Below are 144,179 nucleotides of genomic sequence, written 5' to 3' on the forward strand. Positions count from 1 at the left end.
CAATAGTAACAATCATATTTCGCCGATAAGCGTATATATATCGACTCGCAGGTGGATGTAGACTTTTTGAACTTTTTTCTTGAATCGACAAGTAAGATTGAATCTCCAACAAATATTCTTGGGATATGCTTCGCTTGAGTGGTTGATCAATGAATGAGATGTTAGGCAGACCAAAGTGTTGAATTTAAAAATATTTTGAAAAATTAAAATGAAAATTTTACTTAAAAATTGCATGGTGAGTATTGGCGGCTATGACGTGCAGTTAACATAATTGACTTTAACATAATACAATGGAATACAAGGTTATAATAAACCAAATAATAAAAATTACTAATTTAAATAATAATAATTAATTTAATTTGTTAAAATAAAAGGTTATAATTTAATTAATTGGAATAAAAGATTATGATAAAATAAATATTAATAATTACTAATTTAAATAATAATAATTAATTATTAATTTAGTTAAGAATATATTAATTTAATTAATTATTAATTGTAAATTTAAGAAAATTGTTGAATAAAAAATATAAATTAATTTAAATTAATTAAAAAAATATTAATTTAATTAATTATAAATGATTAATTGAAGAAAATTATTTAATAAAAAATTATAAATTGATTTAATTATTAATAGTTAATCTTAAAAAAAAATTTAAAAATAAGAGATATTATAAAATAATGAAAAAAACAATGGACGAAGAAAACAATAATACATGAAACACAGCAATTAATGAAAAAACAACTATAAATGAAAAAAATAATTAATGGAAAAAAGTTATTAAATGAAAAATTAATAATTAAAAAGAAAAGAAATTGAAATGAGGGTGCCTCGATGGTTGTTCGGTGGCAATGTGGTGAAAGCAGGTGAGTAGTAGTGGGAAGAAAATGTTTACTCTTACTTGTTGGTTGTACGAATGAAGCATTGGACACGTAACATTGCATTCCCGAGATGGCTTCAAAGGATTTGTGGGCTGGGAAGAGGAAGGGAAGTGTAAAAAACAATGGTGGAAATTTCAGGAAGTTATATTGGGGTGGTATGGTAATTGAATTGCATGTTTTTGGATGTTTCCAAGCTATGATGTTTTTAGAGGTTGGGCAACTAGAATCGATGCTATGCTCTGGGTGTTGCTATGCTCTGGGTGTTGTTTTGTTGGTCTCCTTGCCAATAACTTGGATCAGATTGGATCGATGGGCTCAAGTTGCGAGGCTTTTCTTAGCCTAGGTTGCGTCATCCTGTGTCGTAAAAAAGGGTAAGAAAATGCGTTGAGGAATTTAAATTTAAAGTTTTAACTATGATGTTTAAGTTTTTATTTCGACTTCGTAAATAACAATATGCTTTGACTTTTTTTTAAGTTTCTTTACACTTTGACCTAAAATAAATATGGTAGGGATATGGAGCTCAGAAATGAATATAGAATTTCAATAGAGATTGTTACTAAAGAATGTCAAAAAACAGTGTGAATACATAAATAACAAAAATAATGGTGTGAATGTTATACATAAATAAGTAATAGTAGTGTGAATACACAAATAATAAATAACATTGTGAATTTTATACAAAAATATAACCTCAACAAAGGAAACCATTGAAATTTCACATTATATATAAGTATTAAGTTATAGTTGTGTATGAAATTTTGGATTTAGATTATAAAGAAAAAAAAAGTGTCAAAGAATACTCAACCATAGGTCTGAGAACTTGTAATGAAAATGAATTAATAGGCGGAGAAAACCTTACATATTGTTTAATATACGAAGCCACAAGAGTGGAAACTATTGTGAATTCTTAAACAACACAAAAAAAAAACCAATGGGCTCACCCTAGAATACTCAACTAAAAAAAAATAACATGAAACCCTAGACCGTATAGGGCTCCAACTACCAACCTTTAAATTGGTAGGCCATTGTGTGCATGATTGTTTGTATTTTGTTACTGCGAGAGAAAAATTATATATACTCAATCGATCAAAAAAATCGAATGTGAAGAAATATAGGCCTATGGTTAGTTCCTCAATTGCCAATCCAGGAAAGACCAATGGCTCAATAGAGTCCCAAAGTGATATGTATCACATCTTAATGTAAATGTGCTTGAGGTTGTACAAATTACAAGTGTTAAAATTGATTTTTTATGATCTTTTATGTTAAATTTTTATCACGGGGGCTTCACTCAATGAACCTCTAACCAATAGCGTTTGTGGCATATTACGCAATACCCTTAATTTGACTACATATTGGAAAATACCCCTAAAAATCACAATTTTTAACCCCCTACAATAGGAACCCAATACACCTTCCAAATATTAAAAACCCCTACTTCCACTCAATATTGTAGGTATCCATTTTTTCATTAACATTTTTTATACACCTTTACATTTTTTCATTAACTTTGAACTCCATTTTTTTATACGTGCCAATATAAAAACCCTTTACCCCCTATATATCCTGCAATATATTATGCCATTTTTCCTCAATATATATCCCCCAATATGAACCCACGTGGTATGGTATTTCCCCCCTAGTGAAGCCCCCGTGATTCTTATACACACAAAGCATGAATTTAAATTCTAAAATAGAAAAAAAAAAATAAGTAGACAAATACACCATAAAAATAACCACAACGCAGCAAGTGATGAAAGATTTCACCCCTCCTGGGTTACGTCTCCTGGTCCAGCTTCTAGTGGCGTGGCTCTATATCATTATGCTAAATAAAGGTGGTTACATCAGTTAAAATTTCTCTAATGGCTTCATAATCAGTTCCATTAGCTTCACAACTATAAAAAATGATCGTCTAACCTCTCTCTACTCACAAATTGGTCAAAAATTGAAAAAGTTATGGGTTCCCCTAGGTTTGCTGGTAGTCGGTCTATAATTTCCCCCAAATCCAGCATTGGTCTTACAATTTCGCCATGAAACCCGTTAATGGAGTGCCAACTTGGCCAAAATCCAGCGAAATTCGTGGGGCGGTTAAACATACACCATGGTTTAAGGCCTAAAAAAAGTGGTAGTGTGGGGGGCCATGTGCCTAGGGCTAGGGCTAATTGTACACCCTTGGATCAGAAAATGTAGAAAAAATGAATTTTTGTCCATCATGTTCTGATGATGATTTCTCAGAAGAAAAGCATTACAGTGATGAAGAGAGTGAAAGTGATTTTGAAGTCACAAGTGAAACATCCGAAGACTCAGATGATGAATCTGCAAGTGCAGTATCATTATCGGTCAGCCAAGGTAAGCAACCCGTGCTACCTTTGCCAGAAATTAATGCTTTTTGTCCATTTGAAAAAAAGATAACAACTTCATCTAGTTTTCCACCACCAGAGATTAAAAGGACAGAAGAGAATACATTGTTGAAAAAGATAGTCAAAACAAATAGCCTCATATATATCCCGGTACAAGTACAGGTAGGAAAAGAATGGATATCTGTAGATGCATTTGTTGATACCGGTGGTTCAAACAATTTGGCTAGACCATCTTTATTCAAATCTCTGTGGAAACCACTGAAAAACATTCTGGTTTCAGAAACAATTGGAGGATCTGTTAGTTTAACACATTATGTAGACAACATTTCTTTAAAAGTTGGGGGGAGTATTGTAAAGATTTCTGCAATTCAGCATTTTGATCCCTCAGCCAGTCTAATGTTGGGAATGCCATTTATAAATTATGTGCTTCCAGTTACAATCAGCCAAGATAAGCTGATTATAAATTTGAAAAAGAAAGCTATTTCTGTTCCTAGATTATTTATTGCAAATTCAGAAGCTAGGCATGAGAATAGCCAGAAAAGGGTAGGAGCCAGAAAGCCACAAAAGGATTCTGATGATTGGGAAGAAGTCCTGCAATTTTATGAAAAAAGAGCAGAATCCAAGACAAAGCAATTGGCTTGCATTGATCCCAACTGGTCTACAGAACAAGGTGATATCTATCAAAGACTTCTAAAGAGTTGCTCGGACAACCCACAGCAGTTTTGGGAAACAGAGAGTCCGATGCAAGAAATCATAACCTTGCATGACAATGGAGTTAAAGGTAAGATGATTCCCTGCACCCCATCAGATGAGCAGGAAATAAAGAATCAGATAAAAGAACTATTACAAATGCAGCTCATCGAGCCGAGCGAGTCTCATTATTCTTGCTCAGCTTTCCTTGTAAGGAATCACTCTGAGATAGTTAGGGGTAAACCAAGAATGGTAATAAATTATAAACCCCTTAATGCCATTACTCAGAGCTTCAATTATCCATTGCCAAGACCTGAAACAATCATGCAGAAAATCCAGCATAGCAAGGTGTTTAGTAAGTTTGATATGAAGTCAGGATATTATCAGATTCAGATCCAGCCAGAAGACAGGCATAAACTTGCCTTTATTTGTCCAGTAGGATTTTATCAGTGGAAGGTTGTTCCTTTCGGATTGAAAAACGCCCCTGCATTTTTCCACCGAAGAATGGCTTTATTTTTGCAAAATATGATTCCATTGTAAGATACATAGATGATATTATTATTCACAGTCTAGATGTACATACTCATCTAGAGCATTTAGAAATATTTTTAAAAGAAGTTCAACAGCATGGGATAGTCCTATCAGAAAGAAAAATGTCTCTATTTCAGGATAGTGTTGATTTTTTGGGAATTAATGTTGTCAATGGTGCAATCCAAATGCAACCTCATGTCTTGACAAAATTAACACAGTTTCTTGATGAATTGAAGGATACCAAGATAATTCAGAAATTTTTGGGAGTTTTGAATTATCTTCACAAGTATATTCCAAATTTGACAGAGAAGACAACGCCGATTAGAAGACATATCAAACAAGGATGGTCACAGGAAGCAACAGAAGCTGTTAGACGATTGAAAGAAAAATGTTAACACCTGCCAATGATTTAGCCACCAGGTGATGGTTTACTCATTCTTCAGACTGATGCTTCTTAAGATTTTTGGGCAGCTGTTTTATTAGAACAAAGAAAAGACACTGAAGGTAAAACTGAAGAAAAACTTTGTGCATATTCTTCTGGAGAATTCACACCTAGCTAGAAGAATTACTTCATAGCCGAGAAAGAAACCTTGGCTATATTCAATGGGATACAACGATTTGAGGTATATCTTACTCCCGTAAAGTTTTTAATCAGAACAGACTCCAGGAATTTCAAGTATTTTTTATCTGCCAAAATATCAAGACAAATTGCTAAAGGAAGAATCCTAGCCTGGCAGATCTGGTTCCAGAAATTCGATTTTGAAGTTAAGTGGATTCCAAGAAATTCCAATTTTTTGACAGACTCACTAACCAGAGACATGAATAAGGTATTCATAACTTTCATTTTTTGATATTCTAGGCAAAAGTCCCCAGGAAGACAATTTTGCTACTTTTGTAGATAGATTTAGAATTTTTGAAAATCATGAAACCCATCTGGCAGATCCAAATAAAAAAGTGGTAGGAATGAGGTTAAGAAGAAATACTTGGATAAGAAAATGCCAGGCATGGCAGTCCAAGAATTTAGGTGTTTCTCTGGGCCTAGATGACACATTGGTAAAAATATTTCCTTTGCCAAATATGAAAGTGAAACTCTTTTTCAGGAGTTTATCTGATTTATGGTCTAGTGTATACACTGATGAAATGATCTGGACCCTGAAAGTTTTAAATTATTATCAGATCATTGGAGGAATTGATTTTTCCCTAAGCATCTTTACAGGAGCAAAATTAATGGATCTTGAAGAGATTCCAATTAAACAGGAGTTAGAAAAATTTATTGTGTCTCTAAAGATCCCTGATATATTTGAAGAATTAGAAGCCTCTTTCTTGCAGAGATATGATGAAAATTATGCAGTAAGTGACACTTTCCCTCAGTATGAGATATTTGAAGGATTTGCTGATTGGGAAATCAAAGGAGGATTCTGCAGAAAAAAGCCGACTACCAGAGTATCCCAGTGCATTCAAAGAACATTGCAGTATCTTAGAACTTTCTCTTATCCTTGGGATTTTCATAGTTTAAGGTTGAGAGAAAGCATTGATCCTAATCCATTCGCACAAGTGTTCAGCCATGAAAGAATCAGAGAAATAGAAACCAACAATAATCAGGAGATGATCAAGCAACATGCTGACTGGTTTCATGAGTTTGGTAACTTAAAGTTGATTAAAAAACTCCAGATCTTAAATAAAATGAATGAATTACAAGGAGGACCTAAACCTTTAAAATTTGGGATGAATCAAAAATCTTTAGTCACTATAATTTCCCGATCACCTAATTGGAATAATAATGTCATTCATATTATCAGTTTGATGATTTCAAAAAGAATCTGCACTTCAATAATTTTTGAACAAGGATGGCAACATAAAGATTTCATGAGCAATAATTGCAGATCATGGGTTCAGCATGCTATAGAGGGCTCCACAAATATGTTCCAGATCTTTAAGTGGGAACTATTGGATGGCATTGAGCTGGCAGTTCAGAGATCGCCTGCAGTCCGAAATGTATATAAAGATTCCTTTCTTGATATAGAAGTAAGTGCTTTACCTTTTCTTAACAAGTGGGAGAAACAAGAAATGATTTACACACCTCAGCATCCAGGCCTCCACAAGATAAAAACGAATACGGAAAAGGGAGAATCTTCAAAAGCAGCATCTCGAAGGACAATAATGTTAGATAAATATGCCAAAGGAAAAGATGAACTGACAGATGCCCAGGACCCAAAAGCAGATATCGATGAAGAATATAATCGACTGATAGACCTCCACTATCAAAGAATACTCGATGAGTACGAACCAGATTCTTCAGATTATGGCGATTCGGATAGGAGTCCGATGGGACCTTGGTAGAATCTTTGCTAGCAATGTGATAATGTGGTCACATGTTGTAGCAGGAATCTTTGTACTGGAAAAGATTGAGTAGACACCATCGGTGAAAGAAATACTAATAGGACCCTCAATAATTTCCACTTTTACGTCATTGCTTAGATAGGTTTAGATTCGTCAGAAGGCTATAAAAGAAAGGGTCTAAAGAAGTTCAAGGAATCGCTTGACAGAGCATTGCTTGAGATAACTCTGAGACTTCTTGTTGTAATCAGCTTTGTGTATTCTACTTGTTTTATTTATATTGAAGCCTACTGGGTCGCTTGTCTGAGGACAATTTCGCTATCCAAAAGTACCTTGAGCTGTAAGGCGCTAGAGTTTTAAAGACCCGTGGAGAAGGGCTAGTCATGTTACTCACACATGATCGGTTGAGGAAGGTTTCTTGTCTGAGATCTGTTGTTTAGAAAGCTTCGACGTTAACTAAAAGTAAGTTCGAATGCTCTAAAGCTTCATCTTACTATCTGAATGTCTTGTATAAATCGTAACAATTAGTCTCTGTTGATCGGCCACCCCACTATTTGTTTAAATCATAATTTTGAAATGTCGAAATGCAACATTAAATAAATTGTAATGTAATGTAACATTATGACAAAGATTGTCACATTATGACAAAGATTGTCACATTATGACAATGCTTGTCACAATGCAATTTTGGATAGATTTCCATACCATTCAAACATCACAATATTAAACCAAACATTATAAACTATAACATTATAAAACCAATATTAAAAATAATACTATTAAACCAAATATTAAACCCAACATTATAAATGTGAATATTAAACACTAATATTATGTACCGGGCCCCCACTTCCTCTGCCCACAATTTTCTTGACACACCATATGGCTGGGGCTAGCCGCTCTCCACCTCCTCTACGCCTGATGTTCCATGCTAAGGGTCATATGGTAATGTTTGTTTCGGGGTAGGGCTAAGCCCTTACCCCTTACTCCAATACTTCCGCCACATAAAATTTAAGTATATGTTGGTTGCGTTGGTTAACAAAGACAATAGTTAGCCCGAATGGTTACGACACGACATTGTTTTTCGAGAGGTCATGGTATCTATTGGTGGTTGAATTTTCATATTTTTACCCACCTTTTTACCATGTTTCCTATATCCATTTTACACCATTTTTGGTCAATTTATATTCTAAATTGCACAGGTATATCTCTTGTCATGTCTTTATGAATCATTAATACATGAAGCATAGTCATAGGGGATTATTGCCTAAGCGTCTTTCTAATTCGATTATTCTTGTAGATTTGTAGGAAGAATGACCAAGACCATGGTTTAATGAATGGTGACCATTGAGCTGGCAGTGCTATCCTAGAACATCAGCTGCAACGGTGGATCAACCTCTCAATTAAAACACTAATATCTTTGTATTATATTTTACTTTGGAAACCGCTATATAATTTCTGGCATCTATCGTAATTCTAGGAGCTATTATTGTTAAAAAATTGTACAAGTATAGTTACGGGGCTGTGAAAGGGAGTAGCTAAGATCACAAGAGAATTAGGTTAACTTTGGGTCTATAACAATGTACATTGTAATGTCCTTTTCATTGATGAAATTATGATCTTCCTAACATTTCGTGACTTCTTGATCTTGCCACAACCCTATTCATGGCATTGGGCACACTCTCTTGACCAGGTGCTGCTGGAATAGATTTGTGCATAGGTTTATTTTGATTGAGTTATTTATTGTTGTGAGTGATTATTAGTGTGTTGGTATGAGTCTTAACTTGCTGTTACTCTTATTGTTGTTACAATTATTTCTTCTTGTTACACATTGTTAAGTTTATAATTGAATATTCAATGTTGGTTAGGGAAACTGTGAACTGGATATAATTTGCGTGATAGCCTTAAAATAACCCATAGAACCCTGGGTTGACAATTAATGTGGAATTGGGTGAATTGAATGATTCATATTTGAAAAAAAAAAAATTGGTGCCATTATCGGGGAGGCTACCAAAGGCACAAAAGTATGACTAGTATTAACCATAGGATTGATCTCTCATCTTGGGGAGGAAGTCTTGACCCTACTCTAGGTTCTGACCATTAGATTTTTTTCATTTCTTTGATTTCCTGTTTTTTTTAGGACCGCTCTCTCATCCTGGGGAGGGAATTTTTCACCCCGCTCTAGGCCCTAAGCATTATATTGTCTTATTTTATTTTTCATAGGAACCACTCTCTCATCCTGCGAAGGGAAGCTTTTATTTAACCCTATTTCAGGTCTTGAGCTTAGATTTTTTGATTGGTCTATTTTCTTCTTTTTTCTTTCTTTTTAGGGGAATCTCTCTCGTCTTGAGGAGGGAATTTCTCACCCTGCTCTAGGTCCTGAGCTTTCAATTTGCTTGAATGTTTCCCTTTTATTTTCTGATTGCATGAACAAAGACACAAATAAAAGGGGTAGAGGAAAACCCCTAAAAAGAAGAGGGAGATATCTAGGCATAAAAACGTACATCCAAGAGATCATTTCAAGAGATGAGTCAGGAACATCGTCATGAGCTACTATTAGGGTGAGATCTCACACGTGATCTGGAGTGAAATCAATTTCACAACCAGAACCTGCCCCAATAATAGAATTGAAATTTAGGGAAGAAGAAGTAGCAAGTAGATGATCTCATCAACTGCATATTGTAATTCAAGAGGAGGAAGATTTGAGGGAATTCTCTGCACCATTTGATTGGGGAAGTGTTGCTAAATGACCTCAGCTGCTTGTTATAGAACAATCATAGCCATAACCTATTGAGATTCCAAGTGAATATTGGAAGATATTCATGGCTCCTCCAAATTATTTAATTTAATTCCCAATTGGAGATATCAGAGGTGATGCACCTATGAGAACTATTCCTTTGACAACATTACCTAATTTCCATGGTCTTTCTTATGAGGATCAAGACAAATTCCTTTTTGAATTCGACGTTGTTTGTCAGGAGTATGATTATATTTTTGATGCTCAGAAATTAAATATATTCTCCGCTACTTTGAATGGAACAACTTTGTGATGGTTTATGGGTTTAGGGGAAAATATATTACCACATGGGATGATATGAGGACGATTTTCCTCAAAAAATATCAAGACTACTGCAATTCCTGAGATGTGAAGGAATAAATATTTAAGATTATGCAGAAAGAGGATGAGAACATGGAAGCCTTTGTGGAACTTTTTCAATATATTTTGCAGAGATCAGGCCATAGTGATCTAGATAAGAATATCTTGAAGATAATTTTTCTTTGGGCAACGAGGGAGGAATCTTTGGAACTATTGAATGTAGTAGGAAAAGGAGATATATCAAAAGAAGAATTTGATACCATTTGTGAATTGTGAATTCAGTGTTCACTAGGAGTTTCAAGGCATATGTAGGGGATTCAAACTCTCAAGACATCTAGTGGTGGAGTTACAAAACCAAAAATTGAGAACTTGCTAGACAACTTGAGAAGCAATATCCTAAGTGCACTATCATCACAGTTGGATGTTTTGCTGGTGAAATAGAAGAAGATGCAAGCAGAGAAGGCTATGTACATTTTCTTCCCTCAATATAGGAAGAATCACCCACTAAAGGAATGCTCATTGAATTCCATCGAGATTTGTGCGATATGTGAACAGAGTCATTCCACTAGCACATGTCCATCTATTCCTGGGCTAAAGGTAGTTCTTCAGGGAACAAACGAACAAGTAGATCAACATTATTTCATGTGGTCAAGGAATCCATGGAAACCATGACCACAGAACATGAATCAAGGTATACCTTAAGACCCTTCTTAGTATTTTAATAATTTGAAATTTGGGCCTCAATTTGTTCCTTTTTCACCTTCATGGCCATAGTATTATCAATATTCGATGCCCTGGCAACCATGGTACCCTCAATCTGGTCCATACGCTTCATGGTCCTAGAATTCACATGAATCTCCAACTCCTTCAGGGCAATTCTCCCAACCTATGCCACATCAACAACTACAACTACCTTATAATGCGTCCACTATAATCCTCCTCTTCGTCCACAATTGCTTGTTCAATCCAATCCAAATCCCAAAAATAGAGGGGCTCAGGGGATTGAGATACTCGACCTCCCTACATATAGTATTACCACCACAAAACATAACGAATTAAATTTATGATCCGGTCGGGTGGTGAACACTCAAAATTCACCAATAATTGTTGAACATACTGATGGTGAAGTCTCAAAACCAAAACCTAGATATTATACTAGAACAACTGGGGATGAGTCAATACAAATTCCTATGAAACAACAAACAACTTCGCAAACAATTGCTACTAGAGGATGTCACACTAGTTCAGCTTATCCTGAGAGATTATCTTGAGAAAAAAAATTCCTCATCTTGAATTTGACTTTTATGGGAACTGCATAATTTATTTGTCAAAATCTCATTACCATAGGCTATGAAGGATGTACTGATTTATTCCAAAAAAATTAAAGAATATTTCTCCAAGAAACTTGACAAAAAAGCAAAGGGTCGTCTCGCTATTCACATTATGGGAAAACCTTCACACAATATGTTGGAGAAGCCTATACCCATTAAATACGGGGTATGAGGGAACCTGATTCTGATAGTAAAAATTAATGGGGTTGATATCCCAAATGTATTGGTAGATTTGGAGGCAACAATTAATGTCATAAACTTTGCAACTGTGATTACCTTGGGTTTGCAAAATCTTAAACCAACTTCCATCGTCTTAGAATTGGCAGATTGGTCTACTATAAGACTAGTAGGGAAGCTGGAAGATACAACTATTTCAGTAGACTCATGGAAATCCCTTGTCGACCTTTTTGTTTTACATACGCAATCCCCAGTCATTGGACATCCTGTGATTTTAGGAAGACCTTCGCTTATGACTGCAAATGCTTAGATTGGGTGTCAGTCTAGAAATATGGTAATATCCAATGGGGAAGTTACAAATATTCTTATCCTCTACCCCACTATAGAACCAAGTTCTTTAGATAAACCTGGATTTACCTTGATACAAAAATCTCTACCTATGAAAGGGCATGAACCTGAGAATGAAGAAGTTAGACCTATCCTTACCATTAGTAAGGCTCTCTATTTTAAGGATGAAACAGAGGATGATGCCATTAGCACCTTTCTCAACAGTCCCACCTTTGTTTCAGATTCAACCTGCCAACTACTATAATCTTCAATTAGTTGCAATGTTTAGGAATATATTGAACTAGAATCAGAAGTTGGAAATATTCCTGTAATTGTACCTTGTGAGAGAGTTCTTGCAGAAATTGAACCAGGGAAAACGATAAATATTAATCCTGACCTTTCACCCTCCTAAACTGAATAATTACTAAAGGTCCTTCAGGAACATAAAGAAGCCTTTACTTGGGTGTATATAGATATGAAAGACATCCCTGCTGATTTATGTGCTCATCATATATACATTGAAGAAGAATGTCTCATTGTTAGGTAGCCACAAAGAAGACGGAATTCTGCCATAAAAAACATTGTCAAAGATGAATTACAAAAGCTATTAGACGTGGGTTTAATTTAGCAATATCAGACAGTCAATGGGTTTCCCCACTGGTCATTATTCCTAAGAAGAATGGAAAGTGGAGGATTTGTGTTGATTATAGGGAATTAAATAAAGAAACTCTAAAAGATCATTTTCCCTTACTCTTTATTGACCAGGTCCTTGATACATTAGCCAGAAAGAAGTTTTCCTCCTTTCTGGATGGATTCAGTGGATACAATCCTATACAAAAAGCTCCTAGGGATCAAGATAAAACTACCTTCACATGCCCTTCAGGAACATTTTCCTATGAGTCCTTCCATTTGGTCTCTCTAACGCACCTGCTACCTTTCAAAGGGAAATATTAGGAACTTTTTTTGATCTACTCAATGATAGTGTTGAAATCTACATGGATGACTTCACCCCATATGGGGATTCTTTTGCAAAAGGCTGAAAAACTTAAATAAATTACTTAAAATATGTAAGAAAACACATCTTTCTTTTAGTACAGTGGAATGCCATATGATGATGAAAGAAGGATAGTGTTGGACACCTTCTTTCAGCTGCAGGAATTCAGGTTGTTCCTACTAAGGTAGAGGTAATATTGAATTTTCCTACACCTAAGACACTGAAACAACCATGTAGCTTTATCCATTATGCTAGCTATTATAGGTGTTTCAAAGAATTTTTTTCTAAGATAGCATTCCCATGTTTTCAATTGTTACCTAGAGATGCAGAGTTTGTGTGGACAGATGAATATGAAGCAACCTTTGTGGAAATCAAAGAAATAGTTTGTAAAGCTTTGATATTATGTGCTTCAAACTAGAAGCTCTCGTTTCACATCTCTATAGATGCTTCTCAAACAGCAATGGGGAAGTGTTGGGACAACAGGAAGAAAACAAGCCATATGCGATCTACTATGTTAGCAAGAACTTGACTCCTCGTAAGAGAAACTATATGAAAACTGAAAGGAGTTCTTGGCTGTTGTTTATGTGATTAATGAGTTTCAATATTACATTAGAGGGTATCCTAATTTCATGCACACTAATCATACATATATCAAGTACCTTATGAATAAACTGATAACCCTTGGTCGTATTACAATATGGTTATTTTTAATTCAATAAATTTATATTACCATTGTAGATGAGCCATGGAAAGATAATGTAGTTTCATATTTCCTATCTAGGATGGATACTAGTGATGAAGGTACACCTATAGAGGATACTTTTCTAGATGAACATCTCTTTGCAATTTCTACTCACACTTCATGGTATGCAGATATTACTAACTCTCTTGCTATGATAAAAGTGCCTCAACACATACCATATAGATAACTACAAAAGATTATCCATCATAGTGCACGCTATTCATGGATAGAAGGATATCTATTTTTTAAAGGGTATGACCAAAAAATCTCGCACTGCATAAGTGATGATGACATCTATGATGTCGTAAAAGATGCTCATGATGGTGCCTACGGGGGAAATTTTGCAGATAAGTGAATACATCATAAGGTGTTACAAATGGGATACTATGTGCCTTCTATTTTTTATGATGCAAGGAAATATGTTCGAGGGTGCAATAGTTGTCAGTGGATGGGTCAACCTGGTTAGGTAAATGAGATGCATACAGCCCCAAATAGCTCTTGAGCCCCTTGAAAAATGGGTTGTCAATTTCGTTGGTCCGTTCAATCCGCCTTCACACTAGAAAGTTTACATTTTGGTTTGCGTAGATTATGTGACAAAGTGGGTAGAGGCCAAGGCTATTTTGAAAGCAACAGAAAAGGTTGTCTCACAAGTTTTTATTTGAAGAAATTTTTTCTCGGTATAGAGCTCCTAGATAGATAGTTTCAGATGGAGGGACACATTTTACATCACATATGATAGCAGGACTTATGAAGAAGTATGGAATCAAGCATAGAGTAATATCTCCATATCATCCTCACGTGAATGGTCAAGTTGAGAACACAGACAAGGTACTGGAGAATATTATTACAAAGAATGTGGCGAACCATCACCAAAATTGGGCTGAAAACCTTCCTGAGGCGTTGTGGGAATATAGCACAACATGGTGGAACGAAACATTATTTTCACCATACGAGCTTGTCTATGCGAAATCCCCTTGTTTCTAGTAAAATTCCAAATTAAGATGCTCAAGACAGCCCTTGAAGTAGGTTTGGATCTTTCAAAAGCCCAAAAACACTAACTGGAATAATTAAATGAGTTGGATGAAATTTGTTTGGTATTTGTCCAGAATACTACTGCAATTCAGTAGCAGCGAACTAAATGACATGAGAAATTTATTAAGGAAAAGGTGTTTCAAAGAGGAGATTGGGCATTGCTCTATGTTTCTCAATTCAAATATTTTAAAGGAAAATTCTGCTACAAACTGATGTGACCATATGAAGTTGACACGATGTTTGGTAACATGATTGTTAGACTTATAACAACTGATGAGGCACACACTCACCTAACTGTAAATGGATATTGCCTCAGACTATGTCACAGTCTAGCTTCTAAAGACTCCTTTATTAAACATTTCTCTGATAATTATGGTTTTGAAGTTGTTAGTGCAGATAACTCTTCCTCTCCACTTGTGATCTAAAATATATATATATGTGTGTGTGTGTGTGTGTCATATAATAAATTTTTTTTACTACTTTATCATTCTTTTCCTTCAAGGTACTTCACTGGTGTTGTTACTCCTCCACTGTTGTTACTCCCCCGATGTTGTTACTCCTCCGGTGTTGTTACTCCCCTGATGTTGTTACTCTCTCGTTATTAATTTTGTCTAAGTACCTCACTGGTGTTGTTACTCTATTCATGGCGATTCTGACGAAGCGTTCAATCGGTGTTGTTACTCCTCGAGTGATGTTACTCCCCTTGATGTTGTTACTCCTTAGCTATTGTTACTCCATCAAGGAAAGTAGCCAGGTACATCCTCGATCAACTTTGTGGACTTGATCGATAATTCATTTGACATGATTTGACATGACCGTGGACAATCATCCCTTAGTTGGGGGTAGGTATGATAATAAATGAAAAGATTCCATAATTGAATAGCAATAATGACTTCATATTATCACCATTGAACCCTATGCAAGTGCGTACACTCCACAACCCCCACCATACTTTGCATGGTTACCCATACACATCGGGATTTGAAATAAGTAAGATTGTATTAATGGATGGTCCTTTCCAACACTGTGAAACAATTACCATAATTTCCACTCATTATTACCATAATCCGCCACTGATTTTTTTTCGATATTTCACTATTACGTTCCCGTGTTTCACTATCACTGCACCCTATCACCACCATAACCCTGTCACCACAAATTTACCTGTTGACACTCTCCCTCAATGGTCTTGTTGTTACTCCAAATTGATGCTACTGAGAAATTGTAGAATGGGTGGGCAAGTTGTTAGGCATGAACTAGAAAATATAGTGCAGGTTTGACGTAATCCAAATGTATGGCAGCACTTTTTAGATGCAGGATGGCATGTGTATTTTGAGAGGTTGTAAGGATTTGACAAAGCTATCATAGTTAAATTTGCATTAAACTTGGATGGAAATCATTCTAGAGTTCTTGGGATGGATAATTTTGTCACAAAGGAAGTTATTTCGACTGTCAGAGGGTTGCTGCAAGGAGGAAATAAATGGTTTTCTCATAAATCTCCTTTGCCATAGTTCCCGAAACCCTTTTTGTAGGCTGTAGACACGATAGTCCAGAAGGGTAGGGGGTATGATCAAAATTAGTTTCCACACCCATGGGCTAAGGTTGCATATTCTCTCACGAGGTATATTACTTGCAAAGTTCAGTTTGCTACCCTATTTAAATATCATTTCAAGCTTCTTGCATGCCTTCGGTTCCGGCATGCACAGGTTCATTCTTTAGACATGCCATATTTCCTATGGAATAGTCTTCATCTAATAGTACAATCTACTCATCGGTCTCAACAAGAATTAGAAGTCCTTACAAATCATGGGCTTGTCATACTATTGGTGGTGCATGCTCTGTCTCAAACTTTTGTGGCTTGGCCACAATTCACCAAGCTAGTAGAAGAAGAACTTGTGGCTATGATGCCTGCAAAGGAGGATATGGAAGAACTAGTGGTGAACAAGAGGTCGCAGTGACACTACTCCACAAGAATCAATATCGACTACCAATTTGAGGGGAGAATCACCACCCTTGGATGACATTATAGGTGGTGATAACACACAAGAACCAACATGACTTGCCCAAGAAAATGAGAAACCCTTAGATGAAGTTGCAGGTGGTGCCGATACATAAGACAAAAATCACCTGTGTAAGTGAATAAGGAATCCTTAGAAGGAACAAGGGTCATAGTTGACATTGCTCCACAAGAACCAATGTTGACTATTGAGTAGGAGGAAAAATTGGAAGAAGCACAGGGAGAAAAAGAAAATGGAGCATAGACTGGCCAATGAACACAAGGGAAGGAGAAGGAGGGCCTGAGGCAGAAGGCACTGAGAGACGTGAAATTGAAGAAAATATTCCTCATTCTCTGCTTCTTATAGCATTTCCTAGATGCCTGGTGAAAGAAAAAGCCTCTCCCCCAATCCTAAAATTTGTTGGGATGGTTACAAACACAATTGTCGACACTGTTATATAAGTACTAGTGTCGACTGGTGAACAAATTGGAAAAAATGAGGGATTGATGACGAGAACTGCCACACAAGAACCAGTGTTGACCAAAGGAAAAAGTGAAGAAATTGTGGCTACTACTGTCTCCACAAGGTCATTAGAGGTGAATGTTCCTATTGAAACCAACCCGCAAGGGCTAGAGACAATTTTTTAGCAGATGGAAGAGGATTGTTAGGCAGCAGAGCAGTCTCGAGAAGAGGGTGTCGAAGACACTACCCCACAAAGGACTGCAGGGACTCCAGAGCCACCAAGGGAAGATGTTGAGGTCTCGAACTTGAAGGAGAAGATGTTGGGTTTGCTCCTCGAGTTGAGGAGCTAACATAGGAAATCAAGATAAAGCGAGAGCTGGTTGACGAGGTTGTTATCAAACAAGATTTTATTGAAAAATGTCCAAAAATAAGACATCCTCTTAAGGAAACGTACCAATCACAGTTCAGAGGAAACATGCAGCAAAAAATGGAAATCATTAAGCTAAGGAAACAGGTATTGTGCTTACGAAGAAAATTGAGGAGGCACAAGAAGAATGTTGCAAAAACTGGGGCCAAAACCATTTCAATAATAGTGCAAAATGATGACAGATTCACAACTCTAGTGGTTGCACAAACAAAGTCATTTTTTCATTTGTTTGAGTCACGAGAATTTTTGTTGACTATAGAGATTCAGAAATGGTAGGTTGCTGCATCTCGCCTTCAATGGGGGACCATTCCCTTGGATGTCCACTAGGAAGGAGTCAAGGAAATTCATGAGAAAGCCACAAAAATAATTACAGATTACATGGACCAGATAGAGAAAGAGAAACAAAATCACGAGAAACAGTAGAAGAAAATTGACGAACAAGGAAGAAATGTTCGCTGGTGTAACAGTAATGGATTGCCGACCTCTTGCTCACAGCGATGCATTGTTTCTCCATGAAAAATATTTATTGTTTTGTTTAGAAAGCATTTATCAAGAAGTCAACCATGTAATAGAAGACCCAATACAATTTTTGTGTATCTTGAGGAGTCACAATACCTTGAACCAACAGTTGATGTCCGAATTCTATATACATGATTATTTTCTAGGGGATGATCAATCATTCAACCTGGTGCCATACGTGGGGAATATTGAGTTAAGAGCCATTACCTCCTACATAATTAATTAGGTTAAGTGGAAGAAGGCCTTCGACACGCTTGAAGAGAACCAAGAAAAATACCACTTCTCCTTCAGATGGAGCATTATCAATATGTGAACGTCTATAATAGACTCTATACCTTTTTGGAGATCGAAGGATGAAAAGGACAGATGATGGCAATGCAGAAATGGTGTGCTAACATGTGCAAAAAGAAAATTTTTACTTTTTAGGAGGACGCCCAGGACAGCTGTGAGAAACGGTGGATACTATCATTGTCAATCATCAGGACACATGAACCTTTTGAGGCTCCCAATGTTTCTTAGGCTTTAGATAAAGTACCTCGGTATATTTAATGCATACAACATTGTGGGACTCAATGGATGGGATTGAGGTTCTGGTTCCCCATTATTTGGTTTCCAACCGATCAGTGTACCCCAGCTTACATGGTAGATGAGGATTGGTGGAAGGAAGTCCTCAGGAGATATGGATATAAGCTTCCGGGAACAGAAATGGCTGAAAAATATGATCTCACACAAATTCATGTTGATCACATCAACTCCAACTCAAATCTATGCAGGAGACGAGCTACATGAGAGCATGCATAAATACTCGTTGTGGGGAGATGTTGGTGGCTGAATTTGCATATTTTTACCCACATTTTTACCCTTCTTCCTGTATCCATTTTACACCATTGTTGGGTAATTTATATTCTAAACAACACAGGTTTATCTTTTGTCATGTATTTATGAATAATTAATCAGTGAATCATATTCATAGGGGATTATTGCCTAAGAAACTTTTTAATTCGATTATTATTGCAGATTTGGAGGAAGAATGACTAGGACCGTGGTTTAACAAATGGTGACCATTGAGCTAGCAGTGTTATCCTGGGAAATCAACTGCAACGGTGGATCAACCTCTCAAACAATTCACTGCTATATGTGTATTTTGTTTTGTTTTGGAAACCGGTATGTAATTGTAGGAAGGCAATTGTCGTAATTCTAGGAGTTGTTAGTGTTAACCAATCGTATAAGTATAGCTACATGGCAGTGAAATGGAGCCATTAATATTGTAAGAGAATTATGATAACCCTGATTCTGTAACAACATACTTTGTAATGTCCTTTTGATTAATGGAATTATGATCTTCTAAGCATTTCGTGACTTCTTAATCTTGCCATAATCCCGATCAGAGAGTTGGGTCCACTCTCCTAACCAGATGTTGTTGGAATATGATGAGCCTCATAATTTGGTAACTATGTGGACCTTAATACACCTCCAAGCATACTAAAATTAACTCTTATGATAATTCCTTACATGTCTTAATTATATTTTTCATAATGATATGAGTAAAAGTAAGATGTTATGTCTTATGCTCTAATGTGCATTGATTGCAGGAATTTTGGAGCAAATCATGGAAATTTTGGCTAATTAAGGGCAGGATCTCGAATGAGACAAGGAGGAGAGATTATAGGATATAGATCCTCCTCATTAAATCCTCACTCATTCAAATATTCCTCAATGAAATCACACTAGCTCGGAGTTGCAAGCAGCTGAATCATGGAGATAATGGGCAGCCGAGCCAATGGCAGTTAAGAACCAGTTTATCTTGAGTTTGGGATCCAAGCCTCCCTAGATTTAAGGAAGTTGTTGGATACTTTAGTTGTATAAATCAGGAGGCCTAGAGCCTAATTAGGATTCATATTTTTTATGTAAGAGCACTATGCATTTTCGAGTTAAAGGATTATGGCAAAACATTGTTATGTAATTTTTGATATGATAATGAGAATGAGAATTTCCGTGATCCAATGCAAAGTTGACTCAGAGGGTTGAAACTCTAGGGTTAGGGCCAAACCCTAGGAACAAAGGTTCCTCTTCTTGTACTTGTATTCTTAGGTTATTTCATAGATTAATTATTGAATTGATTTTCGCATTGTTTCATTGCAAGTAGATTAGTTTGCTTCCATTTATGTATAGCTTTAGTAGCAGATTTAGAGAGATAAAGGAATACCAAAATGGATGGTATCATATTGATTTAGCCTCACTCCTCCCTTTAGGGACCACGCTTTGAGGAAAAACTCCTATTCAGCCCTAAAAAGATAGAATTATGATTTCTTATGGAATTTAAGGTTTTCTACTACTTATGACAACATCTTTTCAGTTTTGAAGAATAGGTTTCAGTTGTTATTTTTTTTATCTCCATCTCTATGTTAGATCTCATAGTGTTTCACAACATTCTGCAAGTATTCCCATGCATGAACTAGGTAACTAAATAATGGAATTTTGTTTCTTATGTTGATTAGAAATATTCTTTGTTTGACATGATCCATGGGTAAATGGAAATGATGTATGTATTGCAAGAGAATTCAATAGTGCAGAAAGATCTCATGTAAGCAGCCCTAGACTGACCTCATCCATCCATGATCACTAAATGCCACTAAGTCCATCAACCAATTCATCATTCCATAAGAACAACTTTCCAGGTTTGTTGAGAAAATCCAACCATCTTACAAACCTTGGTTTGTGTTTTGAGGAGGTCCTAGACACTCCCTTGCCTTGTTTCTTCCATCATTCACCTTCCCTAATCCCTATATCACCTTCCAAATAATTCCTATTTCTCTCGACTGAATCCTGTAGGAATACAGGGGATCATGTAGGAGCATTAGGACATCATGTAGGATTCATTAGGACATCTTGGAGGACGACTTGTAGTGGCCTGGTTTGAGGCCGATTTGTTGAAAAAGCATACATGACAATAGGTGAACACCCCCACTTTCCTCCCAAGCCATTTGACATTTCACAACCACCTCTAACCCACCTGCGACATCACCAAGAAGATTTAGCATTCACATTTTCAAAAAAAACATAGTTACCGATCAAGCGAGAAAGTGAACTGGTACCCTTTTTTTGAGGTAGCAAAAAATCACCCAATTTTGAAAAGTGGTGATGCCAGAATACACTTTTCTTTTTTGCATATTTTTGGCACTTTAAATTTTCTTATGTATCAAGTATGAATGTTTTTTTTTTTATATTAGTAATTTTCAAGCTGATTTTGAAAAATGTTGATGTAGCATCAACTCATTTTTTTAAATGTTAGTGATTTTCATGCTAATTTTGAAAAGTGTTGAGGCAGCATCGACACATTATTTTTCAGGGCTTATTTTTGACACTTTAATTTTTTATTTTTTTTTTGTATCGAGTGCAACCATTTTTCTTTTGTTAGTGATCTTAATCTTGATTTTGAAAAGTTCTGATGAACATCAACCCTTTTGTTTAAAGGGCTTAATCTTTACACATTAAATTTTGTAACGAATTAAATGTGGATAATTTTTTTTAAATGTTGGTGATTTTCATATTAGTAATAAAACATAAAAATAAAAATAAAAAAAACATGACAAAAATAAAAATAATAAAAAATTAATGAAAAACAAAAAATAAATAAAGAAATATCAAAAGGTAAATAAAAAAATGAAACACACACACACACACATATTTCCTTTAAATTATATATATATATATATATATATATATATATATATATATATAATTTAAATAAAAACAAATTGAACCACAAAAAAAATCTAAAAACATAATTTTTTTTAAGTTAAAAAAAAAAAAAAAAGAAGAAAAAAAATTAACATTAAAAATAAAAGACAAAATAAAATAAAAATTTAAGAATAGTTTTTTTAAATTAAAATTGTAAAAATAAACAAATAACAATTTTTTTTTTAAATTAAAAAACAAAAATTGAAAAGACAATTCAAAATAATTAAAAATAAATCAATTATAAAAATAAAAAGACAAAATTAAAAAGAAAATGTATAAAAAAAAAATAAATAAATTAATCTATATATATATATATATATATATATATATATATATATATATATAACAATTAAAAATTAAAATTAAAAAAAAAAACAATACCCCCTCCCCACTCTCGGCCTTCCCCCCCGACCCCTCGCCTTTGCCCTCCACCCTCGACCCTCCCTCACCCCCAATGCCTCCCACTCCCTCCCCTCTCGCATCACTCCTCCCCTCTCCACTCCCCCCTCGGCCGTGCCACCTCCGCCCAACCCCTCCCCACCACTGGCCCTCGGCCCTCCCATCCCCCATCGACCATCCCTCACCCACCTCTCCTCCCCATCCTCGACCCTTCTGCTCCCTCCCGCCACCCGACCCCTCCCCTCCCCTCCCCTCCCCTCTCCCCCACAACGTCCCTCAACCCCCTCTCCCCTGCCACGACACCCACTCACCACCCTCCCCTCCCCGCCCAGGCTCCAAGCTAGCGGCCAAGACTTCCATTTGTTTTATTTTCTTTTCTGTTTAATTTTTAATTTTTTGTAATTTTAATTTTATTTAATTTTTTTGATTTGTTTTGATTATTTATTTATTTTAATTTGTTTTGAAATTTTCTTGTAATATGTTTTGAATTTTTATTTTTATTTTTTTTAATTGTTTTGATTTTCTTTTAATTTTTTTTTCAAATTTTAAATTTTTTTGTTATTTTTATTTTATTTTATTTTATTTTTTTTTAATTTTAATTTTAAAAAAATTCTTAAATTTTTATTTTATTTTTAATTTTATATATTTAAATTACTTAATTTAAATATTTTTTAATTTTTAATTTTGATAGATTCTTTTTCTAATTTTATTTTATTTTATTTTTAATTTTAATTTTTTTTGGTAATTATTATTATTATTATTATTATTATCATTATTATTTCTAATGAGGTTTTTCTTTTTTATTTGTTTTTTTTATCTTAAAAGTAAATGTTTTTAGATTTTTTTTGTGGCTCAATTTGTTTTTCTTTAAATTATATGTTTTTTTTGAAAAAAATAATTTATTTATTTATTTTTTGATATATATATATATATATATATATATATATTGTTTTTTCCCGTTAATTTTTCATTCGATTTTTTTATTTTTCGAGCCAATTTTTATTTTTTTCTACATTTTTATAGGTTTTTCATTTTTTCCCCCTTTTTTATATATTTTTTTGTATTTGTTTTTTTTGTCAAGTTTTTTTCCTTTCTATTTTTATGTTTTATTTACTGACACATTTTATGTTTTTTTCTATCATGTTTTTTATTTTTATTGTTATCTTTTATGGTTTTTTTTTTTAATTTACTTTTGTTATATTATATATATATATATATATATTTTATTAGTAACATGTTTTTATTATTTTAATTTTTGTCTTCTTTTATGTTTTATTTTTATGTTTTATGTTTTTTTTTTTTTTTTTTTTTTTTCACATTTTAAAGGTTTTTTTTGTCATTACTATATATTTTTTATATATGATTTTTTTTGTCATGTTTTATTATTTGTTATTATTTTTTATTTTATTTTCTATCTAGCAGCCCGATCCCATTATGTGGAATTTGATAGTTGATTTTAAATTTTTTGTTATAATGAATCGAGTCTGCCCACAGTTTGTTAATTTCATGGTTGGTCTTTAACTTTTCATTACAATGGGTTGAGTTCACCTACACTACGTATCAATTTGATAGTTGATTTTTTTTTTTTTTTTTGCAATGTCTCAAGTTGTCTTAGGTTAAGATTTTGAAATCATCATACATTTAGCTTTAAAAAAAATACCCTTGGTATAATAACTCTTTCATTCACGTGTTCATTTTTAATGTTTTTTAAGTCATAAAATTTTTCAATAATGTCATGCTTGAATTATTTTGATAACTTGAGATTTTTTGTAGTCATAATCTTTAGTTTTAATCGATGGTTGAGAAATTGTCAAGATTTTAATGTTTTTCTAAGTAATGATATTTTATCTTTAATGCTATGGTCGAAAACAATTACAATTTCAAGGTGTTTTAGAGTCAAGATATTTTGTCTTTAACAAAATGGATGGAAATAGTTGGAATTATCAGACATGATATTTTATCTTTAACATCATGTCCGAGAATTGTTGGAATTTTACAATTTTTCAAAGTCTGGATATTTTCTCTTTAACTCCATTGCTAAAAAATGTCAAAATTGTAACCCGATTTTTTTTTGTTATTCCAAAATAATTTTTTTTTTAAGGGTGCTTTTTCACCTATTTCTAAAAAAAAATGGTTTTTACTTCCATTTAAAAAACATGTTGAAGATTTAACTTAAGAAAAAAAGCATCGTTCTAGAATAAACAATTTTCTTTTTTTGGTTGTTTTTTAATGTTTTTCTGGGGTTTTTGGGCTTGAGTACCCATTTTGAGATAATAGTTCCAATTTCATTTGTAACTATGTGAAAAAAGGACAAAATGGAAAAAAGAGCTATTGTGTTCATTCATATGCACATCAGTAAAATGTTTGGTTATTTCAGATTACATGCCTAGGATAGTTAGGATTACACATATGTTAGCTTAGAATTCTTTTGAAGCAAGATCTCTTAACAAATATTTAGATGAGTGGTTAGTTTAAAGCATTTATTTCAGTCTTTCATTACTGTAGTAGACAATATTCCATTCTTCCAATTAGGGTAAAATTCCCCTTTCTTCATTGGTAATCAAACTTCTTCTGAATCAATAGAAGGTTGGTTTGAGAAACCATAGTGCTCTATCGCCAGCTCAGTAGTGAGAAAGAGTGGACCCATTGCATCTGCTTTTTTATACAACAATGTCACCTCCAAGTTTGTACGAACCCCAGTTGATAAAGTAAAGATGGTAGCCCTAGTAGTTGCAACATTCTTGCTGTAATACTGACCTGCTCATCACTTTTTTGCTTCATTGCCAGGGAGGTTTCAGAGTAGATGTGATTTATGGTTTCTTTCTTCCATTTCTTATCTCTTTCATTCCTCTGTTAACTTAATTTCTCTAAAAGTAGTTGTAAGTTGTAGCCCCATGAGTTCGAGCATTCTTGTTGCAATATTGGTGCTCATCAGTTTTTTACATCCTTGTCAGGGAGGTGTCTGAGTAGATGTGATTTATGATTTCTTTCCTCCATTTATTATCTCTTTCATTCCACTATTAGCTTCATTTCTATAAAAGTAATTTTAAGTTGGTTTTCTTTCCTTTCCATTCTGGAAGTAAGATTTCATTCAACAATTACTTTCCATTCAGTTTGTTATCTCATTTATGCAATTATTCTGTAAGCTTGAAAAACAGAACAAAACAAAAACAATTCTTTCATGCCTCATAGGAATAAAACTAACTTAGGTAAATTTCTACCAAATACCCCCACCAATTCCAACAACCAACCTTCCCTCTTCTTTGGTGGCTATGAATTGGAGGACCCCTTAGGCGAGAAACCAAAGATTTTTGAAGAGCCTACAGGGGGAGAAGAAGAACGAGAAACCATTCCAACTGACGTAATGGCTGAAAATAGAAATGACAGAGGAGATAGAGAATTAATTGAGGATTCTTTCCCATTAGAGAAACCAATGAGGATGCCAAGATGAAAAACATAAGTCTCACTGCTCTTCCTCATTTCCATGGCCTGAACTCAGAAGATCCAGATACTTTCTTGCTTGAATTCGCTGTCATATGCAGAACTTATGATTACTCCAATGATAATTAGAAGTTGAAATTATTCCCATCCACTCTCAAGGATACAACTCTATGCTGGTTCATGGGTTTACCTAGGGATAGCATCATAATATCGGCTCGAATGCAGTAAGCCTTCAACAAAAAGTATCGGCACTACTGTAGGTCCAAATACACTAAAGAGGACATTTTTAGAAGGACCTTAGGGCATGATGAGTCCTTAGAAGATTATGAGGGAAGATTCGATCTTAGCTACAAAGGGGTCGGGTGCACACTTGATTGTGAGTCACTGCAGCTACTCCTACTTATGAGGTTCAGGGAAGATCTTCTAGATACACTAAACCTACTAATAGGATGGGATATCTACCAGCTACCCTATGAAGATATCAAGATTGTCTTTAAGAACCAATCTAGGGTAGCTAGGAAAAAGAGTGGGGTAGTCAACTAATGGCCAACTCATGCTCTTCCAACACATCCATAAAAGTTAAAAATCGAAATATGCTGGAAGGTTTCAATCGTGAAATGATGCAAATTCTTTCCCTATAGATGGACACTATGCACATCAAGATAAAGAACGAGGAAACAAAAAGAGCATTAGCCATTTTCAACCCTAGATGCATAAGGAGGCAGCCTAGGAATGAATGTCCATTAAACCTTATAGGAATTTGCTCAGTCTATGTAGAAAACCACTCCACAGACAAGTTCCCTTCTCTACCTAGACGAAAATTTGTGTATTAGGGAACTGAAGGGGTGACGAAACAACTCTGCTACATAAATCAAAGGAGGCTTCATCAACCTCGACCGTACCAGCAGGGCATGCAAGAGTTATCCTATGCATATTATAACCCTAACCAAAACACATACATTTCCTCTTGGGGCCCCCCTGCTCATCCATCCTAGTCTACACCTTCTCCTTGGATTTTAGCACCTCAGTACCATTCCCTGCTGACCAACCAACCATTTCAGCCATATACTCCTCCACAGTCTCAGTGGAATGCACCACCCCAGGGATGGAGACCCCCATAAATCAATGTTCCACCTTTACTGCCTTCACCTCCTACTCAACCACGACTTTTATGCCATGCTCCACCTAAACAACCTCAGTTTCCTGCCCAACCAAATCTGAACACGAACAATAGAAAGGCACAACAATTATACAGTGGAGAGACATCATATCCTACTTACGCTATGGGCTGACACATTATGTAAATGCTAAAAAAAATTATCAAGACCCCCACAAACACCTTCACATCATCACACACATTAAAATATTTGATTCAAACTCCAAATACCATTATAAGCTCATTATTTGGTTTTGAATATACCGCATAACATTCTCACACATTTTTTGAGGGAAGTCACTATCAACTAGTATTGACTCTCATCTCCTTGGAGCAATTGATAGGTCACACATACCAACGAGTGAATTGGTGGTTCATTGAGCCACATCAAGACAAGTCTTAGAGTGTCCCCACTCTACATGATTATTCACATTACTACATGATGGATCTTTTATTACACATTTCTTGATTTTAAATCCTTCTTAACTCACCCTCGATCACATTCTTAGACTTCTATTGATCGTTGGATGGAAAAGCCGACACGAATCCCCATTTTTCCCTGACACTGAGTTTATTGTGGATGTAATGGAGGCTCATTTAAAATAATTATCAAGCCAACTTTAGGCCTCGACATGATTATTGGACAAGTGGACAATGGATTGGTCCTTTTTAACATACATTTGAGTGTCAGGTTCATACAAATCCCCCATTAGATTTATAGTTCATTTTGTTTTCTCATTTTTCTTTGGCTTTGGGTATTTCACTCTTAAACTAACCTTCTACATTATTTTCCTCTAATCTTGTTTTTTTCTTCCCCTCCTCTTCTTTCACTCCATATATATTGGTGTCATTATTAAGGGTTACTGATATTTCCTTGACATATCTACATGGAATTTGGGTCATTTTGACAGTAATTGTTTACTATTTCCATATGGTTGTGGTAGATTGTTTCCAATATATATACGATCCAATGTCATTTTCATCTATTGAAATGTTTTCAATTTTCATTACTTCTTTTCTGGGATAATGAATTCTACTAGGTGTTGTTGGAAAAGAAGCTTACCATTTCGAGGAGGATGTCTGTGGATGATTGGATGGAAGCCAAGACACAGAGGTAACATATCCTATGGACCAACCACTCTTCCCACATTAATTTCACTTGGCACAATAATGAGAGGATGAATCCTCATTTACCTGCTCGTCTCCTTACATGGTTCCAGTTCATCTTGGATGCTTATGGCTTATTCCTCATTGTCTCTAGTTTTAATGATTATTTGAAGTCCGTTGGATTTTTGTTGTTGTTATATATAAGAGATATTTAACAACCTATGACTCTTGTTCATAGTGTTTGTAAAATTAATTGATAGTTTCCCCCAGGTGTTCAATGGAGAGATATTTCTTATTTAACATTTACCTCTCATTATTTAGATTATGGGTTATTTTGTTTTGTGATTTCTTTAGCTAGCTAGCATAAGGGTATTATCCCATAACCCCGTGATTCATCTATTTTATACTATTAACATATATTTATGGTGCTCTAAATGTATGAAATTATGATATGAAAGGTTTGTACGATTCCGCCATTTTGTATTATTGACTTTTATTTATGTTTCTATAAATTTATGCAACTTTTGATATAAAATGAAGAAAAACTCTATTGGTATTCATACTATTGAATTTAGGGTTTTCCTATTTTTTAGTTTTTCCTCTATAGATAAGTTGATCTCGAGACAAATCCTTGTCCTATTTTTTTTTCACATTACATAGTTTGTCCTTCTCTATCACAATTGGAATTTTGGGTTAGCATTTTAGGCCAAGTGTTTTTCTTTATTTGGGGAGCTTAATTACACTCTCATATTTCCCTTAACAAATTTCCTTCTTGTCATTCGGTGTGGCATATTCTAGCGCAACCCGCTCTTCTAAGGGATTTTTTGGCTTTATGTTTTATGGAATTCAAAATATAGGGCTCGCTTAGAGGTTGTTCAAGGTCTTGAAATCTTGTATATGATTTCACATTATTCCTTGTTTATGATTAGTCGCCTTGTTTTGCTATTCAGATTACAATTGTCAGTCTATTTTGTGGGATGGATTTTTACAATTACGCCTTTCCATACTTGTTGATTAATCTTCTACCTCACCTTGCATTAGGTTTACTTGTCTCTTATCTAGTCATAATGTTTGCTTAATTCATGGTAGGTAAAAGTACCTCCCTTATTTTTTCTAGCTTTTTCAGAGGGAACTCTAGACAACAGAGGAGGATAATTAGTACAGGACTAGCACAAGGGGATTTCGATATTATAAAGCACATGTTATTCCCTCATGGCTGAAGGCTTCCACTAATATTACAATCAATCTATGAATCCATTTTTGAAGTGTTAAAGAGGAAATTATAAAAATGATCTCTTATCCTCTACCTTGATGTAGTGTTGTGAGTATGATATTTTTTTGTTGGCAAGTGGGGAATGGAATGTTTGGAGGGTTATAGAATTTATATCACCTGGCTTCCCCCATTTTTACCCATCTCAATATTTCCTACCCTCCGTATCTATTGAATCAATAACACTGCTTTAATGATTAGTGGTTTAGCAATATGAACTTTTATTAAAGGAATTTTAAAGCCTTCCATACTTTCAACCCTGTAAACAGTAAGCACTAGTCTCAATATGAAATTTCAAAGGAACTATTAACATCCACTTGTAATAATAAAATTTTTAATAAACTTGCAAGTTATCTCATTTTTATTCAAACAAAAAATAACATTTTTGATAGTATATTTCAACGATCTTATATGAAATATTGGTTATAAAAAGAGAACATTAATTAATGATTCAGTACACAATCCTATATCTTTTACATGAACATCTATAAAAAAAAATAATACCTAATGTTAAAAAAAATGCATTATGGATTATATCAACTCGTGCATAGATTGGTGATACAGATTGGTGAGGGACATTCTAGACATCCTTAGTCGATCGATACGCCAAACATATTTATCAAGACAATCCCAAGCCTCAGTTGTTATTTTATAGAAATGATTCGCTCCTACTTTCCTGTTCTTAGTTCTGGAGATTACCTTTTCAAGTAATAGATGGTTGAAATCCCAGTTGTAGTGTCAACCTACCACCTGTACTGGTGTTCCCACAACTTGAGACTCCTTAACTTATTCATCAAGTAATTTTTTACTCAACTTCGCCCCATTAGGACATAGCATACAAAAGACCTCCCACTAACAATTAGTTATTTCCTAATACTTGTTCCACAATCAAGTAATAACCCCTATATGCTAGGTTTCCCTTAAAATTTGTTGTTTTTCCCCATCCAGATTTCCCTTTTAGGGAATTAGTGTTCTTGAGCTTGTCATTTGACTTTCAAAACTTATTTTGAACCCAATGGAATCCCTTCTATAAATTCAAAATTAGTACTCATTAAAATCTCTCATAGATCTGCATCTATTTATTTGTTATTATTGAAATAAAATTGGTTGTAGTACATATTACAATGTCTAGCAACATTTAGGTGCCTTAATTCAGATCATACTTCACAGTGATATATTTATTTTTAAATTAAATTTTGGGGGCATTATACTTTTAATCTCATAATATTTACCACTATCCTCAATATCTATTTCAAACCCTTGATCCTGAAACATAGACATATATGCTTCCCTAAGTGCATCCTCCCTTCCCCAGTAGCCCCTTGAGGGATATAATGCTTCCACAAAACCTTAACTTGTGTGATGAATCAATTTTCGAGATTTGTTTCACATCAATCAAGAATTACCATTGGCCCTATTAGATAATCTCCCGTGGGCTCCACCTGGCCCAAATTCCAATCACAACATGAGACATATCATGCACATATTTTCATAAAAGAGAAACATGAAAAACATTGTGTACTTTGATGTTTGTCAGCAGTTCTTGTTCGTAGGTTACTGAGCCTACATGGGCCAATACATCGAATGGACCATAATATCTTATTACCAAATCGGCATAACTTCCTATTCTATGTTTTCTTATTTTTGGGTTAACTCTTAGGTAGACATGGTCTCCTTCTTTGAATCCCAAAGGTGTCCTTTTTAGTTATGGGTAACTCTTTTTATTTTCATGCGCAACATTCAAAATATTTCTTGCATTTTCTACAACCTCTTCTAATTCCTTAAGAATGTTAGGAACTAGGATCATTTGATCCACCATCTCATCCTACGTCATCAGTGTTATGTGTTTCCCTCCATATAATTCCTCAAAATGGATAATTTTTAAACATGATTGATACCCATTATTGTATGCAAATTTAGCTAAATGTAGATATTTATCCCATTTCTTAGGCATTTTCGTAACATACATTCTAAACACATATTCTATAATGTGGTTTTCCATCTTATCTTTTCCATCTATTTGCAGGTGATAAGTGGTATGGACATTATGTTGAGTCTTTAAGCACTCGAAAAAAACCGTCTAGAAATTTCCTGCAAGTTTTATTTGTTTACCTGACACAACAATGCTTGGAATTCCATGTAATCTAAATATATCCTTCATAAAAATGTTTGATGTATTAACATATTTATTGGTGTACTTTTGAGGGATAAAATGGGTCTCTTTAGTTAGTTTATCAACCACTACCAAAATTTAGTCATTATACCTATTTATTTTAGGGAGCCTATAACAAATTGATAATGATGGTATCCCGGTTTCCATTCGGGTATGGGTAGGGATTGCAACAGTCTTGTGGCATGTTGGTGTTCAACGTTAACTAGCTGGCATTGCATGCATCTTTCTATATATTATTTTATTTCATTTTTCAATTTTGGCCTTTAATAGTCACTTTTTAGTGTTTTAAGATATTTCTGGTAGCTTCGATGTTTGAAATATGGACTTTGTTGAAGGTCATCTAACGAATATTTATTTAAATCTACTAAATATGATACAAAAGTTATGTTTTTGTATTTTATCAACACTTCGTAATTGCATTCCCAACCCTTACATAACATTTAGGTTTTTTTTACACACTTAAATTAATTTTTTGGTTTTTTCGTCACTTTTCGTATGTTATTTTAATTTTTGATAGGATATATGTTTCATACTAGGTTTTGAATGTGGCATATAGTAAGTTGATTTCTCTATTAATAAAATTTACAACCTTGTTTTATTCACCATTTATGTGTTTTATTTCAAAATTATACATGCTAAACAAAGTACAACCATCTATCATGACTAGCATTTAGGATAGATTGGTCAAACATGTACTTTAGGTTGTAATTTTCAATCATCAACACAAATTGCCTCTGCTATATTGTGGATGCCCTATAATTCTTCACCTCTTCCTTCAAATTCTAGAACTCGTAACAAATCACTTTTCCATGCTATGAAAAAACACCACCTAATATATCCTTGCAGGCACCAGTGCACATCGTAGAATATGGGTATGGATTTATGATTCTTAAGATGGCATAGTGGTAACCATGAATTTAAGTGTCTCAAAAATTCCCTGGAATTTAGGGTTCCATTTAAACTTGCATCCCTTTTTTGTAATGAAATTATAAGAGATGTGAATTTTGGGAATCCTTTTATAAATCTTTTATAGTATCTGTTTATTCAAGTGAAGGACATAATGTCCTATATCCTTAGGTACTAGACAATATAATATGGAATTCACCTTTTCCGGGTCCACTAAGATCCCCTTTTCATAAATGACATACCCAAAATATTGTATTTTTGGGTGATAGAATTCACATTTACTGAATTTTGCATAAAATTAGAGATCCCGTAATGTATGAAATGCTATCTTTATTTTTTCCCAATGTTCCTTTTTGTTGCTTAAGTATATTAGGATATCGTCTATAAATATCTGGATAAACTTGTCTAAATATTTGTTGAAGATGTTTTTCATCAAGCACATGAAAGTAACTGATGCGTCATCAACACGATTGTGATGAATACGAACTCCTAATCTTATAACAAGTTCGCAATGAAGTTTCATGAACGCCTTCTTCTTTAATTCTAATATGATGGTAGCAAATCTTATGTCTATTTTAAAAAACAGTTTTCCATCCCATAATTGGTGAGATAGATTTTCAATCCATGGTAGTGGGTACCTATTTTTTATAGTCATCTTGTTTAGTTTCATGTAATATATGCATAGTATTAATGTCACATCCTTCTTCCTCACAAATGAAGCGGATTCTTCGCACGAGGATACATAGGGTCTTATATAATATTTTTTGAAGAATTCTTGTAGTTGTAATTTATGTTCAGTAGATTTCGGTATGCTCATTATGTAGGGAGCTTTAGAGATAGTTGTTTAACCTAGAATTAGATATATATTATAGTTGATATCGTTTAGGCATTATCCTTATGTGTATTCTAGAAACACGTGCCTAAATTCCCTGAGGGTGATAATCTCTTCAAGATTGGGCTTATCATTTTCGAATATTGTATCAATCAACTAAATACCATAAATTTTCCAGCCTTTCATAGGACATTTCTTTAGTTGTATAGCAAAAATCTATCTTAGAATTATGCGCTTGGGTATTCATTTTAATTATTTTACATTCTCCTCATCATCCACGGAGTCAAGGGTATTATCTAAGAAATTTATAAATACCCTTTCCTTATTGATCTAGTCCATGCTAATGAACACATCATATGATGCCAATGGTGGGACATTCAAATTCACAACAGTCTGTCATATGATGCCAATGGTGGGACATTCAAATTCACAACAGTCTGTAATCCATCCATTTGTAATGGATAATATGGGACTATTTTTTTGACCTTTATTTTTGTCCCAGTGCCGAGTTCCACAAGCCATGTTTGTTTATCTTATTTTTTCCTTAATTCAAAATTTTACACTACCTTAGGTGACACATAACCCTATCTCAAACCCGGGTCTATAGGGACTGTAACAAGTTTAATGTTTATCTTAGTGCCTATTTTTACCATTGAGAGTTCATGTTATGTTTGATGGTCATGTAAGGGTGCACTAGTCCTATGAATGTCTCAGTATATATGATAATTGATGGACACCTCATTGATACGATGTATGGTCGATCCATCATCCCCTTTTTTGTGTGGGATTTTTTTGGGCCAGATGGGTTTCTTAACAAACCCAACATTTAAGGGTTTCTCTAACAAATTTTCCCTTCCCATTTCTGAAGCCTTATGACTGTGTGGACTTTGGAACATATTTGAATGGGTTATTAGAATTTATAGTGTAATTAATCCCTTGAAAATATTCGTCCTAATGTGAAACAACATCGATTTGAAACCATTTCCTTTGAAATTCAATCTCTCCTTATTCGGAATAGATTATGCTTTGTATTGTTTCATTTTCTAATAAAATTGGTTATAGAACAATTTTGTTTTCCTTATAAATTCATCAATTTTTCTTCGACTCTTTAATTCAATTTGATTCCAGTATGATGAAGGTGAATATCTCATGTATCTATTTAATTTTTCCATTTATCCCAGAAGATAGGGTACGTATCTTAGCAGTCTTAAGAATTTTGTCGTGAAGTCGTTTATATTCTTACTTCTGAGTTTCAAATCACAAAACTCCTTAGTTGTATCTTTAAAGTATATTTTAGGTAAATACTATTTTTAAAAACCTCCTTGAATTGTTCCCATGTCATCTCCTTTTTCTTGATTCTATGAGATTTTTTCATATCATGCCACCAAATGAGGGCGTCATCGTTCAAATAGTAAGTAGCCACCTTAGTTTGAATTTGTTAGAATACTCATAAACTTGGAAATATTTTCTCATATTCATAGAGCACGTTTCTAGGTTTTCTTTTGAATCTCCTTAAAAAACTGGTGGCCTTATCTTCCTAAATTCCCCTTGTAGCTCTTCTATCGTGCTTCTTCTTGTTAAAAGCTGTTGTTGATTCTATTCACTGTTGTTAGATGATTTAGTGCCAATATTAATTATTTCATTTTTTTTTAATGGCTCATTTCCTAGATTAGGTGGTTCCTTTGATTTTATCTTTTATTTTGGAATTATTTTCTCAGTGTTATATTTATCCTTTAGAATTTTGAACAATGGCACATTTATCCCTTTTTATTCTTCCTTCAATTTTTGTTGCTCTAGTTGTATCCTAAATAGGAATTCATTATTTCCTCTATACTTATGTATTTCAATTCGCACGCTTTTCATTGTTGCTAACAAGACTAACAAAATATCTTATATACCTTGATGCCACAAATTTAGTAATTTAACATATATTAATGGCCGTGTTTTTTACCCTTATGATTTTTACTCCCTTCAAGACTTCCTTGTGGAGTCTCTCCTTCTCCCTCCTAAACCATTTAACCTATAAGAGTGGTTGTAAGACTTTATTACTTATTTTGGTTTTCTTTTTTTTCACCAACTACATAATTCACTTTATGCCCACGTATGTATGAGTGTTATAAACCTTGGCTCAAATATTATTTTTGATATAACTCTAATAACATTATAATACTCCACTATAAATACCCCTTTCTTTCATTATAAATATACCATTTCTCTAGTCCTCTATATATACTTTTTTCCATTAATATTTAAATATGACATGTATCCCCAGTCATGGGCTCGTACAATGTGAAAATTCTCAAAACAAAGTCTTAAGACCACCATAAAAATATTTTCATTGTCAGACACATGTAAATTCTCATGTTACAGTCCCAAGATCACTATAAGCACTTCCATTAGTTTTCAATATAACTCATAACTTTCCTCGGCATGTCCTGATCCTAGTCATTATCAGCTGGGATTGGATCTCATCCCCTTGTGGTGGTGGATAAACAATCTGGACTGCCAAGTTAGTAGGTGGATTTTCGAGCCACATCGATAAAAAATTTAGAGTGACCCCACTTCGCATGGATTATTCATGTCCCAACTCAATGGAGATTCTCTAACACGACTCTTGGTTTTAAATCCTTATCACCTCACATCCGGTCATGTGATTATATTTTTGTGGATTATTTGATGGAAAAAATGGGGGTGATCCCCCTTTATTTTTTATTCAAAGTTTATCGTCCATGTAATCGCAACTCATTTCCAAGCCTACCCAAATTTATCCAAGTCTTGAACAAGCTTACTACATAGGTAGACGATGGATTGATTTATTACATGACACAACCAACTCCAGGGTTCAGACATCTTCCACGTTAAAGTTGTTGTTCATTGTTCTTGTCTCATTTAACTTTGGCTTTATGTATTTGATTATGAGACTATCCTTCTCCATTCAATTCCTTCATTCTTGTTTTTGGTTCTTCCCCTCTGCTTCCTGCAATTGGTAGTTCTGAGAGTGTTCTCGTCGAGCATTACCTATATTGTCTCGATATATTTACATGGAATGCAACTCATTGTGACAGTAATTATCTGCATTATACAGAGGGTTTAAGGGAGATGGAAGATGATACATGTAAGCTTCATCAATGTTGTCATATGTTGAATTATTTTTCATTCTCATTACTTCTTTTTTCGGACATTGATTCTACTTGGTACAGTTGGACATGAATATTTTCATTTAGAGGAAGGAGTCTAGGGATTCCTCATTGATAGCTGAGATGAGCAGGTAAGTTTCCCCGTGCAGCAACCCCTCCCCTCACATTCTTTTCCCTTGGAACGATGATGAGAGGATGGGTACTTCCTTTTCTTTCATATCTCCTTCCATGTTTCCAGTTCATGTTGGCTACTTATGAGCTGTTTTTATTGTCTCTAGTCTTAATTGTTATTGGAATTTTATCATACATTCATTAATGTTCTATTTGAGATATGGTTAACATCCTAGTACCATATTCATGGTATTTGTAAAATTAATTGATAGTTTCCCCTCTGATATTAATAGAGAGAGATTTATTATTTAATGTTTATCTTTGGTTATTCTCTTTTCTTAGTTATTTGGTTAAAAGTGAAGGGTATTATCCCATAACCCCGTGATTATGCCATTTTATATTATTGACTTAGATTTATGGTGCTCTAAATGTATGAACATATGATAGGAAAGGTTTGTGTGATTCTCTCATTTTTTATTATTGACTTTTAATTATGGTGCTCTAAATGTATGAAACTTATTATATAAAATCTATACAAAATATATTGTTATGTTCTCTTGAATTTTGTGCTTTCCCATCTCGGATTTTGGTCTTTTTCCACTAGGGATTATTGGGAGTAGAAAGTGGTAGGTTGTTATTTAGACAATTTATGGTCCTAATTTTCCTTTTCGTGTTATGTTGTTTCTCCTTTTATGTCACAAGTGGAATTTTGGGTGATCATTATAGGTAATTTTTTTTTCTAGAGATTAATTATACATTTATTTTTCTATCACAACTTTTTCTTCTTCTCAATCAACATGTCATCCACTAGGGTAGTCAGGTCTTCCAAGGAATTTTTTAGATTTGCGGTCTGTGGTTTGCCCATCATAGGGCATGCTCAAAGTTTATTTGGGGTATTGAATTCTTGTAAGCGATGTTAGATTTTTCCTTATTTACGATTGGCTCCCTTTTTTTCCTACTCTCTTTATAGTTGTCATTCTATTTTTTTCTATGGGTTTTACAAAATAATCTCTTTAATTGATCTATTACCTCACATTGCGTTACGTTTAGTTATCTCTTCTCTAGTCATATTTCTTCATTAAGTCAAGGAAGGTAAAAGTACCTCCCTTATTTTTTCTTGTTATTTGAGAGGGAAGACTAGACAGGAGACGAAGAGAACCAGTACAATATTTCCATGAAGATATTTTGATATTCTCAAACCCATGATGTTCCCTTAGTTCTTAAGGCCTCCAATAGTATTATAGTCAATCTCTGAATCATTTTATGAAGTGTTAAAAATGAAATTATCAAAATTCTCTGTTATTGTCTCCCTTGATGTAGTCCTTTGAGCATGAGATATTTTTCCTGGCCAGTCAGAAGGGAATATTTGGAAGGTTATAGAATTTGTATCAACCCACACATTGTTTAAGCTATCTGGGCATTCGCTATGTTTTAACAGGTAAATCCACCTCTCAATGATGCATATTATGTCTTTACTTACCCATCTAGCAAATTGGTAACATTATTTTAATGATTAATGGTTCAACAATTTGACATTTTATTAAAATAATTTCGATACTTTCCATATTTTAAATGATGGAAACAATAAGCTCTAGTATCAATATGTAATTTTAAAGGAGATATTAATCCCTACCTATAATAAATATTCTCATAATCAACCTGCAAGTTATTCAATCTTTATCCCCACAAACAATAACATTTTACCAGTATATTCCAGATACCTTAAATATTAAACATTGTTGATAAGGAGATAACATTACATAATGATTTTGTACACAATCCTAAATATTATACATGAACATCGATAATAATGAATTTAAACCTACTACTGAAACAAATACATTAAGGTTTACATCAACCTCTTCTCAAATGGAAGAAACAAATTTATGAGAGATGTTCGACCCATTCGTAGTCGATCGATAATCCAAACATATTTACGTAGACACCCCCCAGCTTGGGTTATGATTTTATAGAGGCAACTCCCTCCTGCTTTCCTATTCACATTTCTCAATATTACATTTTGAAGTAACATATGGTGGAAATCACAATTCCAGCCTCATTGTTGCACCTCTACTAATGTTACCAGAACTTGAGACTGCTTGTCTTATTCCTTAGGTAGTTTTGTCATTAGGTTGACCTGTACAACCTCATAGCATGAGAAAAATATCGCACTAACAATTATTTATTTTTTAGGACTCGTTCCCCCATCATGCCATATCTCCTATGTATTAAGCTGCCCTTAAAATATAATTTTGGTCCCCTATTTGAATTTTATTTTTACAGGATTAAAGCTCTTGGGCTTGCCATTTTTATTTAATAACTTGTCATGAGTAATGTAGAATCTCTTCTATAAAATAAAAATCCATACTCATTAATGTCTCTCATTAATCTGTATATATTTATTTATCACTATTGAAATGAAACATTCTGCAATATTTATTACAAAGTATGCCACCCAATCAAGTGCCTTAAGTCATATTATTATTCACAGTAATTTAAACTTCTTTTTTAAATAAAAAACTTGGATCATTACATATATAGCTAGAATTATTTCAGATAACAACCACAAGGCCTAAATAAAATAGTCTAAAGCGCAATTGGTTAAAAACACATACATGAATTCTACACAAACTTAAAAGTAAAAAAAATTGATACATTTCATTGCTTCCCCACGGGAGGTACCAAAAAAATAAAATTCTTCTAGAGAATTATTCAAGAAAGGTATAGACCAAATATTTCAATAATTAACTTAGCTTACTTCTGTGAGAGATTTCTACACATAAGGATCTGCATCTAACTAAAATTTATCCTCCAAAAACATCTAGAACTTTCGATGACTAAAGAGAGTAATTAACATATTCTAACACTCCTACATAACAATGATTAGTAACAATTAGAAGAGTAAAATTTAGACAAATCCTATAACTTTTACATAGTTTATAACATGATTTTGTATGATAGTATCTCATACATAGGCTTACAACACTTGAAATAAATGTGAAAATATTTTTCTACAAGTTTCTACATCTAGCCCTCAACTCTATACTCCAAATATTTTTGTTCTTCATCTCCAAACATTATATTATGCATATATTTTCTTTTTCTTCAACTTTAACATTACTCCAACGTTATGGTTTAATATTTCCACATCTTATCTATCATCTTAGCCTCCATCTATTTTTAATTTAACAACTATCATTGGAACACTAATCTGAATATGCATCATATAAAAACATGTTTCCATTTTCCTTCATCTTGTCTTCCATTGCCACGATAGCTTAAGAACTCCAATGTTTACCTTTATTTTTGGATTCCTTTTTAGGATGAAATTACGACATTTTTTCCATGCTAACCTTCATTCCCTTCCATCCCTTCCATCTTTAGGTTTATAGGACACTACTTAAGGAATTTTAGTTCAATCTCATTCACATATTCAACAAATTCCATTGCTATATTCTCTTCTGGTTTTGCCATTTTTGAAAATATAGCTTCATTTTAAACCTTAACTATAATCTTATCATCTCTACGTGCATCATACGCAATGGGATTCACTCTTTTCAATATGGAAATTCACTCTTTTCAATATGGAAATTCCTTTCATCTTATATAGTCATATTTCACTTTTTTTAATTTATTCAACAAGCATCTCTATATAATTTAGTACAATTTTTGTCTCCATGTGTTGTATATGTTCTTCTATATAATTTAGTACAATTTTTGTCTCCATGTGTTGTATAAGTCCTTCCTCATTAATAGGATATTCCACAACTCCAACTATTTTTCCAATGTCAAAATCCTTTTCCGCTTTTAGTACAACAATCACTTCATTAATAACTAAAAGACTATGAATTTTAACTTGATGTTGATTGAGTTGCTGCCCCTTTAACTATATGTCATCTTAGAATGTCCAAAGCTTTTTTAGGCATGGTTGTTGTTTCACTTTTGGGAAGAATTCTCTCGTACATTTTTTTTAAATGAGAGAATGTTGCTACATCATCTTTGTTGTTTTATATCATATGATGAATCTAATATTAAGTAATGGCCTCGTAGGTTTCTTGATTTGGGGTTACTCAAATCGTTTTGACACAACATGTCATATATATTGTACATGTAGCCTCGTTCTCATATTAGTGGCCCAAAAATCATATTTTTTACTCACGAAAATATGAGATAGATAATAAATTTTCTAAATATGAATATGGTAAAGTGGTAATCAATAATTTTTGTCCCTATATTCTTCCTATGAATGAATACAAGAATCCTTAAATTTCTTGCCATTTATTATTTTTTTAAATGGAGGATAAAAATAATTTAAAACCATATTTTTTATTTACACTTATAACTTTGATTCACAACCCAATGTTATTCCTTTATTATATTGGAATGGTTATGCCAAAAACACCCCTCAATGATGTACTCCTTAGAGTTTCAAAATTACTCTTGAACATCTTCAATATAATATATTATGTTTTTGATAAACTACATTAAGAATAAAACATAATTTTCACGATAAAAAGGTGAATAATATTCAAAGTTATTAATGTCCAAACTCTCGCATGTTTTCCAAATACCATGAAATTTACTTAACCCATATTTTAGAACAATGATTTTCGTAAAATTGTAGATAATGTTGAACTCTTGCAATTAAATAGTAGTGAACGTGGCACGGATTGGATTATTATATGGTTTGGGCATCTATATCAATGTTTTTAGAGGTGTAGGAGTAATTTATAGTTGGGATTCAATTTGGATAATTGGGGTATGAAACATTTTACGGAAATTTTGAAGTCTTAGATTATTTTTCTTGGGTGTAAAACAATATTCTTGGGTGTAAAACAATATTTCTTAACGGTCGAACCTCATGAAACTATTATGTTCCTCAAGAACTTTTTAATATTTCACTAATTATGCCAACTAGAGTTGATATGAGAAATTAATGTCTCCCAAAAGATTACTTACAATTTTTTAATACCATTGTGCATGTAAATTCCATGCCCACGTATGTTACCCATACAAATGGGGGTAGCCACATTGGGATTTTGAAGAAGGCTATAAAAGGGTCAAGTGTGTAACTCTTGTTAAGAGTTGGTGGAGTCAAAGTAAACTCCTAGTTGGCTACTGCTTTATGTTATAAATAGGTTACTAGGAGGGAAAGGGGTTGCATTCATTTCAATTGTATCTTACTCTATATTGGAGCCGAACAATTGGGATTGGGACTGAGAGAGAATAATAGAGGAACATATGTTAGCTAATGCTTCAATTTTAATACACTGACATGCATCCAAATGTTAATTTTTTTTATCTTGTTATCCCAATTTACTCCTCAATTTTTCACTTGTAGCACTATGATTGTATATGAAAGGTGATAGTTTCCCTGGAGGGATTAAATTCATATTATTTGTTTAGAAATTACATTAAAAAAATAGATATTCTTGTAATAAATATCATAGAAGGGATACATTGAAAATATTTCTTAACTTATTCAATATGATTGCCATGAATTTCCCTGATTGCATCTCCTCATAACATCTTATATTTAGTGCATAGATATGTACCACCAAGTAACATCCTATCATATTTCATAAATGTTCCTAGAAACATGAAACAATTGTATCTAGATGCATAGATCACTTCCATTGTACATTCATGGTTATTGTTGAGCACTTCCTTGGGAGTTAATAAATTTCCTCTTCTTGTTTCTAGGGATTGGTTCCAACCTAATAAGGCAAAGATGGAAAATTGTGTTGAGCATGATCGATTATTCCTGCTACCATTATGGCTCCTAGAGATTGGTTTCACCATCACCTAAACGAGCCTGGACATTGACTTTAGCATGATACAATATGTTTTACTTGATGGATAGTCCAATGTGTGTGTGTGTTCAATTAAGTTAGTTATGTTATATTGATTTAAATTAGATTAAAGACAATGTTCAAAAAATATTATAGCAGATACATGCATCATGTTATATTAACTCAATGAAATGAACTAACGACCGAGCAAGGGGTATATCACGAGAGTGGGTATTTATGGGATATGGATATAGGTAGGAATTTGGAAATATAAATACATGAAATACCTAGTTAATCATCCGATAATAAACATTAGTTATTGTTTTGCATGGTATCAATGGAGGTAATCCATTAACAACTAGGATTGCAATTGTATATCCAGTTAAAAATATAAACCTAGTAGTACAACCACACCATAGTTTAAGTAAGAGCATCAAAAGCTATAGTAATGATAGAGGTACTTTATTGATTTCAAGTTTACTTCATTCTAGATGAATATCCATATCTAATGGTCACATTATGAATAGAAGAATTCTTTTATACAAAAACATGACAATAAAAAAGTTGTTGGCTTTAGAGCATTACTATGGAGAAGCTACAAATAATTATTCCCTATCACAAAAAAATAAGTGGTTGGAAAATTCTCTAATTAATATGCAACATTGAAATTCAAAAAAATGATAAAATTCATCATGCATAATATGCAACATTGAAATTCAAAAAAATGATAAAGTCCATCATTCATATATATATATAGCTAAATTCATACTATCATGCATAAAAGTATTATATGCCTTGTATGGTTAATCTTCTCACATCTAAAACTTTAATAAAATGGTATGTTATCAAATTTTGTTTATGATAATAGTAATTAAATAAAATAATACTTCCCAAAGTTCATGTAATTAATTTGGACAACCTTCCATAGTGGCCTCAATGTTATAGTGTTGCATTAGAAATTCAAGGTTATTCCATCAACTTGATTGATTCTTGGAGTACCAAAAGCATATGAGCATGGCTTTATGCCTTGGAAATGTAAAAATGATTTGTAATTGTATTGTAAATTTATTGCTATGATGCATGGAAAAAATATATTATTAATGTTTTGATATTGAGTTTAATGGCCTAAAAATCACAACACAATGTAAGGTTAGGATGTAATCCCAAGGTCTAGAGAAAGTAGCTAGTGTTAGGATAAAGTGAAGGAAGAGTTAAAAACAGCAAAAATAGAGAAAGGTATGGATTCTTGAGCTCTGAAATAAGGAAATAGAGAATGTGTAGAATCAATTCATGGGAAGAATAACACACATACCTGTTTCCCAAATGTTTGAAGAATGCATGATAAGCATCTAGAATCCATTCTCTTGAAAAGTTGTTCATGATAACAAGATATATAAAGGTTTCAATACTATATTCACTTATATCACATTAACACACTCATAATGACACATTGAAATATAATTTTTTTTTTCAAATTCCATTTACTAATAATATAATTTGCAGTAACAAAATTATTATTTTGTTCGACCAAACTCAAGGCTTGTTTTCTTGGCTTGCAATTTTTTGTTGTTTTGTGTATCTAAGTTACACCTAGAATTTGTTAGAATTATCATACGTAAAATAAAATAGGATACCTTCTAAAAAAAATTAATATAAAAAATAAGTATTTTAAAATTGTTAAATAAATACATAATAATTAAACTTAAAGATATAACGCTAGTTATAATTATTGTTATTTTTTTAAATTAATTTTTTAAAATTTGTTTGAAAATATAATATTATGAAAATTTGTAATAAATCGATCAATATTGTTAGCCAATTAGCAACCTCATAAACAATTTTACTAAAAAATGTCTTTATATGAAATGACATAACAAACTATTGAAAATGCAATAATATGGTATAGGAGTGGGGGACAAATAAGAGTGGAATGTGACGCAATAATATGGTATAGGAGTGGGGGACAAATAAGAGTGGAATGTCACAAACCAATTGACTTGGTGCATGATGAAGAGAAAGAGGGTTCATGTGGGGCATGTTAGTGGATACTTCTGTCAATTCACTACAATAATCTATAAAAAAAACATGAACATCCTCAGTTTCCAACATTTGTGGTTGTCAATTTAGCAAATATATCAACACTTCATGGAATCCAAGTTACCCTAATTTCGTTGCAATTTCAAAAGTTATTTATACTGAAATTTCACTTTCAATGGATTACGAATTAACAATACATAAATATAAAACTTTAGATTACCAAAAGTTGCAATGGAAAGACAGTCTATCTTTGACTACAATATCTAGAATTCCATTTTTAATAATATTTACATCTCTCCATCATTTTGCCTACAAGAAATAGAATAATGGAAAATAACTCTAATATAATATACTACAAACAATCCCAAAAATTTCTCTACTCGAAATAGTTTCCATCCTCTCTTATCTAACATATTCAATCTTAACCTCATACCTATGTAATTTTTCTAAGATAAGAATTTTTCTTTCTTCCATTTTTATGATTCCATATATTCTTTATATATATATTGTTAATCACCAACTTAATCACTTTTCCATATGAAATGATTACACATATTCCAAGTGACACATATATGTATGTAAGTTAGTAATTTCACTTCCAATATATATGTGTTATTACACGTGTGCGTTAATACCATATGAAATAACCCATATTCCTTATTTTTATATTATATAGAAACCATATGGTTATGCTGACAATTCTTTTAGATATGAAATGCATCGACGTTTTGAATATAACAGAGCAATGTTATAAGTGATCTGTTCTAGTCTCTTAATGCATTTAACCAACATTATTTGAAGTATGTTGGATTTCACAAGAAATAACAATATTTCCCTTCTATGTAATATTACTACAAGTTTTCGAGAGAAGTTTATAATTTTTATTATTTATCTATTATATTAGTGATGGGTTCCCTATATGGCAATATTTTTTTATACCAAATATCCATTTTTTTCTTATAAACATTACCATGTTTTGCCCTTCATCATATCTAATCTTATCATTTGTCGGTACAGGTATATACATGTTCATTTGTTTTATTGTTTTGTCACTCTTTTTTGAATTAAATAGTTAAAGGGTTGTTGGAAGAAGTATATAGGTGTTTTTTCTTAAATGGAAGATTCCAGCCTTATAGCTTGCATTAAAATTTGCATAAATATATAGATATAGTGGCTTGTAGAAAAATAAAACTTCATACTGCTGATCGATATTCGAAGTGGTTGTCTACATGGCAATTTTTGGCGTCGTACGCCACGACTATGTGTGAATAGGATAAACTTCATATTCTTTTTTGGCATTGCCATTTTGTCTGAGAATACGAATCATTTCATGGACATATGCATGACAGCATATGCCACGTGAACATGATCTACAATGCCAATAACCATGGCTACAATTTTGATATGGACAGAGGCAGGTTGTTCTCAGACCTACAAACACTTTTGTTTCTTAGATTGACCAACCAAGCACATAAAAGCACTCCATTCAGGGTTTGTTATGGACTAAAAGTCCTATTGTTCGAGGATAAACGAAGTATCTCTGAGATCCTGAACTGCAACGAGCATTTTGGGAAGTTGCGACCAAGGTTTGAATGCAGTTACAACGAAGATACGAGACCTTGGAAGCCTACAGGATAGTGAAAGCAAATTGTTCAAGTTGATGCGTTTAGTTCTGGAGACTTACAAGATTGTCGAGCAAATTATATGTAGTGGAAGAATCGTAGAACTGGTTTAAGTCATGTCTGGAGTTGGTAGATAATCGTAACTGGTTTCTATTTTTCATCATCGATCAGTTTGCTTAGTGAACCCGACTCCTGTGTGTTCAGATTAATACTTCACAAACTCCGTATATATGTGTGCGCGCGCTCATAGCATGAGGGAAGAACGACGTCATTTTGATTTTTTCCCTACATAATATATTAGCTTGCTTTGTGTGTCTAATTGGTGGGAGCTTTTGATTCTTCCCTTACGCTTTGGTATGCATTTCATGATTTAATGATATGCATGTGTTGGGTATTTAATTAGTATCTTGTCACAAACTGATCCTTGAGTGGGATGCCCACTCCAGGCGTAACCTTGTGCCCATTGTCTTTTACTATTTGGTTATATGCAGATTTACAGTGGTAGTTTATATCACCGTTGTCACTTATTTTTCATTGCAAGTGTGTGCAATTTGCTTTCAAGTAGTAGGACTTTTGTTTTCAAAGTTTGGTGATGTTTTCATTTTGATTATTTGATTCCTTTTAATAGTTTAAAGGGATTTGTGGTATCTCATATGTAACGGTTATAAAAAATAGTTTCTGCAGAATGTAGTGATTAAAAGAAAACTATTTTTACAACATAAGGCGTTCCCTTTGAAATGAATTTTGCTCTCTGTCTAAGTGTCATTACTTTGCACCATTAGATGATATGTTAGATGATTGAGCCATGTTGATGATATGTTAGATGATTGAGCCATGTTGAGTGATTTGATTATGCTGAGGTAGTTAAAACTCTCTGACAGCCTGGACAGCACAGAAATAGCCCAGGGTTGTTACCAGACCACATCAACCAGCTGGGCCACGGAGCTCGAGGGAAGATATTCGGATGACTGCCTGAGCAACGTAGAAATACCCCAAGGTTGTTACCAGAGCACAACTAGCATGGCCGCGGAGCTTGAGGGGAGATATTCGGATGAGATTATGGTCGGTGGTTCTTCTAGAAGAGCTCTGCGCTTGGAGAAGGGCTTGCCCATATCAAAGGGGAATTTACATAATTTTTGTTAGCCATCCACTCTCTCGTATAGAAAGAGAAGCCTTTAGGCGAACCAGAATTCAAACTTGCAAACTTGCAACTTGGGTAGTTGTTTTGTTGGAAATTTTTTGTAGCAGTTGGTTGTTATAATGTGGTAAGTGTTTTTTTTAAGACCTTGTTCAGTTGCTTCCCCACTATGTTTTATACAATTTATTTGGCGAATGCTAATCTTACCCCTTCTTTTTTGCCACTTGCAAGGTACAACGACCACCAGGAGCAAAAAGGTCAGGTAGACATGGAAGCAGGTCTAAAATACTTTCTATTTCCTCGCAGAGCCTAGAAAGTTTGAAAGCTTCCATGCTGGGTTTGCTTTTCGGGTGGATTTCATCCCCTTTCCACGTTCTGTCTAGGGTTTGGCTGAGATTTTGAGCCCAACAATTCCAGGTAAACTCCCATGCCTTGCCCAAATCAAAACTTGTCTAATTGTTGTGCTCTATGCAGTTTTATCCTGTAAATATTCAGTTTGGGTGTCAATGTAGGTCAACATTTCAGGAGGATTTCCGTCCTCAATACAGCTACAAAAAAATCCCTTTTCAGGCTTTACACGCTTTTCGGGGCTAATTTCACTTTCGTTGTAGCTTGAAAGCTCAGCTATGTTTTCTTTTGGTTAATATTCCTCTGTGGTACTACTCATTCAGGTTTTCACTGGAATACATTTATATATGTATTTGTTTTGCACTGGAATGTGAAAAGGAAATCAAGGAAATTCTCGATTCTGTTTACAGGTATCAAAAAAATTTTAATTTCACTATTCTTCCCTTACCCATTTTCTTTGAAAATTCCTTCAACATAACATTATGACATATCCTGCATACAGGCATTGGAATGAAAGTCTAAAGCCCATTGCAGATCTTTAGATCACTGCTTTGGGATTTCGACTTCTTTGGCTGCATCAGTATAGTGTAACTCCAGGTGGGTACTATGGATTGTGTTTCTTTGCAAAAGGGTAGAAGTTTAAATCCCCAGGGATATAGTATGTATATTTCTCTGAAAGATTCTGGAATGGCAGGGACAGGAATGAGGTCAAAAATTCACCTCATTCTTGGCAAGCCATGTGAAAATAATCAGAAATAGATTTAGTTATGAAGCAGTTGAACAAAATTAGTTATGAGCAGTTGATCAGAATTAGTTTGTGTGGTTAGGAATTGGTTGCAGATATTTCCTATATAAGTGATGTAACTGAGCAAATAAGTTAATGAAGTTTTGTGTTCTCTTTGTCTCACGTCTGGCTTTCTGTTTAATTTGGTATCGGAGCCAAACTGGAGCATTTGTTTGTGCGTCTTCAGTTTGCGACTTTGGGTTTGCAACTTTGCAGTTGCAGTTGCAGTCAGTATACTGTTTGACAGTGTTTGAGGGCCGAGGCAGTGGGCAGTGTGCCGAGGATTGCCGCGTGAGGACTGAGTCGATTGCCGCGTGAGGACTGAGTCCTTGAGGGGGTTTGAAATCTGATTGACAATTTTCTATTTAATTAGGGGAGAGATTCCTATTCTTGTGCAGGGACCAGTAGTTGATATAATACTGGTCCCACCAAACCACCAGTGATTAAGACTTTTGAAACCAATATTTAAACAGAAATAAATAACATTATGTTTAAATAAGTTTTAAATTATGTCCAAAAATCACCCATATATTGACTGGGCCCACAACTGTCCATAAATAGTATTTAACTATTTAATATTGCAAAACATATTGACCCAAGTAGAAAACAGCTAGAGCCATAAAGGCTTCCAAACTGGTCTATTCCAGAAGTACAAAACAGCAGTCACTTCAACCCCCACTCATCAGAACTGCAACTTTGCATCCCAAATAAATATGCCTACCTGCACATAACAAAAGGAATGTATGTCAGCCATAACTGCTGTGTTGTTCAACAACTAAACACCCTATGTTCAATAAATGACACCCAACCCAACAACAATTAAATCCAATTTGTTCAATAAATGACACCCAACCCAATAACAATTAAATCCACTTTGTTCAATAAATGACACCTAGACCCAATAACTGCAATAAATGACACCCAACTCACTCTATTTCTCATTAAAACAGATCAAAGCACATGGATCAACAAATAAACAATTCCCAACCATTAGATCACAGCAAATTAAATCCATACCACACATTCAAAATGAAGCCATTGCAATCCATGTGCATCCATGTCCACCAATTAAAATCAAGTCCCCAAAACTATAAAAGAAGTCCACCCACTGTTGAAGTTGCATCTTATGCTTTCAAACTATTCAGCAAACTTCAAGACAACATCACAGAATAGTAGCCAATATATTCAAGTCAGTTATATGAATTACAACTCATTCTTCTTACAGTTCTGTTTTTATTGTTTTCATTTATCAAATTTCTTACATTACAGTTCTTTCCATTCATTTATCAGATTTCTTACATTACAGTTCTGTCCATAGGGTGGTGACAGTTAACCTATACAGTTACAGTTAACTTTTTTTATACAGAGTTTATGTATGTGTTCTAGCTTATAGAGTTAAGCTATCGAATACAGTCGTATCCATCTAATCAATGTCACAGGTTGCTTACCTTACAGGAATTGAAGGTTAGCTTACACGAATTATTCGATCATCAACTTCATAGGGATTACAACTTACATATCACAAATGTTACGTATGTCCAAATGTTACGTATGTCGTGCTAGTACTGTAGTCATAGCTTGTTTACCTAACAGGAATTGAACCTTCAACCTTAGCTTACAGGAATTGAACCTTGAACCTTAGCTTACAGGAATTTAGCGATAGCTTGTTTACCTAACAGGAATTGAACCTTGAACCTTAGCTTACAGGAATTGAACCTTTATTATGGCTTGGGTTCTATGGTTCCTCCATAAGAACACTGAACGCCTAGCTTCGCAGAGCAGCTCTCCCCCAGCCCACAACATAGTGTGGAATCTGGATCGTTTCATCGAGCACCATTTCTTTTAGATATAAAGGTGTTCTGACTCTATTGGATCAAGTCATAATCTACGCCTTTTACTAGTATACTACTATGGGGAGAGACTAAGCTCTATTTCAGAGATTGGACTCTCTTATTTTGATTAGCCCCTACTAGTAAGAAGTTGTTCCCGAGCCAGGTTCCCTGGATCCACTCCTAGTCGGGCCTAAATGAATGAATGAAGAAGGGGGCGGGCAGCACTCTAAAGAAAGAAGCCTTTGCTCGTTGGACAGCTACCGAACTGGCTTGCTTGACTTACTTTACTGGTCGACAACTATATTATTATAAGACCTCCTGTCAGAAAGAAGGAAAGGTTATTGTAAAAGAAAGAATGCCAGCCGATGTCAAACTGTACTCCTAGTGTGAACCATCCGATTTTGGGCAATTCAGAAGTGACAAGATCCGAGTGAACATGGATGAGTTAAAACATAGAACATAAACGAATTGTAACTTTAATGACTCTGATAAACTTAGTAATTTTTCACATATTTTTCACATATTTTCAGAAGCATGAAGCTATTGAGAAAGCAAACATTTTGATATTGAGTCGAAAGACTGCAAATAAGTGAATTTATACTACTGATGAATGGACCATAGAACTGGGGAATGGTATCTTAGAATGGAAACCCGAGCAGATGACCATTTCTCTTTATTGGATTAGATGACTGTAAGATTTTAGATAATGAGAAAACACAATTATAAGTAACATATCAGATGACAGTCTTATTGGCCTTCATATCTTTTCACCTCGTTGAGCTCGAGACCTTAGGGTATGGAGAGCCCGAGCCATACGGAGTTGTAAAAGTTGGACCAAAGGAATGGGGATTTACATAATTCAGCACTGTAAATTAAGTCACAGATAATGGAGAGAAATCTTGGAGCAGAGATTGTTCTTCACAATATTCAAAATAAGTAAATAAATTATATGAAAAAATATAAAAAAATAAATGACTGCAATGAAACTCAATTAAACTGAAGTAAAACCATTTGCCTATGACACCTGGGAGACCATAGAATCATAATGTAACAAGCTCTGTATCCAAAATGTTTTGTCCTTACTGAAAAAATGAAAAATGTGGGTAACATAATTTTCAATTGGTAATAGAATTTGATCATGGGTAAACAAGTAGAAGGAATCAAAGACCAAGATTTTTTAATTCCAAAAATGTAGAGAAAATTAGGAATAGCATTAAATATCCTCAAATTGTTAGCAACTATAGAATAATATTTGTTCTGAAATATTTCATCTCTTATCAAATTGAAATTCAACACACAATCTCAGTGAAATATTCATGGCCAAAAAAGTTACAAATTCGATCCTTGTTAAATATCAAAAAACTGAGTCTTTCTTTGACAGCTGAAAACAAATGCTCTATCAGGACAAAATCAACAAATTGAGTCTTTCTTTGACAACGTTGAAAAAAAATGCTTTGTTAGGACAAATTGTTGCATGAATCTGTGACCTAAAGGCCTAAGCTCATTGTGTCCATGGGAAAATTTGCACTTCAACCCATTTGAATAGGTTCCCTTTTTCTCATAATGCATGGACAACTTGATTTTATAATTATTTACCTCGTCATAAATGTTGGAACTTATTGCATTGCCATAAATTGTTTCTAGTTTCTGACCAAAAATAGAAAGTTCGGGCTGACCCTTTTGAAGTTCTTCTTCTGAGTGAGCAAACTGACAATCAGTTCCCCACCCACACTTCTTTTTAGCCTAATAAAAATGGAAAATAACATATTTGTATGGAGGAAGTGTAACTATTTTAGTAGCACGTATCTCCTTCACATTTGATAATTTCCTGTAACAAGCTCTGTATCCAAAATGTTTTGATAATTTCCTGTAATAGAGGAAAAGTAATTTTTGCAGAAGTAATAAAGCATAATTTAACATATATTCTAATGTCTAAATGCATGCAATAATTTTACAGGTTGTTGCATCTATGGCAAAAGGAAGTTACTCTGCTCGTACAAGGAGAAGTGGCAGGAGAGTGACAAGGGGTGCGCAGCTGCGATGCACATCGTCTGATGATGACAGGCCAGCTGATGTCGATGCCAGCAATGCACCAGGGAACATTGTTGAAGATGACCATGTGACAGCCGCTGATGTTAACACACCATCAGCCACAGAACCACCATCAACAACAGTCCAAGGGGCAAGCTCAACTAAAAAGATCAGTGCTATAAGAGGATGGACAAAAGAACAAATGTTAGTTGCAATTGACGACATAGAGTTTAATGGATACTCAGTTCGGGCATCTGCAAAAAAACATGGTATTCCTCCCTCGTCAATACATTATTGGATAAATGGACTGACTCATACAAAACGTAGAGGGCCTCTTACAGTTATGACTGAGGATGAGGAGGCCGAGGTGGTTGAGTGGTGTAAAGAGATGGCCCAACTGGGACATGGGCTAGAGTTGATACAACTCAAATCAACAGTTGCTCAAATCTGTCAAGGGAGGCCAAACCCATTCAAAGATGGGTTTCCTGGTAAATCATGGTGGTTTGGGTTTAAAACAAGGCATCCAGAACTTGTATTGCGTACTGCTGAGGGCCTTGACAGAGACAGAGCATTAAATTTGCGCCCTGCAGTTGTGCAAAAATTCTATGACACACTTTCTAGTGCTTATGATAAACATTCTTATGGAGCAGACCATATATGGAACTGTGATGAAACAGGTTTACAGGCAGGGAGGAATTGTGGCATGCGGGTAATTGCCAAGAGAGGGAGCCGAAATGTGCCAAAGATTTTGCCCAAGAGCAGGGAGTGGATAACTATTTTATGTTGTGTTAATGCAATTGGTACTTCAATCCCAGGATTTTATCTATTCAAAGGTAAAAATCAACTGAAAAACTATATACAGAACTGTGAACCAGGTGCATGCATGGCTGCACATCCCCATGCATGGATGACTAAAGAACTGTTTCTAAGTTGGCTTTTTCACTTTGCTGCATCGGTACCAGGTGGCGTCTCGCCTAATAACAGACACCTTATGATATTAGATGGCCATGGGAGCCACATGGCTGTACAAACAATTGAGGAAGCAAACAATTTAGGCATCGACCTGTTGACATTGCCCGCTCATACCACTCATAGGCTGCAACCCCTTGATGTTAGTGTGTTTGGCCCTTTCAAGAACTATTTCAGGTCGGAGCGTGCTGCATGGATGGCAAAGAATCCAGGGGTTGAGGTGAAAAGGTTTGAGCTAGCAGAGCTTGCAAGTAAAGCTTTTAAAAGGGCTTCGACACCATCAAATATCAAGGCTGGCTTTAGGAGGACAGGAATCTGGCCACTGAACTATGATGCTCTTATGCATGACACTGGTTGTAGCCAAGCGTTTCATGTGGATGGTCAGGAAGAAGGGAATGTCCAAACATGTGTTGAAGTGCAAGAAGTAGATGACCAAGATGATGTTGTTGCAGCTGGTAATATGATTTCCCTGTCTCAAGGACAGTTATATGCTGAAGATGATGAAACTGTGTGTGAAACACAATATAACAATGAACAAATTCCTAGTAACATGGAGATTGTTCCACCAACTCAAGAACATCAAATTCCTGTCGCTGATATTGCTAATGATATTGTTGAACATGCAGTTGACAATGACCAATTGACATTGCCAAGCCAAGTAACCCCACCTTCATGGCTAGCAGAAGCAATGATCAATTTGAATGCACATAGTGTCTCAGCAACCAATGAAGAAAGCATGAACATGCCCTCACAACCAGCAGAATTGAACAGTGAAATTGTTCATTTTTTTGTGGACAATAGATCAATGGAAGAAGATGAAGGACATAATGAGGCATCAAATGAAGATAATGATATGGTTCAATCAGTTCCAACAGATACTGAAAGGGAAGTACCAAGCAATGACATGCAGGTGGAAGGGGTGGAGAAGACACTTGGACGGTTCCTAAAGCTACCAGTAGAGAGAGTATCAATGAGAAAAACGCAAGGTGCACCGGTAGTCTTCATCTAGGCCGAAGCTCACAGCTACTCACCTCAGAGGACTATATAAACCTGTTAGTTGAGTCAGAAAAAAAGAAACTTGAAATGCAAGAATTAAAACAGAAAAAGAAGGATATGGTCAAGGAGAAGAAGGCAGCAAGGATTGTTGCAGCACAACAGCGAGCAGAAGAAAGGATTGAAAGAGATAAAGCAAGGCAAGTTAAGGACCAACAAAAGCAAATGGCAAGACAGGAAAAGGAAAAACGAAAGGCACAACAAATGCTTGAAAAGGAACAAGGGATGATCAACGATACAAGAATAGCTGATGAAACTAGGATTATTTCAAACTCATTGGACTCCATTGCAGATAATACACCATTATTCCAAGATCTCATAAACATTCAAGTGCCCCACTATCAAACCGAGGGTTTACCCACTTGCCTTGTTCCTACCAGAGCTGGTGTCAATTCTCTGTATGCTCATTACACACCTCCACTTAATGCAGGGGTCAGTAGTGCAAATGTGAGGTATGGGTACTCAATACCTCCATGGTTGGAAGCTGCAAATTGGAATCAATCATATGGCAACAATCGACCATTTCCTAATCAGCCCTTGACTGGTAGGCCAACCTACCTGGCTCAAGAAGGTAACTCAGGGAGTTTTGGCACTCAAGATTCTCAGGGCCATAAAGAATAGGGGTGTCATATGTTTTCGGTTCTAACCACATTATGATGTGGATTTTGGATGGATTGTATCTTTTTCTTGGCACAGCAACATTTTGGCTTACAACCTAGTAGTGATTTCTTGTGGCAACCTAACTGTGTGTTGATAAGAAATTTTCAATGGAATATGTCTTTCTGTAAAATATTAATTATGATAAAACTATTTCTATAAGTTATTCTGTGCGCACTGTACAAAGCTCTAAACTCACTTATGGCTCCAATAAGTGGACCGTTATAATGTGATGACAGTGCTGGGCAAGTTTACAATCACTTAACACTGAATAGAAGTCTACACTGACAATTAGAAACACCTCCTGCTCGCTTCTAATGTACGAGGCACTAGTAGTAAGGAACTCTATACTTAGCATGTTATTGATTGAATTAGAATGAATAAGAACTTTACATTGCTGGAAACTAGAAATACAATAAAGAACATAGTTATGATTTTTATCAATCACCTAGGGGAGGGTCGCCAATACATGTGCGCCCTCCCCGCCACGTCATAATACCACGCATCAACCCACATGGCTCCGGTACGACACCTGTCCACCGTGGAGTATGCCCAACTTATAAAGAGCATGTGTTTTTATATGTGTCAGTAAAAATGATGGAAGTATCTAAATTAATCAAATCAGTTGATGAACAACTATGAGAATCATATTGTTCCATCTTGTTATATCAACTTTCCAAAAGCAATTGAGAAATTTGGGTGCACAGTAACCTAATCAGCTATATGACGAATTGTGGCTTAGTCATTAATTCTTTTCTAAGCACCTATTCACCTTTTTCATTTTCCTTCATGAGTAGATCAATTGTTTGACAATTACAATAATTTATAAATCTACAAAATATAAACCAGCGTAGACCCATCTTAAGATGGGATCTTTTAAGCATCAAGAGAATCATGTCTCTATTTCTTTAGATCCCTTTTTACACTTATGAGTTCTGGGGTTAATATTGATCTATAACAGTGTATTACGGTACAGAAAAATTATGAATTGCCTCTAATACATGTAAGAAGGAAATTCCAAAGCAGTAGGTATACAAAAATCCCACAAAATTGCTTCAGAGCTCAAAATCTACAGCATGTTAAGCTTTCCTGTAATTTAAACTTCCCTGCACAAAACTAGGCATTGCAAAAATAAGAGAGATTCAAAGGAAATCAGTGTACCGAAAGGAAATCCAGGGTAACTGCAATTGTGGGTCTTGTCATCAACGCTGGAGATAAATAATGTTTAAAATTTGAATGAACCTTAGGAAAGATCAACAATCAGGCAGAAGCACATGCCATTCTTAAAGGGATTGAATTGGCTCTTGATAAGAGTGTTCACAGTATCTAATGCATGGCAACTAAGCAACAATAATTATGTTTTTTGGAATAGAGATTATACCGACTCCATAAATTTAAAATTTCAGTAGGTCATGTGCTATATACGGGTCAAGGAGGGTTTTGATTCAATATTCTTTTCACATATTACAAGAAATTTACATTCAGAGGTACACAATCTAGACAATTCAACAGCTACAATGGACACCAGCACCCTACAAATATATCACTATTATCAACACATTCTCCTCTCCCGATAGCTCTGCACTCCTTATATCCCTGTTCCCCAAGCAACTAGGAAGAAAAGTTTCAAAAGTGCATAGAAATCTGTTTGCAGAATCAAATATTCCAACTTAGCACAATTCCTACACATCCCTTGGAAGTACAAAGGTTGTCTCCAACACAAATGGCAGACCACCAAAGAAATGGACTCTCCTATAATTGTGATGAAAAATATGCTCCAGGTCATAGGTGTAAAAAACAGAAATTGTTCCAAATTGATATGCCCACTCAAGACCTGACCGAAGACATAACTACTGAGAGACACTGGAGTTACAGGTTGAAAACACCAACACTCTGACTCAAGCAGATATCGAACCTATTTCTTCATGAAGAACGGTCAATCTCTCTGCATGCATTATCGGGCATTTCAACTATAACAAAACCCTGACAAGGAAACTCTAACAAAACCCTGACAAAACTCTAACAAAACCCTGACAAGGATTTAATCCTATAAAGTTTGCTAGTAAAAGCTGAGCGATATTAAAAGGAAATAAAAGAGTAGAAGCTTTGTTCATAAAACAGTAAACCCTACCCATTTCTGGACTATATAAACTCATCAGCTGTAAAAACAAAATAACCTCCAAATAGAGATGCACCGTCACAAGTGAAAACGATCTCAAAAACTTAGCACTATGCAAGGTTTTACAGCATAAGGAAATCATAATATTCTACAATGAGTAAATCAAGAATAGTAGCGTTCAAACAATATCCAGAGAAGTCAATTTAAATAATAGAGAATGCAACTTGTGTGTAAAATTCGGAATAAGACTTTCATAGAAGGAAACAAGCTAACAGCTATGACTTCAAGAAACCATAAATAAATTAACAGTATAACTGTGATTAAGGTCGTAAAATGTCCACGGCTTCCATACAAATGTCCATACAAATGTCCACGGCTTCCATACAACACTGTAGCCCAAGTCAATTTAAATAATAGAGAATGCAACTTGTGTGTAAAATTCGGAATAAGACTTTCATAGAAGGAAACAAGATAACAGTTATGACTTCAAGAAACCATAAATAAATTAACAGTATAACTGTGATTAAGGTCGTAAAATGTCCACGGCTTCCATACAAAGTCCATACAAATGGCCACGGCTTCCATACAACACTGTAGCCCAAGTCAATTTAAATAATAGAGAATGCAACTTGTGTGTAAAATTCGGAATAAGACTTTCATAGAAGGAAACAAGATAACAGTTATGACTTCAAGAAACCATAAATAAATTAACAGTATAACTATGATTAAGGTCGTAAAATGTCCACGACTTCCATACAAAGTCCATACAAATGTCCACGGCTTCCATACAACACTGTAGCCCAGAGAGCAACATGAGTAGCAAGTCTGCGAAGAAGCTTCATAAGGGTTTAGTGAGGCTTTAGAAGAGCCTTCCCCTCCGAGCAGTCGAATATAAAACAAACAATAGCACGAAGCAGAGCACTCAGAACTCAAGCAGAGCACTCAGAACTCTATGAAAGAAAAGAGAAACCCTCATATCCCAAATGAAAAAGATAAAATAGCAGGGAAAATAAAAATGCAGCGTTTTTATCTATGTTCCATTTTCCCTTTGTCTTTCTGCTCGAGGCCGGCTATGCAAGTCAGGGGAGAGCAGCTACAGAGCTAAAACAGCCAAAACAGACAGAATGCCATAGAATGCCTAAAACCCTAAACCCTAAAACAGCAAAAATGCCATAGAATGCCTAAAACCCTAAACCCTCAAAAAATTGCTCAAAATACTGCCATAAAATGCCATAGAAAGTTCACAAAATATCCTGTTAGATATGCTTGTGTTGAAAAACACAGAGTAAAGCTGGTAGGATTAAAAATCCTACCGGTTACAGGCCATGGATGGTCGCCGACCTCCCCCACCTTCCCCACAGCTCGCCAGACCTTCTCCACACCTGCAACGTCCTTTTCCACACCTGCAACACCTGCAACAGGAAGAAAAAAGCCATTAGAAGCCATTAGAGATCACAAAAACAACAAAAACAGCAGAGCTAAACCCTAAAAATGTTATGTTACCTCAAGCTCAGTAGAATGGCGACCGACTCCTCCCCAAACAACAATGCCGCCGAATAAGACCACCACCAGAGAAATGCTAAACAACCGGCATTCCATGTTAAACAACTTGCATTCCAGAACGACCAAGAAATCCAGGCGGAAAAGCACAAGAAAAGCAGAACCGCTGTCCCAGCCAGAAACACAGAAACTCCATCAAACCTTCGAACCAGCACTCGAATAAACGACTCTGCGCGCAACAATACAAACCCTGTCAACCGAACACAGCATTCCCCCAACACAGGTTCTAACCACCATGCGCGCAGGTTACAGGGCCGTCCCGCGCCATCTTCGGCGGGGGGCTTCGCCCAACTACCGGCCCCGAGCCGAAAGACACAGGGAAAATGGAACATGGTCGAAATGAGCCCAGACGAACCATGTAAATGGCGCCAAGTTCGTGTTTTAATGTGGGAGGTGATAGCCCACACGGCCAGCTCCACGGTGGACAGGTGTCGTACCGGAGCCATGTGGGTTGACGCGTGGTAATACGACGTGGCGAGGAGGGCGCACATGTATTGGCGACCCTCCCCTACCTGTGTGGTCAATCGTAGTTTTTCATTTCTTGCTTGCAGATTAGCACATTGCGAAAGGCCGCGAGCCTGTTATATTTTTTGGAATGAATAAAGTTTTGAGTTTTCTGTTGTGTTTCCAGAGCAGAAGCAAAGAGATATTGTCAAGGGTATCGTTTAGATTATGCACGCTTAGCCAAAAGTGTTTATAAGTAAGTGACACCCCAGATTCAATTTCACTTTCATAATTTCTCTTCATCCTTTTTCCCAAATTTAGTATAATTTGCAGGTTCTTTCCTTTTCGTGCCTTGGTGCATATCATTGGAGAAATATTGCAACGCTCAAACCTATGGGAAGTATACACACAAAGAATTAATAGTACTTGGAAATTGCTGCTCACAAACATCAGTTGAATAAAACATACAATAGAATATTTACTCTTCACACCATATAGATAAAATCTGCTTACGGTTTATTTCAGGAAAAACTGCATTGTAACCTGCTGGAATAAAAACTGGAATTCCATGTATCATGGTTTTGTGCTAAAGGAGTCATTCAACTTTCATTTTAACTATCAATTCACACCTTTGTAGAATTTATTTGTAGTTACTGAAATACACGTTTTCCTTATTTAGTGATATGCTATTATGCATATCTGGAAAATCACGTCATCCTTAATGCAGCAGCATTTGTTTTGACTGTCAAGAAACGCAGAAATCAGTTTATGTTTTCTAGGTTATATCCACTGATTCATGATCCTTTCAACTCATGACTTAATTTTTATAGAATATAATTTATAGAATGTGTTTTCCTGATCAGTAAATGGACAATATTGACATAAAAGAGGAATCAAAACAAGAGAGATGTTCTATCCAGGAGGAGCAGTTATTTATTCTCTTTTAGCAATTTTGGGTCAGGCAAAGTTATGAAAAAATGTATATTAAGGCAATTGCAACCTTGGAAGAGAGGAGGAATGGTGCTTTGCCAGTCCTAAGAGCCAGTTGCAGGAATTTGCCTGGGCAGGAGCAGATGGACTCTGCAGTTAAAATGGGGTGCTTTCGCGGGAATTTGACTAGGCAGGAGCAGAGGGACTCCGAACTTAAAATAGGGTGCTTTTGCACTTCAATCACCGTTTATGCTTGTTCCTAATTCCTTGGAAGCTCTGTTACAGTACACCTTATGTTTTAAGATAAGGGAAGTTGGGATGAGTTGACCAAATACCCACCATTAGCATATATATATATATATATATATGGGGCCAAGACCATGTGGTAGGTAGCTTGTGAACTGTATATATATATATACATAGGGCGAGGACCATGTGGCAGGTAGCTTATGAACTGTAATATAATTTTCACCACATTTAAAACAACAGATAGCCTTTCAGATACAAGTGACATGCAATAGTGAGAATGGATGATAGTATGATTAAATTTACGTTTCTGACACAGGGCTGAGCATTGTAGAAGAGTCCTGCTAGACATGAATTAGATTTTCTATGCGTTATATATAAACGGTTTGAAATTTTTAGGATAGCTCATGTGGTTTTACTTGCCATGTGAAATTCATATGGACGAAGAAGTTCACTAGGTCAAAATCCATCTCTAAGAGCTTCCCCTGGGATGAATAAGCTTATAGATATCCAATAAGATGCTTGTTATTTTACATTTGGCTTTCAACATCTTGTCGCGTTCTAATTTTTCCTCTTTCTAAAATTGTTACTTCATTTTCTTCCTTTTTTACTTTGCTCCATACATTGAAGCCAGTTCTGTAGAAAAATAAAGAACTATTGTAAAACAGTTTGATTCTTTGTTCCAAGTCTTAGTTTTCAATTGAAACTAGTCATGTAAAAAAATAAAGAACTGTTGAATAACAGTTTGAATCTTTGTTCCAAGTCTCAGTTTTCAATTGAAACCAGTATTGTAGAAAATTAAAGAACTGCTGTAAAACAGTTTGACCATTGTACCAAGTCTTAGTTTTCAGTTGAATGAATTGTCTTTGCATTACTTTTGTAGCGTTCCATCATTTTTTTTAGGTGTTTTGTCTTTAATAAATGAATGAATTTATTTTTGTATTGTTTGTTTTCCGTGTGTGTTGAGTATTGTGCTCTGTTATTTTTCAATTAAATACGATCTTGCTTTTAAAAAGGCGCATGAACGAAATATTGAACACTTGAAAAAGGATTGCTTCATTGATGATAAAAAAACTAGCCTAGAATTTGTGTCTATATCGATTGTTTAGAGTTCTTGTGGTACATAGCAGCATAGGAGATGAACGGAGGCTGCAAAAAAATGACTTTAAGCTGACACAAATTGATTAGTTTTATACGTTTGGTAAGTAATGTATTCAGAATCCTCCCTCTGAATTTATATAATGACTTGTATGTGCTAGGTTCATTTTTCTCTTAAAATAATTATGTTGATAAGTTATTTTTACCTTAATTACATTATCGAGGTGATTATCATTAAAGAGAATTAGTTTAGAAATTTAATACTTTGGTAAATAGTTGATTATTTTACCTTAATCACACTATGGAGGTGGTTAACATTAAAGAGAAAGACGAAGAATTTAATTTTGATTATCAGCCTAATCACATTAAGAAAATAGTTTTCCCTTTAGAATGTCAATTGTTTTGATCCTGGGTAACAGCGTGTATAAAAATTCTCTTTTCTATTAAAATTCAAACACCATCGCACTCTGTAAAATTCCACCAAAAATATTCATGTTTATCAAATATTTAGTTGGATGTCATAGATTATTTTCAATGAACATAACACTTTGAATCCTTGTTGATTTTGGTATGGACATGAATTCAAATGATTTATCAAGAAGTATTTATCCATCTTTGAGTAATCTTACAAAACTCTACTGGTTCATTCTGGTGTGTGCCTGGCCTTTTATTTCAGGAAAAACTGCATTGTAACCTGCTGGAATAAAAAACTGGAATTCCATGTATCATGGTTTTATGCTAAAGGAGTCATTCCACTTTCATTTTAACTATCAATTCACACCTTTGTAGAATTTATTTGTAGTTACTTAACTACACATTTTCCTTATTTAGTGATATGCTATTATGCATATCTGGAAAATCACGTCATCCTTAATGCAGCAGCACTTGTTTTGACTGTCAAGAAATGCATTTAAATTAGTTTATGTTTTCTAGGTTAGAGCCACTGATTCATGATCCTTTCAACTCATGACTTAATTTTTATAGAATGTAATTTATAGAATGTGTTTTCTTGATTAGTAAATGGATAAGATTGATATAAAAGAGGAATCAAAACAAGAGAGATGTTCTATCCAGGATGAGCAGTTATTTATTCTCTTTTAGAAATTTTGGGTTAGGCAAAGTTATGAAAAAACGTATATTAAGGCAATTGCAACCTTGGAAGAGAGGAGGAACGGTGCTTTGGCAATCCTAAGAGCCAGTTGCAGGAATTTGCCTAGGCAGGAGCAGATGGACTCTGCAGTTAAAATAGGGTGCTTTTGCAGGAATTTGACTAGGCAAGAACAGATGGACTCTGAAGTTAAAATAGGATGCTTTTGCACTTCAATCACCATTTAGGCATGTTCTTAATTTCGTGGAAGCTCTACCAATAGCATATATATATATAGATATATATATAGTTCGCAAGCTACCTACCACATGGTCCTGGCCCCATATATATATATATATATATATATATATATGGCCAGGACCATGTGGTAGGTAGCTTGTGAACTGTAATATAATTTGTACCACATTTAAAAGAATAGATAACCTTTCAGATACAGGTGACATGCAATAGTGAGAATGGATGATAGTATGATTAAATTTAAGTTTCTGACATAGGCTTGAGCATTGTAAAAGAGTCCTGCTAGACATGAATTAGATTTCCTATGCTTTATATATAAAGTGTTTGAAATTTTTAGGATAGCTCATGTGGTTTTACTTGCCATGTGAAATTCATATGGACCAAGAAGTTCATGAGGTCAAATTAGATTTCCTATGCGTTATATATAAAGTGTTTGAAATTTTTAGGATAGCTCATGTGGTTTTACTTGCCATGTGAAATTCATATGGACCAAGAAGTTCATGAGGTCAAAATCCATCTCTAAGAGCTTCCCCTGGGATGAATAAGATTACGGATATTAAATACTACGCTTGTTATTTTACATTTGGCTTTCAACATCCTGTCACGTTCTAATTTTTCCTCTTTCTAAAATTGTTACTTCATTTTCTTCCTTTTTTTACTTTGCTACATACATTGAAACCAGTTCTGTAGAAAAATAAAGAACTATTGTAAAACAGTTTGATTCTTTGTTCCAAGTCTCAGTATTCAATTGAAACCAATATTGTAGAAAATTAAAGAACTGTTGTAAAACAGTTTGACCTTTGTACCAAGTCTTAGTTTTCAGTTGAATGAATTGTCTTTGCGTTACTTTTTCTGGCGTTTTGTGTTTAATAAATGAATGAATGAATTTGTGTATTGTTTGTTTTCTGTGTGTGTTGAGTATTGTGCTCTGTTATTGTCAATTGAATACGATCTTGCTTTTAAAAAGGTGCATGAACGAAATATTGAACACTGGAAAAAGGATTGCTTCATTGATGATAAAGAAACTAGCCTGGAATTTGTGTCTATATCGATTGTTTAGAGTTCTTGTGGTACATAGCAGCATAGGAGCTGAGCGGAGACTACAGAAAAATGACTTTAAGCTGACACAAATTGATTAGTTTTATACGTTTGGTAAGTAATGTATTCAGAATCCTCCCTCTGAATTTATATGATGACTTGTATGTGTTAGGTTGATTTTTCTCTTAAAATAATTATGTTGATAAGTTATTTTTACCTTAATTACATTATGGAGGTGGTTATCATTAAAGAGAATTAGTTTAGAAATTTAATACTTTGGTAAATAATTGATTATTTTACCTTAATCACACTATGGAGGTGGTTAACATTAAAGAGAATTGGTACATTATTTACAAAGTGTCTCTCCCAACAAAAGACGAAGAATTTAATTTTGATTATCAGCCTAATCACATTAAGAAAATAGTTTTCCCTTCAGAATGTCAATTGTTTTGATCCTGGGTAACAACGTGTATAAAAATTCTCTTTTCTATTAAAATTCAAACACCATCGCACTCTGTAAAATTCCACCAAAAATATTCCTGTTTATCAAATATTCAGTTGGATGTCATAGATTATTTTCAATGAACATAACACTTTGAATCCTTGTTAATTTTGGTATGGACATGAATTCAAATGATTTATCAGGAAGTATTCGTCCATCTTTGAGTAATCTTACAAAACTCTTACAAAACTCTACTGGTTCATTCTAGTGTGTGCCTGGCCTTACAGGTGGAATCAGGTGGCTCAGATTTTTGGTGCATTCGGTCTTTTGTGATTAGACCCATCTCCAGTATCTCATGGCAACTCAAGCTCAAGCCTCAGCAAGCAACCATCAAGAGCATTTTGAGTCTTTCTCCACCCCGAGTTAAAATTCCACTTAGTTCCTGCTGCGTTATCTCTTTTAAGTCATTCTCTTTCCTCTCCATTTTCAATTACATGCCCACCTTCAATCGCACAAAACACTCATACTCTGTCAGTCAATGTACACCTGATTCAATAACTCACAACTTCAACCCCTTTCAGATCACCTTCAAAAACCAGGGTATTTCTCAGTTGATATATGCACAGCACAAAAACAACTTTCTCAAGGATGTGGGTAAGCAAACTTTGTCAATGGCATCCATGCTCTTCTTCACATTTCTGATTCAGCAAGTGCGGTTGATACTATCTTTAGCAATTACCCAAATCCTAAACTCAGACTCTCAATTCAACATGGTCTCAAAAGAGCCAGAAGCAATAAAAGTCGCAAACCTTCAGCTACCCAACAGCTTCACCAATGTTATTGACATAGCCAGGGTCTTATCTCCAACCCAAGAAGTGAAGATTTCACAAGAGTTTCATGCTTTGGAAGATGAGTTAGAGTGGAAAATGAGAATCCTTACAAGGTATGGGCCATCCCCATCTCCTTCATATAAATTCTTCAGGGACCTATGGCGCCCTGATGACAGGACTGTGATTATAGTAGAGGACATCTCTTCCCTAAACATCTTGAATTTTGGCACAAGATTAATAGTGGGTTCCAGGCTTCCTCGTCAATCCTTCGGTGTGTTGTAGGCCAGGTATGGGAATCCGTTTTTCATATCGGAAGAGGGCTATCAGGCAGCCCTTTTGAATACAATTGATGCCATCAAGCAGTGCATTGTTAGGGAAGAGGGATCCAATAACGTGCTTGGTTTGACATATGTCCTGTACTTTTTAACTCTTGCGACATCCATTACTAGGGGTTGTGTGTTTGGGTTTGCTGCCCAGCTTAGCCCTTAGGGCACAGTGGAGGGTTCATGGCAGTGGGTTCTTATTCTTTCTCCTCTGTGGCTATTGTTATTTCCTTGGTTTCGGATACTTCCAATTGTGTGGAGAACTTTGGATTGGGAGCCTTTGGTAAAGAAAAACTTAGGGTTTTTAGGAGCAGTTGCTGCTTTTTACCTGACACCCATCTTTGGAAAATCACCTATTGAGAAAAAATGATTTAACTTTGATATAAAAGCCTGGGAATTTTTTATTTTGCAGAATTTCAAGGCTCAAATGCAACTCATGTTTATTAGTATCGTTAGGAGGGTTGCAATGGTTGCTTATAATTTTTTTCAGTATAGCCTTATGTTAAGGGTTGTCCCTTTGGCATATCTCCCTGTGGCATATCTGAACCTGTCTCTCTTATATGGGACTATTAATCCACGGTTTGCATCGAAGGAAATGGAGATATAACACTGAGAGTGATCATGCAGGACTGCATCGATTAATGGGTCTCCTTCACATATCCACCATGCTCTGTAGTGATTGTAATTAGCTGTAAAGTTCCCAAGTCTGACATTCTTTGTGCTCAGCAGCCCTGTTATTTTGTTATTATGCTTTTAGTTACATTCATCAGAGAATAAATTTCGTTTTGATTTGTGTAAAATAAACCTTTTATTGCAGGCATTATATTGTTTTTTATTTCAGGATGTGGTTACTCCAAACTCATGAATTTTCTGAATGTATGGCAATGAGGCCTTCCCCCATAGCTTATAGGTATGTCATTCTTGTGTTTACTACTTCATTTTACAGTCCCGTGGTGTGGGCATTACCATCTCGTCTAATTTTCATGGGCTTGGATGTGCCAGAGGATGTGTGCTGGTATCATCGAGCTGGTTCAAGTATTCATGGGAAAAGAGAACAATGGATTCCATTACCATCATGGTGAAAACTCTCAAGTCTACATTTATCGTTTTTCCCTCAATTCCTTGTTATTGTCGTTTTTTGTTCCTCAAAGGAACGTGTTTGGTTCTCATGCAAACTATTTTTCTCTAGTTGTTTAGGGTATCCACAGTGGAATGGAATTCGCCAAACTGTACCAACATAACCAATAGCAACTTCTCTTCAAGTGTTCTATTTATCTATAGGTATGGATTATTAACCCTTGTCTCAGAAAAATAACTCCCTTATTTACTTTTTTTCATTTATGCTACCTGTAGCCATGGTGTAAGCCTCGACTGGTTGTGGCTCTGTGACCTCAACCAGTTCACTTGGTTTATCAGTGGGAATTTCAGGGCACCATTGATGGTGCCTACAACGCTAATGCTTTCCCTCGTACATTTAATTAGGAGCGTTATGCATATCTTGGTGCCTGCTGCGACCGAGTGTTGTAGTTTCTTAGTCTACGTGTCGTCATTCTGGTGTGTGCATGGCCTTACAAGTGGAATTAGGTGGCTCATATTTTTGGTGCATTTGGTCTTTCATGATTAGACCCATCTCCAGTATCTCATGGAAACTCAAGCTCAAGCCTCAGCAAGCAACCATCAAGAGCATTCTGGTTCATTCTCCTCCCCCAGTTAAAATGCCACTTAGTTCCTATTGTGTTATCTCTTTTAAGTCATTCTCTTTCCTCTCCATTTTCAATTACAAGACCACCTTCAATATCATAAAACACTCATATTCTGTTAGTCAATGTACACCCGATTCAATAACCCACAACTTCAACCCCTTTCAGATCACCTTCAAAAACCTGGGTATTTCTCAGTTGATATATGCACAGCACAAAACAACATTCTCAAGGATGTGGATAAGCAAACTATGTCAATGGCATCCATGCTTTTGTTCACCTTTCTGATTCAGCAAGTGCAGTTGACACCATCTCTAGCAATTACCCAAGTCCTGAATTCAGACTTTCAATCCAACATGGCATCAAAAGAGCTAGAAGTAATAAAAGTCACAGACCTTCAGCTACCCAACAACTTGACCAATGTTATTGACATAGCCAGGGTTTTATCTCTAGCCCAAGCAGTGAAGATTTCACAAGAGTTGCAGGCTTTGGAAGACAAGTCAGAGTGGAAAATTGCGACCTTGGAAAAGAGGAGGAACGGTGCTTTGGCAATCCTAACAGCCAGTTGTAGGAATTTTCCTAGGGAGGATCAGATGGACTATGAAGTTAAAATAGGGTGCTTTCGCACGAATTTGACTAGGCAGGAGCAGATGGACTCTGAAGTTAAAATAGGGTGCTTTTGCACCTCAATCACCATTTAGGCCTGTTCCTAATCACCCGGAAGCTATGTTACAATACACCTTATGTTTTAAGATAAGGGAAGTTGGGATGAGTTGACCAAATACCCACCATTAGCATTAATATATATATATATATATATATATATATATATATATATATATATATATATATATATATATATATATATATATATATATATATATATATCTATATATATATATGGGGCCAGGACCAAGTGGCAGGTATCTTGTGAACTATTATATATCTATATAGGGCCAGGACCATGTGGCAGGTGGCTTGTGAACTGTAATATAATTGGTACCATATTTAAAACTACAGATAGCCTTTCAGATACAAGTGACATGCAACAATGAGAATGGATGATAGTATGATTAAATTTCATTTTTTGACACAGGGTTGAGCATTGTAAAAGAGTCCTGCTAGACATGAATTAGATCTCCTATGCATTATATATAAACGGTTTGAAACTTTTAGGATAGCTCATGTGGTTTTACCTGCCATGTGAAATTCATATGGACCAAGAAGTTCACGAGGTCAAAATCCATCTCTGATAGATACCCCCCAGATGAATAAGGTTATAGATATCAAATAAGACACTTTTTATTTTTATATTTGGCTTTTCATTCTTGTGTTTACTACTTCATTTTACATTCCCATGGTGTGGACATTGCAGTCTCGTCTAATTTTCATGGGTTTGGATGTGCCAGAGGATGTGTGCTGGTATCGTTGAGCTGGTTCAAGTATTCGTGGGACAAGAGAACAATGTATTCCATTACCATTGTGGTGAAAACTCTCAGGTCTGCATTTATAGTTTTTCCCTCAATTCCTTGTTATTGTCGTTTTTTGTTCCTCAAAGGAACGTGTATGGTTCTCATGCAAACTATTTTTCTCTGGATATTTAGGGTATCCACAGTGGAATGGAATTCAACAAACTATACCAACAGAACCAAGAGAAACTTCTCTTCAAGTGTGATATGTATCTATAAGTATGGATTATTAAGCCTTGTCTCAGAAAAATAACTCCCCTATTTACTTTTTTTCATTTATGCTACCTGTAGCCATGGTGTAAGCCTCGACTAGTTGTGGCTCTGTGACCTCAACCAGTTCACTTGGTTTATCAATGGGTATTTCAGGGCACAATTGATGGTCGCTACAACTCTAATGCTTTCCCTCGTACATTTAATTAGCAGTGTTATGCATATCTTGGTTCCTGCTGCGACCGAGTGTCGTAGTTTCTTATTCTACATGTCCTTATTCTATCGTGTGCACGGCCTTACAGGTGGAATCAGGCGGCTCATATTTTTGGTGCATTCGGGCTTTCATGATTAGACCCATCTCCAGTATCTCATGGGAACTCAAGCTCAAGCCTCACCAAGCAACCATCAAGAGCATTCTGAGTCTTTCTCCACCTCTAATTAAAATGCCACTCAGTTCCTGCTGCGTTATCTCTTTTAAGTCATTCTCTTTCCTCTCCATTTTCAATTACAAGCCCACCTTCAATTGCATAAAACACTCATATTCAGTTAGTCAATGTACACTGGATTCAATAACCCACAAATTCAACCCCTTTCAGATCACCTTCAAAAACCTGGGTATTTCTTAGTTGATATATGCACAACACAAAAACAACGTTCTCAAGGATGTGGGTAAGCAAACTCTGTCAATGGCATCGATGCTCTTGTTCACATTTCTGATTCAGCAAGTGCAGTTGACACCATCTTTAGCAATTACGCAAATCCTGAATTCAAACTTTCAATCCAACATGGCCTAAAAAGAGCCATAAGCAATAAAAGTCCCAGACCTTCAGCTACCCAACAACTTCACCAATGTTATTGACATAGCCAGGGTCTTATCTACAGCCCAAGCAGTGAAGATTTCACAAGAGTTGCAGGCTTTGGAAGACAAGTCAGAGTGGAAAATTGCGACCTTGGAAGAGAGGAGGAACGGTGCTTTGGCAATCCTAAGAGCCAGTTGCAGGAATTTGCCTAGGCAGGAGCAGATGGACTCTGAAGTTAAAATAGGGTGCTTTCGCAGGAATTTGACTAGGCAGGAGCAGATGGACTTTGAAGTTAAAATAGGGTGCTTTTGCACTTCAATCACCATTTAGCCCTATTCCTAATCGCCTGGAAGCACGTTACAATACACCTTATGTTTTAAGATAAGGGAAGTTGGGATGAGTTGACCAAATACCCACCATTAGCATGAATATATATATATATATGTATATATGTATATATATATATGTATATATGTATATATATATATGTATATATGTATATATATATATGTATATATGTATATATATATATGTATATATGTATATCTATATATATATATGTACATATGTATATACATATATCTACATATGTATATACATATATCTACATATGTATATACATATATATACATATGTATATACATATATATACATATGTATATACATATGTATATACATATATATACATATGTATATACATATATATACATATGTATATACATATGTATATACATATGTATATACATATATATATACATATATATATATATATATATGGGGCTAGGAACATGTGGCAGGTAGCTTGTGAACTGTAATATAATTTGTACCACATTTAAAACAACAGATAACCTTTCATATACAAGTGACATGCAATAGTGAGAATGGATGATAGTATGATTAAATTTAAGTTTCTGACACAGGGTTGAGCATTGTAAAAGAGTCCTAGTAGACATGAATTAGATTTCCTATGCGTTATATATAAATGGTTTGAAATTTTTAGGATAGCTCATGTGGTTTTACTTTCCATGTGAAATTCATATGGACCAAGAAGTTCACGAGGTCAAAATCCATCTCTGAGAGCTTCCCCTAGGATGAATAAGCTTAGAGATATCAAATAAGACACTTGTTATTTTACATTTGGCTTTCAACATCCTGTCGCGTTCTAATTTTTCCTCTTTCTAAAATTGTTACTTCATTTTCTTCCTTTTTTACTTTGCTCCATACATTGAAGCCAGTTTTGCAGAAAAATAAAGAACTATTGTAAAACATTTTGATTCTTTGTTCCAAGTCTCAGTTTTCAATTGAAACTAGTCCTCTAAAAAAAGAAAGAACTGTTGAATAACAGTTTGAATCTTTGTTCCAAGTCTCAGTTTTCAATTGAAACCAGTAGTGTAGAAAATTAAAGAACTGCTGTAAAACAGTTTGACCTTTGTACCAAGTCTTAGTTTTCAGTTGAATGAATTATCTTTGCGTTACTTTTGTAGCGTTCCATCATTTTTTCTGGCGTTTTGTCTTTAATAAATGAATGAATGAATTTGTGTATTGTTTGTTTTCTGTGTGTGTTGAGTATTGTGCTCTGTTATTGTCAATTGAATACGATCTTGCTTTTAAAAAGGTGCATGAACTAAATATTGAACACTGGAAAAAGGATTGCTTCATTGATGATAAAGAAGCTATCCTGAAATTTGTTTCTATATTGATTGTTTAGAGTTCTTGTGGTACGTAGCAGCATAGGAGCTGAGTGGAGACTACAGAAAAATGACTTTACGTTGACACAAATTGACTAGTTTTATACGTTTGGTAAGTAATGTATTCAAAATCCTCCCTCTGAATTTATATGATGACTTGTATGTGTTAGGTTGATTTTTCTCTTAAAATAATTATGTTGATAAGTTATTTTTACCTTAATTACATTATGGAGGTGGTTATCATTAAAGAGAATTAGTTTAGAAATTTTAATACTTTGGTAAATAATTGATTATTTTACCTTAATCACACTATGGAGGTGGTTAACATTAAACATAATTGGTATATTATTTACAAAGTATCTCTCCCAACAAAAGACGAAGAATTTAATTTTTCTTATCAGCCTAATCACATTAAGAAAATAGTTTTCCCTTTAGAATGTCAATTGTTTTGATCCTGGGTAACAATGTGTATACAAATTCTCTTTTCTATTAAAATTCAAATACCATCGCACTCTTTCAAATTCCAACAAAAATATTCTTGTTTATCAAATATTCAGTTGGATGTCATAGATTATTTTCAATGAACATAACAATTTGAATCCTTGTTGATTTTGGTATGGACATGAATTCAAATGATTTATCAGGAAGTATTCGTCCATATTTTAGTAATCTTACAAAACTCTACTGGTTCATTCTAGTGTGTGCCTGGCCTTACAGGTGGAATCAGGTGGCTCATCTCAATTGCTTAAAACACTCATACTCTGTTAGTCAATGTACACCCGATTCAATAACCCACAACATCAACCCCTTTCAGATCACCTTCAAAAACCTGGGTATTTCTCAGTTGATATATGCACATCACAAAAACAACTTTCTCAAGAATGTGGGTAAGAAAACTCTGTCAATGGCATCCATTTTCTTGTTCACCTTTCTGATTCAGAAAGTGTATTTGACACCATCTTTAGCAATTACCCAAATCCTGAACTCAGAAATTCAATCCAACATGGCCTCAAAAGAAACAGAAGCAATAAAAGTCCCAGACCTTCAGCTACCCAACAACTTCACCAATGGTATTGGCATAGCTAGTGTCTTATCTCCAGCCCAAGCAGTGAACATTTCGCAAGAGTTGCAGGCTTTGGAAGACGAGTCAGAGTGGAAAACGAGAATCCTTACAAGGTCTGGCCATCCCCATCTCCTTCAGATAAATCCTTCAAGGACCTATGGCGCCTTGATGAGAGGACTGTGATTATAGTAGAGGACATCTCTTCCCCAAACATCTTGAATTTCGACACAGGATTAACAGTGGGTTCCGGGCTTCCTCGTCAATCCTTCGGTGAGTTGCAGGCTAGGTATGGGAATCAGTTTTTTGTATCGGAAGAGGGCTATCAGGAAGCCCTTTTGAATACAATTGATGCCATCAGTCAGTGCATTGTTAGGGAAGAGGGATGCCAGAACGTGCCTGGTTTGATAGATGTCCTGTACTTTTTAACTCTTGCAACATCCATTGCTAGGGGTTGTGTGTTTGGGTTTGCTGCCTGGCTTAGCCCTTAGGGCAGAGTGGAGGGTTCATGGCAGTGGGTTCTTCTTCTTTCTCCTCTGTGGCTATTGTTATTTCCTTTGTTTGGGATACTTCCAATTGTGCGGAGAACTTCGGATTGGGAGCCTTTGGTAAAGAACAACTTAGGGTTTTTAGGAGCAGCTGCTGCTTTTTATCTGACACCCATCTTTGGAAAATCACCTATTGAGAAAAAATGATTTCTTTCTGATTATTTTTACGCTACATCGTTTTTATAGTTTTTATATGATTGCGAAATTTAGCTCAATATGGTGCGACTATTAAACATTTTACATTTTAAACTTTCATGAAACAGTGAATGGCTTTTTGCAGATGGGGTACCTGAGTACATTTTTGTGATATGTTGACACGTTCTTTTTCAAAAAATATTTTATTTAATCAAGTTTTTGGGTTAAATATGTTTAAATGATGAATGCAGTAAGATTGACATGTAATGCTCTGGTAAATAATTGATTATTTTACCTTAATTACATTATGGAGGTTGTTATCATTAAAGAGAATTAGTTTAGAATTAGTTTACAAACATTAAGACCTTAAATTATTTACAAAATGTAGGCCACCATTATACCATTTAATGGGAGAATAATGAGTACCCATCAACATCATTACCATAGGTTTCTCCCATAAAATGGTTTTGGGGTCAATGTCAATAGTGAAAATATCATCTACATAATAGTCAACATTTTTTATATCCGCTTCTCATGGGATTGAATTTGAAGAGCCACACTTGATTCTTCTTTACCTTCACTATGTTAAGACAATTTAAGTACATATAGGTTATAGTTTTAATGTTATAGTTAACGTGTTAGGTATTAAAGTTTATGTCTTGTAACATTTTAGGAGTTACAATGTGTTTATGATGAGAGTGTAATAGGGGTCATAATTTTAGAATTCATTGTGTTAAAAATCATATTGCACTATGGTTTACTTAATAATAGAGTTATTCCCTAAAGGATTATAAGGTAATAAATGCCATTTTTTCTTAATGGTAATAGTGGTTAGAAGTTGCATTTTGGAAGGGTTTGCAATTCTCCAAGAGTGATCAAAGTATATTATGGTTTATATGGGATATGGGACATATAAGTATTTTGACTTTCATAATGGTTTTTGATATTATAGTGACCATAGTGGTGAAAGGTCACATTAAGAAAGGGAAACAATTAGTAGGGCTAATATATAGTGCAATATATAAGAATATCTAATAATAAATTCATTATAAGTATTTTTATTCTTTATGAAAGTATTTTTTTTGTTGTATTTGCGTTCTTCAATTTATGCCTTCTCGTGTTTCCTTTGCAACATCTGGTGTGAATGCTAGTATTAACACCCTAATTTGTGATTTAGCAATAAATTAATTTTTAAATTAAATTGTAAAGACGTGTTATTTAATATTTATCAATAATTTGTAATAGAAATTGTTTGAATAAAATATATCATTAGTCTTTTTCAATTTTTTTCTCAATATTATAGGTTTGTCTATGATTTGTGATTTAGTACTAAAATTATTGAATTTGGCAACCACTTTGAATAAAACTTAGTACTAAAATTATTGAATTTGGCAACCACTTTGAATAAAACCAGGAATAAAGTTGTATTAGATTAAACTGCTTTAACAAAAATCACCCATTAACATTTTGCATGGTAACTGACACATAAAATGTGGAACTTCAATGTGGAATCCTGGAGCTTCAAATCTTTTGACCTGCCAAAATAATAAACAATAATCACAAACACATGAAAGGAATTAAAAAATAAAAATAAAAACCTTCTTGAATCCAAGAAGATTAATTTCTTGAATTCTTGACTTCAATTTCTTGTTATAAGATCAATTTATTGATTTTTTTATACACTTGAGACAAAAATTATAAAAATTATGTTTAAATAAAACAAATTCAACAATGTTTGGAAAAAAATACTCAATACATCCCAAAAATTACTAATAACTAGGAAAGACAAGATTCTAAAAAGTAATAACTAATTACCATAATAGTTATTATTTGTAAAATCTATGTGTAAACAACAACAAAAAATTATGATTAATGTAATTGGAATTGAAAATAGAGGAAAAAAATAGAAAAAGACAAAAAAATAGGAGTCCATTAAAATGTAAAAACAAAAACGAATTATTGGGAAAATATTTTTTAAATATTTTTTTCCTCTTTAAAATTTGTCATATTTCTAGAAAAACCATAGAAAAATACAAAAATAAAATATAAGTCAAATTAAAAAGTAATAAAACAAAAAAAAATATTGGAAAAAGTTTTTAAATTATCTTTTCCTCCTTAACATTTGTCATCTTAAATTGAAAATATGGAAAAAAAAAACTGTAATTCATGGAAGTAATAGAAATATGAAAAAAAATAAATCAAAAAATTAAATAAAAAGGAAATAAAACTAAAAAAAAATAGTAACTAATAGAAATGAAAGTTATTAAAGAGTTCATAATAAGACCTCAATCAATTATCTTACAAATAAATAAATCTAAATAATAATAAAAAAATCCACATGTTAAATTAATTTAAATAATAATAAAAAATAAATTCTAAATATCATAAATTGCATAATTTTTTTGGTCAAAACAAATTAATAAAATTTCATATTAATAAAATTTAATAGACAAAATTGAATAATGCCTACCATAAAAATAATAAAATGTTCCACCATAATACTTGTTTACCATACGACGCAATGCTCAGATATTTTTGATAAACTGTGCGACATCAGTTTTAAAATAAAAAATAAATAAAAGACAAGCCAACGTGACAACCCGTTCTACTTACTTTTAGTTATTTATTAGCCGAAGGCTCCCCTATTTCAACCTGGCGTGGCAGAGTCGACATTGACTTGTCTTAATACAAACATTTCGATGGGCCAGATTAAATCTGGAGCAAAAATTCTCTAGATATGCTTCATCTAAGAAGCATATCTACGACTCTAATGCGAGGGTGCATGAAGTGAACTGTAGTAAATTGGAGATGTTATTTTTTTAATTAAAATTCATTGATCCTCGTTGCGGGTGATAACATGGCGACAGAGTAAATCAAAGGACATTAAATCTAATCTGAAACGTCGAGCTCATGTAATGTGAATACTCTCGAGAAGACAAAGGGGTTACTAGTCCCGCATGACAGATAGGCCAACGACAACACTGTGGTTGAAGGCCGAGCGACAATTTGAACGCCTCAACGACACCACAGATCCATTACTAACAAGAGTTGAAGTCTTTCAAGCATTAAACACAGATCGATTAATCGTGCCGATCATGCAAAGCATTTCCATCCTAGTGGGAATTTCTGCTGTCGGCTCAAAGCTCCAGAGGGTGAGAACTGCATCCGTGTCTCAATGTTTGTTCATGGCCATGATGGTCTCGAGTGTTCGGCTAGTTTGTGTGGCTCTTTGATAATAGACTCCACAAAAGCAGAGCCCTTCATCTATGACGGAGAACTGAGCACCATCCCCGATGACTGGTGGCATATTAGCGCATACTAATAGGCTATGGGCCTCTCATCCTAAGGTATATATATCATCTTCCTTGTACTCCGGTTTGAAATCCTTACTGATTGAAACTCAATGAAAAAGCGTGAATTTGTGGGTTGATATTGTAGTCTCTGCTAATAAAGGGCCAAGGAAAATACAACTACTAGGCAGACCGCAATAAAACTTGCAATGCTACTAGCAACCAATGTTCACCCTACATTCTACCGATGAAACCTAGAAATACATACCACTTGCAGACCGCCAGCGCAACTTCTTTATCGGCCCTCAATTTCTTCAGCTCTAGGACATCATGTGGGTAAATGTTAGGTATCTGGCTTAATGTGGTATGGTAAGGGTTTGTTGACCACAATTGAATTTGCAGTTACAGGGTTGTAATTATAATGCTATTAATATATAAATTGATAAATGATGATTTATATAGTTTATTTGTTTTTTTTTTTTTTTTAATTAGATATTTGGTGTTTGGAATGAGCGCCATCTTGTTAGGGAGACCAGCGAGGCTCTATCTACCTTGATGAACTAGCATGAGCCAGCCGTCGAACAATCAGTAAGCTTGATTTTTTATCATTTTTAGAAAACAATACTGCAGTTTTTCTTTGTTTGTTCAGATCTCATCCATATGATCCATAGTCAAATAATAAAATATTATTCGTTTACTAAGCATCGTAGAGTGCTCACCAGAAATTACTTAATTTACTTACATGAGTAGAACCTCTGAAAAATAAATTTGGATAGACTGGACACAATCATACAAGAAACTATGCCTTCATCAGTTCTGCACAGTCGTAGCAAAAGTTGTGGTATTTCAGTACAAATTAACGTCGTCTTCACCTTAGTTGTTTGAACTTTGAGACAGTAACAACACATTTTACGTTTGGCTTCTATATAAATTCCAGGTGAAGAGAAAGCTACTCATCTCACAAACCCGTTAGAAAAAATGGCTTAATAATGGGATAAAGGCCCAAGGGAATTATACAATGGAAAATTCTTCTTATTTTTCCTTTATACTAGTGGCATTCAATACATCAGCATTTTACGTTGGCTTCTATATAAATTCCAGGTGAAGAGAAAGCTACTCATCTCACAAACCCGATTAGAAAAAATGGCTTAATAATGGGATAAAGGCCCAAGGGAATTATACAATGGAAAATTCTTCTCATTTTCCTTTATACTAGTGGCATTCAATACATCAGCGTTGTACATATTGTTGATGGTTGTTTTTACTCGAAACTATAGAGTAAAGTATGTTTATCATTTGATAAAAACACTACATCAATAACTTATTATTTACCACAAAGCTTTAGCAATAAGAAAACCAAATAAATATAACAAACAATGTTGCAAGGAGAGGAGGGCTTGCTATGATAGCATTTGAATAAAAAGATACCATTAATTGATTTGGGTGTTAGAAACTTCCAACAATGTTTTCAATTGGGCCTTACATTTACATTTTTATTGTGGAGCATATATTAATTGCTTTGGTGTTTCAATTATGTCATTTATTTTTAATGTAAAAATCATTTTTATTGTAGAGCATATATTAATTGCTTCGGTGTTTCAATTTCGTCGTTTATTTAATGTAAAAATCATTTTTATTGAACAACAAATATTAATTTCTTTGATGTTTCCATTTCGTCATTTATTTTTATGTAAAAATCATATAAATTGATGACCATATAATTAATGGGAAGAACATTATGTTTTGCATGATTCAACTCGTAGACTGATCAAAGGAAAATGGTTTCGATGAATAAGAACAGGGAAAGCCATATAATTAAATTGGGTGGAAAATGATGTTCTTAATCTCGAATCCCTTTTGTTTATAGTGGATCAATATTTAACATAGCTTTATATTGAGTAACAATTATTGAAACGAAGGAATCCCTTCTGTGGTTGAATATTTAATATAGTTTAATTTCCACCTAGGGTTAGAGGTAATATTTTAATAGTGCCTAAAGTAAAATTAGTATTTATTAATATCAATATTCTTAGATAAATTAATATCTATTAATATAAATATCGTTAATTATTTTAATAATTCATTTTTATTTTATGCATTATTAATTAGCCTATTAAATAATTAATTCATTATTAAATAATTAATTAATTAATTAATTAATTAATAATAATTAATTAATTAATAATAATTAATTAATTCATTTATTAAAAAATTATAAAATAATTAATAAACTTTTTATGAAATTATTACGTTATGCTTAAGTTATCCCTGTGATTTGGAATTATAATTAAGGCTCCATATGAGTACAAAGCATCTTTCTCCATTTTTTTTTAATTTATATATGGAAATCAACCATGGGAAACCATGTTTATTTTAGGTTTTAAAAATGCAATGGAATAATAAACCGAAGGGATAAAAATTATAAGCACAAGGTATATAAACCTTAAATCTTGGGTTTATTATTCTAAGTGTTCATATTGCTAGGGTTTAATATTATTCACATAGGTTTATTCTAAGTTGTGTTTTTAGTATTAATCCCTACGTTTATTCCCTTGGTCAACCATGGTCCAACATCGCATTGTAACAAAGATTGTCTCAATATAAAAATCAATGATTGTCTCAACCATGGTCCAATGTTGCATTATGAAAAAGACTATTTCAATATGATAATCATGGCCAACCATGGTCAATCTTGGTCAACCTTGGTCAACCATGTTCAACCATGTTTTATAAAATCCAATATGGTCATCCATGATCAATCATGGTCAACTGTGGTCAAACGTCACATTGTGACAAAGATTGTCTTGATATGAAAATAAACCATCGTTAAGCATGGTCAACCATGGTCCAACATCGCATTGTGACAAGGATTTTCTCAATATGAAAAACAATCATGGTCAACCATGTTTATTTTAGTGTTTATAATATAGACTCAACTAAAAGCACTACTTCACTAAAGTTGTTACTTCACTTGTATATATATAACAATTTTTTAGTTTGAATGGTGCAATTGAATGGCTAGAAACCTAAAATAAAATCATTTGTTCATGCTTTGATCTTCCAACAACAAAGTAATTAAAAGAGTGGCTTCTTAAGAAATATTGTCTCAATATGAAAATCAACCATGGTCAACCATGGTCAAAAACCATGGTCACGTTGTGAAAAACAATCTATGTTGGTCCAATGTCACATTGTGACAACATGGTCATCCATGGTCAACCGTGGTCCAACATCTCATTGTGACAAAGATTGTCTCAATGTGGAAATCAACCATGGTCAACCATTCTCCAACGTCGCTTCAAGAAAGGTTGTATCAATATCAAAATCAATCATGGTCAACCATAGTTTAACACCGCATTGTGACAAAAATTTTGTCAATAAGAAAATCAACCGTGGTGAACCATGGTCCACCATTTTTATTTTAGGGTTTATAATATTTACCTTAGGGTTTATAATATTTACCCCTTGGGTTTAATATTATTCCCTTTGGTTTATATACCTTGGTTTTTTAGTATTAATCCCTTGGGTTTATATATCTTCAGCATTTAATATTAATCCTAGGGTTTAATATAAATCCCTTGGGTTTATAATTATGGTCAACCATGGTAAACCATGGTCAAATTGTGCATTGTCACAAAGGTTGTCTCAACGTGAAAACCAACCATGGTAGAACATGGTCAAGCATGTTTATTTTAGTGTTTATCATATTTATGTTAGGGTTTATATACCCTAGACTTTATAATATTAACCCCTTTGGTTTAACATAACTCCCTTGGTCCAACATGACATTTTGACAACAATGATCATCCATAGTCCAATGTCACTTAATGAGAAATATTGTCTCAATATGAAAATCAACCACCATGGTCACATTATGACAAAGATTGTCTCTTGGTCCAATGTGACATTGTGGCAACATGGTCATACAAGGTCCAACGTCGCATTGTAACAAAGGTTGTGTCAATGTGAAAATCAACCATGGTCAACCATTGTCGAATGTCACATTGTAAGAAAGGTTGTCTCAATATGAAAATCAATCATGGTCAACCATAGTTTAACTTCGCATTGTGATAAAGATTTTTCAATAAGAAAATCAATGTGGTCAACCATGGCCAACCAAGTTTATTTTAGGGTTTATAATATTTATCTTAGGGTTGATGTACCTTGGGTTTATAATATTTACCCATTGTGTTTAATATTATTCCCTTGGGTTTATAATCCCTTGGTTTTTTAGTATTAATCCCTTGGGTTTATTATTCACTTCGGTTTAGAATATTTACCTTAGGGTTTATATATATTGAGCTTATAATATTAATCCTCTGGGTTTAATATTATTCCCTTGGGTTTATAGTACCTTGAGGTTTTAGAATTAATCCCTTGGATTTATCAATCTAAAGGTTTATATTTCGAGGGTATAGTATTATTCATAAGGTTTATAATATTAATCCTAGGGTTTAATATAAATCCCTTGGGTTTATAATCATGGTCAACCATGTGCAACCATGGTGCAGTGTGACAGTTTGGAAAAGTTTGAATCAATATGAAAATCAACCATGGTAAACCATGGTCAAAGGTCACATTGTCAAAAAGATTGTGTCAATATCAAAACCAACTATGTTAAAACATGGTCAAGCATGTTTATTTTAGGGTTTATGGTATTTATGTTAGGGTTTATATACCTGGGGTTTATAATAGTAATCCCTTATGTTTATCATTGTTGAGGTCCAACGTTGCAGTGTGAGAAAGCTTGTCTCGACATTAAAATCAATCATGGTAAAAAATGGTCCAACCTCGCATTGTGACAACAATTGTCTCAATATGAAAATCAACCATGGTCAACCATGTTCCAACTTTGCATTTTGACAAATATTTTCTCAATATGGAAACCGACCATGTTCAACCATGGTGAATAACGATGGTCGCATTGTGACAAAAATTGTCTCATGGTCCAATGTCACATTGTGGCAGCCATGGCCATCCATGGTCAACAATGTTCCAACATCGCATTCTGACAAAGATTTTTTTAGTTTAAAAATCAACCATGGTCAAGCATGGAAAACCTTCATCAAACATACTTGGCCATGCTCAACCATGCGCAACCATAGCCTAATGTCGCACTATGACATTGTGGCAGCCATGGCCATCCATGGTCAACAATGTTCCAACGTTGCATTCTGACAAAGATTTTTTTAGTTTAAAAATCAACCATGGTCAAGCATGGAAAACCTTCATCAAACATACTTGGCCATGCTCAACCATGCGCAACCATAGCCTAATGTCGCACTATGATAAATATTGTCTCAATATGAAAATCAACCATGGTCCAACGTTCAATTATCACAAAGATTTTGTCTATATTGAAATCAACAGTGGTAAACCATGTTCAACCATGTTTACTTTAGGGTTTATAATATTTAGCTTAGGGTTTATAAACCATGGTCAACCATGGTCCAATGTCACATTGGGACAAAGTTTGTCTCAATATGAAAATCAACCATGGTCAAACATGGTGCAATGTCGCATCGTGACAAAGATTGTCTTGACAATAAAATCAATAATTGTCAACCATAGTTTAATGTTGCATTGTGACAAGGATTCTCTCAAAATCAAAATCAAGCATGGTTAACCTTGTTCCAACGATGGATTCTAACAAATATTCTCTTAATATGAAAATGAACCATGGTCAATAACCATGGTCATATTTTGACATAAATTGTCTCTTGGTCCAACATGACATTGTGACAAAAATGGTAATCCATAGTGCAATCTCGCTTTCTGAGAAATGTTGTCTCAATATGAAAATCATCCATGCTTAATAACCATGGTCACAATGTCACAAATATTGTTTGTTAGTAAAATTCCATGTTGTGACAATGCGGTCATCCATGGTCAACCATGGTCTAATGTCGCATTGTGACGAAGATTGTCTCAATGTGAAAATCAACCATGGTTAACCATTGTCCAAATTTGGGTTGTCAAAAATGTTGTCTCAATATGAAATTCAATCAGGGTCAACCATAGTTTAACATCGCATTGTGACAAAGATTTTGTCAATAAGAAAACCAACCATGGTCAACCATGTTTATTTCAGGGTTTATAATATTTATCTTAGGGTTTATATACCTCGGTTTTACAATATTTACCTATTCGGTTTAATATTACTCCCTTGGGGTTATAATCCCTTGGTTTTTTAATATTAATCTCTTCAGTTTATTATTCCCTTAGGTTTATAATATTTATCTTAGGATTTATATATCTTGGGCTTATAACATTAATCCCTTAGGTTTAATATTATTCATTTGGGTTTATTGTAGCTTGAGGTCTTAGAATTAATCCCTTGGGTTTATCAATCTAAGGGTGTATATTCCTAGGCTATAACATTACTCTTAAGGTTTATAATATTAATTCTAGGGTTTAATATAAATCCTTTGGGTTTATAATCATGGTCAACCACATGCAACCATGGTGCAATTTGACATTGTGACAAAGTTCGACTCAATATGAAAATCAACCATGGTCCACCATGTTAAACCATGGTCAAATGTGGCATTGTCAAATGGTTTAAATATCAAAACCAACCACGATAAGACATGGTCAAGAATGTTTATTTTAGGATTTATGGTAGTTATGTTAGGGTTTATAATATTAATCCCTTGGGTTTAATATAACTCCCTTTGGTTTATAGTCCCTTGGGTTTTTAGTATTAATCTCTTGGGATTATTACTGCTAGTGAGGTCCAAAGTTGCAATTGAGAAAGATTGTTTGGACATTAAAATGAATCATTGTCAACCATGGTCCAATGTGACATTGTGACAACATGGTCGTCCATGGTCCAACATCGCACTTTGACAAAGATTTTCGCAATATGAAAATCAACAATGCTCAAACATTGTCTAGCGTCGCATTTTGAGAAATGTTATCTCAATATCAAAATAAATCATGGGCATCCATAGTCCATTGTTGCATTGTGACAAGGATTTTGTCAATATGAAAATCAACATGGTCAACCATGGTCAACCATGGCCCAATGCCACATTGTCACAAATATTTTGTTAATATGAAAATCAACCATGGTCATCCATGGTCATCCATTTTTATTTTAGAGTTTATAATATTTACCCCTTGTGTTTAATATTGTTCCCATGGGTTTATAATCCCTTAGGTTTTTACTATTAATCCCTTGCCTTTTTAGTATTAATCCCTTGGCTTTATAATATTTATGTTAGGGCTTATATACCTTGGTTTTTAATATTAATCCCTTGGGTTTAATATTATTCCCTTGGGTTTATCATACCTTGGGCTTTAAGAATTAATCCATTGATTTTATGAGAAAAATGATTTATTAATTAATAATATATCATTAACAATACTATTAACAATATTAATAACATTATTTAATTAACTATATTTAGTTAACAATATTTATACTAATATATCAATGAATTACTCAATTTTTTGTCCTGAATATGGATCCCGTTTGGGGTTTTAAATGTCGACAAGATGTACATAACACTGTGAATGATCGGAATCACAATTTTCTAAAAGACAACCAAAAACAATTAAAATCTAACCTAAAATAAATATAAATATTTATTTAATTAACAATATTTTTATTAGTGTGATTTTACATGTGATTGATATAAACCTTCAGCTTATATTAACATTTTCTAAAAGAGAACAAAAAAACACTTAAAATCTAAGATAAAAAAATATTTATTTAATTAACAATAAAATAAATATTTTTATTAGTGTGATTTTACATGTGATTGATATAAACGTTCAGATTACATAACCACATTTACTATGTGGTTGCGCTAGTTCTACTGTTATCCATTCTATCATTTTAAAAATTAGTGGGTCATCTTAAGGTTAGTTATATGGTCCATCATTGTAAGCTGGATACAATGCAGGAAATAAAATTTAAAATATGATATCAAAATATTCTGATTAGCTGGACGGAAATATTTTCGATTATAACAAAGAAATACAAATATTATTATACAACTGATTACACCTTCAAAAAAGAATTATTTAAAAAACAGGCCAGTGTAAAGAGAACGATACAGCTATACACATCACCGACAAGTGCATCAGCGCGGCCTTAAACAATCTTTGTCCTTTCAAATATGGAACGCAAATGCTGGAACTTACTTAAACGGCTGAAAACAAGTCATTGAGTACAATATTATTTAATATCATTGTTGACCACTGTTGTCACTCATTCAACGCCGCCTAAACAATCTTCGAATGGCAAGGGAGTATTACAAGGCAAATGTAGAAGATATCTTTAAAATATAATAGTGCGGAGCAAGTCATGGATTCCAACATCATTGCTCGCTGTCATTGCTATTTCAAAGTTCATTACTATCATTGCTGTTTTAAATTGAATTTTAAGCTGAAGTCGACGAACTGTTATGCATGTGTGACAATTCGCCAACATGTGTATATTAAATCTCTATAAACAGTAGAGATTTCGTTTTTCAACATTGATATGAGAATGGAAGACAATAAATGGAAAAACGAGTTTAGATTCTAGGTAGCGTGTTTCAAAAATTTAGCAGCGATGAAGATTTTACTGATGGCTATATCAGTAATTATCATTTTACATTTTCGCCTATTTTTTTCGGATCCATTATTTTTAGAGGAAGGAAAAGGTGGTTTTTCGGATCCATTATTTTTAGAGGAAGGAAAAGGTGGTTTTATATTACATATTGTTTATATACATCTTTTAAATAGTGAAGAAATCATATACCTCTTAAAGTCCATGTTGAAACTGGAAAAGATTCACATCCCCATAAAAACAAAACAGAAGTATTCTTATAATATATTTTACATTTTAATCTATGTTATCATGGGGTGTTAAATTTTGTGAATTGATGTTGTCATAGGGTGTTAATTTGCATGAGAATGAGAAGATATTTATTATAGTCTATTGATGGACTATTACGAATTACTTTGTCCGTAACTTTGATCTTTTTCATAATAATAATATTTTTAAAATTACATTATTTTATAATGTTTAATGGTTTATTTATTTATATTATTAAATTTTCATAATTTCTAATTTTATTATAAATAATTTTTATCAATATTATAGGGTCTCATACACACATAATATTTTATAAAAATATTAGTTTTAGTAGTAATTATAAATTAAAGATTAAGAGTTATTTCAAAATAGTTATGTTATTAATTAATTAAGAAAAGTGTCATATGAGATATGAATTTTAAAAATCTTTTATTCATCAATTTATTGAATGATGATATTATAAAAAGAGCTATTTACACATTAAGCATCTCCATAATAAAAATTAAATAGTAAAAAATAAATAATATGGTTAAGTGTATATATATATATATGAATTTATTTGATTATAATAATGTATTACTTCATTTGTGTTATCTTACTAATATTTTTAAAAATAATTATAATCTTTAAAAATTAAATGAAAAATATAAATATCAAATAAAATTTAAAACTAAATTAAGATTTATTAAACATACAAAAATTATTTAAAATTTTAACAATAATAATTTATTAAATAAAACTTAGAAAGAAAAATAAAATAATAATGCAACATTAAAGGATAGAAGTTCCAATATTATAATAAAAGTCTTTGTAGTATGCAATAAACACATTTGCAAAATTATGGAATTTTTTTAACCAAATTGTATTCTATGCACATTAGTTATCATTCTTAGTATTTAGTTAGGATGATTGAAAATAAAAACCATAAGGTTTTAGTATTGTATATGATTATATAGGCAGACTAGGATGAAAAGTTGTTTCAACTATAGCTAAATGCTAAATAAACATACGCACATGAATTGCATATTGAGGTGGAACTCAAAAAAGTTAGAAACATTTCTTTTGTTAGCAATAATATAAATACAAATACAATTTTTCTATAGAATTATTCAAGAAATATTTATACAAATATTTCAGTAACTAAGCCAACCAAGCTTTTTTAAAGCTTTGCCTTATAGAAAGATCTCAATTTAACTAGATATGATTAAAAGTTATCTTTCAAATTCTTCTAGAACCCTCTATGAATAGCAAGAGATATTACAATATTGCAACATTTCTAAATTTCATACAATTCATTACATGATTTCCTATTAGTATATGTTACAACTAGGCTTACAACATGAAATACATTCAAAAAATGTGTTTTTGCATACCATTACATCTTGTCCTTGGTTATATGTTTTAAAATATTTTCTTTCATCTCCTCCAAACATTATATTGTTCATGCATTTTCTTTTTTTTTCAACTTTAGCTTTATTCTAGTCTTCTTCTTTAATATTTTCTTATCTTTGTTTCCTTCTTCAATTTCATCTTCTTATACATCAATAATTATTGATGGAACATCTATGTAAAACTCTATAAGATTGAAATCAAAGTTTTAATTTTCCTTCATGTCCCCTTCCATTGTTGCAATAACTTCATCGACTATACTAGTTTCTTTTACTCTTTATGTTCCTTCTTCTATTGCAGTTATGAAATATTTACAATGATGATTTTAATTTTTATCAAACATGAGCTATGAAAGACCACCCCCAATAAATTATAATTCACTCTCATTCATGTTTTCAACACCTTCAATTACTATATTCTCTTCACACCTTTCCATTCTTCCAAACATAGTTAGAGTTTCAGTTTCAACTACAATTTCATCATCCACATGTGTATCTAACTTGTGGGATTCTCTCTATTGAAAGTCCCCATGCTTTGCATCTTACTGATAATCACTTCTTTTTCTCATGTATTATCTCCACTAATATGCTCTATATCATTTAGGAAAGCTACAATATCCATGTCTTGTATATGTTCTTCTTCCTTAGTATGCTTTCCCACAATTTCTCCGTTTACTTTGTCAATGTCAAATTCATTTTCCTATTTTGTTGTAACAGTCATTTCATCAACAACTATAACATACTATGAGTCAACTTGATGTTGATTAGTGTTGCTCCCCCATTTTCTATATGCCATCCCTAGAATATCCGAAGCTTGTTTAGTCCTTGTTCCTACTACAATTTTGGGAAGAATGCTCTCATCCAAAAATTATTGAATCATATACAATCTTATTGAATCATCCTTGTTGTTATCTATGACATGATCTCTTTGATATTCAGCCATGGCCTCATAGGCTATAGTTTTATTTGGGAGTACTTTAGTCCTTTTTGAAATGATATATCATAAATCTTGTAAAAGTAGTCTTCTTCTCATCTTAATGGCCAAAAAATCATATTACTCAAGCAAGTAGGAGGTAGATTAAAAATTTTAAACAAACCCACACTAATAACTCTAAATTTACTCAGAAATATCAACCAATAATTTATCTTCCTATTTTATTCTTCTTGGGGAAGAGTAAAAAACATATTAACCTTCTCATCCCTTACTAAATTTTAAAATATATTATAAAAACCACTATATATTTAAAGCTCAGAAATCACAATTACATTGACCATTATGTATCTAAAATTATATAAATCTATAACTATATACTTGTCATTCGTACTCAATCCTTATGCCTCCAACACACTCTAATATAACAATAGAAATGTAATGAATCAATGCATGAGCATTAATAAGGGGATTTAGGCTTTACATGGGGCTTTTCTTGGTAGGTATTACGAGTTGATATATAATTTTATAAGTTTTTTGTACCATTGTTACCTTTACATAAATTGTCAAGTATTAGAAATTTAAAATTTTCATTTTATCACAATTATTCAATAAAGCTATTTTTATTTGCAAATTAATGACTAATAGTATTTTTTAATTCCTAATATCATAGCATAGTATTGAGAGAGATGATGTGGTTATCTTGAGTTCTCAGTAAAAACACTATAAGATGGCATATTATAGATTTTCTCTTTCAAAATTTTCCTAAATACATAAGCCTAAAAATCATAAAAAATTGAGCTTCGAACCATATCTGATGCAGGAGCATCTGGTTAACAGGGCAGAGTTAGAAAGAAGGATGACATGGTTTCTGAGAAGGACAGGGGACATAGCTCGCAGAACGGACAGCAAGTCTGTTTCGTTTTTTATTTTTCAATTAGTTTTATTATTATTTGTGGTTTTTTTTGGTTTCTGTTCAAAATGGCTAAAATACTGTAACAAGTTCTAATTAGGAATAGTAATAGTAGTTAGAGTCATTAGTCACTGAACAGTAATTTACTATTGAAAAAACAGACAAAGGGAAACAAGCTAGCCATAAAGAAATGTCAAATATGTAATAACTGTTGTAACTGATAATGGAACAACTGCCAGCAGTTATCCAACTGCCTGGAAACAATGTACAAGAACGAGTAAAAGCAAGCCCAGAGGGGTTCAGCAGTAAGGAGAGAGAGAGAGTAATAGAAATAAATACATTTTTCATTTCAGTGCACAAAAAAAACTCTTACGTGCGTCCTCCGAAAAATAGAGACTGTACATTTCCATGTTGTGTCACTAATTCATTTTATTTCATGTACAAAATCCATTACAATTCTTGACAGACTACGAACCAACAGAAGGAGAAACAACCACATGAGAGGTGACACCAACCAGCACCGGTCACAAGTTACAGTGCCCAGACAAACACAGTTACAAGGTATACAAACGAAACTGAAGGTGAACAAGTTTTCTTTCCGCACATATATAACATTTCATCTCAGCATAAATACCCATAATAACAGTCCATCTCAGCATACAAAACAGTGTTAACGCAGCCTTCAAACCCTATCTAGTTTATGAGCCTAGGGTTTGACTAAAGTCGGGAACTCAAGCCACGGCTAGGACTATACACCACAGTAGCCAACAACCAAAACCAATGACCAATACAGAAACTAATGCAGATGAGAAATAAGAACAAGTCTACCCGGAAGGTGACCAGAACAGTCGGACGCCAATGCCATCGACCCAGTGAGCAGCTTCACCTGTAAAGAGACGAAGGGAGGAAGGGTTAATTTTCCAACCCTTGAAGGAAAGCCGGAACCAGAGAAACTGAGAGGGAAAAAAAAAACAGAGAACAAGAGAAGGTAACCATACCTGAAGGTGAGCCACGGCTGCAAGCGAGACCCTCGAACAAACAAACCCTGCTCACAGAGGAGCCGAGCCATTAGAATCTACATAAATTGTGGTAAAGAAATCTAGCAGAGAACGAGAGCATACCTGCTAAAATAGCCGAGAGCCGAACAGGGTAGGCCGCGAAATCCATCAAACCTGGAGGCTGTCGAAACGAGAGTGAACGAGAGTGCCATTAACTCATAACATTCAAATGACCAGGGACTTTTGAGAGAAAACGACCAGAAAACACCGAGGCAAACGACAACACCAGTGGAAAGCACCAATGGCAGAGAGACAAGTATATAAACGAACAGAGACAAACTTACCGGGAAAGCACCAGACCGTCGGGCAAACAAACCGGACCAGGAGCAATAGAACGCAGTCAAGCATTTGCTATACAGCAATCGAACAGGCCGGGACCGCATAGTGTCTCACCACAGACCATACATCAAACAGCAAATAAAATAAAAAAATCGCAGAGACTGTAGAGCCAAACCACCGGATAACAATAATAACCCCAAAGGCGCGAACAGGGTGAAAACCCAAGCGGAGACTTACCAGGATCCCGAGGAGGACAGATGTCCACCAAATAGACCACCTCAGTACATGCAAGTTGATTGTAAATCAAACCAAAATTAATTCCAAATCAAACGTATAATGTCTGGTTCGTAGAGTGGTTACACATCAGCTAAGGTGAGGCGGGACCACGTGGGCTGGCCCCATCAAGTGGTATCAGAGCAGCGTTTTGAGGAGATTGAGGAAGATGGAAGTACAAAGACGAGGACGTGGAAGAGGTGCACGAAGAGGAGCAGATGAAGGATTGAGAGAACAGCTGAGAATCCTCACAGCTCGCTTAGAAGCAGTGGAGGCGGGTAGGCGACGAGACCCAGAACTTGGGGATGACAGTGAAGACGAAGCAGCAACTGTTACAGATGGGTCAGAGGAAGAAGCCCCAGAGTTGAGGCTGTTGCGATCAGTTCTGTTAGCAAGCAGCAAGCCCAAACCAGAGATCCCTAACTATGATGGTAGTCTGTCCGCGGATGTCTTGTTGGATTGGGTGAGTGAATTAGACAAATATTTTGAGAATGAGGAAATCGGTGAGGACAAAAGAGTTAGATTTGCTGTGACCAAGTTGAAAGGACACGCTGCCCTATGGTGGGATAGTGTCCAAGCGGACAGAAGGCGAATGAACAAACTGCCGATAAGAAAATGGCCAAGGATGGTGGCAAAACTGAAGGGTAGATTTTTGCCTAAGGATTACCAGGTCGAGCTTTATCGGCGAGTGCAGAATTTAAGGCAAAAAGGTATGACTATACAAGAATACACAGAAGAACTTTATCGTGTGAATTTACGTGCTGGTTATACGGAAAATACTCTCGAAAAAACAGCAAGGTACGTGAATGGCTTAAGAATGGAAATATTGGATGAGATTAGCATTCTCTCTCCCCGGAGTGTTGAGGAAGCCTTTCAAAGTGCTGTGAAGGCGGAGGAAAAAATCAACAGGAGAGGGAGAGGGAATGGCAGAGGACGAGGACAGTCCTATGGCAGAGGGAGAACTGCCACGAACAGCGAGGAAGGCAGCAGTTCCAGAGCTTCAGGGACAGCAGAGAAAGGAGAAAGCACCAGAGGAGGTCGGCCATATCAGCGAGGACGAGGAAATGGCCGCGGAAGAGGGACTAATGTCCAGTGCTACAGGTGCCATAAGTGGGGGCACAGATCCTTCGAATGCCCAGAAGCTGAGCATGCGGGCCAGAGGGGAACACTTGTTGCACAGCCTGAGGAAGCTGAAGCACAACCCCGGGAGGTAGAAAACATGGCAGAAACAGGGGAAGCTTTGATTTTAAATAAAGTACTGTTGAAACCAGCCAAGGAGGTGGCTGAACAGACCCAGCGAAAAGCACTGTTCCGGACAGTTTGTAAATCACATGGAAAGTGTTGTAAATTGATAATAGATAGCGGGAGTACAGACAATCTGGTTGCCACCGAAATGGTGGAAAAGCTGGGACTGAAGCGACTCAAACACCCTACACCTTACAGGGTGTCGTGGCTGCAGAAAGGCCACCAGCTGTTAGTAGATGAACAGTGTGAAGTTGAATTTCGCATTGGCAAATATCACGACACGGTGGTCTGTGATATTATGCCAATGGACGTGTGCCATATACTGCTGGGAAGACCGTGGCAGTATGATCGGAAAGTGACACACGATGGGAAAACAAATTGTTATAAATTTGTAAAAGATGGGATCAAACATACACTTGTACCCATCAAAGAGGAGGATGCAGTGGAACCGAGCAGAACAAAAGCACTATTAATTGGAGGAAAACAATTTGAGAAGCAGGTTGAGGAAAATGAGGTCAATTATGCAATTGTGAGGAGGACGAAGCCGATGGTGCTGAACACAGAAAAATCAGAATTGCCCAAAGAAATTCAGGAGCTGTTGAAAGAGTTCCAAGACATTGTAGTTGATGATTTACCTGATAAATTGCCCCCCAAAAGGAGTATCAGCCATCACATTGATTTTATACCAGGAGCAAGCTTGCCAAACAAGGCAGCGTACAGGATGAGTCTAAAGGACAATGAAGAAGTTCGCAAACAAGTGCAAGAGTTGCTGGATAAGGGACTGATCAGGGAAAGTTTGAGCCCCTGTGCAGTACCAATAGTACTTGCACCTAAGAAGGGTGGAGAATGGCGAATGTGTATAGATTCGCGGGCCATTAACAAAATCACGATTCGATACAGATTTCCCTTGCCCAGAATGGACGACATGATGGACTGTCTTAGTGGGGCAACTTATTTTACAAAAATAGATCTGAAGAGTGGTTATCATCAGATCAGAATTAGGGAAGGAGACGAATGGAAGACAACATTTAAAACCAATGAGGGACTATACGAATGGCTGGTCATGCCATTTGGATTAAGCAACGCTCCTAGTACTTTCATGAGATTGATGAACGAGATGTTAAAGGAATTTATTGGCAAGTTCGTGATAGTTTATCTTGATGATATCTTGATTTTCAGCAGAACGAAGGGAGAACACCTTCAACATGTTCGGAAGGTGTTAGAGAAGTTACAGCAGAACAAACTGCTGATAAACTTGAAGAAATGCACTTTCCTGCAGAAGGAGCTGGTCTATTTGGGATTTGTGGTTGCAGAAAATGAACTGAAAATGGACCCAGAAAAGATTGCAGCAATTATAAATTGGCCGTCACCAACAAGCTTGTTTGAGGTACGTAGTTTTCATGGACTGGCAAGTTTTTATCGGAAATTTATTAAAAATTTCAGTGAAATCTGCGCGCCAATGTTAGAGACCATCAAAAAGGCAAGTCAACCTTTTTGCTGGACCAAGGCGGCAGAAAGCAGTTTTCAGCTTTTGAAGCGGAAGATCATGGAGAGGCCAATCTTGAGACTGTCCGACTTTAATAAACTTTTCCAGGTTCGATGTGACGCAAGTGGAACAGTTATCGGCGCTGTGCTCAGTCAAGAAGACAGACCAGTGGTGTTCTTTAGTGAAAAACTAAATGAGAGTCGACAGAAATATTCCTCATATGACAAGGAATTTTATGCAGTGGTCCAAGCTTTGAAACATTGGAGACACTACCTACTGGGCAATGAATTTGTTTTGTTCTCTGATAATTTAGCATTACAATATGTAATGCAGCAGCACAAGTTAAACCATAAGCACGCCAAGTGGGTAGAATATTTGCAGAGTTTTACTTTTGTGTTAAAGCACATAAGTGGGCAAGCCAACAAGGTGGCAGATGCATTGAGCAGGAGAGCCTTGCTCCTACAGGAAAGCAGCATACAGGTGATGGGATTCGAACATCTGAAGGATCTGTATCGGACGGACCCAGACTTCAAGGAAGCTTTTGAGGCCTGCCAAAATCCCGTATTGAGAAATGCAAGCCCATGGTTGGATTATAATTTCCAGGAAGGATTATTGTTCCGAGGTGGGCAGTTATGTATCCCGGACTGTTCAATGAGGGAGAATATAGTATGAGAGAAGCATAGTGGAGGATTAGCAGGACATTTCGGGATCAACAAAACTTTGGAGCAAATCAGACATTTTTACTATTGGCCTAAAATGAGCAAGGATGTACAAAGATTGGTAAACCGGTGTAAAGTCTGCCAACTGTCCAAGGGACACAGTCAGAATACTGGACTTTACACACCACTACTCGTTCCAAGCAGGCCATGGGACTCGGTCAGCGTTGACTTCGTTCTCGGACTGCCTAGAACACAACGGGGGTATGATTCGGTAATGGTAGTGGTAGACAGATTTTCAAAAATGGCTCATTTTATTCCTTGCCGGAAAACTAGTGACGCCACGTATGTGGCACACCTGTTTTTCACAGAATTTGTTAGATTACATGGCTTACCCAAAACTATCATTTCAGACAGGGACGTAAAGTTCACAGGACACTTTTGGCGCACCCTGTGGAAAAAGTTGGGCACGCAATTGAATTTCAGCTCTGCGTATCATCCGCAGACTGATGGACAAACGGAGGTGGTGAACAGGAGCTTGGGGAATTTATTGCGGAGTTTGACTGGAGAAAATTCACGATTATGGGATCGAGCTCTTGCCCAGGCGGAATTCGCCTATAACGATTCACCCAATCGTAGCACCGGACTTAGCCCATTCCAGATTTTGTATGGCATGCATCCGCGAGGAATACATGAACTGCGAGATTTGGGAAAGCTAGAACGGAGAAGCGCAGATGGGGAAGATTTTGCAGAGGCCATGAGCGAGCTTCATGAAAAAGTCAAACTAAAGTTGCAGGACAGTGTACAGAAATACAAACAGCAAGCAGACTCGGAACGACGAGAGGTGCATTTTAATGTGGGGGACGAGGTCCTTGCGCATCTGCGTCGGGAACGTTTTCCTAAAGGCACATATAAAAGGTTGAAATATAAGAAAATTGGTCCATGCAAGATCCTACGGAAATTTTCAGCCAACGCTTACGAGATTCAGCTGCCACCGGACATAGGCATATCACCTATTTTTAATGTGGCGGATATGTTCCCATATCATGCCCAGGCAGAGGATGATAGTGCGGTACAGCCAGAACGGGACACCCAGTTGGAAAGCAGTTCTTGGAAGAAACAGTTACCTTCGGCCCGGACCCATGAAATTGAAGGAATCCTCAGCACCCAGGTAGCCAAGAAGACGCGCAGGAAGGAATATTTGCGTTACCTCATCAAGTGGAGAGACCGTCCAATGGAGGACAGCTCGTGGCTCGACGCGGCACAGATTCAGAAGGCTGGTTATTCGGTGGAGGAGCTCATGGAACGAAGCCATGAGATTTCTTTTACCCCGGAAGCCTGATGCAGGAGCATCTGGTTAACAGGGCAGAGTTAGAAAGAAGGATGACATGGTTTCTGAGAAGGACAGGGGACATAGCTCGCAGAACGGACAACAAGTCTGTTTCGTTTTTTATTTTTCAATTAGTTTTATTATTATTTGTGGTTTTTTTTGGTTTCTATTCAAAATGCCTAAAATACTGTAACAAGTTCTAATTAGGAATAGTAATAGTAGTTAGAGTCATTAGTCACTGAACAGTAATTTACTATTGAAAAAACAGACAAAGGGAAACAAGCTAGCCATAAAGAAATGTCAAATATGTAATAACTGTTGTAACTGATAATGGAACAACTGCCAGCAGTTATCCAACTGCCTGGAAACAATGTACAAGAACGAGGAAAAGCAAGCCCAGAGGGGTTCAACAGTAAGGAGAGAGAGAGAGTAATAGAAATAAATACATTTTTCATTTCAGTGCACAAAAACAACTCTTACGTGCGTCCTCAGAAAAATAGAGACTGTACATTTCCATGCTGTGTCAATAATTCATTTTATTTCATGTACGAAATCCATTACAATTCTTGACAGACTACGAACCAGCAGAAGGAGAAACAACCACACGAGAGGTGACACCGACCAGCACCGGTCACGAGTTACAGCGCCCAGACAAACACAGTTACAAGGTATGCAAACGAAACTGAAGGTGAACAAGTTTTCTTTCCGCACATATATAACATTTCATCTCAGCATAAATACCCATAATAACAGTCCATCTCAGCATACAAAACAGTGTTAACGCAGCCTTCAAACCCTATCTAGTTTATGAGCCTAGGGTTTGACAAAAGTCAGGAACTCAAGCCACGGCTAGGACTATACACCACAGTAGCCAACAACCGAAACCAATGACCAATACAGAACCTAATGCAGACGAGAAATAAGAACAAGTCTACCCGGAAGGTGACCAGAACAGTCGGACGCCAATGCCATCGACCCAGTGAGCGGCTTCACCTGTAAAGAGACGAAGGGAGGAAGCGTTAATTTTCCAACCCTTGACGGAAAGCCGGAACCAGAGAAACTGAGAGGGAAAAAAAAAAACAGAGAACAAGAGAAGGTAACCATACCTGAAGGTGAGCCATGGCTGCAAGCGAGACCCTCGAACAAACAAACCCTGCTCACAGAGGAGCCGAGCCATTAGAATCTACATAAACTTTGGTAAAGAAATCTAGCAGAGAACGAGAGCATACCTGCTAAAATAGCCGAGAGCCGAACAGGGTAGGCCGCGAAATCCATCAAACCTGGAGGCTGTCGAACCGAGAGTGAACCAGAGTGCCATTAACTCATAACATTCAAATGACCAGGGACTTTTGAGAAAAAACGACCAGACAACACCGAGGCAAACGACAACACCAGTGGAAAGCGCCAACGGCAGAGAGACAAGTATATAAACGAACAGAGACAAACTTACCGGGAAAGCACCAGACCATCGGGCGAACAAACCGGACCAGGAGCAATAGAACGCAGTCAAGCATTTGCTATACAGCAATCGAATAGGCCGGGACCGCATAATGTCTCACCACAGACCATACATCAAACAACAAATAAAAAAACAAAATCACAGAGACTGTAGAGCCAAACCACCGGATAACAATAATAACCCCAAAGGTGCAAACAGGGTGAAAACCCAAGCGGAGACTTACCAGGATCCCGAGGAGGACAGATGTCCACCGAATAGACCACCTCAGTACATGCATGTTGATTGTAAATCAAACCAAAATTAATTCCAAATCAAACTTATACTGTCTGGTTCGTAGAGTGGTTACACATTAGCTAAGGTGAGGCGAGACCACGTGGGCTGGCCCCATCAATATCTTACACAATGCAAAACATCCCACCATTTTTCTTACCATATGGTATTTTTGAGCACCAGGTATGGGTCTTAGTGATGTGTACATTGTTAGCAATATGGGAAATACACTCCTTAATACTATAGTAGGCCTCCATGCCTCACACCCATAGGAATATTTCATACAACTAAAAGGGGAATCGACACCTTAAGTCACACAAATATAGTGCCAATAGTATTATTTCTCTTTAAAGGAGGATACTCATGTGATCCAATTATTTTGTGCACTAGGTGTGGGTCTAGGTTCAAATATAGGCTCAAGGGAGGATTCTTATGATTTGTTACTAGAAGTAAGATTATAGTCATCAAATATCATGAATAATGTCTAATACTAGCACATGAGACCTATTAAACATGTCCTTGGATCATTAGGTATGGGACTAGGGTTTATGAACATATCTAGTGGAAGAAATCAAATCATTTTATATTGGAGGAAATTTACAAGCATCAAGGGACTCGAGAAACAATTCAACCATCTAAAAGTGTGCACTCAATGTAATCCTTTGCTCGTAAACAAGATAAGGGGATACATTTCAATGTTTTTAGAACAAGCTATGAGAATTGGGTTCCTATGCATGGAAGGAGATGAAACTTATTCTTTACATCATAAATGAGGTTTCTAGGAATCAAATTATGTAAATTATTTCTTTAAACCATGCAAATGATGTCTTAAGATGACACTTTATTTTATAAGTGTGTGCATTTTAGTTACTTTTAGAACTACATATAGTTCTAGTGCCCATAGCAATTCTCATATCAATAAATCTACATGTTATACCTTAATGATGCATCTAGAAATCCAAGGCCAAGAACAATACATCTAACCACCACAAAATGCCTTTGAAGGGTATCCATGGCCTCTAATTAGGGATATAGATTCCATTTTGATGCTTTGGAGGTATAGATATGGGCATTTAAGCACCACAAATGGTTAGAGGAGGGAACCCAAATCTTATTTCACAAAGAATGCTTGTATGGATCCAAGGAAACAAATTACTATATGAACAACCATACAAGTTTAGTTGAGGGGATACATATTTTTATCAAGCATAAATGTCTTGGCTATGAAAGGAGATCTTCGAAGTACCATTAAAATGAAACCTGTACATTAGAGGCACCCCTCCAAACTAGAGAGGGCTATCTCTGACAACTTAATCACCTACGGTCACTTAAATGCCCCTCCAAACCAAAGAGGGCTCTCTCTAACAACTTAATCACCTACGGCCACTTAAATGTTTGGTTTTGTACTTTGGAACAATGGGTATATCTTTAGTTGGAGGGTGTTGAAAGGTTTGGTTGAGCAGAGAGGAGCATCAATTGGGAAATGGAGTCAATCATGCTAACAAGAATTGATTGTGAAGTAGGCAGACGTCAGAGGCAAGATAGATGCACATTTTCCTTAGACAGTTGTCATTGTAGCTGATAGTTGAAGGGAGAAAATAGTCCATTGCAATTGGCCATAAAATATGAATCGAAGAGCAGCTTTAGAGGACATGGTTGGAAATATTTGGATCTATGAAACAAAGCACCAAAAACAAGGATAAATCTTGTAACATTTAATCTTATCAAAATAATAGAAAACAATACATTCAAATGGTATAACTAAAGAAAACAATTACATAAGGAAAAATACAGACTGGAAAAATACATCATATGAATCCCTGATATGACAAACTTCATGCTCTGTCTTATCAAGCTTTATTAATCTGAACCAAAATCTAATACAATGTGCTCCAAAGAGTCCTCAACTCGGAAACCTTGTGAATTAAAAATTACTGGAATAAATAGGCAAAATTACAAGGGCCCATTTTTCTAGAAAATAAAATATTAAATTGACATTTGTAGATAATAAAAAGTAAAATATTTTCTCCTACATTAACAAAAATAAAAAAATAAAATCTAAAGATACATAGATTAAATTGGTTGCGAAAAGGAGGTCTTGAATAATTTAAAATTGTTGGAGTGATCTCAAGATGTCGAGTGTCCCTTATGCTATTGAATTAGTTCCCTGAAATCTGGATTTGAACCATATCCTTATTTGGTAAGGAGGTGCTCACTAATTTTACTCCCAAAGATTGGGATACTATTTGAGTCCCCTGGTGATTTTAGTGTTTAAAATCAGGGATGTTTTGCCATGTTTTCGTTTCCTCTATCCTCCTTGATATACTCTCTATTAAGTATAACAAAAAAATTTCCATTGATATCTAAAGCAAGATGCAACAGGAAAATTATGCTCTGCATATGATGACTCTATTGTTTTTGTGCATCTCCTATTTGTTAGACCAACAATAGGTTCCAAAAAACCGATGCAATTTTAACACTTTCTCGTTTTGAGTCTACATGAATCAATGTTGCGATCAGTAGACTTGCACGCGGCCTATGTCTATATATATAGATACCCTATCTCAACAACAAATTATGTTTCATGCTACTTATTTGCCTCCATAGAAGAAATTGCTGAGTTAGCAATATGTTTAAAAAACAAATTTTCAAGCACCTTCATGGAAAATATTCTGTTTCCAAAACACCACGAAAGCCTTTCAAGAACATCAAGCCTTTCATATGTTTCTAATACAGATCCCATTCGTTCCCCGTCGATTGCTCCTGAAAGAAATCTGAAGTTTCAGTGGTTTTCTGTAATAGAGTATCTACGGAAGCTTTAACATGAGATCTTAGAAATTATTAGTTCATATGCTCTTTTATTGGGCAGATTGCATAACTTCTCAAATTAAACAAAGAGGTTCCTCATTTATCAATTCATTGGACTCGCTGCAATTGCTATAGGCTCATAGTTCTATCCTTTGCGTTGGTAAATCCTTATGGAAATACCCCTGCAAACAAAACATTAGAATTCGAGACCATTTTATGACTAGTTTTCTTTGGCGCCTTAGAAAAAATCGAACCCTTGCATATGATAGTGATGATATCTTCCATGGGTGTTATCTCTGGATAAAATCTTGGCTGAATGGTGGTTTAATCCGGCTTGAAGTTATAGCAAAAATGTCCCTGGATTGTAATCTCTAGGCATTGAAAACTCTCATGCTGAGGGCCTGTCAAACATATCAAAAACTACACAGTAGCTTCTGTTTGGTTTTCCAATATTGTAGTCAAGACTGGAGGTGTTTGAGATTACCAAAACCCTGAAACCCCTACTGATAATTGTATGTGCAGTTCAAATCATGAAGAGGGAACCTTCAGAGAATTACAATTAGACAAAATCTTTAAGGAAGCTCGATCTGTTGGGCGCAAGAGGTTTCAGACTGAGTACTCTCAGCAACCTTTGAGCAGCTTCTATAACACTTGGCAGCGACATAAACATCCTTTGTAACTTGGCGTGTGGTATGGTAATTTGTCAACACAAAACTTGCAAATCTCACAATAAACACAGTTTTTCAGCACTTGAGCGTTTATCGGTAGTTTCCACAGAATTCTCCTTTAAACAAGACTCTTAACGAATGGGTGGATGAGGGTTCTAACATCTGGACTATTAACACATAGATGGTAACCCCCGTTTCAATACATTCACTTACATTTAGCATTTTCACATGAAACTCAAAAAATTGTGGTATCCAAAATTTTAATTTTTAATAAATTAGACATTGCATTATTGACCACCTTTTACTTTTATAATAACCTTTTTCAAAGCTGAAAGACCCAATATCACACAAATATTTAGGCCTCAGCAATTTTGTAGGCGGTGGAAAATGATTTTACTGAAATTGATTTACAAGGCTTAGCTAATGAAAGATGAGATTGGGGTAGCATTCCTATCAAGATGGATGATTAATCATCATGAAATAAAAGATATAATTTAAGTCGTGCGTAAACTCTAGAGACAAATTGGGTTTAAAAAGCAATTCGTTTCTTTATTTTCCAAACCTGTATAGTTTTGGCCCAAATTATATTTAATTTTCACTCGGAAAAATAGAACTAAAAACTGGTTTCAAGCACTCAAAAAGGCCAAAGTTTTAGGGGCTACAAAATAATTTGGCAGTGCCCATGAGCCTACATAAAATTTATATAGTGCTGACAACTGGTTCTAATGGGTATGTCCTCCCTGCAAGTTAGCAAATAACTCGTAGACCAAGTGCCTGAAATATTGGGCTACTCTCAACCTTAAAATGGAACCTGCAACCCGGCCTTGCAACCAACCTATTTTACAATTTAACTAAATTGAGAACCAAAATTCTACATGTTGCAAAGTCACTAAGAACTAAATATGAAGTTGTAGGTTGAGAATAAATAGTTGGACAAAAAGCTTATTACACACTCATCCTACACTAACTTCATAAAAGGAAGTCAGATTTAGTGATACAAAAATGTGAATGCAACTAGTCTAGTAATTGTTTAAATTTGGTGGTTTTTTTACTGTGTTCTATCAAAATCAAAATTGGATACTATAGTGGTGGAGGAAACTCATGATGCATTTTGTCTCCACGGGGAAAAATGGTTGAAAATTCAAGTTGTAAAAACCCTATATATAGTGAGATATCGGATCAATAAAGACATTATCTCTTTGTTGATCCTCAATGTATTCTAGAATTTGGCTGTTGTGGTTGAAGAGTTCACATGTGCTCCCTATGTCAAACCATTGTTCCAACTATAAGTTGTCAAACTCTTACCATTCTCAATATTGAAAGGAAAAAAAAAATAAACTTTCTCACTATGCTAAAATGAAACTTCAAAAGGAAAACATTAAAATGGAAAAGTTTGGGGTATTTGATGACATTTAAAAGCATGAAGATCTTTCTCAATTTCTATAGAAAATTCGTCCAAAAACTAAATCTTAGCTTCTAAGCTACATTTCCATGACATTAAATAAGAACACGAAAATGAGGGATAATTTCCATCCACCTCATCATCTGTACATGTATAATTCCATTCTATAAAACCTTGAATGGAAGGCGAGTGTTCCACTGACTCTAGTTTCTCCATCTATGTTTCCAAGAACATAATCCAAAAACTTGTTAGAGACCTTATGGGCATAACATGTAAACTTTCAACTCAACTTCTGCATTCCCTTTGAACGAATTAAAATAGTCTAAGGAATACATCTTCTTACATGATTTTAAAGATATCAATAAAGTCACAATAATTTGTGATATGTTTCAAGGCCCGGCTTAGATCGTCTCCATTAAATTTAAGACCATTCCTTAAAGAATATTGCCTTGTTGGTAGAAGATTAGGAAAACCAGGAAGGTCTGAAAAATCCAAGCATTCATACCTTGAAATAATAGTTGTAGCATCTGAGTCCTTCATTGATTCCAGTTGAGTTACCAATACATTCTTCAAGCCTAAATTTTTTTGGACAATGTAGTCACCATGAACTTTGTATCGCTTTCCAATGGAGTCACGAGGTGAAATATGTAGAATTTATTTGTGTCTGATCATTGTTCACCATTAGCAATCACATTTGATTATTTGTCATTCTACCTTGGGATGATTTGACATCAAACTTCACCTCCCCAATAATATTTCCAAAATGTTATCAGTCAGAAATGTCTTGTGTGTGAAAGGATATATCTGAGGTAACCTTAAAACCAAACTTGTAGATTAGAGGCTAGCCCCTCCAATATAGAGAGGGTTGTCTCTGACAAATTAGTCACCTAGTGTGGCTTCAATGGTTGGTTGTATACTTTATAACAATGGCTAGACCTTTAGTTGGAGGGTGTTGAAAGGTTTGGTTGGCCGGTGAGGAGCATCCATTGGGTAATGGAGTCAAACAAGCTAACAAGAACTAGTTTCAAAGTAGGAAAACCTTAGAAACATGAAAGATGCACATTTTCTCTAAATACTTGTCATTGTAGCTGATAGTTGAAGGGATAAAATAGTGGATTAGATGGTCATAAATAATGAATCCAAAGACAACCTCAAGAGGACCAAGTACACATATTTGGATCTATGAAATAGAGCACCAAAAAAAAACGTAAATCCTATAATATTTAATCTTATTCAAATATTAAAAAACCATACATTCAACTAGTTTAAATGAGAAGAAAACAATTACATAAGGAAAAGAACAGACTAGAAAAAAATATCACATGAATCCCTTTTGCGATAAAATTCATGCTCTGTCTTATCCAGCTTTATTAATCTCAAACTAAATATGTTACAATGTGCTCCAAAGAGTCCTCAAGTGCAAATCCTTGTGAATCACAAATTATTGAAATAAAATGGCCAAATTACAAGGGCCCATATTTCCAGAAAATAAAATAATAAATTCTCTTTTGCTGATAATAATAAAATAAAACATGTTCTCCTACAATAACAAAAATAAAATATAAGAATGCAAAGATAAAATTTGTTTCAAAAAAGAGGTCTCGATTCATTGAAAACAGCGGGGAACAGTTAGAGTGATCTCAAGCTGCCCAGTGTCGCTTAAGGTGTTGATTTTCTTCCGTGAAATCTGGATCTGAACCATATCCTGTTGATGAGGTGCTCATCGATCGATTTTTCTCCTGAAGATTGGGATCTCTTCTACTACCCAACAGATTTTAATTTTAAAAATCAATTATGTTTTGCCATTTATTAGCTACCTTTATCCTCCTTGATATACTCGCGATTATGTATTCCAAAACAAAACGCAATTGAAGTATAAAACAGGATGCAATAGGAAAATTATGCTTTGCATATGATGACTCTATTCTTTTTGCATATACCCTATCTATTAGACTAACAATAGGCTGCAGAAAACTTATGCAATTTTAACACTTCCTTGTTTTGATTCTATCTAATTCAATTGTGCACGGAGTAGACTTGCAGTCTGCCTATGTTTATCTGATTATGGATACCCTATCTCAACATCAAACTATGTTCGATGCTGGTTATTTGACTCCATAGAAGATAATGGCCAGTTAGCAATAGGTTTGACAGACAAAATTTCAAGTACCTTCATGGACAATTATCCTTTTTCAAAACACCACAAAACGCCTTCAAGAACATCAAGCCTTTCATATTTTTGCAATATTGATCCCATTCGTTCCCTGTCAATTGCTTCTAAAATAAATATGAAGTTTCAGTGGTTGTTTGTAATAGAGTATGTACAGAATCTTTAACATGAGATCTTAGCAATTACTAGTTCCTGTGCTCCTTCATTGGGAAGATTGCATAGCTACTGCAATTAAACATAGTTCTTCCCCGTTTGTTAATTCATTCAACTCATTTCAATTTCTATAAAATCACAATTCTATCCTCTGCGCTGGTAAATTCTTATGGAAATACCCCTGCAAATAAAACATTAGAATTTGAGACCATATTCTCACCAACTTGCTTTGGTGCCTTAGAGAAACTTAAACCCTTGGCTCTGATAGTGAAGATATCTTTCATGGGAATTATCTCTGGATCAAATCATGGAAAACTAAATGGTGAGTTAATCCGGCTCGAAGGTATAGCATAGATATCCCTAGATTGTGATGTTTGGGCGTTGAAAACTCGCACGCAGAGGAACTATAAAATAGATCAAAATGTACACATCAGCTTCTGCGCAATTGTCCAATATTGTAGTCAAGAGTGGACGTGTTGGAGATTACCAAAACCCTGAAACCCCTTCTCATCATTTTATTTGTAGTTCAAATTATCGATAGGGAACCTACAGAGAATTACAATTAGACAAAACATTTAACGCGACTCGATCTGTTGGGTGCAAGAGTCTTTAGACTGACTACTCTCAACAGCCTTTGAGCAACTTCTAATAACATTTGGAAGTGATAGAAACATCTACTGTAACCCGATGTGTGGTATGGTAATTTATTAACACAAACCTTGCAAATCTCACCACAAACACAGTTATTCAGCACTTTGGCAATTATGGATAGTTTCCACCCAATTCTCCGTCAAACAAGGCTCTTAACGAATGGGTGGATGGGGGTTCTCAGATCTAGACTACTAAAACGTAGATAGTTACCACCATTTCTAACACATTCACTTACATTTCACTCTTTCACATGAAACTCAAAAATTTGTGCTATGAGAAGTTTTAATGTTTAATAAATTAAACCTTGCTTTATTGACCACCTTTTACTTTTATAATAATGTTTCTCAAAGTTGCAAGACTCAAACTCACACAAATATTTCGGCTACATCAGTTTTTAGCAATCCTGCAGGCACTAGAAAATGAGTATCCAGCACTTATGTAGGCACTGGATGATTAATCATCAGTAAATGAAAGAAATAATCTAACCCCTGCATAAACCCGAGAGCCAAATTGGCTTTAGAAAACAATTCTATTTTTTATTTGGAAAATTTGTATATTTTTGTCCCAAATTATATTTAATTACTATTGGAAAAATTGGCATGAACAAATGGTTTTAAGCACTAGGAAATGGCCAAAGCTCCAAGTGCTATGAAATAATTTGGTAGTGCCCATGAGCTTGAATAAGATTTATATAATGCTAACAATGGGGATGTTGTCCTCCCTGCAAGACAGGAAAAAAACTTGTAGACCAAGTGTCTGGACAATTGGGCTACTCTCAACCTCAAAATGAAACTTGCAACCTGACTTTGAAACCAACCTATTATGCGATTGAACCAAATTGACAACCCAACTTGTACATGCTACAAATTGGCTGAGAATTGTATCTAAATTTTAGGCTGAAAATAAACACTTGTACAAAACGCTTATTTCACACTCATCCTACACTAACTTGCTGAAAGAATTCTTTATTAGATGATACAAAATGCAACCAGTCCAGTAGTTGTGAAAACACAATGGATTTTTTTATGGTGTTTCACCAAAATCAAAACTGAACAGTGTAGTGGCAAAGGAAACTCATGATGCATTTTGTCTCCATAGGAATTTTTTTTATGAAAATTCAAGTTGAAAAAACCCTGCATGTCGTTAGCTATGGGATCAATAAAGAAATGACATGTTTGTTGATCCTCACTGTATTCTACAATTTGGTTGTTGTGGTTGAAGAGATCAAATGTGCTCTCTATGCCAAACCATTGATTACACTGTGAATTATCAAAAATCATACCCATTTTCAATATTAAAATGCAACAAAATGTATTTTCGACTCTGCTGAAATGAAACTTCAAAAGGAAAACCCTGAAATCCCGAAACTTCAAAAGTTTGGGGTATTTCTTAATCTTTAAAACCCTAAAGCTTTTTCTCAATGTCTGTGGAAAATTCATCCAAAGACTGAATCTTAGCTTCTGAGCTACATTTCCATGAATTTAAATAAGAAGACAAAAATGAAGGAAAATTGTTATCCACCTGATCATCTGTACACGTATCATTCTATTCTCTAAAACCTTGAATGGAAGAAGAGTCTGCCACTAACTCTAGTTTCTCCATCCATGTTTCCAAGAAGATAATCCAAAAACTTGTTAGATAACTGATGGACTTAACAGGTAAACTTTCAACACAAATTCTACATTTTCCTTGGAACGAGTCATAAAACATTCAAGGAATACATCTTCTTTCTTGATTCTAAAGAGATTAGTATATTCACAGTAATTTGTGATATTTTTCAAGGCTAGGCTTAGATCATGTCCATTAAATTTAGGACCATTCGTTAAAAAATATTCATTTGTTAGTAAAAGATTAGGAGAACCAGGAAGGTCTAAAAATTCAAGAATTCATACCTTCAGATAATAGTTTCAGCATCTAAGTCCTTCATTGATTCTAGTGGAGTCACCAGTACATTGTTCAAGCTTCAAATTCTTTAGACAATGGAGTTTCGATGAACTTTGGATTGTTTGGAAATGGATTTTCTAGGTGAAATATGTACAACTTCTTTGTGTCTAATCATTAATCATCATCAATAATCAGATCTAGTTCTTTTTCATTCTACCTACGGATGATTTGACATCAAACTTCAGGTCTCTAGAAAAAATGATAAAATGTTATCACTCGAAAATGTCCTAGCTATGAAAGGAGATATTCGAGGTAACCTTAAAACCAAACTTGTAGATTAAAGGTTAGCCCTTCCAATCTATAGAGGGCTCTCTCTAATACATTAATCACCTAGTGTCACTTCATTGATTCGTTATGTAATTTAGAAGAATGGCTAGATCTTTAGTTGGAGGGTATTGAAAGGTTTGTTTGGGTAGAAAGGAGCATTCATTCGGAAATGGAGTCTAACAAGCTAACATGAACTCGCTGGGATGTAGGAAAACCTCATAGACAATATAGATGTGCATTTTTCTTAGATTGTTGTCATTGTAGCTGATAGTTGAAGGAAGAAAATAGTCAATTACAGTTGGGTATGAATGATGAATCCAAGAACATCTTTAGAATACCGAGTAAAAATATTTTGATCTATGAAACAAATCACCAAAAACAAAGGTGAATCTCGTAACATTTAATATAATCCAAATATTAAAATACCATACATTGAAATGGTATAACTGAGAAGAAAAGAATTACATAAAGAAAAGGACAGATTAGAAAGAAACATCACATGAATACCTGATATGACAAACTCCGTGATCTATCTTGTCAAGCTTTAATAATCTCAAACAAAATATGATACAATGTGCTTGAAAGGATCCCCAAGTCTGAACCCTTACGAATTACAAATTTACTGGAATAAATAGGCCAAATTAAAAGGGCCCATTTTTCCAGAAAATAAAATAATAAATTATCTTTTGCCTATAGTAACAAAATAAAATATGTTGCCTTACAATAACAAAAATAAAAATTAAAAAAATCTAAGCGTACAAAGATTAAATTTGTTGCAAAAAATAGGTCTCGAATCATTCAAAAATTGCTGGAAATTATTGGAGTGATCTCATGCTACCCAGTATCCCCCGAGGTGCTGAATTAGTTCCCTAAAATATGGATCTAAACCATATCCTTATCTTTTGAGGAGGTGCTCATTGATTTTACTCCTGAAGATTGGGATACTCTTGTAGACCCCTGTTGATTTCAATACTTAGAATCAGAGATGTTTTGCCCTCTGTTAGTTTCCTTTATCCTCCTTGATATACTCTGGATTATGCATACCAAAACTAAATTTAATTAAAGTCGAAAACAATATGAAACAGGAGAATCATGCTCTGTATATGATGACTCTATTCTTGTTGCGTATCTCCTATCTGTTAGACTAAATATAGGCTGCAGAAAACCTATCCAATTTTAACACTCGCTCATTTTTAGCCTAACTACTTTAATGCTGCGTTGAGTAGACTTCGACATTGCATATCTTTATCTGAATATTAATATCCTATCTCAAAAGAAAACTATGTTTGATGCTGGTTATTTTCCTCCATAGAAGACATTTCCCAGTTAGTAATAGGTTTAACAACCAAAATTTCAAGCACCTTCATGGACAATTATCTGTTTTGAAAGCACCATGGAACCCTTTCAAGGACACAAGGATTTCATATGTTTCCAATCTTGATCCCATTCGTTCCCTGTCAATTTCTCCTGAAAAAATCTGAAGTTTCGGTGGTTGTTTGTAATAGAGTACGTACATAAGCTTTAACATGAGATCTTTGGAATTACTGGATCCTATGCTCTTTCATTTGGAAGATTTCATAACTCCTTAATTTAAACAGAGATATTCCCCATTTTTCAATTCATTCAACTCATTGCAATTGCTATAGGGTCACAATTCTATCCTCTACCCGGGTAAATCCTTATGGAGAATCCCCTGCAAACAAAACACTAGAATTCGAGACGATCTCCCGACCAGTTTTCTTTCGCAGGTGACAGAAAATCGAACCCTTGCCTCTGATATTGATGATATCTTCCATGGGAGTTATCCTTGGATCAAATCTTGGCAAATTGAATGGTAGGTTAACTCGCCTCGAAGGTACAACACAGATGTCCCTGGATTGTGATCTCTGGGTATTGAAAGCTCCTATACTGAGGACCTATCAAATAGATAAAAAACCTACACAGTAGCTTCTGCGTAGTTATCTAATATTGTAGTCAGGATTGGAGGTGTTGGGGATTACCAAAACCCTGAAACCCTTTCTCATCATCTTATATGCAGTTCAAATCATTGAGAGGAAACCGACAATGGATTACAATTAGACGAAATAGTTAAGGCAGCTCGATCTCTAAGGCGTAGGAGCTTTTAGACTGAGTACTCTAAACAACCTTTGATCAACTTCTAATAACACTTGTCAGTGGCCGAAACATCTACTGTAACTTAGCGTGGTATGGTAATTTGTTAACACAAACCTTGCTAATCTCACCATAAACACAATTATTCAACACTTAGGCATCTATGGGTAGTTTCCACACAATTCTCCTTCAAACAATACTCTTAACGAATGGGTGCATGAGGCATATCTGGAATATTAACACGTACATGGTTACCACCGTTTCAACACATTCAAATACATTTCGCTTTTTCACACGATATTCAAAAAATTGTGTTAGTCCAACTTTTAATGTTTAATAAATTAAACATTTCTTTGTTGACCACCTTTGACTGTTATAATAATGATGTTGCAAGACTCAAACTCACACAAATGTTTCATCCAGATCATTTTTCAGCAATCTTGTAGGTGCTGGAAAATGATTTTCCAAATATGAAGCAGATTTAAAATGCTTAGGGAAAGAAAGTTGAGATTGGGCTAAGATTTCCATCTAAATGGATGATTAATCATGAAATGAAATAAATAATCTAACCTCTGCATAAACTAGCACAAACTTAATTGTTATTAGAAAAACTAGCACCAACAACTGGTTTTAAGCACTACGAAATCACCAATTTCTTAATTGTTATTAGAAAAACTAGCACCAACAACCGGTTTCAAGCGCTACGAAATCACCAAAATTTCAGGCGCGACGAAATAATTTGGCAGCGCCCATGACCCTGCATAAAATTTATATAATGTTATTAGGTCATTTTTCAATGGTTTCAGGCATCACTCTTAGCATTGAATGCATATGTGAATTCTTTAGGAAGTAATGCCCAAGTTCCTTTTACGAACCATGAATAGGACTTTGTGACCTATCTATAATGTTGCAAACATTTAAATAAAATACACATCTTAGTGGGAAGCGAAGGATCCCCCAAGGCAGAAAAAAATCGCGCGTCATACCATAACACAAAGGCTATTTGGGATCATTAACCTTAGATTTGGAATATGACAGTAGTTTGAAATTTTTGAGAAACATTTACTCATAGAAAGTTCACATGGTACACCTATAATATATCACATGTAGACATGGAATATTAAATAATACCTATAATTTTATCTCTACCCCTCAATTTTTTTTATTGATACACCCTCCTTATCGATATTTTGAATTTAAAATAGCCCATTATTTTCACAAAATTTTGAGTACCATTTTTATGTTGGCATTTTCTATCCTTTATTATGCATATTCATAATATGTTGGTTGTTATTTTTTTAGATATCCATATAATATATTGTTTGGAAATGTTACAAAGTTTCTTATTATATGGCACATGAACTTCGAGTCCGATAGTCGAAGAAACACATTTATAAATTGTAGGAACATATCATCATTATATCCTTTAATTAAATAGGTTGTAATTTTTATTTATTATAAAAAGGATTCCCTGGTTCATTGAGAATATGTAGGGCATATAGACTACAAATTTATCACGATGCGCTGTCATGGGATAGTTAGCTTCAAACAAAAATCTCACAAAGAGATATCTCATTGGATTTCTAATTCAAAGATCATTACCTCTTACTTTTGACCACTTGATTATTCAAATATAAAAAGAAACAATAACCGAAATATTAGAATCTTCAAGATACAATGGCCATCAGCACCACTTTTTTTCCAAAGTCCTAATAATTTAAATATTTTTTTTTATAGCCCATTGAATACCCATACAGTTCTAGTCATTGAATACCCATATAGTTTTAGTAGGATAAAACAAGATGATTTCTATACACAATTTCATGAATGCCTCCCAATTATACAATAGGATAACATTTCAAAATCAACACGAATTCCTTCTTTTACGCAACAATGGCATCTCCATACAAGATGGAAATACTACTTCTAAATTCAGGTTACTATAATAAAAATTTAATTAATAAAATTTACAATAATAATTGAATAAGTTAAAACTTAAGTCTTAGGATAGACATTTGTTAGTTGTGTCCAGAGATATATTCTACAACCCAATATACAAGAGATGTGTAAATTTGTAAGTCCAATTGAAATTTTAACTAACATCAACCATTATAAAAATCTATTTTTTTTTACTAATTTCTACTCAAAACAAAAAAAAATATTAAAAATACCTATATAAATAACAAACCATTCATATAACAACTATGTTATTATTTTTATGATTTCCAATTGAGTTGGGCATAGATGGATATGAAACGCCTTGAAGTGAACATATTGAAATTTTACTTTGGGCGCTAATTCAAAGATCGATCAAAACAAACCTTGAATTTTGTACCGTTCATACCGTGTGGCTTGAGTTGAACCTCTGTGGGTCTAAATAATTTCTGAGTTAAGTTAATATTTGTGTGGTTTAACATGAAGAATTCAAGGTTTTTTGTTGGTTTCTGTTTGAGATGGTGATCTATCGATATTTCTTCTCAGCCAAGTGGAAAAGAATCTTATTTTTTTATATTAAATTATTAATATTAGTTACTTTAACATTTTAATTAATAATATTGAATTAAATAATAAAAATTATAATTTTATTCCTAAATAAAAATAAAAATAATTATATAGATAAAAGACTATAATACAACTATCTCATGAGTTTAAAATTATTTTATCATATATATTAAATTTGAATGGGTCATAAATTTATATTTAACAATTTTTTTTACCACATCAAAAGTCCAAATTAGGTAAAATTTTAAATACTCTATACAAAAGCCAATACCATTAGTTGAATCAACGGAAAAAAGTTAATTCAACACAAAGAATTGAAAATCGTACTCCAAATCTTTACATCTTCAATTTAGTATTAATATATTATAATACTAATATTATTAAATTTAATATAAGATTAAATTTGCTATATTACAATATATATAAATATATCATGATATGTATTAACTGTACATATATATGGGAGCAAAGAATAAATACAAATTGATAGAGGTGGAGAGATAGAGGGAGTGAGAGAAAGAGAGAGAAAGGGAGGGAGAGGAAGTGTAACGCCCTGCGGTTGCGTGCACGGGCGCGCGCCCCTCCCATCGCGAAAAATGACAAAGTCATGGAGTGCGAGTGCTCAAACAATGAAGGCATAGTCATAACGTGCACGCGGATATGGGAGAGCGTTCACACATTTATAGGGCGAGTTGGCAGCTCACCCCACACATGAAGCTGACCAAAGGATGGATTAAGCGTTGGGTGAACCGATGGTGAGAAACACTTAAAGACACGACGGTTGGGCGCATTGGTGAGTCGGCCAAGCAGTAAGTCGCCACCATGATTGGAGCGTATAAACACTTGGTGAAAGCGCTCATTTGCATCATCGACTTCGCATAGCTCTTCGCACAAGATATAGGTGCGCACAAGAGGAGCGAGGTTAACACTTAGCCGCAATTTGGAGTATGTTGGGATGCGCCCGCCGAGTCGGGCAAGACGACACGAACTTGTGCTGCGCGGGTTGTAGTGTGGGTGGAGGGTGCGCTAGGGCGCCCGCCCGCCAGTTGTTGGTACGGAGCTTGGTTGTAACGGGCGCGGGTGTGCACGGGTGTGCCCTCTCGTCGGCAAAGAGTTGTGTGTGTAGTGTGGGTCGTGCACGCGCGTGCCCACCCAGTTGTAACTTGTATTTGTATTCGGTTGAAGGTTGAGGCAAGAACGTCGTGCGCTCTTGCATGGGCGGGCGCCCGCCTTGTTTATAAACGCCGGTGGAGCATTCGCTCCCAGTCATTGTAATCTTCCGCATATATAATAAAAAGATTACTTCCTTTATATTATTGGGTTATTATTGTTCTTGTATTATTGATGGATTCCGCACATTAATAATGTTAATTCATGATTATTATGAATTGTTGAAGGCGTAGTTCGTAAAGTTGATTAACGATGGATAAAGTTATTAACTTAGGCAGTGCCGCAGCCGGCCAATTTAACGAAAAAAGAATTGGGGGTGTGACAGTTGGTATCAGAGCAACTGATTCGGGCATTGAAGCAAGGTTTCTCATGACAGGTGAAGCTAATTCAGGGTTGAATAAGCTTGATGAACAGGGAAAGGTTATGGATAAATCGTGGATGAACAGTCTGGGTTTCGTGGACTTGATGGTACATGGCAAGACCATTCAAGCTCTGGTCGACACGGGGGCCACTCATAACTTCATGAGGACACGATTGGAAAAATAGGTTGGACTGATGATCTTCCCATCGAATGTGGAAGTCAAGGCAGTGAAATCTAGAGCTAAAGTGGCAGGTTTGGTACACGAAGTACCTGTGCAGATAAAATACTGGAAGGGTCAGTTGGACTTCACAATGATGGAGATGAACGACTTTGATATGATACTCAGATAGGATTTCTTGAAGGGCAACAAGGCTATTGTTGTCCCCTTCTGTGATGAGGTGGTGCTGGTTGGACAGACACAAACTTGGACTTTGCCCACTCATAGGCAAAGGAAGGAAGTCAAGGTGCAGCATGTTTCGGCACTGAGTTTGGAGAAGGCTATGAAGGAGTCAGATATGGAGACATATGCGGTGATGTTCAAGGATGTCGAAGGTGATGGAGTGGGGACGCCTGTTCCAGCCGAGATTTCCAAGGTGCTAACCAAATATGCGGATTTGATGACTGATGAGCTTACGAAGAAACTTCCACCAAGGCATGCAGTGGACCATAGCATTGAGCTTGAGCGAGGAAAGCGACCCTCAGCTAAAGCACATTATCGGTTGTCAGGGTCTGAGTTGGAGGAGTTGAAACGATAGTTAAAGGAGTTAGCTGATGTAGGTTTCATCAGACCTTCAAGGTCCCCTTATGGAGCTCCAGTATTGTTCCAGTGGAAGAAGGATTCGAATGAGCTACGGATGTGCTGTGATTACCGTGCACTGAACAAGCAGACGGTAAGGAACATGTATCCTTTGCCATTGGCTGCCGATTGCTTTGATAAGCTTGCGAAAGCCCGAGTGTTTTCCAAGCTGGACTTGAGGCATGGGTATTATCAGGTGCGGATAGCTGAAGGAGACAAGAAGAAGAATGCGATAGTAATAAGGTATGGTAGTTTTGAGTTCCTTGTTATGCCATTCGGGTTGTGTAACGCTCCTGCTACGTTTTGCACTTTCATGAATGATATCCTACGACCATACTTGGATTCGTTCATAGTAGTATAGTTGGACGATATAGTGGTGTTCAGTGACAACATGGAGGATCATAAGAAGCACTTGGCAATGGTGTTCGAGGCACTGAGGGCAAATCAGTTGTTCTTGAAGAAGTCTAAGTGTGTGTTCGCTCAGACCGAGATTCCGTTCCTTGGACATATTGTTGGTCAAGGATACATACGGATGGAGCCGAGCAGAGTGAAGGCGATTGAGGACTGGGTTGAACCGAAGAATGTCCATGAGATGAGGGTGTTCTTGGGCATGACCAACTACCAACGGAAGTTTGTAGAAGGGTACTCCAAGATGGCATCGACACTGACAGACTTATTGAAGAAAGACAAGAGGTGGAGTTGGACGAACAAATGTCAAGAGGCATTTGATGACTTGAAGAAGAGGATGGTTACAGCACCGATACTAAAGTTTCCTGACTTCGAGAGACCGTATGAGGTACACACAGATGCTTCAGATTTTTCCATAGGAGGGGTTATTATGCAGGATGGGCATCCGGTTGCGTATGAGAGTCAGAAGTTGCAGGATAGAGAACGAAGGTATCCGGTTCATGAGAAGGAGATGACTGCCATCATCCAATATCTTCATGTGCGGAGGCATTACCTGATTGGGAAGCCATTTGTTGTCAAGACTGACAACGTTGCAGCAAGTTATTTTGCATCACAACCGAAGCTTTCTGCGAATCAAGCTCATTGGAAGGACTTCTTGGCATAATTTGACATGACTATCGAGTATAGACTGGGAAGGCACAATGCGGTAGCAGATGCCCTTAGTAGTAAGGGACAACTTACAGCATTGGAGGGAGAAGACCGGGCAGTTAGGAGTAGGAGTCGAGTTCAGATGTCAGAAGAGATGCAGAATAAGATCAAGGAAAGTGTTGAAACTGATACTTTGGCACAGAATATAGTGAAGCAGATAAAGGAGGGGAAGACACGAAAGTTCTTTCTACGAGACGGGTTCTTGTTCTTTGGAAACCGACTCTATGTTCAAAAGTCATCTGGACTCAGGAGGCACCTTTTGAAGGAGTGCCACGACTCGCCATGGGCTGGCCACCCAGGGATGCATCGTTCTTTGGCATTGTTGGAGAGAGGATTCTTTTCGGAGAAGATGCGGGAGGATGTAGAGGAGTATGTACATACGTGCATCATTTGTCAATAGGACAAATCGGATACTCAGAGGCAAGGAGGACTATTGCAGCCTTTACCGATTCCTGAGAGACCATGGATGAGTGTCTCGATGGACTTCATCACTCAGTTGCCATAGGTTCAGGGGTATAATGGGATTATGGTCGTGGTTGATCGTTTTTCCAAGTATGTTGTCTTTGTTCCTACAAAGATACCTTATGGAGCTGAGGGCACTGCGGAGTTGTTCTTTAAGAACATAGTGAAGTATTAGGGGATGCCATTAAGCATTGTGTGGGATAGAGATCCGCGTTTTCCAGGCAGATTTTGGACCACATTGTTCAAGCTAGTCGAGACAAAGTCGTTGATGAGTTCGAGTTACCATCCGCAGACAGATGGGCAGACCAAGAGGATCAACGCATTGCTGGAGGACTACTTGCGACATTATGTGACAGCTGATCAGAAGAATTGGCCTGAACTCTTGGATATTACTCAGTTTAGCTACAATATTCAAAAGAGTTCTGTGACCTGGTATAGTCCATTTGAGTTGGTGAATGGACAGATGCCGGTTGCGCCACATACCGTAGTGAAGAGAGGCTTCTTGAGAAGTGCTCATGCGAAGAAGTTCATGAAGGCTTGGGAGGAGACCTTGGAGTTAGCATGGTTGTGCTTGCATGATGCTGCAAGGAGGATGAAAAAGTATGTTGATCGTGGAAGACGGGAGGCACACTTCAGTATGGGAGATATGGTGTTTCTCAGGATTACGGGGGAGCAGTTTCAGCCAGCCAAGGGGACTACAAGCAAACTGACACGGAAGTATGAGGCACCATTCCGAGTGAAGAAGAGAGTGGGGGAAGTTTCTTACGAGCTGGAGCTTCCGCACCATATGCACATGAAGCATCCAGTTTTTCATGTGAGTCAGTTGAAGAGATGTAGACTTGATTCAGACCATCCAGAGCGAGCTGAACCACCGAGAGGACCAGCCGGGATTGTGGACAAGCCAGGACTGGAGTTGGAGAATATTTTGAGACTAAGAACTACAGGGGTTGGTTGCCACATGAGAAGGGAATTTCTTTGTAGATGGAAGAATGCACCGGAGGAAGAAAGTTGGGAATCGAAGGACTCACTTTGGAGATGGAAGGACAAGATTGAGAAGTACAACAAGAAGTTGATGAGACGAGCAGGATTGTCAAGGGCGACAATGATTTCCAATGGGGGAGGATGTAACGCCCTGTGGTTGCATGCACGGGTGCGCGCCCCTCCCATCGCGAAAAATGACTAAGTCATGGAGTGCGAGCGCTCAAATAGCGAAGGCGCAGTCATAACGTGCGCGCGGATATGGGAGAGCGTTCACACATTTATAGGGCGAGTTGGCAGCTCGCCCCACACATGAAGCCAACCAAAGGATGGATTAAGCGTTGGGCGAGTGGACAGTGAGAAATGCTTAAAGGCACAATCGCTGGGCGCATTGGTGAGTCGGCCAAGCAGTAAGTCGCCACCACGATTGGAGCGTATAAACACTTGGTGAAAGTGCTCATTTGCATCATCGACTTCGCATAGCTCTTCGCACAAGGTATATGTGCACACAAGAGGAGCGAGGACACTTAGCCACAGTTTGGAGTATGTTGGGATGCGCCCACCGAGTTGGGCAAGACGACACGAACTTGTGCTGCGCGGGTTATAGTGTGGGTGGAGGGTGCGCTAGGGTGCCCGACCGCCGGTTGTTGGCACGGAGCTTGGTTGTAACGGGCGCAGGTTTGCACGGGTGCGCCCGCCCATCGGCAAAGAGTTGTGTGTGTAGTGTGGCTCGTGCACGACCGCGCCCACCTGGTTGTAACTTGTATTTGTATTGGGTTGAAGGTTGAGGCAAGACCGTCGTGCGCTCTTGCACGGGTGGGCGCCTGCCTTGTTTATAAACACCGGTGGAGCATTCGCTCCCGGTCATTGTAATCTTCCGCATATATAATAAAAATATTACATCTCTTATATTATTGGGTTATTATTGTTCTTGTATTATTGATGGATTCCACACATTAATAATGTTAATTCATGATTATTATGAATTGTTGAAGGCGTAGTTCGTAAAGTTAATTAACGATGGATAAAGTTATTAACTTAGGCGGTGCCGCACCTGGCCAATTTAACGAAAAAAGAATTGGGGGCGTGACAGTTGGTATCAGAGCAACTGATTCGGGCATTGAAGCAGGGTTGCTCATGACAGGTGAAGCTAATTCAGGGTTGAAGAAGCTTGATGAACAGGGAAAGGTTATGGAGAAATCATGGATGAACAGTTTGGGTTTCGTGGACTTGATGGTACATGGCAAGACCATTCAAGCTCTGGTGGACATGGGGGCCACTCATAACTTCATGACGACACGACTGGCAAAAGAGGTTGGACTGATGATCTTCCCATCGAATGTGGAAGTCAAGGCAGTGAACTTTAGAGCTAAAGTGGCGGGTTTGGTACACGAACTACCTGTGTAGATAAAAGACTGAAAGGGTCAGTTGGACTTCATAGTGATGGAGATGAATGACTTCGATATGATACTCGGACAAGATTTCTTGAAGGGAAACAAGGCTATTGTTGTCCTCTTCTGTGATGAGGTGGTGCTGGTTGGACAAACACAAACTTAGACTTTGCCCACTCATAGGCAAAGGAAGGAAGTCAAGGTGCAGCATGTTTTGGCACTGAGTTTGGAGAAGGCTATGAAGGAGTCAGATATGGAGACATATGCGGTGTTGTTCAAGGATGTCAAAGGTGATGGAGTGGGGACGCCTGTTCCAGCCGAGATTTCTGAGGTGCTGACCAAATATGTGGATTTGATGCCAGATGAGCTTCCGAAGAAACTTCCACCAAGGCGTGCAGTGGACCATAGCATTGAGCTTGAGCTAGGAAAGCAACCCCCGACTAAAGCACCTTATCGGTTGTCAGGGCCTGAGTTGGAGGAGTTGAAACGACAGTTAAAGGAGTTAGCTGATGCAGGTTTCATCAGACCTTCAAGGTCCCCTTATGGAGCTCCGGTATTGTTCGAGCGGAAGAAGGATTCGAATGAGTTACGGATGGGCTGTGATTACCATGCACTGAACAAGCAGATGGTAATGAAAAGGTATCCTTTGCCATTGGCTGATGATTGCTTTGATAAGCTTGTGAAAGCCCGAGTGTTTTCCAAGCTGGACTTGAGGCATGGTTATTTTCAGGTGCGGATAGCTGAAGGAGACGAGAAGAAGACCGCGATAGTAACAAGGTATGGTAGTTTTGAGTTCCTTGTTATGCCATTCGGGTTGTGTAACGCTCCTGCTACGTTTCGCACTTTGATGAATGATGTTCTACGACCATACTTGGATTCATTCGTAGTAGTATACTTGGACGATATAGTGGTGTTCAATGACAACATGGAGGATCATAAGAAGCACTTGGCAATGGTGTTCGAGGCACTGAGGGCAAATCAGTTGTTCTTGAAGAAGTCTAAGTGTGTGTTCGCTTAGACCGAGATTCCATTCCTTGGACATATTGTTGGTCAAGGATACATACAGATGGAGCCGAGCATAGTGAAGGCGATTGAGGACTGGGTTGAACCGAAGAATGTACATGAGATGAGGGTGTTCTTGGGCATGACCAACTACCAACGGAAGTTTGTAGAAGGGTACTCCAAGGTGACATCGGCACTGACAGAATTATTGAAGAAAGACAAGAGGTGGAGTTGGACAAACAAATGTCAAGAGGATTTTGATGACTTGAAGAAGAGGATGGTTACAGCACCAATACTGAAGTTTCCTGACTTCGAGAGACCATTTGAGGTACACATAGATGCTTCAGATTTTGCCATAGGAGGGGTTCTTATGCAGGATGGGCATCCGGTGGCGTATGAGAGTCGAAAGTTGCAGGATAGAGAACGAAGGTATCCAGTTCATGAGAAGGAGATGACTGCCATCATCAACTATCTTCATGTGTGGAGGCATTACCTGATTGGGAAGCCATTTGTTGTCAAGACTGACAACATTGCAGCAAGTTATTTTGCATCACAACCGAAGCTTTCTACGAAGCAAGCTCGTTGGCAGGACTTCTTGGCAGAATTCGACATGACTATCGAGTATAGACCGGGAAGGCACAATGCGGTAGCAGATTCCCTTAGTAGGAAGGGACAACTTGCAGCATTGGAGGGAGAATACCGGGCAGCTAGGAGTAGGAGTAGAGTTTAGATGTCAGAAGAGATGCAGAATAAGATCAAGGAAAGTGTTGAAACTGGTACTTTGGCGCAGAATATAGTGAAGAAGATAAAGGAGGGGAAGACACGAAAGTTCTTTCTACGAGACGGGTTCTTGTTCTTTGGAAACTGACTCTATGTTCCAAAGTCATCTGGACTTAGGAGGCACCTTTTGAAGGAGTGCCACGACTCGCCATGGGCTGGCCACCCAGGGATGCATCATTCTTTGGCATTGTTGGAGAGAGGATTCTTTTCGAAGAAGATGCGGGAGGATGTAGAGGAGTATGTACATACACGCATCATTTGTCAACACGACAAATCGGATACTCAGAGGCAAGGAGGACTGTTGCAGCCTTTACCGATTCTTGAGAGACCATAGATGAGTGTCTCGATGGACTTCATCACTCAGTTGCCACAGGTTCAGAGGTATAATGGGATTATGGTCGTGGTTGATCGTTTTTCCAAGTATGATGTCTTTGTTCCTACAAAGATACCTTGTGGAGCTGAGGGGACTGCGGAGTTGTTCTTTAAGAACATAGTGAAGTATTGGGGGATGCCATTAATCATTGTGTGGGATAGAGATCCGCGTTTTACAGGCAGATTTTGGACCACATTGTTCAAGCTAGTCGGGACAGAGTTGTTGATGAGTTCGAGTTACCATCCGCAGACAGATGGGCAGATCGAGAGGATCAACGCATTGCTGGAGGACTACTTGCGACATTATGTGACGGCTGATCAGAAGAATTGGTCTGAACTCTTGGATATTGCTGAGTTTATCTACAATTTTCAAAAGAGTTCTGCGACGGGTTATAGTCCATTTGAGTTGTTGAATGGACAGATGCCGGTTGCACCACATACCGTAGTGATGAGAGGCTTCTTGAGAAGTCCTCATGCGAAGAAGTTCATGAAGGCTTGGGAGGAGACCTTGGAGTTAGCACGGTTGCGCTTGCACGATGCTACAAGGAGGATGAAAAAGTATGTTGATCATGGAAGATGGGAGGCACACTTCAATATGGGAGATATGGTGTTTCTCAGGATTACCGAGGAGCAGTTTCAGCCAGCCAAGTGGACTACAAGCAAACTAACACGGAAGTATGAGGGACCATTCCGAGTGAGGAAGAGAGTGGGGGAAGTTGCTTAGGAGCTGGAGCTTCCGCGCCATATTCACATGAAGCATCCATTTTTTCATGTGAGTCAGTTGAAGAGATGTAGACTTGATTCAGACCATCTAGAGAGAGTTGAACCGCCGAGAGGACCATCCGGGATTGTGGAAAAGCCAGGACTGGAGTTGGAGAAGATTTTGAGACTAAGAACTACAGGGGTTGGTTGCCACATGAGAAGGGAATTTCTTTGTAGATGGAAGAATGCACCAGAGGAAGAAAGTTGGGAATCAGAGGACTCACTTTGGAGATGGAAGGACAAGATCGAGAAGTACAACAGGAAGTTGATGAGACGAACAGGATTGTCGAGGGCAACAATGATTTCCAGTGGGGGAGGATGTAATGCCCTGCGGTTGTGTGCAGGGGCGCGCGCCCCTCCCATCACAAAAAATGGCTAAGTCATGGAGTGCGAGCGCTCAAACAGTGAAGGCGCAGTCATAACGTGCGCACGGATATGGGAGAGCGTTCACACGTTTATAGGGCGAGTTGGTAGCTCGCCCCACACATGAAGCCGACCAAAGGATGGATTAAGCATTGGGCGAGCCGACGGTGAGAAACGCTTAAAGACACGATGGTTCGGTGCGTTGGTGAGTCGGCCAAGCAGTAAGTCGCCACCACGATTGGAGCGTATAAACACTTGGTGAAAGCGCTCATTTGCATCATCGACTTCACATAGCTCTTTGCACAAGATATAGGTGCGCACAAGAGGAGCGAGGTTAACACTTAGCCGCAGTTTGGAGTATGTTGGGATGCGCCCGCCGAGTCGGGCAAGACGACACGAACTTGTGTTGCATGGGTTGTAGTGTGGGTGGAGGGTGCGCTAGGGCGCCCGCCCGTCAGTTGTTGGCACGGAGCTTGGTTGTCACGAGCACGGGTGTGCACGGGTGCGCCCACCCATCAGCAAAGAGTTGTGTGTGTAGTGTGGGTCGTGCACGCGTGCGCCCACCCAGTTGTAACTTGTATTTGTATTCGGTTGAAGGTTGAGGCAAGACCGTCGTGCGCTCTTGCACGGGTGGGCGCCCGCCTTGTTTATAAACGCAGGTGGAGCGTTCGCTCCGAGTCATTGTAATATTCTGCATATATAATAAAAATATTACTTCTCTTATATTATTGGGTTATTATTGTTCTTGTATTATTGATGGATTCTGCACATTAATAATGTTAATTCATGATTATTATGAATTTTTGAAGGCGTAGTTCGTAAAGTTAATTAACAATGGATAAAGTTATTAACTTAGGAAGTGCCGCACCCGGCCAATTTAACGAAAAAATAATTGGGGGCGTGACAGGAAGGATGAGAGAGAGGACTTGAGAGAGAGAGGAGGAGAGTGAGAGGGATAGAGAGATGAAGGGTGAAGCAGAGAGAGTGAGGGAAGAAGAAAGACATAGGGAGAGAAAAGAGGAGAGAGAAAGAGAGGGAGTTGAAGGGAGAGATATGCAGATATATATATATATATATGGATGGTGAAGAGAGTGAGTAAGAGACATAGATATATATAGAGAGAGAGAGGGAGCGATAGATATGGAGAGTGGGGGTGTGTGTTTCGGGGTGAGATAGAGCGACAGAAAAGGAGAGGCGGAGGGAGATATAGATATAGATAGAGGGAAGAGAGAGGGAAGAATATTTTTTTCACTAAATGAGTTGATTTCAATGTAGATGGTGATTTCTAATCATATTTGATTGCTTTCATTGAAGGATATAAATGAAAGGAAAGGGAAGAGGGGAAATGAAGAGAGAGAAGAAGAGGAGTCAGAGACGGAGAGAAGGGTAAAAGAGATAGAGGGGGGCTCAAAGATCCAGAGGTGAGAAAGGGTGAGAGAAGGAGAGAGGGAGGGACATAGTGACATGCTTGGGGGCAGAGAGAGAGAGAGATAGAGGGAGAGAGGGACAAAGAGACGGGGCTAGAAGGGGAGAGAGGGAGGGAAGAATAAATACATATAGAGAGAAAATTAGGGAGAGAGAGAGAGAGGGAGTGACAAGGGAGAGATGAAGAGAGTGTGTGTATATGTTGTGGGTGAGATAAACATACAAAGGACAAATGCAGAATGGGGGGAGAGAAGGAGAGAGGGAGGGAGATAGTGAAAGAGTTGGGGAGAGAGAGAGAGAGAGAGATGAGGGGAGAGATAGAGGGAGATGGGATAGAAAGGGAGAGAGTAGATAAGAGAGAGAATATGTGAGTGAGAGAAGGAAAGAGGGAGGTAGAAAGAGAGATCGAGTTGGAGGGGATAGAGAGAGGGAGGTAAGAAGAAAGACACAGATAAAGGTGGAGAGAGAGAGAGAGAGGGACTCATAAGGGATATCGAGAGTAGAGTAGGAGGGAATAGAGATAGAAGAGAGGAGAGAGGGAAAGAATGAGAAGAGGATGAGAGGAAGAGGGAGGGAGGGAGAGATAGATATGCATAAAGAGTGTGTATGTTTTGGGGGTGATATAGGGAGACAAATGAGGGATAGAGGGACATAGATATATAGATGGAAGTTGAAGAGAGGAAAGAAGAGAGAGATAGAGGGAGGGAGGGAGGGAGAGAGAGACATATAGATATGGAGAAAGAGAGTGTGTGTGTTTTAGAGGGTTGAGGTAGAGAGATAAAGGGGGGATGGAGGGAGATATAGATATAGACAGATGGGGAGAGTGAATAATATTTCTTGCACTAGATGTAATGATTCCTATGTATATGGTGATTTCTCATCCTATTTGAAAGCTTTCACTAAATCCATTGATTTTAGTGTGGATGTTTATTTATATTTATATTTGACTGCTTGAACTAGATTGATTAATTTATTGTAGATGTTGACTTCTAATACTATTTGATTTCCTATACTAGATGCATTGATTTCAATGTAGATTTTTTTTAATTGTATTTAATTTCTTGCACTAGATGCATTGATTTTCATGTAGATGTTAATTTCTAATTATATTTGATTTCTTGCACTAGATGCATTTGTTTTAGTCGAGATGTTGACTTCTAATCTTATTTGATTGCTTGCATTAAATGCATCTATTACAATGTAGATTTTGTTTTATAATACTATTTGAGTGCTTTCATTATATGCATCGACCTCAATTTAGATGTTGATTTCTCATTTGATGTAACTAGATATATGATGCTATATTAAGTTTAAATTGATTGGATTAACCATGCATTGATTTCGGTGTAAGAACAAAAACATTGTGGACAATGTGCATTGATTTTTGTGTTACGGTAATTAAAACTATTAATATTGGAGAGAAAGAGAAACAAGGTAATATGTTTACTAAAATAACTCAAGTTGAAGATTTTAATGGTTTACAATTTTTATTTCCCTTTTCATACAACTGTTATGAAATGATGGAAAAACTAATAGGGATGACAATAAGAATAGTATAAGAAAATAGTTTGAGATTGATCACAATGAAGACTATTTATAATTGGATACATTCTTATTATTCACATTTTCTATCATTCAACAATATTACATTGTCACTTTGCATTCAAATTTTGTATTTCATATCTTTTCATCATTAAAGTTATTAGCAATATGTATCATCTCAAAAAATTGAGGTAACTGAGCAAATTTAAAATTAAAACTACTCTTCAAGATATATTTAGTAATACTTGGAGGAACACTATTAAGAATTAATTAGCTCTTAAAAGTTAAGATACCTAAAATTAGATGTAATTAATTTCGAGTATCAATCCTCTTGCAAACTATTAACAATATTGTCTCCCTTCTTCATCATCAACTAATTACTAACAAAGAATTACACACACATAGAGAAATATAACATAAGAGTTGTAAGATTCACAAAAGTTACCATGCAATTTCAAACACATAAACACACAAACCATTCAAAGCATCCAAGCATAGACGTACAAAACGTTTAAGGAAAGGGACATAGACTAAATTAAATAAAAGAATGATATGATCGCATCAAGCAAAGAAAACAAAATGTAAATTTAAAAGTATGAAGTTTATCTCAAACATATACACAATAATAATAATCTAAAAATGTGACATTGTTTCCCTCAACTCGAGCCAACCTAGATACATCTAACTACGGATTTTCCATGTTCCGAGAGGGATCAAATCGCTTGAGGTGCAAAACTTTCCTCAAATGATAGATTCCAAAAAGAGGGTTTGTACTTAGTGGGATTTGATCGCTCTCTTCGCATGACAGATCCAGAGTTAAATGGATCTAGGCTGTTGTATAAGCCATGTACATTTGGTTCTTAATATTTTAACAATTTGTTGAGCCCCATGCTTTAGTATATATAATGGGAGGTAGAATCTATTTTATTACTTATTCTCCTAATGTTTCACCTTTGTAAATTCATCAATCCAATTAGAAATTATTTTTAGGAAGGGAGACAGTTATAAACACTAGGAGCTAGTAATGGTCAATTTCTTCTAATATAATATTAGGATAATGGTGACTTTAATGTGTTTCCTTAGTATGCCTTTGTGGTTTAAAAATCCAATAGTAACAATCATATTTCGCCGATAGGCATATATATATCGTCTCGCAGGTGGATGTAGACTTCTTGAACTTTTTTTTTGAATCGACAAGTAGGATTGAATCTCCAAAAAATATTCTTGGGATATGCTTCATTTGAGTGGTTGATCAATGAATGAGATGTTAGGGAGACCAAAGTGTTGAATTTTAAAATATTTTGAAAAATTAAAATGAAAATTTTACTTAAAAATTGCATGGTGAATATTGGCGGCTGTGACGTGCAGTTAACATAATTGACTTTAACATAAAACAATGGAATACAAGGTTATAATAAACCCAATAATAAAAATTACTAATTTAAATAATAATAATAATTAATTTAATTTGTTAGAATAAAAGGTTATAATTTAATTAATTGGAATAAAAGATTATGATAAAATAAATATTAATAATTACTAATTTAAATAATAATAATTATTGATTTAGTTAAAAATATATTAATTTAATTAATTATTAATTGTAAATTTAAGAAAATTGTGCTTTGTCTTTGAATGGTAAGAAGGGTTCTTTCCCAAGAAAATTGCACTTTGGCTGTCACAATCTATTCTTATAGCTCCCTCTACTAACCACATACTTAACCAAAATCTCTGTAACCAAACTGCTTCCTTGCTTGCATGAGTGGTTGCCATGTATTATGCCTCTGTAGTTGATAGTGCCACTATAGATTGTTTCTTACCCATCCAACTGACTACACCTCCAAATGGGTTAAACACATACCCACTTGTAAATACTCTCTGATCCAGATCTCCAACCCAGTCTGCATCACCAAAGCCATGAATATCGAAAACTCTGTCTAATCCTGGTCTTCCTTGATAGCACAAACCATAATCACTAGTGCCACGCAAATACTTGAAAACCCGCTTCACTATTGTCCAATGCTCCTTCCCTGGTTCTGACATAAACCTTCTCAATACTCCCACTGCATGTGCAATGTCTGGTTTAATATATACCATCGCATACATCAGACTACTAACTGCACTTTCATATGGAACATGAGACACGTCCTCTTCCTCTTCTTGTGTCTTGGGACACTGTTTTGCAGATAACATTACACCTACAGGAGTAGGAACCTTCATTGGTTTACTATCTTGCATATTAAACCTCTATAGTATTGTCTCGACATACTTCCTCTCGTTTAACCAGAGCTCTTTGCTTTGATCTCCTTTAATTTCCATGCCCAAAATATAGTTTGCAGCACCAAGATATTTCATGTCAAATTTGGAGGAAAATTGATTCTTCAAATCCTAGATAATTTCTTTGTCATTTCCAACTAGCAACATGTCATCCACATACAAAACCAGATAAATAACATGGTCATAAATTAATTTAAAATACACACAATGATCTGGTTTGCTTTTGGTTAAGCCAAGTCCCCATATAAATGTATCAAATTTTTGATACCGGAACCTTGGTGAGTGTTTTAGTCCATACAAGGACTTTTTTAGCTTGCATACTAGTTATTTATTACCCTTCACCACAAAGCCTTCAGGTTGCTTCATGTAGATCTCCTCTTCTAGATCACCATGGAGAAATGTTGTCTTCACATCCATCTTTTCTACCTCAAATCAAAACTAGTAGCAACAGATAAAATTAATCTAATAGAAGCTATCTTGGCAACAAGAGAAAAAATATCACCAAAATCAATTCCTAGGACCTGGGAATAACCTTTTGCTACCAACTAAGCTTTATATTTCTCCACCTTTCCTTCTACATTGTATTCTTTTTGAACACCCATTTTTTGCCAATGGACATCCTTCCAGTTGGCAACTCCACCAAATCCCATGCCTCATTTTTGTGCAAAGATGCCATTTCACCAACCATGGCCTCTTTTTAGAGTTTTCCATCCTTTGAATCTACTACTTCCTTCATAGTTCTGGGATCATCATCAGTAATAGATCAAGCAAAATTTGAACAAAAAGCATATGGAATATACCTTTCTGGTTGCCTTCTTTCTTGAACTGATCTTCTCACAACCGAAGTTTGTGGCTCTTCATCTTTTGATTCCTCTTATGTTGTAGAGTCTGATTCTTCCTCTCTTAGCTCAAACTCTATCTTCTCAGGTTCCTTTAATGGCACTTCATGTTTAATAACATATTTCACCTCTCTAAACACCACATCTCGGGTGTACACAACCTTCCTTGTTACTGGGTTTCAAAGCTTATAACCCTTTAAACCATCCTTATACCCAATAAAGATGCAATTTTCAGATTTACTATCCAACTTTGTTCTTTTCTCCTTTGGAACATGTACATATTCATCACATCCAAATACCCTTAGATGTGAAAGAGAGGGTTTCTTACCAGTCCATACCTCTTCTGGAGTCTTATCCTCCAACGTTGATGAAGGTGATCTGTTGACCAGGTAACATGCAGTCTCCACCACCTCTGCCCATAATTCCTGTCCTAACCTGACACCATTGAGCATGCTTCTTACTCTTTCCATCATTGTCTTGTTCATTATTTCTGCAACTCCATTTTGCTCAGGTGTGTATGGAGAAGTCTTCTTCCATGCTATACCACACTTCTTATAGAATTCTTCAAGTTCCTTTCTACAAAACTCTCCACCGTTATCTGTCCTCAACACCTTTATCTTCTTCTCTATCTGGTTTTCCACCAGAGCCTTAAATTCTTTAAACTTGTCAAAGACTTAAAATTTATTCTTGAGGAAATATATCGATGTATTCCTTGAAAATTCATCTATAAATGACACATAGTACACATACTTACCCAGTTATGGAACCTTCACAGGTCCAAACACATCACTGTGCATAAGCTCTAATATTTGTTTCACCCTCTTATCACCAGAGTGGAAACTCACCCGATTCTGCTTCCCATATACACAATTTTCATAGAAATAAATATCCAGAGAGCTATTAGCCATACCTTCTACCATACCTTTACCATGAAGTATTCGAAGGACCTTCTCTCCAATATGTCGAAGCCTTTGATGCCTCAACATGGTATTTTCTCCATAGACCACTAGATTTTTTGCTCCACTTTCAAGAAACACAGAACTATTGCACCCATCAATAATAGTGCTACCTTGCATCTTTACAAAGTTCCAATCTGAACTCCCCACATCAATACAAGTGCTCCCCGAACCATCTTACGGGTATCTTTCTCAAACATTGTGTTTACACTTGCAACATCAAGCCTGCTTACAAAAATCATATTTCTGGTCAATGCAAGAATATGTAGAACACTTGGAAGTGTTCTAACCCTTCAACCTTGAATCTTCATCTTTACTTTTATGTGACCAATGATTCTAGCCTTCTTGTCATCCCCCAAGAAGACATCACCACCATCATATTTCTCATATTTGCAGAACCACTCTCTATGGGGAGTGAAGTGAAAGGATGCACCTGAGTCAATCAACCATGCCTCATGATGTACATGTGTACTTGAAATAGCCAAGTACACATCCCCACCTTCATCTGAGGTGGTTTTCGACTCTGCAGAAGGAGCATCATCAGATCCCTAAGTTCCTTTGTCAGGAGCTTTAGATTTACAGTCCCTTTCCTTTGTCAGGAGCTTTAGATTAGAGTCCCTTTTGTAGTACCCTTCCTTTCTGCATTTCCAACACACCTTTACAGATTTTCCTGGAGATTTAGATCTCCCACTTGATGACTTATTTTTGTTTCTCTTCTGGGACCATCCTCATATAGACAAGGCATCACCATTCTGGCTCTCCATTTTTTTCTATCTCATCTCCTCCATCAATGAGGATGAGACTATTTCATCAAACTACAAGGCAGTTGCATTGCTACCTATTGCAATAACCATACTATCCCACGAATCTGGTAGAGAACACAACAAACTAATGCACTTATCTTCATCTGAAGTTTTAATATCAACTGACAATAAATGATTTACCACAATATTAAATGAATTCAGATGCTTTGTCACTGAGTCTTCATCTTTCATGCTCAGGTTATATAGCTTTTTCCGTAGGAACAGTTTATTCACTAGAGACTCACATTGGTAAAAAGTCTCTAACTTGACCCACAAAGCCTTAGCTATAACTTCCCATAATACATTCAACAATACTAAATCTGAGACACACAATTGTATTATGCGCTTTTCCTTCTAGTCCAACTTTTCCCATTCTTCATCGGACACTCTCGTTGGTTTAGTACCCGGATCTACCAACATCCACTAATATTTATCTACCAACAGATCCTCCATCTTGAGTTTCCATAACTCAAAACTCTGACCATTAAATTTATTGATCTCTATCTTCTTTCACCACCATAATCGATCCCACAAATCTCCCACTGAGCAGGGTCTACCAAACACCCGAGTGAAACCCCTCAGCAACAAAGCATCCCCTTGAAGCCAAAACAACTTTGATACCAAATGTAGGTTTTAACCCTTTACAAAATTTACCTGCATACTAATTCTAAGAACAGAAAGCAAACAATGCAAGAGCATAACAAATAAAACACATATACACAGAGATTTTCCCCTGGATCCCAAAACTGGGACTACCAACTTTATTTTTCATTATCTTCCTTTCAATGCTACAATACATATATATACATGCCGAAGCATCCAATACCATGGACCAAAACCAATGCGCCCAAAACCGTGTGCCTAAAAACATTCACAAAACCATAGGTAGGTTCACCCCACCTAATATAGGGTCCAAAAAAAAACATTCCCCAGCAGGCTACCCGTCTGCCTCAAAACCCTTGTGACCCCCCTACTACACAATCGACACAATGAAGGGGGGGCTCTACCCCCCCCTCTAGCGCCCCGGTTAACCAAGCTAGCTAGTCAAGGAAAGGATATAACATAACCCAACAATTGGGAAGTTGAAATACTATTACGAGCAATCGAAGTGTAAAAAAAATTCTCAGTAGGGTTGGAAAAGGAAGGACAAGACTAAAGGTAAATGGTGACTAAAGAAAACAACATCTTATGATGTAGGTGAGAAAGAGAATGTTGTTCCCTACAATAAGTTTAATGCAGTTGAGAAGGGACATGGGTCGTAGCCTAAAGAGTAGTTGAATACAGGCAGTGGTAGGGGACAATTGTAGTTGTAGATATGTGGAAAGGACAATCTCATGAAGGATTCCTGCCATATCAGGGTGGTAGGCATCATATCTATAGTTCATATGAGGAGTACACAATTGGTGATGTTGGGAAGAACATTCCTTAGATCTATGAAACATTAGATAATAGGCACATGGATCGCTAAGCATCTATTATCGACATGGATCGTAAGTTTTGTGATCAAGTTGCTTCAATTTTGATTGAATGTTACAGGTCTATTTGGGCACATCACTCTCGGCATTCAGATCTGTACAATTAGGGCTCATCAAACCCTAATTCAGTTGTTGCATGACCTAGACAAGTCAACTCATTGAATGTTTCCATCAATGAAAGTTTCCTAGCCTGAAGCCTTGCTGAAATGCCTCCTTGGGACACTAGCGCAGCCTTGGTCAGGGGTAACTACATTGCAGAGCAGGCAGGCCCATTCAAGGATACCTGCAGTGCACTTAGGCTCTCTTTGACCTGTGATGGGCGAGATTGAGTGAAATTTGCATATGGTTCTAGAAATATTCCTTGATTCTAGATCATTCTAGAAGGAACCCATCTCTTATCTCCTCCTATGAGCTTGAAATTGGATAGGCTAAGGAACCATTAACCTCCTATCCTCTCATCCCTTGCTCCATGGAAGCCAACTCCAATTCTGGAGGCCATTCAATACCCTCATTTATGACAAAACCACCTCCATTTCCCTACAAATTGAGAATTCATCGTAGTGATCAAGGGGTCTAGAATCTAAAGTTTGTAAGGAAATTTTGTTGTTTTGAGATTTGAGTTCATGTCAAGTAATGTTAATATGTGGGATTGGTGTGCTTTTGATGTGGCAAGGGTTGGACTGAAGCTGGAGGAGTGGCACAAGATCAAACTATATTGGGTGAAACTTTTCCTTCTACATTAATAAAGTGTTTATTCCTTTTCTCATTTTCTTGTTCATATCTATGATGGTTATGTGTTTCAGTGTCTTGGATTCCACTGGTTTATAGTAGATAGATGATGTATGCTTTGATTGTTTGTTGTTTTTGTTTCTATTGACACAGGTACCAATTGAGTGGGTTTAGTTCAAGTGGGAGCGACGATATCAATTCAAAGGGGATCAAGGAAGCGAAAGACTACAAGTAAGTTCCTTCATCTCATCTATCTACTATAGGAAAAGCTTAAACTACTTTCTTTCTATTGTTCTAGGTGTAGGTACCCACCTAGGGAAAATGTGTTTATCCGTAGATGCAAAATCCACATAACAAATCGGAGACCATAATGAAGAATGACTGTCATTTCTGGTAGCTTACCCTCATCATATTACACCCTAGTAGACTTTGCTTGACTTCATTGATCTTATTTCAGTCTTTTTGAAGTGTTTTTGGTCAAAAAGTGTGCTTGAATGTCTCTTGATTTGACTCTCTGGCACCAACGCAGTGTTCATATTAACACAATACACAACAGAGTAGCCTTAGCTTAGAGACAGTGCACTATCTCCCACTCTAGCCTGCACTGATCACTCTTAGGTTAAAAAACCCACCTTTGGTTTGATTTTTCCAAAGTTGATTCTGTTTTTGTTTATTGAAAGATCATTTTTTCTTGTGGTTCTAAAATCAAGTTGTATTTCTCCTACTAGCCCTACTTTGGCCTTAATTTTTTAGTGTTTCTTAAATGATTTCTTCATCATTATCAATACATTGTCAAATTTAGCTTATAATCCATTAGTATTTTCTAAAAAGGAAGTGTCATAAAGTCTTCATTTCTTTGAAAAAGAAACTGTCATAAAGTCTTCATTTCTTGTGCAAAGTATTGATTGATTGTATGTGCATTTACTTTCCTTTTGTTCTTCTGAACATTAAGGAAAATGAAAAGAAAATCTTTCATTATGTATTTAGAGGTCTGTGTGTGCTTGTAGGAATAGTATAGGGAAAGTTGCATTAGATGTGCTCTATGCTCTTTGATTAAACATTCTGATTGCTCTATCCCTTGTAGTTAAGGTTTTCATTGTTCAAATAAAATGAAAAGAATGTTTCTCATCATAGTTTCATTCTAGGAATTTCAAAGATGTCATGAGGTGCACCTGAAAGACAAATTCTTAAACAAGATCAACTTAAAAGTTATCTCAATTAACCTAATGGAGCATTGTAACTTAACGAATAACATGTAGAGGTTCTAGGGTAGAGACGTGTTCCGACATTGTAAAACATAGTAGCTATCATTAATTGTTTGTGATACATTCTAAGTTTGATACCTCATTCCACGTACGTAAGTATATCATAGCTTGTCGATATACCTTTGGGTATATAGGGCAGTGTTATAGTACAAAAAGTATAAAGAAATGCTCTCACTGTGCACTTTTGCATTATACAACGCCATGGAAAATTTTAGGGGCGAATGTTTACCCTTTGGTGAAATTAAGGGGTTTTAAATTTTTAGTGGGCAAATATTTTGTATCATAGTACATTTTTTCAAATCGCCTCAAATAGCCCACCTTATTTTAAGGGAAAGGGTAAAAAGGGTAAATTTAGCACTTGAAGTTACAACCTTCCATTCACCCTAATTTTCAAGAATAGATTTTATTTAAGTATATCCTATGGCCAAATACCATAATTATAAAAGAGGTATGGTAAATTAATAAAAATATAAATAAAGTAGATGTATGGTAAATAAATAAAACCTCTTTTTATATTTAGTCCATAACCCTCTTTCTATTTATGAAGGCTCAAGAAAGAGGCTTTATTTAAGTGAATCCTATGGGCCAAATACCATATTTGTAAAAGAGGTATGGTAAATTAATAAAAATATAAATAAACTAGAGGTATGGTAAACAAATAAAACATATTTTTATATTTACTCCATAAGTCACCTTATATTTACTAACACTCAAAAAATGCATTATATTTAGGTGAAACCTATGGGATAAATACTATGGGCCAAATACCATGGGCTAGATTATTATTAGTACCATGCAAAAAAACATTATTAACCATAATATTAGTATTAATAAAGATAAAAATAGCACATGGTATTGACCCATGGTATTCATGTGGAATGTAGCCTATTTAAATGGGGAAATTAAACCAACATAGATCCATCTTTACTATGGATATACTAAGCCCCGAGAGATATCAAATATCGTGATATGCAAACTAGCATAGAGTGAAAAAATATTTGATCCCTCTCAGAGCTTGGTGGATCAAGAGTAAAAATGGATGTTGTAATTTAATGTATGTTAAACATTTTAACTTGGTTAAAATAAAAATTAATTATTAATTTTATTAATTTTTTATAAATTACTAATAGTAATTTTTAAGCTCCAGGTTTGGTATTGACCCATGTTAATACCATGGTATCCATGTGAGCATAGACTATTTAAAGTGGAAATTCTATCATCTTAGATCCTTCTTAATTCTGGGTATACCAAGTGCTTAGAGGGATAAATAGATTTCATCGCCCTAAGAGTGGTAGACATGGAGTTAAGATGGATATAGGTTGGTTTTATTATAATGAAGATATTAAATAGACTTACGAAATTATATTGTAAAAACATATTAAGGTGAATGGTTAAAGCTACATTTAGTCACTTCACAAAATTTAGTAAAAAATACCAATATCTTCGCTTATCACAAGGTCTCCTTGATAGTTGGAAGTTCTTCAGGAGTATGAAGAGCTGGAGGACATTGTACCATCCATTCCAGTGTGGTTGGATTATGATCAATAGCCTGGGGACTTGGAGCACATCTTTTGTTGTTTCCACCACCTAAAGTGATTGTTATGACCACGAAGAAACGAAAAATCCCAACTACGGATACATAAGGGCCGAAACTGCTAAGGGCATTCCATCCAGCATAAGCATTTGGATAATATGGAATGCGATGTGGCATACCCGAAAACCCCAAGAAATGCATGGGAAAGAAGGTAAAATTCACCCTGAAAAGAGTGATCCGAAGATGGATTTGACCTAAAGTTTCAGGGTATGTTCGACTAGGGATTTTACCCACCCGGAAGTGAAATCTTGCAGATGAAGCAGAAACGGCTCCCTTAGAAAGTACATAATGGGAATGTGCAACCACATAATGAGTATCATGCAGAGCAATGTCTAGCCCAGGATTTTCCAAGACTATTCGAGTGAGTCCTCCTATGGTGGACAGAAAGATGGACCATGCAGCAAGTAACATGGGTGTTTTGTATCGTATCGAACCTCCCTACATGGTAGCAATCCGACTAAAGATTTTGATTCCAGTGGGGACAACTATGATCATGGTAGTTGCGATAGAGTGAGCACGCGTATCAATGTCTGAGCCCACAGTAAACATATGATGAGCCTGAATAGGAAATCCAGGAACACCAATACTGATCATGGCATAAACCATGCCTAGATACCCGAATACTGGTTTTCCTGAAAAATTCGATACGATATGCCTAATGATACCAAATCCGGGCAGAATGGGAATATACACCTCTAGATGACTAGAGAACTGAAAGAGATGCTGGTATAATATCGGGTCTCCCCCTCTAGCAGGATCGAAAAAGGTTGTATTAAAGCTTCGATCAGTTGATAACATGGTAATTGCCCCTGTCGGTACTGGAAGTGATGATAAGAGTAGGAATGTTGTCACTGGAATGGACCACACAAATAGGGGTGATCTATGCATAGTCATTCCAAGCCCGCACATGTTGGGGATAGTAGTTATGAGATTGATAGAACCTGAAATGGATGAAACACCTGATAAATGAGGACTAGAAATAGTTGGATCAGCAGCTCCTCCGGAATGACTGGTAATACCACTTAGGGGCGGATAGACCGTCCACCCAGTGCCGCTACCCACTTCTACCGAGGCTGGGCTTAATGGGAGCAACACCGATGGTGCCAACAACACACGATCCATCCGGCAAGAATAAGGGATTGAGCAATTGAGAAAGCCATCCAGGATGCAATTTATGGATTGATGAGCCATTGAGTGATCGAGGGAGTTATTGATTGATTGAGGGAAGCATTTATGATTATAAAAGGTCTAAGGTCAGGGAGAAAAAATCATCTAATCTAGTGCTTCTACTTCTAATCGAAGGGGTTCATAGCAAACATGGCATCCATACAAATATTGTACTAATATTCCATCCAGGTCTAAAGATTAGGTAGGTTGGGCATCATCCCTCCACTCACTCCACGCTCCTAGGTTGAAGGGTAAAGGTAAGTCTGAGGTAGTCTGATCCTGCTGTCTTGCTGATGTTGCTTATAAGAGGTTCATAGTTGTACCTTCCTCTGAAGCTCTTAATTAAGAAAGTGATACAGGTGCTATTTCTTCAGGTGGGTAAATAGTTAATAACACTCCGTGCGTGCCTCGTCTTCCTAGCTTCAGCAATAGGGTAGCTCTCTTTGCTGCTTAGTGTATCAATTTGAAACGGTTGTTGCCTATTTGGATTGGGAATCAGCATGTTGGGCTATGGTTAAGTCATGGCTTGACATTCAAGTCGATTTGGAGCAGTATCTAGCAATCCAAATTGGATAGGAATGACCCATTAATATTAGTTTTTAACTTTTTCTGATTTAACAAAAAAATTTCAAAACAATGAAACCTTATCACTCTTTCCGCATCACCCTCGCAGACGATTTCTCACCATTTTTCAAACATTCTCAATATGATATCTTCATGAAAAAGTTTAGGTACTGATTTTGGATTAGTTGTTTGAAAAATAAGTTGGTTTGTACAACCTTTAATCTTCTGTGCTATTCTTAGTTTGTCCTAATGATCTGTAGGGGTTGGAGCCACTGCACCATATTTTCCTAAAAGGTGGATATTGTTCACCAAAAAGGAAATTAATCTACATGTTACAACACTGTTAGAGAAAGCGAGACCTATGATTGTAGTAAATTATGCTAATAAGCAATTTAGATTGGGAGAGAAAATTAAATTTTATTATTTAATTGAAGATTTCCAATTAAAATAATAATAAATCTACATTTATATATTCATATATTGATTGGAAGGATTCTCACAATGGTCACTTCTTTCAATTAGATGCCCTTCAAACCCTTGGGATACCTAATACTTTCTTATATAAATAGTTGGGGCTTGCTACTTGTTGGTGTGTTGGGGTAAACAAACTCGATGTGTTTTATTTTTATTTTTATTATTATCTCGAAGTTGGAGTCTATGGAATAAGAAAGAAATTCGATAACTTGAAAAAAGTGGTAGCTTGACAAAAGTTGTAGAGAAAAGATTAATCTCTCCTACCTTGACAGAACTCGTTGTCAATATCAACACCTACAATAACTTTGTTGTGGAATATTATCAAAAATAATAGAAGGATATGAAAGAGTGTATTGTAAGAACCTTGACAAACATGGCCACTGAAAATTGGAACATTGTTTGTAGGAAGAGAAAATTATGTTTCTTTTTTCAAACATGTATGTTAGTATATGTTAGTCCAAGCAGTAACTCCACAAGGCAAAAATGATTGACTGTATTATTCCATCAGGTAGGTCTTTATTATATACATGAGGGAGAGACTGTTCAGTTTATCTCTCGATGACTCTTCATATTTCTAATTTATTTATTTACATAAATTCACCCAATCACAAGGATTAGGTGTCAACATTCCCCCCCTTAATCTAAAGGGATGTTGGTGAGTCCAAGCATCATTTTGAATTGTTCAAGCTTTTCTCTTCCAAGCGCTTTGGTGAAGATGTCTGCAATTTGCTCATTTGTGGAACAATGATGGAGATGGATTGTTTTGGCCTCAACACGATGTCGAATGAGATGATATTTAGTATTGATGTGCTTCGTTCGATCATGGAATTTTGGATTCTTGGAAAACTTTATTGTAGAGGTATTGTCAATCATGAGTGGAGTTGATTGTATTTGTTTTACCTATGTATACTTGATTCCAAAGTCTTGAGTTCCCTTCAAGTACCTTAGAGCTCTTTTTGCAGCAGACCAATGTCCCTCACAAGGATTTTGCATAAACTTGGAGAGAATTCCAACAACAAATGAAATGTCTAGTCTAGTAGTAGTTAGGTAGTTGAGACTTCCTACAAGCTGTCTACACTTTGTTGCATCCTCAAATTATTTTCCCTCAATAGATTTGAGCTTTAATTTTTGTTCCATTGGAGTAGTAAGAGGATTGCACTCTGTCATGCCAAACCTGTTTAACAGATCTCCAATGTATTTCTTTTGAGAAAAAAATATGGACTTTGGATGTTGGGTTACTTCAATGCCAAGATAGTAATGAACATAGCCCAAGTCAGTCATTTCAAAAATTTTCCCCAATTCCTTCTTTATGGATGCAATGTAGCTTTCATTGTTCCCTATCATCAAAAGATCATCTACATATACCAAAAGATATACAACTGTTTTTCCAACTTTCTTGACAAGTAAAGTTGCATCATCAAGATCAAAAGGTTTGAAATTGAGTTTCAGAAGATGCTCAATTAGTTTTTCATACTAGGCTCGTGGTGCTTGTTTGAGGCCATACAAGGACTTCACAAGTTTGCATACTTTATGTTCATGTCCTTTCATAGAAAATCCTTCAGGCTGGGACATAAAAACATTCTCTTTTAGATCTCCATTCAAGAAAGCAGTTTTTACATCCATTTGATGGACTTTCCAACCTTTCTGAGTTGTTAGGGCAAAGAGTGTCTGGATGGTAGCCCATTTTGCTGTGGGGGAAAAAGTCTCCTCATAATCGATCCCTTCCTTCTGTGCAAAACCTTTTTCCACAAGCCTAGCTTTGTGTTTGTCAAGTGAGCCATTAGCTTTATACTTGTTCTTGTAGACCCACTTGCACCCAATTGGTTTGGTTCCTAATGGAGGATCAACCAGCTTCCAAGTGTCGTTCTTTATGAGGGCATCATACTCCTTTTGCATCGCTTCTTTCCATTCATCATGAGAAGTAGCTTCTTTGAAGGAAGTTGGTTCAAAATCTCTAGACAAGTTCAATTCACAATCATAAGAACATCCATATCGATAGGTGAATTAGAATCATCTACATCACCTCCATTTTGCCGGTTTGAATTTTTGGTTCCTGTCTTTCCAACTTCATCAGGATGAACACTTTCAAGTGTCTTTGTCACCCACTTTGGGGGACCTTTTTTAGATGGTCCAGGCTACTCCGTTGATTGAGTTGGGACTGAATCAAGATTGAGTCTCCCAATTCTATCAATTAAATCACTTAAAGCATCATTCATTGTTGGAGTTTCATGTGGGGGAGAGTGTTCTTCAGAAGAAGATTCCACATGTTGATCTAGTATAGGAATCCTCCCTTCAAGAAGTGGAATCTGATTATGTCAGGCCAGGCAGTAACTCCATAAGGCATAATTGTTTGATGTTTGATCCCATGTTGGCGAAGATAGTTTTCAAATTCATTTGATGGGTATTCTTTTCCATTATCAGTGTGAATAGACCCAATATGAGATTGTGCATCATTTTCAATCCATTTATGAAAATTCTTGAATGTTTGAAAAGCATCAAATTTGTTCTTCAATAAATAAACCCAACACATTCTGGTGTAGTCATCAATAAATGTCATGATATATTTATTTCCATTTGCATAAGGAATAGGCATTGGACCACAAAAATCTTAATGAATGAGTTCAAGTTTTCTATGTGCTCTTGAATGTGAATCATGAAAAGACTGTTTTCTATGCTTTCCTAGAATGCAAGCATCACATTGCTTAAGTTTCCTAGGAATTGTAGGCAAACCAGCAACACCATTTTTCTTCAACAAGTGGAGACTGTCATAGTTCAAATGTCCAAATCTAGCATGCCATAATAAACTTGATGGAAGTGTACCTCCTTCATGATGAGAATTGTCTGAAAAATTTTGTGCATGAGCAGAGGTTCCTTGCAGTTTGAGAAGCCTTTCTTCTTCTATTCCCCTCATGACAAGTGAGTGGTCAGATGATTTTCTTACCTCAAGCATGCCATCAAACATATGAATGGAGTGACCTTGCTGGCAGATGTGGACCAAGGACAAGTAGTTTCTCTTGAGTTGTGCAAGATATTGAACATGATGCAGAAGAAAGCTTGGAAGACCAAGTAGTTTAATCCTGATTGTGCCAAGCCCTGATGACTTGATTTTTGATTGATCTACAAAGTATACTGCTCCATCAACATTGTCAGTGAAATCTTCAAAAAAATATTTTCTATGAGTCATGTGGCAAGTTCCTCCTGAATCAAGAAACCAATCATTTTTCCAAGAAGCAAGTGAAGCATTAAATAAATCCTCATTTACTCCAATGTTACATTGTTCCACAACATAGTGAGCGGATTCAGGTGCTTTACCTTTGTCTGTATCATCATTTTTACCTTTTTGTTGGTTTCTTTTCTACTCAATTTTGTCCCATGGTAGCTTGCATGTAGAGGAATCATGTGATCCATTTCTTTTGCAACATATGTAGTGCAAATCTGCCTTTTCTCCTTGAGAATGTTTGCCCCCCCTACCTTTGAAATATCTTCCTCTTCCTCTTCGACCACCTCTTCCTCTTGTAGAATATTGAGCAGGATGCTTTTCTTTATGAGCAAGGCACACAACCTCTTCATAAGATTCAGGGGTTGTCTTATTTCCAAAAGCTTTCTCTCTTTCAGCAAACTTTTTCACAAGAGAGTCAAAGGTTATATCTTTGAGATTTCCATTTGCTTGTAATGAGTCAAGGTAATTGGAGTAAGTAGGATAAAGTGCCTTGAGAAAAGAGATAAGAGGAATATCCAATTCAACCTTAGTGGATTTTATATCATGCATTATAGACTTTACTTCAGATGCAAGAGCAAGAGGATCATTATTTTGCAGTTCAAGAGTGAAGAGTTTAATCATGAGTTGAACAACTTCAAGTGCAGAATGTGAGTCATAGAGTTCTTTCAGCTCTTGTAAGGCTTCAAAGGCAGTTGAATATGATGAAATATGGCGACTCACCTCTTCATTTACAGATGTTGCGATTAATGCATAAGCTTTGTTGTTCTTGTTTTCCCAAATGACGAGCTTTTTGTCTAAGGTAGAATGTACTGGTTCATTGTCTCCCTCTCTGACACACACTCCTTTCCACAACTCATTGAAAATGAGGGCGTGTTTTATCATCCGGGACCATTTAGGATAGTTCTCCTTTCCAGTGAGAACTATTCCCACCATGGATATGATTGAATGCATACTGTAAAAAAAAATATTTCTGTTGATAGAAAAATACTTCTGCTGAAAAAATGCACTGTAGCAACAATATTCTGAAAAAGGAAATTATGGTAGCAATAGGAAAAAGATATTATTGCTGGAGGTATTATATGGAGATGTGGTATGGAAAATATGTATAAACATGGGCAGAATAATCCATTGTATCCACTATTTTTTTTAGCTTTCAAGACATAACAAATTATTTGCAACATCTCAAATTTACAATATTTAAAACCACTCTCTGACCAATCAACGAGTATAGAGTCATCAACATTGTATCAAATACCAATCAATGCACTCATCGAGGTATGGACCAGCTGGATATATGTACAAACGAGAGGCCGAGCCAAGCATCTTCCAGCATTGGAGGAGTAGCACGGCGTGGGAGTTATGTTGGGCATTGTAGTTCACAGTGACCACCACCACCCGTTGGTTTGTGAACCAGAGACCGTCAATGTTGCAAAACCTCAAGCTCACTTTCTGCTGTTACGCTACAAAGTGGGCTGAACACCCAATATTTGATTAGTTTATTGTCGTTTCAGCCCCTCACCTCTCTAGACGGGTGTCCTTTAGCTTCAGTGGCCGACCTGCTTGCTTGCTGTCTTCAAAGTGCCATCAGATCTCGTTCAGATTGTTGGAATATTTTGGTTCTCTGGAGTCTTCTTGGGAGGTGACCTATAAGTTTCCATAGACCAAACGGGGTATTAAAACTGGATATATCCTCAGTAATCTCAAGGCTTCAAAACCCTAGCAATGGCGGCTAGATTGAAGCCCGTATACAACAATTCAATACAGGGCAACATCAGCAGGAGAAGGATCGTAATAACAAGAGAAAACAACACAAAAACCAATTCCCATGACTCTTCAGTCCTGGCATTCATAGACAGGAAAGCCGAAGAAGAAGACGAAGAAATAGTGTGTAAGGTATGTGAATTACTGTCACAACACCGCCTAGATTTCAATAAAAACCATGAAATTCGATCTAAAGGGTATTGATCTGAGCATTGGAATAGTAGTCCCACGTTATGGCAGAAGCAAAAAACGTTATGTTGATAGTCCAGAGAGCGCAGGTAATGCAGGTAACTTAGGACTGTATATATGGAATATGGCAGATAGAGTGCGCAGGCAGTGTCAGGCAGCAACGTTCAGGTGACAGCGTGGAGCAGGATACCAACATTTATGAATAGGCAACATTTTTGAATGGACAGTAGAGGAGCAGAATAGGGAGTTACAAAGGGAAGGAATGCTAAAAAATAGAGCTGGCTATGATACTATGTTAGGCCAGGCAGTAACTCCATAAAGAAAAAATTATTCGACTATATTATTCCATCATGTAGGTATTTATTATATACCTGAGGGAGAGACTGTTCAGTTCATCTCCCAATGACTGTTCGTATTTCTAATTTATTTATTTACATAAATTCACCCAATCACAAGGATTAGATGTCAATAGTATATTATAATTTAATGAATATGTTTTCTTATTATCATATATGGTTTCATACTTTAACAAAACATTCACCAAGACTTCACAATGTTTTATTATTCAGTAAAATATTTGCCAAGATCTTACAAGATTTTATAATTCAGTGAAAGATTCTCCATCACTGTACAAGATAATATAATCTAGTTTGAGATTCACCAAAAAGATTATATATACATATTATAGTATTGATAAAATCGCCTCCCATTTTTCCTATGTATCATGGGGATTAGCCCATTTATTATACATATAAATTTAGGGTGGTTCTTAAAATTTTCCCTACACAGCACTAAGGCAGATTGGACCTCCACATACTTTTGGGTATATATGGGAGAATACATTAGGTTTCTATCCATGCTTAGGTAACCAAGTCAGCCACCTTCGACACTATGATACACCGAACACAGCATTCGGGGAGATTGCATGTATGTACGTTAAGTCCTTGGTTTACTGAGGCAATATATTGCAGTTCATAGTTGCTTTGTAATCCTTTTGCCTAGATTACCCTATTTTTGTTTATTTCTTTTTGTAATAAAATCAATCAAAAATCATCGAGGAACATCAAACTTTACCCCGTCATTCGCGAAGGACAACGAGTAAACTGCCTTCAAAACCTGAAGCTACACCTAGCCGGAAAAAGCGGTCTCATTTAACTGAATCTGGTACATCACAAACTTTTGGTTCTTCATCTAAATTACCAGAGTTGCCTATACCAGTAAGTATTGTGACCCAAGTTACTCCTACATTATTGATACATATGCTACTGAAGTAGAAACTTTACAATTAGCTAAGGAAACTAAAAGTGAACTTAGTGAAATGATAACCCAAGCTGTCCAACAAGAAGTTGATTCTCAACTCAAAGTCATTCAACAAGAAATTACTTATAAACTTGAATTTGTTCAACCAAAATTTGATCCTAAACCTATCACATTTCAACCATAAGTTGTTCAAGAAGCCCAACCTCAATCTGTTGTTATTTTACTAGAACACTTGGATCTTGAAGTTGAACAATCAAAAGTTGTTCCTGTAGTGGAATATGATGGACTGGTTTATCCTCAGACATTTGTAACTTCCGAGGCTTCCCCTTTATCGTAGAGTCAAACACCAAAAATCTATTACGGTCCTGATGGTGAAATCCTTTCACCTGGTTTGATTTCTATTAAAGAGGAACCTGAAGAAGAAACATCCAGAACTCCAACTTGTTTTGGACCCGGGCTTTATATTTATCCTCACACTCCTCATTTTACTGCTCCTTTGAATCCTGTTTACTTTCAAACTCTTGTTGATTCATTAAGAAATTTATTGGGTCATTTGACTATGGCAGAATCAACCTCCTAGATTGCACCATCTGTTACAGTTGTGGTATAATCTACTGTCGCTACTTCTTCAATGTTTACGACAACACCTCAAACACATTTGTGTGGTGTTCTATCCATCCAATCAGGTTACCAATCTTTATCTGTAACTCACTCAGGTGTTGCTTCTACTCCATGGTTTTCACCGATGTCATCCATAGGAATTTTACCTCATTCTTCACTTATGGATACTAAACATTTTGATCCATCAAGTCAATATCAAGCTGGTCCATCTGGTTACCATCCAATGTATCCACTTTACACTGGATTACCTGCATATGGAGAACAATATGCCCAATCTGCGTATCCTCCATTTTCTAGGGAAAAACCATGTGGAAGTACATCGTCATCTTTAGGTGAGGCCAAAATGACTGTTTGTCAGTGGCAACCTACAATCCCTATTGAACCAAGGCTTGTGTATCCATCACAACCAATGCAATATATTTCATCCATACCTACTACGCCTATCATTATGACTTTACCACAGTCACAAGCTTAGTTAGTTGTATCTCAACCTTTGCAAGTTGGTCCTTCAACTTATGACCCTCAAGTTTCAGGTCTACAGACTCAGTCTTCTCAGGCCATTTTACAACAACCTTTTGTTCCTGGAATCCAACAACCTCGGATCAGTTTACCATTTATTGGAATGACTAAGAATTATATTGGTTTAATTTATTCACAACCTCGTCAAACTTACATTGGTGGTCAACAACTATTGCATCAACAACCATGGCAGCCAAAATATCAACAACAGCAATTCCAACAATACCAAACTTATCCTGTACTTGGTCAACAAGCCTATGTTGGGTTTTGTCAACAAAAAGTTTACCCAGGTCCTGGTCAAGAAGCCTATGCTGGGTTTGGACAACAAAAAAATTATCCTCGTTCTCAACAAACTTACCCCTATCAAGGTTACCAACAACATATTCCTTATGTTGGTATGCAAAGGCCTATTACCTAGGCAATTCCATCTTACCCTGATTATGCTCGACCTGACCTCAATCGACAACTGCCTATTGTCGCAACACTTGAATGATCAGCTTACCAATGATCCAATTCTTTATGCACCTTGGTGGCCAGTGATTCCTCATAAATTCCTTTCTAATATTCCTAAATTCAATGGAAACCCTGGAGAAGATCCACCCAACCACATTATGACTTTTCATTTATGGTGTTCATCCAACTCCTTGAATGATTTAGTTAGACTACGTCTTTTCCACTGAACGCTTACTGGTCAGGTTGCAAAGTGGTATATTGAATTACCACGAGCTTCATTTGACAAATTTGGTGTCCCAAATTTCTCTATTTTTACCCCATTTCCATAAACTTAAACCTCTATTTTATCTCTATTTAACCCTCTCATTCTTGCACTAGTCCAAGATAACTATCCATTCCTACATATGCTTCGTATTTCATAATTAAGATTTGTTAAGTACTTTATTAATTATTTTAAATAGATTTCATGCCTCTTAGTATCTCTTATAATTTATGTTTAATTTCCTAAAATTAATTGAGGAACTAAGTGTTAATTATGAGTTAGCATGACCAGTGCAGGTAGATTCCTGCACTGCCAACGATATTCCTCCAAGATCTTCATAACAGTTCAAATCCTTCCACGCGGGCATTTTTATCCATGACTACTAGTTTGGTTGTGGGCTAACTGAGGTTGGATATCGACAACATATAGCCAGGGATACATGCCAAGGATGGTCTACGACTAGCGAAGTTCACATTCCATTATAACTATTAGCTAGTTTTGTAATATTGGTTGTTAGTGCATTCAATCGAAAGGCTCGAATAAGGAAATATTTTAATTAGCATAATTGGGCTAACGCCGAAAGACTGTATAAAATGTAGTAGGAAGAACCAGGGAGGGGGATCTAAGTTGCAATTTCATTCGTTGTGTAATTTTATATTGCCCTTGGCTCTAGGTTGGAATTGCACCATCATGTATATTTGATGATCAAGTAATACACGGAACTTGCCATGTTATTCACATTCT

The 144,179-nt window shown here is 35.9% G+C and overlaps 1 protein-coding gene across 1 annotated transcript; it reads left to right on the plus strand.

The window, feature by feature from the left end:
• Positions 1-3,132: 3,132 nt before the first annotated feature.
• On the plus strand, positions 3,133-4,469 carry LOC149178415 (uncharacterized). Its single transcript, XM_089422083.1, has 2 exons — positions 3,133-3,228; positions 3,402-4,469. Exons 1-2 carry the CDS (start codon positions 3,133-3,135, stop codon positions 4,467-4,469), a joined length of 1,164 nt encoding a protein of 387 aa, XP_089278209.1.
• The last annotated feature ends 139,710 nt before the right edge of the window (positions 4,470-144,179 follow it).

Source organism: Pinus tabuliformis, chromosome 4_1, assembly GCF_031772625.1.
Source record: "Pinus tabuliformis cultivar Carrire ecotype Pingquan chromosome 4_1, CPIR1, whole genome shotgun sequence".
NCBI lineage: Eukaryota > Viridiplantae > Streptophyta > Pinopsida > Pinales > Pinaceae > Pinus > Pinus tabuliformis.

Excerpts from the sequence above, each read along its gene's own strand:
- LOC149178415 (XM_089422083.1), top strand. The coding sequence starts at position 3,133 with ATGAAGAGAGTGAAAGTGATTTTGAAGTCACAAGTGAAACATCCGAAG. Across the intron at positions 3,229-3,401 it reads ATCATTATCGGTCAGCCAAG|GTAGGAAAAGAATGGATATC; the intron begins GTAAGCAACCCG and ends GTACAAGTACAG.